This window comes from Stomoxys calcitrans, chromosome 5, assembly GCF_963082655.1.
Source record: "Stomoxys calcitrans chromosome 5, idStoCalc2.1, whole genome shotgun sequence".
Classification (NCBI taxonomy): domain Eukaryota; kingdom Metazoa; phylum Arthropoda; class Insecta; order Diptera; family Muscidae; genus Stomoxys; species Stomoxys calcitrans.
The window spans coordinates 91,580,454-91,696,477 of NC_081556.1; the positions used below are offsets into that span (position 1 = coordinate 91,580,454).

General features: G+C 38.7%; 1 protein-coding gene across 5 annotated transcripts; it reads right to left on the reverse strand.

Moving 5' to 3' along the window:
- Positions 1 to 21,713: 21,713 nt before the first annotated feature.
- LOC106085316 (phosphatidate phosphatase LPIN3) lies at positions 21,714 to 93,375 on the reverse strand. Of its 5 annotated transcripts, XM_059369635.1 has the most exons (14): positions 92,746 to 93,374; positions 91,342 to 91,411; positions 63,077 to 63,884; positions 54,049 to 54,254; positions 53,303 to 53,446; positions 52,980 to 53,115; positions 49,370 to 50,487; positions 46,346 to 46,442; positions 44,612 to 44,740; positions 44,160 to 44,385; positions 42,126 to 42,355; positions 41,555 to 42,055; positions 38,778 to 38,881; positions 32,167 to 33,085 (listed from the first exon to the last, which is right to left on the reverse strand). In XM_059369635.1, the coding sequence occupies exons 3-14, from the start codon at positions 63,254 to 63,256 to the stop codon at positions 32,749 to 32,751; spliced, it is 3,408 nt and encodes a 1,135-aa protein (XP_059225618.1). In that variant the 5' UTR covers positions 63,257 to 63,884; positions 91,342 to 91,411; positions 92,746 to 93,374; the 3' UTR covers positions 32,167 to 32,748. The 5 variants fall into 5 exon arrangements, with proteins under 5 accessions (XP_013104975.2, XP_013104977.2, XP_013104976.2 ...); XM_013249521.2 differs by lacking the exons at positions 32,167 to 33,085; positions 91,342 to 91,411 and adding an exon at positions 21,714 to 23,190 and having other exon boundaries at positions 92,746 to 93,375; XM_013249520.2 differs by lacking the exon at positions 91,342 to 91,411.
- Positions 93,376 to 116,024: the final 22,649 nt, after the last annotated feature.

The window sequence follows — 116,024 nt, forward strand, 5'->3', positions numbered from 1 at the left end:
TTTGGATATAGTTGCCATTTACACCGATTGGGCTATTTAGGGTCTTAACCCTATAAAAGCCGCATTTGTTACCCGATTTCGCTGAAATTTGTCATAGTGAGTGTTATTAGGCCCGCCGATATCCGAACTAAAAATGGTCCAGATTGGAACATGCTTGGATATAGCTGACATATAGGCCTCTTACAGGCGCATTTATTATCCGACTTCGCTGAAATTTGTCATAGTGAGTTATATTAGGCTAGCCGATATCTGAACCCAAAATGATCCAGATCGGAACATGTTTGGATATAGCTGCCATATAGACCGATCTCCTTATTTTGGGTCTTTGGCCTGTTACAGGCGCATTTATTACCTGACTTCGTGGAAATTTGGAGCAATGCGTTGCATTAAGACTCCGAACATTTGTCCCGAAAATGGTCCAGATCAGGCTATATTTAGATATAGCTGCCATGTAGATCTATTGGGTTGCCCAAAAAGTAATTGCGGATTTTTCATATAGTCGGCGTTGACAAATTTTTTCACAGCTTGTGACTCTGTAATTGCATTCTTTCTTCTGTCAGTTATCAGCTGTTACTTTTAGCTTGCTTTAGAAAAAAAGTATATTTGATTAAAGTTCATTCTAAGTTTTATTAAAAATGCATTTACTTTCTTTTAAAAAATCCGCAATTACTTTTTGGGCAGCCCAATATCTTTAGCTTTAAGGTCTAAAGACTATAAAAGGCGCACTTATCTTCCGATTTTGCTGAAATTTGAAACCGTGAGTTGCACTAGGAGCCGCGATATACGTCCCAAATATGGACCCTATTTACATATTACACATACAGCTGCCATATAGACCGAAGTGCCGATTAAGGGTTCTAAGCCTATAACAGGCGCATTTATTTCCGGATTTCTCTGAAATTCAGAATAGTGAGTTCTATTAGGCCCGTCGCTTTCCGTACCAAAATGGTCCAGACCGGAACATATCTGGATATAGCTGCCTATAGACCGACTTGACGATTTGGGTCTTAAGCCTCTTATAGGCGCATTTATTACCTGACTTCCATGAAATTCGGAACAATGAGTTGTATTAAGACTCCGAACATCTATCCCGAATATGGTCCAGATCAGACTATATTTAGATATAGCTGCCATAGAGTTTGATCTTCAGCGTTAGGGGTTAAAGATCATAAAAGGAGCATTTATTCTCCAATTTTGCTGAAATTTGAAACAGGGAGTTGCACGAGGGGGCTCGACATCCCACCCAAATATGGTGTATATCTGACCTTATTTACATATAGCTGCTATATAGACCGATATGCCTATCAAGGGTCTGAAGCCTATTACAGACGCATTTATTACCGGATTACTCTGAACCGATCCGAAACCGATCTTCAGCTTAAAGGCGCATTTTTTCTCCGATTTTGCTGAACTATGAAACAAGGAGCTGCTTTAAGACTCCCGATATCCAACCCAAATATGGTCCTGTTAAGATAATATTTAAATATAGCAGTCATTTACATCGATCATTCGATTTAGAGCTTATCGGCACCTGAACCAAATATGATTCAGATGGGTCTATATTTGGATATTAATATGGATATAGTAGAGTTTTTGTTCGAGACGAGCTCAATGATCGGAGATGTAAATGGAAAAGGAAAGCCAAAGGTAGCAACACCCACCAACCACTTTGGGACGCGTTTCGTCTTTAGTTAGAAGACTTTTCAACCATATTAGGTGTGATGGCTTCAAGGGCCGAACGTTGGTATGTTGTATTTGAATCGTCTACCTGTTGAACGAATGAACGGATAGGACTAGATTGACTTCGAATATTCAGACTATTAAGAATCATTATTGTAAATATTTCGTGGTGTTACAAACGAAATGACAAGATTTGGGAAAAAATGCACTTCATAGAAGATTCTGAAGTCCTTTTCTGGTTCAAAGGCCCCTCGTTCCCCTAGCGACCCAAAATGTGGAACGTGATCCCCATTGTTGTCGTTGGCGCTACCCAGGGATTGTAGCGTGGATGTGGCAATCGCATTGCCCTCAGAATGCCCTCAGGAGTTAATTTAATGTATTGGGTTGCCCAAAAAGTAATTGCGGATTTTTCATATAGTCGGCGTTGACAATTTTTTTCATAGCTTGTGACTCTGTAATTGCATTCTTTCTTCTGTCAGTTATCAGCTGTTACTTTTAGCTTGCTTTAGAAAAGAGTGTAAAAAAAGTATATTTGATTAAAGTTCATTATAAGTTTTATTAAAAATGCATTTACTTTCTTTTAAAAAATCCGCAATTACTTTTTGGCAATCCAATAGGTTCCCTTATCACCCACGATGTGATGTCTTCATACTCGTCATCATCCTCCTCTTCATCTTAAATTTTGAATAAAAATGAAAATTGCGTTTTCATAATGTACTCCTTAATACCACTCATTTGGTACCCATATTGCTTGGGGTTAAAGGGGTCCAATTTTTATGTTTTGTGTACATATTCGTACTCTACTCCCTCAAACCTTTCATTTGATACCCATATAACCTAGGTTAGCTATCACCCATTCTTTAGTGGTAGGCATAAAACCCGGAGTCTACTCCGGAGTCTGAGTCGTGTAATTTGCCTGGAGTCGCGTCAAAATAGCTCGACTCTATGCTTAATTAACCACACACATATATCCCTAATCTTGGAAACTGTTTATTTTCTTAAAGAACTTTTTCAGAAATCTTTTTAATTCAATCTACTGTTCGGGGCTTATGTATCCGCAAGAGTACCTCCCACAACATTTCTTTCTGGAATGCGAATGCTCCATTCGATTGTATTTGTAAACAAGTAGCAACGAGCAGTGGAAATTTTTTTCCTCCCGATTTTTCGAGAGGTTGCTGGGAGCCAAGATTCTTGCAGTTTTGTATTTCAATACTTTTGTTGATTGAATTCAATTGGATTGGATAGCGGAAAGTTCTACACCAATAATTAGCTTACCTTACTGATATGTCAATATTTACAAATGAAATGAGGAAGGAGTCATCAGTTCTTACACATTAATTTGGGTTCTCGGTTGTCAAGCTGTCAATTTGAACGATCGTCCACTATCAGATTTAGTTAATTTGAGTTTTTTTTTTTTTTGCATTCTACTTGACAAGTTTTAAACTGCTGCAATGTTTTTTATTCGTTTGCTAATTATGGGGATATTAAATTTTTGTTTGGCTAAGTATTCACATGATAAGATGGTTTTATTGTTAAGTGGCTGTCCAGCAATTATATCCTCCAACACGTACGGTGATGACCAACACGTACGCGTCACTTCATAATGGGACAAAGTTGAAAAATAATAAATGAAACAAATCAGAGATTTGTGACGACGACATCCGAAAACAGTCAACAAAATGGAAACCACAAGGACACCGCAAAATTGAGAAGAAAGTTGCATCATCAAATATTGTTTGAAGTCAATTGCAACACCTTAAAAATTAGCATCTGTTATATATCGACTGAAAGAACTGTTTATGACCTTATGGTCGGTCCATTATGCTAGAACTGTTGAGTGGAGCAGACGTTTTGTTATTTAGCTCAGCACGAACATTCTGTAACTAATACTTAGTCACTTAAGGCAAAAAAAAGCTAATTTTGCCCAACAACATTCCACTAAGGAACAGGGGCAAACTTCTCACATATCAATGAGCGCAGTCCGATTCAAGTTTAAGCTCAATAATAAGGGGCCTCCTTTTTATAGCCGAGTCCGAACGGCGCGCCCCAGTGCAACATCTCTTTGGAGAGAAGTTTTACATGGCATAGTACCTCAAAAATGTTGCCAGCATTAAGAGGGGATATCTACGTTATCCATTAGGCAGAAGATGATCTACCTCTGTTTCCAGTGGAGCGGCAGATCAGGTCGAAGCATGTTGTCTGCTTTGGAGACCGTGAATGGTAGAGTGGCTGCTCCAGGCTCCACAAGCCGACAGACGACTGGTCATCAGGGGCTTTCGGCGAAGACACCTGGTTCGATTCTTAAAGAAAAAGTCAAACCTATTTTTTTGCGCACGCCTATAATTTGCCTAGGCCACCGGCCTTCTCTGACAAACCAATACACTCTTTAATAAGTTAGAATAGACGGAATCCGACAAGCCCTGTGTGAGTGGGTCATCCGGTTGGATTGGGCTCAAGGTGTACCCCAGCGGGGAAAGACGGACTCAAAAGGTACTTCCACAGCAACAGCTAATGAAACATCTAAGAAGGAATCGCCCACACCGCAAGGGTGAAGTGTCCTGAGGATGAATGACTTCAATGCTGTCTCTACTGTCCCTGGATGTGTAAGGTAACTCACCATGACAAGATCGAACGAATCAAACTCATGGCGGACTCAGAAGACGAGGCTAACGCAACAGTGGTGGAAATTCTGAATCCTGACTATGGTACGGGTTCTGCAGATAAATCTTTACCAGGAGGATTTGACGTTGTTCTTATTCAGGACCCATGGGTGTGTGGAGGAATGGCTCATAAACGAAGAAATTCTGAATTTAAACTACTCAAGATTACGGAGAATGGGAGACACAGAGCCTGTATTCTTGCAAGGAGTAGTCAAAATATTTTTTCTTCTTCCGTCGCTAAGCACAGAAGATTCAGTAGTAGCCAGCCTTGAAATCAAAAAGTCTCACTACTGGCTGGCTTTGCCATACATGGTACACGATTTGGACATGCCGCCTTCGAACCATAAGTTGCTGTTTGAAACCGCTTCTGCAGGGAAAACAAGCCTCGTTGTAGGAGCTGATGCGAATGCACATCACCTGGCAAGGGATAGCTGTGAGCACCACACAGGCTGGAACTTTGAGCTCCAATCTCTGTGGTGCCCAAGCTGTGACGAGAAACTTAGCTGTGAGCTACCGGACGCGATGATTGTCATGGACAATCATCGGTATCGAGAAGACAGTCTCAGTGAGAGGACGGGCGGCACCGGCTCCTGCATAAATACTGGTTTGCTATGGTGCTCGATATGACAAGGCGAGTTATTGGTGCATTTAAATAACATATGGGTACCATGTTCCCGCGGTGATCGGTCCTTTAGACCGGAACGAGCTTGCTCAACTACTGGAGCTTGACGACAGGTTGCAGATTGTGGAATGCTCCATATGGAGTAGCTGCAACTGCTGTAGTGGACTATCAGGGGTATCGGGAGGACAGTCTCAGTGAGAGGCCGAGCGGCATCGACTCATGCATAAATACTGGGTGCCTATGGTGCTCGATATGAGAAGGCGAGTTATTGGTGCATTTAAATAACATATGGCCACCATGTTCCCGCGGTGAGCTTGTTCACACAGGAGCTTGACGAAGATCGTCACCTCTACATACAAATGTGGCTACAACAAAAACAACCAAATATGGGGAAGTTCAAATATCAACGAAAGGGGTGAGCTCATTATAGAATATATTACAAGTTGCAATCTGGCGATTTGTAATATGGAGAATAAACCAACCGTTATTACCAAGAACAGGTCAATCCCACGGCAGACGGTTGTAGGTACCGGATTGACCTGATGAAGTCCTTCATCGGCAAGGGGTGCCGCCTCAGTACAACACACTGATATAACAACATCTAGAAACAGGTAGGAGGTAAAATATGTTACCTTTGTATTGGAGGATATAAGCAGAAGGATATGCGACGGAAAATTGTTGCATGGCCACAGCTTCTCTGATCGTCATTATATTAGTGTCAGCCTTGGAAAAAATACTGCAGAAGTGTCCACTCTGTCAAACAGAAGATAGACGGATTGGGTTAATTTGGGCTCACATTCTGTACGATTATCCCCTCTAGACCTGAAAAGAAAGTGGAAACTGTGGAGGACATCGACATAATAGTCAAGCGTATCACGAAGGCCCGGAATGACCGATTGTGTCAGCATGTCCTAGAGCCAAGTCAAGGAGCAAACAGCGACCGCCATAGTGGACCCTAGAACTGGTTGGTCTAAAGAAGGGTTGTAGAAAACTCTTCAACAGGGGGTTTTCGCCTTGACACCACCAAGGGCACCACACGATTGGGATGTCTATAAGGCTGAGCTAAGAAAATATAGAACTCAAATCCTGGGTGGAATTATGCAGCTCCGTGGAGGAAACATCTTATGCCTCTAGGCTAAGGAAGATCCTATCCTCGAAACCTATTACGGTTCGATATATTCTAAAGTCAGAGTGTATATGGACAATTTCTAGTGAGAAAACACCTGATCTACTCTTTGATACACATTTCCTGGGAAGCTCTCCAACGGAAAAAGTGGCGTCAGAGGTTGTCACTGATATGCATTTGTCGGAGGTTATTGGTGAAAATGTGTCTGAGTCGAAAACCCTTTTGGCAAAAAAAAGTTTCGACTCCTTTAAGTCGCGGCCCTGATTGTATTACAAGCATGAGCATAGAAAGGTCTTTAGAGGAGGGCTAAGCACGCCCAGGATAGTGCTTTTAATATTGTAGTTCTTTAATAATGTATTTGGGCATGCGGCGGCTACGGACACTGTGTTATCCTTGATACAATGGCGGACGTTTCAGACTGTGTGGATTACACATTGCCTGAGCCGCTGTTTGATAAAACGTACTGTGGTACTATTCCTGATAGCACCGATTGGAACTACTTTTCCCTGGGTGTACTCTGAAGAACTAAGACTGATCATATAGAGATGGTTACCCGAGAAGGGTTGTTGTCGCTTGCTACCGCTTTCTAAGCCATGTCCGTCGGTCTGTCTATCCGTCTGTCTGTTGAAATCAGCTACAGCCTTTAAAAAATAGAGATATTGAGCTGAAGCTGTGCACAGATTTTCTTATTGGTCCACAGTCAGTTTAAGTTCGAGGATGGACTATATCGGACTATATCTTGATATAGCCCCCATATAGACCTATCTATAGACCGATTTAATGTTTTCGGCCCATAGAGCTTCATATATTCTCCGATTATGCTGAAATTTGGTACAGTTAGTTGTGTTAGCCCACTCGACATCCTTCCTCAATTAGGCCCAGATCGGTCCAGATTTGGATATATCTGCGATATATACTGATCTGCCGATTAAAGGTCTTGGGCACATAAACTGAGCATTAATTGTCCGATTTCGCTGAAATTCGGGACAGTGAGTTGCGTTAAGCCCTTCGACTTCCTTTTTAATTTGTCCCAGATCGGTTATGATTTGGATATAACTGCCGATTTAAGGTCGAAGGCCCATGAAAGCCACATTTATTATCCGATTTTTCTGAAATTTGGGACAGTGAGTTGTGTTAGACCTTTCGACATTTTTTTTTTAATTTAATTCAATTCGGTCCAGATTTGGATATAGCTGCGATATATACCGAAATAACGATTTAAGATCTAGGGCCCATAAATGACGCATTTATTGTCCGATTTCGCTGAAATTCGGACAGTGAGTTGTGTTAAGCCCTTTGACATCCTTTTTTAATTTGGCCCAGATCAGAGATGCCATATAGGCCAATTTATCGATTAAAGATTTGGCCCCATAAAAGGCGCATTTATTAACCGATTTCGCTGAAATTTGATACAATGACTTATATTAGGTTTTTCGACATCCGTGTCCTATAATGGTTCAGATCGCTCTATTTTTGGGTATTGCTGTCAAAGAAAAAGACCAAAATTGAATAGTGAAGTATTTATTAGACCACTCAATGTCCGTGCCGAATTTGGTCCAAATCGGACCACATTTCGATATAGCTTCTATAAGTGCATACATTTTGCATTTTTCACCGGATTATTATGACGAAAGGTGATTTACAAATATACCCGAGGTGGTGGGTATCCAAAGATCGGCCCGGAAGAACTTAATGTCTTTTTACTTATTTTCTTTTGATTCTAATAAGCAACATACGAAATATTTTGCCGATCGGTTAACGATAGCCTGTGTCGATATGACTTCTAAATCTGAACCGATTTGTACCCAAATTCACAGTGCTTGTCTTGGGGTTGAAAGAGTGATATGGGAATAACTTCGTGATTATTGGGTAAAAATATGATCACTACCATGATTATGTCGAACTGTACATTTTATCACAGCCCCAGTAGTGGTGCAGGGACCGATTTGTGTTTTTGTAATAAATTCTATATAAATGTGTACTTAGTTTACCAATTTCATGTTAGGACCTAAAATACTCAACTGGATCCCTAAGAGAGCAATACATCTAACTTTGTCGTCACGGGTCATAAACCGATCGTCATTGGGTTAGGTTAGGTTGAAAATAGGGTGCAGATATTAATCCGCCCCATGCCACTATGGACATACACCTAAGCCAGTAATCAGCTTGTTGTGCGCTCCAAAAACTATAAAGTAACCTCTAAAAAAGAAAATTTTAAATAAGGAATTCCTTGCTACCTACAAAACTCTTAATTGTTTTCAATACCACTCTCCTAAGTTGGTTCATGTCTGGTATTGTGTCTCCACCTAAGTACCGGTATCTGTTAGACGCGAAAGCCAGGCAATGACAACATGCTATCACTTGCTGCACCGATTTTACATAAGTGAGCTCGTAGTCCTATGTGTCCCGTTATGATAACTATAGCTATACTGACCTCCTTCTTGCTTCCTTTCAGTAATAATCTCGTCTTCTTACGATCTGAATCCCTCCATAGGATTTTCGCCGTCCTACCGACCGTTTCGCCGTTCCACAATGTTGCATGCGCATTCGTCGCCCACTCCCTTAACTCGGACTGCGTCGACCCGAAAGGCTTCGGGTTAACCAACTTTATTGACGGCAGTTCTCTGGCCTTCACTGTCAAATCGTCTGCCCTTTCATTTCCCCTTATTATGGCCCGGCACCCAAACGATGCGGATTTGTCATCCTCAGAGAAGGCGTTAATCTCTTTCTTACACTGCATGACTGTTCGTGACCTTACCGTCCTGGTTGTTATTGCCCTTATGGCAATTTTACTGTCGGTAAAGATGTTCACACTCGACGTCCTCGCGTTAGCACCACACCACTTCGCGCATTCCGTGATCGCCCGGATCTCCGCCTGATGGACTGTATTATGGTCAGGCAGTTTAAAACAGGTCTCAGTCCCTGGGTTCTCAATGTAAACCCCCAGGCCCACTTTGTCCTCTAGCTTTCATCCATCCGTCTAACATGATCTTCCAGTTGGCAATACTAGGGTTCCCTTAATCCAAGACTGTGCCGAAGGCAGCAGAGCCTTGCACTCGACTTTAAGGTTCATCTCAGGTATCCGATCGGAAACCTCTTCCCTTCCTTCCAGGTTTCCTATAGTCGCCTCGATTATACCGCGATGGTATGAGCTGCTCCCATCTTCAATCTATTCTCCCATCGCCTTAAGTCTCATAGCCGCAGTGGCTGCCTCACACTTAATCTGTATGCCAATGGGTCGGATATCTAGAATAGTCTTCAGTGCCCTAGTGACTTTTGACTTTTTTCATTTTTTGTGTGCTGATCTTATTTTTGGCAGAGAACATATTGCAGTTGTCTTATAAATGTGTTTGAGTTTTTCTATACTGAAGACTTACACATACATACATACGTTTTTTAAGCATGTTTGTTTCTAATGCATAATTTTCCTATGGCAAGATTAAAGTATGTAGTTTTCCACTGCGTACAAGATCCCAAAAAAATTTAAAAATTTAATATGCTTTTATTAACGCACTTCACGAACCGGCATAAACTTTCCACAATTGTGATTTTTATCTTATTTTTGTGTTTTGTGTGTTTTTTTTTTGTTTTGCATACAAGTAGCGTGGAGGCTCCAATCACTGCTTGTTTACAGTAGGCCCTAGATATAACGAATAAAAAATTAAGCTTTGGAGTTAAAGAAACAAAAACACAATTTCGATGATGTGGCGTGGCGTTATGTTAAATGTGGCGCGATCCTAGGTTTGGGGAAGCTGAAGCTCGGACTGCTGATAGGATTCATGACTTGTAGTTCCAACGTCAGCTCTACCATCTGGTCCGCCTGGTTCTCTTCGTTTACTTTATTTTCATTCCTCTGGTTTGCACCATATTGGTGGATCTCTGTCGTTTGCAACACATCGAAATATTGAGCTGAGACCCAAGAAAGTATATATATTGTATATCCTATTAGTGTAGGTCAGTTGGGATTATAAATGTGTCATATCGGTCCATGTTATGATATCGCTGCTATATAGACCGATCTCGTATCTTGACTTCTTGAGCTGAAATATTGCTTGAAGTGTTTTGCTTTGACTTCCAACAGCTGGGCTTATTATGGTTGAAGTTCTTTATAATTTGATACAGCAGTCATATAAACCTATCTTCAGATTTGACTTCTTGAGTCTCTAGGAGGCGCAATTACCTCTCGATGTTGGTGACATTTTCCACGTAAAGTGTTGCTATGACTTCCAAGAGTTGCGCCAAGTATGGTTCACGCTGAATGCATCCTGAAACGAACATCAGAAAATTTTTCCGCTGTGGTTATCCCCTTCTAATGCTGACGACATTTGTGAGGTGCTTTGCCATGTAAAAACTTCTCCCCAAAGAGGTGTCGCTCTGCGGCACGCCTTTCGGACCCGGCTATAAAAAGGAGGTCCCTTATCATTGAGCTTTAAATTGAATCGGACAGCACTCATTGATTTGTGAAAAGTTTGCCCCAGTTCCTTAATGGAATGTTCATGGGTAAATTTGCATTTTGTTTTGCTTCGACTTCCAAAATACATGTTTAGTATGATCTAAATTGGCTAATATCTTTATATAGCTCCTATGTAAACCGATCGTCCAATTCGACTTCTTTAGCCTCTAGGAAGCGCAATTAATATCAGATTTGGCTGACATTTTGAACGTGGTTTGTTTTTATGATTTCTTATATCCATGACAATTTTGGTCCATATCGGTCCAAAGAACCTATCCCATGCGATCCATGGTGAAGGGCATATAAGATTTGACCTCTAGAAGGCGCAATTAGTATCAGATTTGGCTGAAATTTTGAACGTGGTTCGATTTTATGATTTCTTATATCCATGACTATTTTGGTCCATATCAGTCCAAAGTACCTATCCCATGCGGTCCATGGTGGAGGCCATATAAGATTTGGCCCAACCGAACTTAAAGCGCTCCTACTTGTTTCTACTCTCTATTGTGGCGAACACTATGGACCTAAGGTTTCCAAATGAAGTGGCTTGCAATAGATGTTAATAGACACGCGCCCTTAAACCTAAGCTAACCTACTCCTCTATCGCCCGGCACCCAAACGATACGGATTGTCTCATAGAAGGTGTTATTCTATCTTATACTTCAAGAGTGATGTCGTAGTTGTTAATGCCTTAACCATACTTAGCAAAGTTGTTGGATATCATAACAAAACACGTCGTGCAAAATTTCATTCCAATCGGATAAGAATTGCACACTCTAGAGGCTCAAGAAGTCAAGACCCAAGATCGGTTTATATGGCAGCTATATCAGGTTATAGACCGATTTGAACCATACTTGGCACATTTATTGGATATCATAACAAAACACGTCGTGCAAAATTTCATTCCAATCGGATAAGAATTGCGCACTCTAGAGGCTCAAGAAGTCAAGACCCAAGATCGGTTTATATGGCAGCTATATCAAAACATGGACCCATTTGAACCATACTTAGCAAAGTTGTTGGATAACATAACAAAATATGTCCAAAGTACCTATCCCATGCGGTCCATGGTGGAGGCCATATAAGATTTGGCCCAACCGAACTTAAAGCGCTCCTACTTGTTTCTACTCTCTATTGTGGCGAACACTATGGACCTAAGGTTTCCAAATGAAGTGGCTTGCAATAGATGTTAATAGACACGCGCCCTTAAACCTAAGCTAACCTACTCCTCTATCGCCCGGCACCCAAACGATACGGATTGTCTCATAGAAGGTGTTATTCTATCTTATACTTCAAGAGTGATGTCGTAGTTGTTAATGCCTTAATAGCCAACTTACTATCCTTAACACCCGTCAATTTGGTGTTTACACCATACCACCTCACGCACTATGTGATCCCCTATATATTTGCCTGCAGCACCGTCAGGCAAGAGGAAACATATCTCGGGTCTTCAAATTTTGGTCTGGGACTTCAATAGCTTCGTGTTTAGATTGACTTTCCAGATGTTAATGCCAGAGTTCTGTCAATCCAAGCCAATGGTAGAGTGTCGCCTAAGGTATTCGGTTCGGAACCCCCTTCCCAATCCAGGGAGGTTTCCTTTTATTGTCTTGAATATTCCGCCATGGCATGACCTGTTGCTATCTTCCCTTCTCTCTCATTGGCTTATACGTTTGCCTCGTGTTTAACCAGTAAGTCTGTAGGTCGGAATTGTATCCAGTCCATAGTAAGCGAGGTCCAGATGGCCCTGACTATGCAAAGACAAGATATTATCTGAATCTGTTATATCCTTTTATCCATCGCCGTCCACCAAGCTTAAGTTAACATGGTTTAAAAACTCTTTTGTAAATCTAGTTGACCATTTTCGGATTAAGGCTCCATTTTCTTCTTGGAAGGAGAGAATGTTCCATTTACAGAAAGCGTAAAATACCTGGGTGTTTTGCTGGACAGGAAATTGAATTTCAAATCCAACATTTTGGAAAGGGCAAGAAAGACAAATTTGATATATACACCTGCAAGAAAGCCATTGGCAAAAGTTGGGGGTTAAGACCGCGTGTCATGCATTGTCAGACCTATACTGCTATATGGTGTTATGGTCTGGTGGACGGCGCTTCAAAAGTCCACCTACTGCTCAATAGTTAATCGGATCCAAAGGATGGCTTGCTTGTGCATCACAGCCGCACTGAGGACGATACCATTTGATGCACTAAATTTAATGCTACATCTTATGCCTCTGGACATTGTGGCTAAACAAATTGCTGCGACCGCTGCCGTGAGGTTAAGGGAGCCTTTTCTTTGGTCACGTGGCGGCTACGGACACTGTGTTATACTTGATACAATATCCGATCTTTCAGGTAGTGTGGATTACACCCTACGCGAGACAAATTGCAAATTTCGCCCATAAACATTCCACTAAGGAACAGGGGCAAACTTCTCACATATCAATGAGTGCAGTCCGATTCAAGTTTTAAGCTCAATGATAAGGGGCCTCCTTTTTACAGCCGAGTCCGTACGGCGTGCCGCAGTGCGACACCTCTTTGGAGAGAAGTTTTACATGACAAGTTTTACCTCACAAATGTTGCCGGCATTAGGACATAAAAGTCTTCTCAGAGAGCCAGGCTTCCATTAATCGCTAGAGAACGTGTTGCTGTATACAAAAACCGCTCTCGACTGCCGCAGATCTCTAAATGAGATGGCTGAACAGTTCAAAATTCACCTCTTCTGGGTGCCGGGTCTTAGAGATATCCCAGGGAATCGTAAAGCGGACGAGCTTGCGAGAGTAGGAACTACCCTACACATTTCAGGGATACTGAAATCTGTGGGTATGCCTCTAGCGACATGCAAGCTAAGTTTTCAGCACCAGGCCCGAAGGACAACGAATGATAGATGGTTGAAAAGAGGGGGCTGTGAGCATTCTAAAACTATGTGGCCTAATCTAGACTTGAAGCGGTCTACTGCTTTGCTGTTATTGGCTAGAACAGACGTTTTAGTCATTGTGTCCATCATTACAGGTCACTGTCTAATCGGAAAACATGTCTTCATCCGTAGTAAATTGTTCTAATTTAAGTACATATTTCAAATTTGGACATTTCAAGTAGTCGCACTTATAGAGAGCTTACTGTCCATCTTGCTCGGCATTGTATTTAAGACAAATGCAGTGCACACAGAGAGAAGATTCTTTTTTCTTTTGGATAAATTTTTCTCTTCCTATCAGAATTATACAATGTCTCGAAGATTCGTTTTTGGTCAGCCAAAGAAAGTTTTAGGCAATCGTCTTTAAGGTCATTTCACAAGAGAATATGTTTTTCTTTTTGTGTAATTTGTCATAATCCACATTCACGAAAAAGCCATTCGATTATTTTATCTGACTGTGTGGGTGTCGTTTTGTACGTCCACAGAGGGGCATATAGTGGGTTTGAGATATCATTTGACAAATGATCCATGCAGTTGAAATGTAATATGCAAGACAAAAAGAAGTACTTGTCTCAATTATGTCCAACTTGAGTTTCCTCTGGTGGGAGAGATTATTTTAATTTGGTCTCTGTTACTTTTTATTCAAATTGTATTTAATTCTTTGGTATAAAAAAATGTTTGGAGAAAAATTGTAACATCAGGTCATAGTAGGCGAGATATAAAATTGTTTGTTGTACTTTTACGAAAATAAATTGCAAAGTTTTAGCTCAATTACGTGATGTGATGTGGTACCAATGAGGACGTCGAGTGTGGACATCTTTACCGACAGTAAAATGGCTGTAAGGGCAATAACAAGCAGGACGATAAGGTCACGAATAGTCTTGCAGTGTTAGAAGGAGATTAACGCCTTCTCTGAGGATGGCTCGTTCCTCATCGTTTGGGTGCTGGGCCATAACGGAGTAAGAGGAAATGAAAGGGCGGAAGATTTGCCAGTGAAGGCCAGAGAACTGCCGTCGATTAACTTAGTTAACCCGAAGCCTTTCGGTTCGACGCAGTCCGATTTAAGGCGGTGGGCGAGTAAGGAGGAATGAAAGGGCGGACGATTTGCCCTTTGAAGGCCAGAGAACTGCTATCGATAAACTAGGTTAACCCGAAGGCTTTCGGGTCGACGCAGTCCGATTTAAGGCAGTGGGCGACAAACGTATATAACACTGTGGAACAGCGAAACATTCAGTAAGACAGCGAAAATCCTATGGGGTGATCCGGATCGTGAGAGGACGAGGCTATTACTGAAAGAAAGTAAGAAGGAGGCCAGTATAGCTTTTGGTGTCATAACGGGACACATAGCATAACGGAACTCACTTATGGAAAATCGGTGCGGCAAGTGATAGCATGTGTGGCATATGGCGAAGATAATGAGACGTGGGAGCATTTCCTATGGCATTGCCCGGCTTTCGCGGCCAACAGACACCGGTACTTAGGTGGGTACACGATACCAGACATAAACCAACTTAGGGGCGTGGTACGGAAAACAATTTGTGAATTTGTAAGTAGGAATTCCTAAATTAAATTTTTTTTCGAGGATGGGGGTATATTCATTTTGTCATTCCGTTGGCAACACATGGAAATACCCATTTCCGACCCTATATAGTATATATATTCTTGATCAGCGTAAAAATCTAAGATGATCTGGCCATGTCCGTCCGTATGTCTGTTGAAATCACGCTACAGTCATTAAAAATTGAGATATTGAGCTGAAATATTGCACAGATTCTTTTTTCGTCCATAAGCTGGTTAAGTTCGAAGATAGGCTATATCGGATTATATCTTGATATAGCCCCCATATAGACCGATTCATTTTATTAGTGTCTTAATTTAGTGTCTTAGACCCATAAAAGCCACATTTATAATCCGATTTCGCCAAAATTTGGGACAGTGAGTTGTGTTAGGCCCTTCGATATCCTTTTTAAATATGGCTCAGATCGGTCCTGATTTGAATATAGCTGCCATATAGATCGATCTCTCGATTTAAGGTTTTGGACCCATAAAAGGCGCATTTTTGGTCCGATGTCGCCGAAATTTGGGACAGAGAGTTATGTTAAGCCCCTGGACATACCTCTGCAATATGGACCAGATCGGTCCAGATTTGGATATAGCTGTCATATATACCGATCCTTCTTTAATATGGCCCAGATCAGTCCAGATTTGGATATAGCTGCCATATAGTCCGATCTCTCGATTTAAGATTTTGGACCCATAAAAGGTGCATTTATTGTCCGATGTCGCCGAAAAGTGAGTTGTATTAGGCCACTCGACATATTTCTTCAATTTGGCCTAGATCAGTTCAGATTTGGATATAGCTGCCATATAGACCGATTTCTCGATTTAAGGTTTTGGGGCCACAAAAAGTGCATTTATTGTCCGATTTCGCCGAAAATTGGGACAAAGAGTTGTGTTAATCTCTTCGACATTTTTCTGTAACTTGGCCCAAATCGGTCCAGATTTGGATATAACTGCCATATAGACCGATATCTCGATTTACAGTTTTGGCCCCATAAAAGGCGCATTTATAATCCGATTTCACTGAAAGTTGACACAGTGACTTATGTTAGGCTTTTCAACATCTCCACGACATTTTAGATATAGCTACTAAAAAGACCAATATTTTGTTATACACAATTGAATTTGGTCCAGATCGGAACATATTTCGATATAGCTGCTAAGGAGCATATGGTATGTATTTTTCACCGGAATTTGACGAAAGGTGTTTTACATATATATCTGAGGTGGTGGGTATCCAAATGTTCGGCCCGGCCGAACTTAATGCCTTTTTACTTGTTAGTTTTTAGAGCGCACAACATGCCGATTACTGGTTTAGGTGCATGTCCATAGTGACATGGGGCGGATTAATATCTCTTATACCCTGTTTTCAACCTAACCTACCCATCATTGGGCTGATATGAATTCTTTTTACTGCCTTTTTGTAATAAAAAAAAACACGTTTAAAATTTATGCAACTCGTACTATTTATTAAATATGTTTTATTTAAGCTTTTTATTTTATAATGAACTTAAGGCGCAAAATAAGTCATCACAAAATTAAATAAAAAATAATAACAAACTTCAGTAATTCATAAATTGTAATACAAATAATACGTAGCAATGTTTTGTTCATCTTGTACAAAAAGACACATTGAAATTTATTTTCTATATATGTTTATATTAAGGTTAAATAGTATGTATGTTGTATCATATGTATCAAGTCATATGTTTTATGTGTACTAACTAAATTTCCCATGAACATTTCATTGAGGAACAGGGGAGATTATGTTTATGTTGGATATTAATTTAGACCAGTTTTGGCTTACCGTAGCAATTGTTATCCGTTAAATATAAGTCTCCATGTAATCAAACCAACAAACGAAATGATTCCTGGAAACTCCAAGTGCAGCCTCGTCTTTTTCCACAAGTACCCACGCTTTGAAACCATACAAGTATAACCAACACAGGTAGTATCAGAGTTCTGGCGAGAACATCTTAAACAAGTAAAAGCGTGCTAAGTTCGGCCGGGCTGAATCTTACATACCCTCCACCATGGATCGCATTTGCCGAGTTCTTCTCCCGGCATCTCTTCTTAGGCAAAAAAGGATATAAGAAAATATTTGCTCTGCTGTTATTATATTATTACATGTTGGAGACCTGTGTAAAATGTCAGCCAATTCGAATAAGAATTGCGCCCTTTGGGGGCTCAAGAAGTAAAATAGAGAGATCGATTTATATGGGAGCTGTATCGGGCTATAGACCGATTCAGATCATAATAAACACGTATGTTGATGGTCATGAGAGGATCCGTAGTACATAATTTCAGGCAAATCGGATAATAATTGCGACCTCTAGAGGCTCAAGAAGTCAAGATCCCAGATCGGTTTATATGGCAGCTATTTCAGGTTATGGACCGATTTGAACCATACTTGGCACAGTTGTTGGATATCATAACAAAAAACGTCGTGCAAAATTTCATTCCAATCGGATAAGAATTGCGCACTCTAGAGGCTCAAGAAGTCAAGACCCAAGATCGGTTTATATGGCAGCTATATCAAAACATGGACCCATTTGAACCATACTTAGCAAAGTTGTTGGATATCATAACAAAACACGTCGTGCAAAATTTCATTCCAATCGGATAAGAATTGCACACTCTAGATGCTCAAGAAGTCAAGACCCAAGATCGGTTTATATGGCAGCTATATCAGGTTATAGACCGATTTGAACCATACTTGGCACATTTATTGGATATCATAACAAAACACGTCGTGCAAAATTTCATTCCAATCGGATAAGAATTGCGCACTCTAGAGGCTCAAGAAGTCAAGACCCAAGATCGGTTTATATGGCAGCTATATCAAAACATGGACTCATTTGAACCATACTTAGCAAAGTTGTTGGATAACATAACAAAATATGTCGTGCAAAATTTCGTTCCAATCGGATAAGAATTGCGCACTCTAGAGGCTCAAGAAGTCAAGACCCAAGATCGGTTTATATGGCAGCTATATCAAAACATGGACCGATATGGCCCATTTACAATACCAATCGACCTATCCTTTATCTGGTATTTACATCCATGCTTCTATGGTTTTTACCTAGGAAAAAATACACCGGTATTGCACATTAAAGTACCCGGTACTTAGTAATTATGGTAGGACATCAGGCGTCTGATGCCATGTACATGTCTTGAACATGACATCAGACATTCCATGCAAAGGTCACTTACATCAAGCGTAGGCGAGATAGGTTGTTACTGCACGGAGTGGTATATCAAGCGAGTCCATGCTCCCAATACCAGAGTTATGGCAATACCAGAGTTACGTGCATCGCATTCTTCTTCCATTTCACCCATCATCTCATACCTGAGATGACACCATAATCTAGGATTAACGAAGCACTGGTTTTGCCATCTGGAAGTTTATGTTATACAGATGGATCAAAGCTGGAAGACAGTGTGGATTTAGGGGTCTACATTAAGGACTTAGGGACTGAGACCTGTTTCCGACTACCTAACCGTAATATGGTCCAGCTGACGGAGATTCGGCGATAAGGAAGTACAAGACGTGGTATGGTTTTAACGCAAGGAGTTTGAGTGTGAACATCTTTATGGACAGTAAGATGGCTATCAGGGCAATAATAACCAGGACGGTAAGATCACGAACGGTCTTGGAATGTTAAAACAGGTATTAAAGCCTTCTCTGAGGATGGCACTATCCGCATCGTTTTGACGCCAGTCCATAGAGGATTAAGGGGGAACAAAAGGGCAGACGAATTGGCCGTGAGGGCCAAAGGTTACGGCGACACATTTCGGGAAGACAAACTCATGTAGTCTTGTGGAACAGTGAAACAATCGGTAAGAAGACGAAACCCTTATGGGGGGATTCGAAACATGAGAAGACGATACTATTACCGAGAGGAAGTCGGAAGGAAGTCAGAATAGCTTTCGGTATCATTACGGGTCATAAAGCCATGACACCATGTATACGCATGTTGGGAGGATTATGTGACGTTGGAACATTTCCTGTATCAATACCCGTCTTTCGCATCTACAGACTCAAGCACTTGGATGCAGATACAATACCAGACTTGAATCATCTTAGGGGCATTGAATGGAAAACGAATAAGAATTTTGTGAGCAGCACACAATTCCTGACATATATGAATTCGGGGCAATTTTTTTGATTTATTAGATGTAAGTCAATAATGGCATGAAGCGCATTAAAATTCGCATCTCTCTTTTCAATTTAACCTCCTATATAATTGTCAAGCCAGAGCACGTACTGAAATGTACCGGTTCAATTTACTGACTCTGATCAATCATAAATAAGGCCCATTTGGAAATAATAGAACCAGGGTTCTTGTCGATCCCTGCACGGACCAGAAATATGGTGCAAGCATTCCAAGATGTGCCTATCCCAAGACAAAAAAAATGACGAAACACATATATCGAGGCGGTAGCCCCTAAACGATGTAGGGTTTCAACGCATCTATGCGGTGCAAAGACTTGTTGTCGCAGGATTGCAGTCGTATATAAAAATAAATCGTCCGATTCTAGATTCCTTAAAACCGGTATTTAATATGAAATGAGGTTTCAGACAAGGAGACAGTCTTTCGTGTGATCTCTTTAACATCCTGCTGGAGATGATTATACGAGATGAAGATGTGAATAGATATGGCACACTAATCACAAGAGAACACATGCATCGACATCATAGGTCGGTCGCCGGAAGTAGTAACTGCTGCCTTTGAAAGAATCGAAAGAGTCCGTAAAAATGGGTCTGGCAGTAAATGGAGATGAGACAAAATGGCTGGTTTCATCTCCCAAAACTTCTTGTACAGCCGAGCAGATAAAGAAAATGGAGGAAGTTGGGAACCACAACTTGGAGATAGTCAGAAACTTGGAGATAGTCAGTAACTTTGGACTAAGTAAGCAGTTTAGAAACAAGGCCACATCTTGACTGACGAAGATTATACTATACAAGACCCTGATACTACCCGTGTTGTTATATGGTTCTGAGGCATGGGTACTTTTGAATGTAGACGAGGCAGTGTTTGGAGTATTTGAGAGAAAGATTCATCGTAATTCATCTTTAATGGAGAATATAGGCGACGTATGAACCACGAACTGTAAGAGTTGTATGACGACGATAGCATAGTTACACGCATCAAAATACAAAGGCTTGGCTAGGTCATGTTGTCAGAATGGATGAAGAAGCTCCAGCAAGGGAGTCTTTTGAAGGCAAAAACGGTGGAACACGCAAACCAGGAAGACCAAAAGCCCGATGGAAAGATCAAGTGGTGGGAGACACCCCGAAACTGGGTGTCAGAGATTTTAGAATGAACGCAGCAGATTGAGGCGCTTGGAACGCGCTTCCACATTTGGCTAGTGGAACAAATGTTCTGTTATAGCAAATTAAAGTTTTTTGCTGATGAGCATAAAATGATAGCTGGCCGTATTTCACATTTTGAGCAATACTCACATTGATCGTAACTGAATAGAAGACACACCCACACTGTTATAATTCAAAGTTATAAGAGCTGAAATTAATTTGCGTGCTTTGTAATGGCTTGGGCAAAGAACAAAATTGAAGTAAGTCTATCACTTTTAAACAGAGGGAGACAGATAGCACGTACGTCACAGATAAAAGCAATTCTCGTTCAAAAATAAAAAAAGCTAATGCGAAACAACAAAAGAGTATGTCTATGCCATTCAACAACACTTGATGTCTCATTCCTCTACTTGCTTTGGCTTCTTGACACTCATCTGAGTGGTGCTCAATTGTGAACAAAACACGCTGTCCGAAGACCAATTTGAAAAACACAACCCCATGCACACATTACTAAAACGTTCGGGCATCTCTCACATTATTGTATATGTGCGTGTGTTTTTAGCTTAGTTTGTTTTAAGGTGGCATGCGTAACAGTCAATTGCTTTGGCAAAAGTGGCTATTGAGTGCCCAATTTTGGGTATAGAGCAGTTCTCTAATCGTCATTTGCCGTGCAAAACGTGGAGCCTTCAAGCTGCCAAAGCTACACCCCGATGGTCGTTACCTAGGGAAGAATGCCATAGTGTGTACACGTTGTATGGCTCTATCTCATCAGTACCGGACATGCCTGCTATTCCCATACATTCCATATAGAGGTCACTAGCGCCGGGCGCACACGAGTTGGATTTATACAGCACGAAATGGTGTATCACGAAGGCCAATCCACCACCTCCACTCCGTAAGCGATCCTTAGGTGACACATTGTATTCGTAGCAACTGTACAGGCCGCAGGTGTTGATCTGCTTTGTCTTCTGGATCGCTGCAACCAATATGTTCTTGTGATTCATAAAGTCTATTATCTCGGGGATCTTGCCTCGGAGACCATTGCAATTCAATTGCAAGAAAGATACACTTCCAGGTACTGAACCGGCAATAGTGTTGTTGTTGCACATATTGCAGATATAGTATATATGTAGAGGTCACTAGCGCCGAGCGCACACGAGTTGAGTTTATGCTGTACGGAATGGTGTAACAGTAAGGCCAATCCACCACCTCCACTCCGTAAGCGATCCTTAGGTGACACATTGTATTCGTAGCAACTGTGCGCAGGTGTTGATCAGCTTTGTCTTCTGGATCGCTGTTTGTTATCCAAAGACCAATTTCAATCTTTCTATACTTGTTATGGTTCGAAATTTTTGAAATGGATTTTTTTTTATAACACAAGCGCATTTTAAATTCTCAAGCCTTTTCTCAAGTTTTTTCTTCTTTTATTTAACGGAAAACAAATACATGTATATTTACGAACAAGCAGTTTGTATACAGAAACTATGCGAATAATACCTTATGTCACATATTCGTTAAGTCCTCGTTTGCATGCTTAAGTGTCCCCTATGACTTTTTTTGCTTGTTGACCCACAAACTTCTGCGCCATGTTCGTTGTGAATTGGTGGTTCGGTTGTCTTCCATCTTCTACAAATTTCGAGATATGCAGTGATCGTTGTAGACCATTGTGAAACATTGAAGTGGGGTATGTAACACTTGAGCATGCAACCGGCGACAAAATGTAAGAACTAGAAGTTTGTTTTGAATGCAACTTAGAAATGTGCAGAAAATCGATAAATTAATACTTGTTTTGACAATGAATGTCTGTCTAATGTGCCTAACTCTGTAGACGTTCTGTGTAGCAAATTCATATGTAATGTTGTCTTAAGCCAAATTGTGATCATGAAGTTGTGATTTGAAATCTTAAGTATGTAGTTAAGTTTATATAGCAGTAGTAATGCGTATCCATTTAAATATAGTTTATATAATAATCTATGCGATATTTTTTTGTTTATCGAAACTTTTTGTTTTTGCATTTTGATTCAATAGTTTATGTCGCTTGATCTAAAATCTATACTTATTAATGTTGTATGAATTTCATGAGTTTATAATTGCGTTTTTTTTTGGAAAAGTTTTGCCTATCATTTTATTTTTTTTATTATTATTTTTATATTTTAATGCTTTTTCTGGTTTGCATTTTGATAAATAAATGATTAAATGATTGAATGTAATGAGTGTCTAATGAATGTAGTTTTCTTAAAAACAAAAGATTTTTTATAACGCTCTAATATGTAAAGTTGTAGCTAACACAGATTTTGAGAACTCGAACTAGTTAAATTAACTAAAAAAAAAATTAATAAATATTAGATTTTGGGTTTCTCTAATAAATTATACAAAAACAAACTATTCTTAAGAGAATTACGCATCGAAAATTTAAATTTATGTTTATGAAAAATATAAAAAGCTTTAACAATTTTTTTGAATATATTAAATAAATGCTTATTGATTTATGTTTAATAATATGTAGATGTCTGATTTTTTTTTAAATTTTTTGGAGGGGGTGGTGCTATGCATGAGGCGTCTTAGTTGGATTTATTTTAAAAAAAATTATTTTTTTCTTTTTCATTCGTTCAATTTTCTGGAATGGTCGTTAGAGTCTTCGAAAGTGATGAATTTAAAATCGTATTGGTCTCGGAGACCGCACTATTGTTGAGAGTGGAACCTGCAGATCCTGCGGAAGTGTTGGCACAGTCATCTAAATTGAAATCGATTTCCGGTATGGGATCACGCCAGTAATTGAAATTAGAAAATTCAAATGCAGCTGCTTCATCGGCTTTAATGGGCGGAAATAGTTGATCGACAATATAGGTCATGCTGCAATAGCTGTAATAAAAAAAGAAAAAAAGAAATACATTAAACATATGACAAAAACAAGTAAAAAGGCGTTAAGTTTTGTAGGGCCGAACTTTGAATACCCACCACCTCGGGTATATATGTAAACCACCTTTCATCAAAATCCGGTGAAAACTGCATACCTTATGTCCCATAGCAGTTATATCGAAATATGTTCCGATTTTGACCAAATACTAATAAGTACAAGTCATTGTTCAATTGTGTATAACAAAATATTGGCCTTTTTAGTAACTCTATCGAAAAATAAACCGACCTAGACCATATACGATACGGATGTCGAAAAGCCTAACATAAGTCACTGTGTCAAATTTCGGCGAAATCGGACAATAAATGCGCCTTTTATGGCCCCAAAACCTTGAATCGACACATCGGTCTATATAGCAGCTATATTCAAATCTGGACCGATCTGGGTCAAATTGAAGAAGAACATCGAAGAGCCTAACACAACGCACTGTCCCGAATTTCGGCGTAATCGGACATTAAATGCGACTTTTATGGGCCCAAAACCCTAAATCGACAGATCGGTCTATATGGCAGCTATATTCAAATCTAGACCGATCTGTGCCATATTGCAAAAATATGTCAAGAGTCTTAACTTAACTCACTGTCCCAAATTTCGGCGAAATCGGACAATAAATGCGCGTTTTAAGGACCCAAAACCTTTAATCGAGAGATCGGTCTATATGGCAGCTATGTCCAAATCTGGAACGATCAGGGCCAAATTGAAGAAAGATGTCTAAGGGTCTAAGACAACTCACTCTCCCAAATTTCAGCAAAATCGGATAATAAATGTGGCTTTTATGGGCCTAAAACCCTAAATCGGAGGATCGGTCTATATTGCAGCTATATCCAAATCTGAACCGATCTGGGCCAAATTGACGATGGAAGTCTAAGGGCTCAACACAACTCACTGTCCCAAATTTCGGCGAAAGCGGACAATAAATGAGCCTTTAATGGCCCCAAAACCTTAAATCGAGAGATCGGTCTATATGGCAGCTATGTCCAAATCTGGACCGATCAGGGCCAAATTGAAGAAATATATCTAAGGGCCTAAGACAACTCACTCTCCCAAATTTCAGCAAAATCGGATAATTAATGTGGCTTTTATGGGCCGAAGACCCTAAATCGAAATATCGGTCTATATGGCAGCTATTTCCAAATCTGGACCGATCAGGGCCAAATTGAAAAAAAAATGTCTAAGGGCCTAAGACAACTCACTGTCCCAAATTTTAGCAAAATCGGTTAATAAATGTGGCTTTTATGGGCCTAAGACCCTAAATCGGAAGATCGGTCTATATGGCAGCTATATCCAAATCTGAACCGATCTGAGCCAAATTGACGAAGGATGTCGAAGGGCCTAACACAACTCACTGTCCCAAATTCGGCGAAATCGGACAATAAATGCGCCTTTTAAGGACCCAAAACCTTAAATCGAGAGATCGGTCTATATGGCAGCTATGTCGAAATCTGGACCGATCAGGGCCAAATTGAAGGTAAGGTAAGGGCCTAAGACAACTCACTCTCCTAAATTTCAGCAAAATCGGATAATAAATGTGGCTTCTATGGGCCTAAGACCCTAAATCGGAGTATCGGTCTATATGGCAGCTATATCCAAATCAGGACCGATCTGAGCCAAATTGACGAAGGATGTCGAAGGACCTAATACAACTCACTGTCCCAAATTTTAGCAAAATTGGATAATAAATGTGGCTTTTATGGGCCTAAGACCATAAATCGGAGGATCGGTATCTATGGCAGCTATATATAAATCTGAACCGATCTGAGCCAAATTGACGAAGGATGTCGAAGGGCTTAACGCAACTCACTGTCCCAAATTTTAGCAAAATTGGATAATAAATGTGGCTTTTATTGGCCTAAGACCCTAAATCGGCCGATCGGTCTATATGGGGGCTATACCAATATATATTCCGAAATAGCCCATCTTCGAACTTAACCTGCTTATGGACGAAAAAAGAATCTCTGTTAAATTCCAGCTCAATATCTCTATTTTTAAAGACTGTAGCGTGATTTCAACAGACAGACGGACGGACATGTCTAGTTCGTCTTAGATTTTTACGCTGATTAAGAATATATATACTTTATAGGGTCGGAAATAGATATTTCGATGTGTTGCAAACGGAATGACAAAATGAATATACCCCCATCCTTCGGTGGTGGGTATAATAATAATCAAAAGACTAAAAGTATATAGGCTTAAAGTTAAGGCGGAATAAATATAAACACTCCACCATGGATGAAGAGAAACAGCTCAGACTACCAGACAAATCTCCAGTACACGACAAAACACTGAATGGTTCAGTAAGAAACTGGAGAAGAAAGCTGCCTTCTATTTTCTACCATTGAAATATCCAGATCGCTTTAAAAAGCTCAACAGCTTGAAACTGTTCACATCTGCTAAATCAGATAAGTTCCCAAAGAAATTAGAACCTTAAGTGGAACTCCTTCTTACAGCTTTTGCAAAAGTCGTTACTTTCAAATTTCAGTCTGTCATGATGTTTACCGATCAGACAGTGACCTGTCATGACGGAGACATTGACTGTGGCGTCTGTTCAAGCCAGCGAGAGTAAAGCCGTAGACCTCTTCTACTCTAGATTAGGCCACGTAACTTTGGAATGTCGGTAGGCCTCTTCGAGTCTAGATTAGGCCACGTAACTTTGGAGTGCTTACAACCCCCTCTTTGTGACCATCTACAATTCGTTCGCTTTCGGGCCTGACCCTGAAGTCTTAGCTTACATATCGCTAGAGCCATACCCATAGACTCCAGTTCCCCTCGACTATGTTAGGAAGTTCCTTGTCTCGCATGCTCTTCTGCTCTATAATTTCCTGGGATATCTCTGTGGCCTGGCACCCAAAACAGGTGAATTTTGAACTGTTCAGTCATCTCGTTGAGAGATCTGCGACAGTCGAGGGCTGCCTGGCTGTCTGAGAAAATATTTATGCAAACGTCGTTATGGCATTATATATTAGCCATTCCACCACTTCTTTAATTGCAAGGCTCTCTGCTTGATGCGCACTAAAGTGGCCGGGCAACCTTCTCGATAATCGGTCCCAGTGTACTCTGAACACCCCAAAGCCCATCTGGTCGTTGGAACCATCCGTAAAGAAGTCTGTGTAACCAGGGATATTGTAGTTCCAATCGGTTCTATCAGGAAGAGTGATACAGTACATTTCATCAAAAAGGGGGTCAGGCAATGTGTAAACCAAACTTGAAAGACGGCCATTGTATCAAGGATAACACAATGCTCGTAGTCGCCGCATGAGCAAAGAAAAAGGTCTCTTAGCTCCTCAGCAGTGGTCGCAGCAATTTTTCTACCAAAATGTCTAGAGGTAGTAGGTGTAGCATTAAATTCACTGCATCCTCAATGCGGCTGTGATGTTCCAACAAGACATCCTTTGGATCCGGTAGAATATTGAATAGCAGGTGGACTATTGAAGCGCCGTCCACCAGACCACAACACCATATAGGTCTGACAACTGCAGTATATAAACAATGCATGACACCCAGTCTAAGCCCCCAACTTTTGCCAATGGCTCCCTTGCAGGTGTATAGCGCAAGAGTTTCCTTTATTGCTCTCTCCAAAATGTTTGATTTGAAGTTCAATTTCCTGTCCAGCAAAACAGCCGGGTATTTTTCGTTTTCAGCAAATGGAACATTCTCTCCTCCCAAGGAGACAGGTGCCACTGTATCTTCAGCTGAAAAGAAATACTTTTGCCTTGCACGGATTTACACCTAGACCTCTTTCGGCAGTCCACTTCGATGTCGCTTAAACGCAATAGCCACGTCATCAGCATACGTGACCACTTTTGCAACTTTTGCCCTTACTATATTCATGGTGCTGCCGAGACCGGCGATCTCCAAAGATCTTTGCCATAATATATGTTTCTTTCAACCTCTCAAGAGTTTTCAGCGCTTTGGAAATGAAAATTATCTTAGTGTCCCTCCATTCCACAGGTATATGGGACATGCTGATACAAGCAGAATATATCTCCCTAAGCCAAAGATCTAGTCTGTCGGACACAGCTTGTAATTCAACCGATGACACATCATCAGGGCCTGGTGACTTAAAAGAGTCGAAACTTCTTATCGCCCAAAGGATTTTCGGCTCAGACACAATTTCCCCAATAACCTCCGACGAATGCATGCCAGTGAAAAGCTCTTCTGGCGCCAAGTTGTCCGTTGGAGTGTTTTCCGGGAAATGTGTATCAACGAGTAGTTCTAGTGCTTCCTTACTAGACATTGTCCATGCATTCTTTGACTTCTGATTTTATCCCAACGTAATTGGTCTCGAGGGTAGGATCTCTCTTAGCCTTGAGGCCTCAGATGTATCCTCCACGGAGCTGCAGAATTCCCTCCAGAATTTGTTCAGAGGCTTTCTCAGCTCGCCCGTGTATTTACTTAGCCCAGCCTTATAGACGTCTCAATCGGGTGGTCTCCTTGTGGTTTTCGCCCTGCTGAAGAGTTTTGTCCAGTCCTTCCTCAGAACGACCAGTTCCACCATGGTGGTCACTGTTTGCACCTTGGCTTGGCTCTAGGAAATGCTTGACTATTATGTCGATGTCCTCCGCAGTTTCGAATTCCTTTTCTCGTCTAGAAGAGGTAGTCGTGTCGTATGTGTGCCGAAATCTATCCCAATCCGCCTCTCTTCCTTTATTACCTGTTCCTGGTAATAAAGGCCGGTTTTTTCTATTTATTACACATCGTCGGATTGTAACTTCGATATATATTATATATATTATATTCGATAAGCAGCTCACCCCTTTCGTTTATATCCGGTGATGTGCATTAGCATCACCTCCTTCAATGAGGCTCTTTTTGTCTGAAGCGGGCTCAACCAGCAACTTAAGGCTTGAAGGCGCCATCTCTGAATCGTGTGTCGGATAAAGGGAAGCCAACCAGTAATGGGACTCATTAAATTCAAGGCCCGGCAGGGTATAGCTGTGAACACCACACAGGCTGGAACTTTGAAGTTCAATCTGTGTGGTGTTTATCGCTGTCACAAGAAGCTTGGCTGCGAGCTACCGGGCCCACAGCTTGCGGTTAGTGGAATGCTCCATACGCAGTAGCTAAGACGGCAGTCGCGGACAATCAGCCGTATCGAGCGGAGAGACTCAATGAGAGGCAGGGCGGCAGCGGCTTTTGCATAAATACTGAGTATCTATAATGCTCGATATGACAAGGGGAATTTTTGCGCCTTTAAATAATCAATGGCCACCCTGTTTCCGTTGAGATTGGTGATTTGGATCGAAACGAGCTTGCTCACCCACAGGAGCTTGACGAAGATCTCCTTCTTCATATGAAAATGTGGCTACAACAACAACAACGTGAATTTCAAGGCTGCCACTACTGAATTTTCAGTGTTTAGTGACAGAAGAAGAAAAACATTTAGACTACTCTTTGCAAGAACACAGGCTCTTCGTCTCCCATTCCCTTTAACCTTGAGTAGTTTAAATCCAGGAGTTTGTAGTCCAGGAAGCATTCCTCTACATACCCATGGTTCCTGTATAAGAACCACGTCAAACCCTCCTGCCATCAGAAGGACCTTTAGTGTCGCCGTAGCGGCCGTACAATGGTGGAGATTTATCTGCCGAAACCGGACCATAGTCAGGATTCAGAATTTCCACCAATGTTGCTTTAGCTTCGTCTTCTGAGTCCGACAGGATTTTCATCCCCACAAAATTCGTTCGATCTTGTCATTATGAGTTTCCTTACGCATCCAGGGGTGGTTGAGGAAACAGTGGAACGACCAATCTTCTCATAATACTGCACATTTGCGGAATGGACGATTCCTCCTTAAATGCTTCACTAGCTGCGGCTGTTGAAGTACCTTTTGAGTTCAGTCCATCCCCGTTGGTGTACATTTTGAGCCCAATTCCACCAGATGACCCACCCATACAGGGTTTTTCGGGACCCGTCTCGACGCCTTCCATACCTGTTCTGATCATGGCAGGGGATTTATCAGTCTCCTGCCATCCGATTCCTCAACCCCACCGCTTTTATACACCTTCATTTTCAACTTGTTGTTGTTGAGATCTGCGAGACAGCCGGAGTTTAGTACGAATATTGAATGTCTCCAGTTGCCATCAGCTTCAACCAATTTACAAACACTTGTCGGTGGTTGAAGCATTGGGATGACAGTCCCTTAGTCTTCCAATTATGGATTTAGGATCTGAGGGAAATTCTTGTGCCATTGGTCGAGAAGGCATATCTTCCTTTTTAACTAAATCCAGTGCTGTGCCTGACCACATCTCGCCAAACCTCCCTAAGGCGCAACGATACATCTCGATTAAGCGTTGATCCCCGAATTCAATTAGTTTGTATCGGCCCCGATACCAACCTTCATCGTCGCAGACTGGAAGAGGTCCAGGTAATTACGCAAGGACACCAGAGTATAAAGATGACAGTCCATTGACTATCACACACCAATTGTTCCTGGGTATGCAGCCCTGTTCTGCTCCCTTGTCGACAACTACCATCACCAAGGTATTCAAAGCGATATTAGCAAAGGTTTTTGGACATATATTACTATTGTTCTTTTAGGTAAGCGATTCTCTCCAGGTGACCGCAGCCTTTAGGCTGACTGCGGTGCCGTGTCCGAATCTTAACGTGAAGTCTTTGTGGTAGCCTGTGCAGCGAATCTCCTAGCCCATTAAGGGAGCCTATCTCCTTATCGGTGAGAGTACTAGGATCATTCGCACCAAGCCTCTCAATAAATCTGAGAGCGATGCGCCTCTTATTATTTCAACCTCTTAAAGAGCGTATTGGTTTGCCAGAGAAGGCCGATGGTCTAGGCAAATTATAAGGACGCGGAGATAAAATAAGTAAAAGCATTCTAATTCGGCCGGGACGAATCTTGGGAACCCACCACCATGGATTTTGCTAAAATATGGGAGCTATATAGACCGAGTTGAACCGTACTTGGCGCATTTGTTGAGAATCATAAGAGAACACTATATGCAAAATTTTAGCCAAATCGGACAAAACTTAAGGCTTTGAGGGGCTCAAGAAGTCAAATCGGGAGATCGGTTTATATTGGAGCTATATCAGGTTACTGACCGATTTGGACCGTATCGCTCCATTGTTGGGAGTCATAACAGAATATTGTGTGCAAAATTTGGGAGTCATAACAGAATACTATGTGCAAAATTTCAGCCAAATCGAATAAAAATTGTGGCTTCCATGGGCACAAGAAGTCAAATCGGGAGATCGGTTTATATGGGAGCTATATCCAACTCTAAACCGATATGGGCCATTTGCAATCCTCAACGACCTACATCAATATAAAGTATCTGTGCAAGATTTCAAGCGGCTAGCTCTACGCGTTCGACCGTTATCGTGATTTCGACTGAGGGACAGACGGACATGGCTAGTTCCAATCAGAATTTCGAGACGATCAGGAATATATAATATACTTTATGGGGTCCTAGATCAATATTTCGAGGTGTTACAAACGGAATGACTACATTAGTATACCCCCATTCTATGGTGGTGGGTATAGTAAATTCGGCCTTGTCCTTTAGACTCGAAACGGGCGCCTCTTTCGGCTAGTAGAGCCTGGCGCAACCGCTTCACCTGTCAAGGTCTCGGTAGCAGACAACATGCTATGGCCTGATACCACAACCGCAGCTGTTGGGTCTTTGGAGTCCATTCTAAGTCTACCCCGGGGCTCTAGATATGCCGCTCCACTAGAAACAGACACGGCTATCCTTGAGTGCCTTAAAAATTCTGAGAAAATAACCACCTATTACAAAATACAGAAAATTGAAAAGCGAAATAAAAATACGTCCGCTCCACTCAAAGGTTTGAAAAGAGGGTGCGGATATTAATCCGCCCTAGGAGACTAAGCCATTAATCGGTTTGTTGTGCGCTATAAACACTAAAAAGTAACCTCGAAAAATAAAATTTAGGACGGGAATTCCGTGCTGCTTAAAAATTCCCTAATTGTTTTCCATACCAGTCCCCTTAGTTGGTTGATGTCTGGTATTGTATCCCCACCTAAATGCCGGTGTCTGTTAGCCGCGAAAGCAGAGCATCGAGAAACAAGTAAGGGTATAACAACCGCCGAAAATATTTCTGATGTTCATGCCGGGGTTTGAACCGAGGCGTTCGGCGTCATGGGCGGACATGCTCACCTCTGCGATGCGAAGGCCTTCCTTAGACTTATAATATGTGGTTCTATTTAGAAAATATTCGGGTAAATCTTCTCTTTCTAAAGGCATCTTCAAAAAATTCAAACCGTCATTGCAATTCGCGTATAACTTAAGGCGTGGTATGTTAATCCATCTTGCATTTGTTTTGATGGTAACTTCAGTAGGTTTGCAAACTGTAAATGGTTCTCAGAATAAACAAATAACAAAAACAAATGTAGACCCTGCTTTATTGTCGCAAAGTTGCACTGGGTAGCTAACAGCCAATGATATCTTGCGATAACACATACTTTGATCAATTGCAGATAAGAGGTTACATAAAGATCTGGCGTATACATTTTATATTTAAAGCATACTTTTAGGCGCACAGTTAATTGGGAAAAATTGAATGAAACCCAAGTTAAATATATAATGCCTGCTTTTAGGCGCTTAGATTTATAGCAATTATTTGTGGCATTTCAGGCGTTCAAGGTAATTCAATTTAGATATTTTTTTCTGTTTATTATTTATATAAAATTGGCTCAGAAGAAACAAACGTAATCTATATTTTTGTTAAGATGGCAACATTGATTTTTTTGGTTTGCAAATTAAAGTTATGTAAAATAAATAAAACAAACGAAAAACCAATTTTGAATATTTATTATTGGCCAAATTGTTAAATATTTTATAAACAGCTGCTATATGATGATAACATAAATAGTCAAATTATACGATATATGTAGATATATTATAGGCATGTATTTATATGTATAAATTAATTGTAAATAAATAACATTGATTTATTTATTTCACATATGTAAACACGTCTTTTCTATTTATATATTGTCTTAAATAAAATATATATTTGTTATTTTTCATTCTTTTTTTTTTCTTGTCATACACAAACCTTTAACAAACCTCACAAGATTTACAAAATCTTTACAAAGAAAAGGTACTAAATGTAACGCTTCTTTTGTTCAAACTTAACCTAGGTGACAATTGCAGTTTTGTCCAATATATGGTCCACTATGGACGTATGAATAAAATTTTAAAAACTTAAATAACTTAGACTACTAAATATTAGTTAATAGTAATAGTAAAAAACGTAGTTGTTTCAACCGACAACAATACTAGATTAGTTGCTATTATGCGATTTACAATCCTAATGGAAAAAATCCACGCTACAAAGCATTTATGCAGTGCATTCACTAGGATTGCTATAGAGAGAGAGAGAGAGAGACAGACAGATAAGGATAAAATACGACTATAAGATAAAGGCAATACAATTTCATACTAAAAAACCAGGTAAATAAATATCACAATTTCGTTGTTGGTATTGAAAGCAAATTTTGTTCATTTCATGTTTTCTCATGCCACGCCATTTTAGCACACGGATGAGGTATTCAATAGCACTCCGCCAGCGGGTTTAGTATTAATAGGTGTTGTCGTCGTCGAAAAGGAACTGGACGATGTGGTGGTAGCGGCTGTGTCTGTCTCTATTGTTAAACCCTCCGTACTCTCCGATTTAGAAAGATCAATCACAATGCCATCATCATCATCAATGTACTCATCGCTGAAGATGTCCTCATCACTTTCGGTTTCGCTAAATTTAAGCTCTTCCTCTTCTTCATCATCGAAGATATCGGTCTTATAGTCGAAATCGTCGTTTTCCAATTGAGGGAAATGTTCATCGACTTCTAGCGATTGATTGATGTAACCACTATAGTAGAGTGTGGAGTAGGAGGTAATAAAACAGATTGTTTTCAACATAAGATAAAAAATCAAGAACAAAAAGCAAGAAAAACAAATTGTTTTTGGAAAACATACAATAATAAGAGCAATACAGAAAAGAGTAGCATGTGAAAATAAAGCAAGAACATAAAACAAACGTTTTTTGTTTAACATAGTACTTAGGAAAAGGAGGAAATAAAGACAGTTCTTGAAGACATGGAAAATCGATTGAAAAAATAAAATTAGAAGGGAAATAAAGACAAAAAGACTGTGTTTCAAATGTGTTTATATTTACGCCTAACTCTTAAATTTTAAATAAAGATTTTCTTATGAAAAGGACAACCATATAAAAATATCCATACAATGATATTAGAATAAATTAAAAAAAAGTAAAGGGGCGTTAAGTTCGGCCGGGCCGAACTTTGGATACCCACCGCCTCGGGTATATATGTAAACCACCTTTCGTCATAATCCAGTGAAAAATGCATAATTTATGCCCCCATAGCAGCTTTACCGAAATATGGTCCGATTTATAGCAAATTCGACACGGATATTGAGTGGTCTATTTAGTATAAGTCATTGTTCAATTTTGTAGAACAAAATATTGGTCTTTTTGGTGGCCATAGCCAAATATAGACGGATCTGAACCATATATGACACGGAGGTCGAAAAGCCTAACATAAATCAGTGTGTCAAATTTCGGTCAAATCGGATTATAAATGTGACTTTTATGGGACCAAGACTTTAAAACTAGAGATCGGTTTATATGGCAGCTATATCAAAATCTGAACCGATCTGAGACAAATTGCAGAAATTTGCCGAAGAACCTAACACAACTCACTGTCCCAAATTTCAGTGAAATCGGACAAAAATTGCGCTTTTTATGGCCCCAAAACCTTTAATCGAGAGATCGGTCTATATGATAGCTTTATTCAAATCTGAACCGATCTGGAACAAATTGCAGAAGAATGTCGAAAAGCCTAACACAACTCACAGTCTCAAATTTCGGTGAAATCGGACAAAAATTGCGCTTTTTATGGCCCCAAAACCTTTAATCGAGAGATTGGTCTATATGGCAGCTATATCCAAATCTGGACCGATCTGAGCCAAATTGAAGAAGAATGTTGAAGAGCCTAACACAACTCACTGTCTCAAATTTTGGCAAAATCGGACAATAAATGCTCTTTTTATGGCCCCAAGGCCTTTACTCGAGAGATCGGTCTATATGGCAGCAATATCCAAATCTTGACCGATCTGTGCCATATTGCAGAAGAATGTCGAGTGATCTAACGCAACTCACTGTCCCAAATTTCGGCGAAATCGGACAATAAATGCGCCTTTTATGGGTCCAAAACCTTAAATCGAGAGATCGGTCTATATGGCAACTATATCCAAATCTGGACCCATCTAAGCCAAATTAAAGAAGAATGTTGAAGGGCTTAACAAGACCTTAAATCAAGGGCTCAAGACCTTAAATCAAGAGATCGGTCTATATGGTAGCTATATCTAAATCTTGACCGATTTGGCCAAATTGAAGATGAATATCGACATCGGACAATAAATGTGGCGTTTATAGGCCTAAGACCCTAAATCGACGGATCGGTTTATATGGCGGCTATATCCAAATCTGAACCCATATCGCCAATTTGCAATCCCTAATGACTTACATCGATAAGAAGTAGGCGGATATCTTTAATCGTTCGAACGCTATCGTTGTTGTTGTTGTAGCCACATTTTCATGTGGAGGTGGCGATCCTCGTCAAGCTCCTGTAGGTGGGCAAGCTCGTTCGGGTCCAAAAGACCGATCGCCGCGGGAACAAGGTAGTCATTGGTTATTTAAAGGCGCCAATAACTCGCTTTTTCATATCGAGTATCATAGGCACTCAGTATTTATGCAAGAGCCGGTGCAGCCCGGCCTCTCACTGAGACTCTCCGCTCAAGTGTCCGCGACTGCTGTTGCAGCTGCTCCGTATAGAGCATTCCACTATCCGCAAACTTCTCGTGACAGCAATGGACACCACACAGATTGTACCTCAATGTTCCAGCCAGTGTGGTGATCACAGTTATCTCGTGCCAGCCATCGTGATTTCGACAGACGGAAGAACATGGCTGAATCGACTCAGGGTGGCAAGACGATCAAGAATATATTTTTCTTATAGGGTCCCAGGTCAATATTTCCAATTCTAAAAACTAATGTCAAATACAAAGTAAAACGCCCTTTTTCTGTGTAAACAACATCTCCAGAAAATATGCCTCATTCCTCAGCACTTCTTCCCCTTGCTCTTCCACCCGCAACCGAAGACATTCTTCTGGAAATGGTTTTCTTACGGCAGTGTACTACACGCATCATATTCGCAGGTCTGTCTTGCGAACTACGTAGCCCCAGTAATGGGGCGAAACTCGCTAATTTTACCGAGCCTAATCTACACCTGTCCACATCATCAGAGGTTGCAGATCCGTCCGCGTCGATTTCGGAAACAGTTGTCCCTTCCAAAAATATCTACCGGTAAGTGAACACAGCCCGGAGGATAAAGTTGATGATAAATGAGTTTTTGAAGGAAGAACTCCAACAATTTCACGACCTACGGGAAACGTGTACAGCTGCTCCACACTGAATCGTAATGACCGACGAACGCCTATTGAAGCTGCGGCACGCCGCGCGGCTTTCCACAGTGCAGACTATTATCGATGAGAAGATAAACAAGCTCCTACACTAGGGGTTCACAGTCATCCCATAGCCCCTACAGCTCACCAATCACAGCAAAAAGAATGGTACGTGGAGGTTTAGTATGTATTTTCTACAGTTCGTACCCATTGGCCCGGATCCCATCAATCCTCCATAAGCTTCGGCATACGACATACGTGAGTAGCCTGAACTTAAAGGATGGTTACTGGCAGACACCACCCCTCGAGGAGAGCGACAGGAAGTACACTTCTTTCACGGTAGACGGTTGAGGCTTCTATCAATGGCGCGTAATGCCGTTTGGCCTGCACCCAGCGTCTTTTCATAGAGCCTAGGGTGGGGTCATTGAATCTCGAACCTTCGCGTTTGCCTTCCTGGACAATATCATTGTCACAGGTAGAGGTTTGGACCAGATGGTTCTAATTCTGTTAGTTTCTTCTTCCAGATGAACTTAAAGCTCGAAAATGTTAAACAATGGCAAAATGAAAGCCATAGGAGATACATCACACCAACCATGATTTGATGCTTTTCGACCCCTTGGTAAGGTGTAGGGCATCATCAGAAATATTTCGGTGTGAAGGCTTCAAAGGTCATACATTCATAGGTTGTCAGGTTGAAAGGAGGGTGCGTATATTAATCGGTCCATGCCACTATGGACATACACCTAAGCCAGTAATCGGCTTGTTGTGCGCTCTTAATACTAAAAAGTAGCGCAAACCGACAAACCAAACGAAAGGCACGTCACATGTGGTGTAGGTCACTGTTTATACACAAAACAGCACAGGCAGCATCAACCGTTGGCCGTGCGAGGAACAAAATAGTTTTGCAGAAGATGTTTGTGTTTGTTGCCATTGGGATCGTTGGATTAGTTTGATTTGTATAAGGGAAGTTTGATTTGATTTGTTTTCTTTTGCGCTTATGAATCAAGCCCTGTTCAGAATCAGATGTGTGCTTTACAACCTACTCTAGTTGGGGTGGTTGTAAAGTACCATGATCCATTTGACAACTCCCGCTGATGATATTTCTTGGTCGAATCTCACTAAAAAGTAAGTCCGAAAAAGAAATTCTGAGTCAGGAATTTCGTGCACCTTACAAATTAATTGTTTTCCATACCATGCCACTAAGTTGATTTATGTCTGGTATTGCGTTCCCACCGGATGTCTGTTACTAGCGAAAGCCGGGCAATCACATAGAAAATGTTCCAACGTCTCATCATCTTCCCCGTATGACCTACACTTGCGGTATCGATTTTGCATAGGTGAGCTCGTAGTCCTATTTGTCCCGTTATGATACCGAACGCTAAATTGACCTCCTTCTTACTTCCTTTCAGTAATTGCCTCGTCTTCTCGCGATCCGGACCTCCCCATAGGATTTTTTAAGTCCTACCGACCGTTAGGCCATAGGATAGGATTTTCGCCGTCCTACAGACCGCTTCCTTATTTCATAGTGTTACATGCGCATTCCTTACCCACGCCCTTAACTCGGACTGCGTCGATCCGAAAGGCTTTGGGTTAACCAAGTTCTCTGGCCTTCACTGCCAAATTGTCTGCTTTCTCATTCCCAGTTACTGCGCTAATCTGCGATGCGGATCGTGACATCGTCAAAGAAGTGGGTAATCTCCTTCTTACATTCCAAGATTGTCCGTGATCTTACCGTCCTGGTTGTTATTGCCCTTATGGCCTGTTTACTATCCGTAAAGATGTTCATACTCGACGTCCTCGCGTATTATGGTCAGACAGTCCAAAACAGATCTCAGTCCCTGGGTTCTTAATGTAGACCCCCGGGCCAACTCTGTCCTCTATCTTTGATCCTTCCGTGTAACATGATCTTCCAGATGACAATACTAGGGTTCCGTCAATCCAAGACTGTCCCGCTGGCAGCGGTGTCTCGCACTCTACCTCAAGTGTCATGTCAGGTATCCGAACGAAAACCCCTTCCATTCCTTCCAGGTTTCCTATCGTCGCCTCGATTATACCGCGATAGTATGACCTGCTCCTTTCCTCAATCTAATCTTCCATCGCCTTAAGTCCCATAGGCGCAGTGGCTGCCTCGCACTTAATCTGAATGTCAATGGGTCGGATATCTGGAATAGTCTCCAGTACCCTAGTGGGCGTGGTCCTCATCGCTCCGCTGTTGTACCATACTTAGAAAAGATGTAATAGGGGCTTACAGTTCTAAAAATTAAGCATTTATCAAGCAGTTAAAACCACAACTAAGTTTATATGGAAAGCGCCATCGAAATCGTAGTACTATAACATAATTTTATACATATTTAATCTTTATTTCTTTTCTGTCTTTTATTTTTTCATCTCGAGATTCCATGTTACACAAAGGAGAAGACTTATTCACTAAATACGAGCATGATATGCTGTTGCTGCTGCTGCTTACTCAACTAAATGATTTGAGATAATGTTGGTATTTTGTGTAAGTGAGTGTGTGTGTTTGTGTGTATTTGTTTTAAGATGTTCATATTAATAATACAACAAAATACTTGATATATGTAGTTAATTTTCTTAATATTTTTTAATATATTTATATAAATATGTAACATATATAGATTACGTTTTTTTTATTTGTTTGTTTCTTCTTTGGAGCCAATTAAAGAAAAAAAAAAGACACTATAGATATAAATGGAATATAATGTGCTTCACATAAAGTCTACCATGTTCTGAGTTATCCTTGGTGAGATTCAAAATGATTTGAGTATAAGTTCAAGGACATACGTTCATACACCACGGTTACAAGTACAAACTTACAAACTAGTATTGGAAGGCATTCATTCAGTTTAGCATTTGCTTTATGGTTAATTTTGTACAGCAGTAAACATTACACCATGTGTGAGTGTAAATGGGTGTTTTTATGGTGTGAGTAGTATGTGTAGTTTGAATTTTTAATGAATTATATTGAACAATATATAGCACAGACAGCAACCATAGTTGCCAAACTTTGGAATGTTTTTTTTTTGTGTGTGTGTTTTTTTTTTCAATAAAGTACTTACGAGGATTGGAATGTTTGGGTTAACTCATGTTTAAGCTCTCCTTTGGTATTAATGGTGAAAATACGTTTGATGGGAATACCAACGGCACGGTAAGCCCAGACATCCTAAAAATAGAGAGTGAAAAAGAGAAAAAACAAAGAAAAATTGACAATATTAACTCAAGTTCTAATATTAGAGATCTTTAGGCATGTATATACAAACAAGTAAAAGCGTGCTAAGTTCGGCAGGGCCTCAAGAAGCCAAATAGAGAGATCGATTTATATGGGAGCTGTATCGGGATATAGACCGATTCAGGCCATAATTAACACGTATGTTGATGGTCATGAGAGGATCCGTCGTACAAAATACAGTACAGCTATATCAAGTTGTGAACAGATTTGAATCTTTTTTGACACAGTTGTTGAAAGTAAGAATAAAATACGTCACGCAAAATATCAGCCAAATCGGATGAGAATTGCGCCCTCTAGAGGCTCAAAAAGTCAAGACCCAAGATCAGTTTATATGACAGCTATATCAGGTTATGGGTCGATTTGAACCATACTTGGCACAATGTCCAGAAAAAGACTTCAGATTCGAGTTCCTGGGTTCAACCTACATCTACATACCAAATTTCAGCAAAATCGTAGGTGCGCGCTGTAAAGTGCATTTTTGCCATTTTCACTATAGTCTCAGGTATTTGGTCCAAAGCCTCTGCAATTCCATTCCTATCCCCTATGGTCACATTAATTTTTGTATGATGGTGTGACCTGCTCCTACCTTCAATTCCCTTCAATTCATTGCCCTATCTTCTTTATTCCCTTAGCCGCTGTCTCATTCCTTATCTGTATCGTATCATCTCCAGCGCACTGTTCGACGTGGTTTTCATAGTTCCACTTATGTCAAGGCAACATGTCTCTTGGACCTGTTATAAAATTATTACAATGCACTACATTGTGGTCCACCATAATACCGATGTGTGCGTTACAATTGGCCTGGCAGCAATTTCTTAGAACTAATGGACCATCGTGGAATTCACTCCCTGTTTCGAACCTATGGCTCTTCTGTATAGTTACCAACATCTATGAGGCAATCAATTGTACCGGATATTGAGATCATTCTTTAAAAAAATGTTGGTCCTCGTATGGATCGTATGTTCGACATCTTGGTGAACAGGCAGATGTCTGTCTTCTCAGGGCTCACGTGGAGATCATGTGTGAAATACAAATACAAGGGATGCAGACAGGAGGAACTCTAGCACAATTGATGTTTGGTAGCTCTTGCTACACGCATGGCTTGAATCTAGGAGCAATACGGATATGATTATAGCACGGTCCTTCAGTTGAGGATCCCCGCGATCACGGAATGCGGAACCTGATAACTGGGGGCTGGGTTGTTGTTGTAGCCACAATTCCGTATATGGAGGTCACAATTCTCGTCAAGCTGCAAGGTGAGTAAGCTCGTTCCGCTCCATGGGACCGATCGCCGCGTATTTATGCAAGAGCTTTTGCTGGCCAACTTCTTACTGAGATTCACCACTCGATATTGTTGAATGTCCGCGACTTCATTTGCAATTACTCTGTATACGAAGAGTCCCACTATCCGCAACCTGTAGTCGCGCCCGGTAGCTCCCAGCTGAGCTTCTCGTTATGACAATGAACACCGCACAAATCGGAGCTCACAGTTCCAACCCATATGATGCTCATAGTCATTCCGTGCCGGGGGATGGGCATATGACACATTGAAGCGAACATGGGGAGATCTAAACCGGAACAGGACCAGGCGATCCCTGCTAAATAGGAGGTTAAACTTCGGCATCTAAACAGGTTACATAGGATGACAGGCCTACATACACAAGTTAGGTTTGACTATCAAAGCTGTCTTTGTTTTTGTAGCCACACATTTGCATATGGAGGTAGCTATCCTCGTCAAGCTCCTATAGGTGGGCAAACTCGTTCCGGCACTTCGGATCGATCGCCACGGGAACATGATGGTCGTTCGATTTTTGAAGGCGCCAATAACTCACCTTTTCATATGGAGCATCATAGGCACTCAGTATTAAAGCAAGAGCCGGTGGCACCCGATCTCTCACTGAAATTCTCCCACTCAATACCGCTGATTGTCCGCGGCTGTCTTGCATCTACTCCGTATGGAGCATTCCACTATCTGCAACCTGTATGCAGGTCATTTGAAAATGGCATGTAGAGAGGGCCCAGCTTTAGCAAGGGAAATATTCCTGCGATTGTGTTCCTTGTAAGAACCAGGGACGTAGCCAGGGGGCGCCTAACGGGACAAAAAAATCTATTTTTCGAATGTTAGTTCTAAAATGTTGTAAGAACCAGGAACGTAGCCAGAGGGCGTCTAACGGGACAAAAAACTATTTTTCGAATGTTATTTCTAATATACCACCCCCCTAAGTAAAATCTAGGATACGTCTTTGGTAAGAAATATCTAGCTCCTTAAAATAGCCATTAGCCCTAACATCCACATCTTCATTACTGGCAAATCTTTTCCATTCAAACCATTTTTTAAGCATTTCCATGTTTACACATTCACTGAAATCGTTTACTTTTGAGTTATCCAATAAAAAAAACCCGACACTGTGGCGGCTTGAAACTTAACACATATGTTTTAGAAGGTTGCCACATTTCACGAAAGTATTAATTTTCATACTACTACCGCCATCTGTATGTCATTTTGATTACTGTTGGGATCGCACTGTAGCTTTGAGCTTTATACTCCAGGTTTTTGTTAATTTACCATTGTTTTGAAATCAACAAGTTTTGTTTAGCAATACTTACATTTATGCGATTACCATAGCCTGCATAGAAGGGATCCTTGTTGGGGAACAAATCCCTAATGTCCGATAGGCAAGCGATTTTAAATTGTTCTGGTTTACGTTCAATCACCTCACGATGGAAGGCCGATATCAATGAAGTTGGATTCAATAGCAATGGACCATCGGGTAGTTTAACATCACCCTGACGTATGGAACGTAAATATTCACGTGTTGCCCGCGATTGGCCAATTGCACGAGCCGATAAATACAAAAGTTTATAACCATTCTGTTCAATTTTCGAGAATAGCTGTGCCACACCCAATTGAGCCCAATCTTTACCAACCATTGGTAAAAGATGACCCAAAACATCCGATTTGGTTATAGTACCATCAATATCGGATATAACGACCTTGTCACAATGGCGCCAACGGAAGAGATAGCATTTGCAGCGTGTTGTGCCCTGATAGGCTGTGGTGACACTGAACTCAATTTCATTCATGCCTTCCTTAAGGTTGAGTTTTTTCTGGAAATACAAAAAAAGTCCAATAATGTCAGTAAAAATTACCAAGTTTTAAATTAGTTATCATACTTACAATGGATTCGGAACTAAGACGTAGTGACTTTTTGTAATGTTCATTTTTATTTTTATCTATAGTCGATTCACTCTTGGAAGAAGCCTGCGATAAATCTTCCATATTCTCCATAAGAGCTGAAGTATTTTCAGCATTCATAGTGGAATCAGTTTTGCTCAAAGTACGCTCACTCAGATCCGGAGAATTGGGACGTGTGGTTTGTGTTGTAGCCACAGCGGTTTGGTCGATTTCTATAAAAAATGAGGAGATGAGAAAAATTGGACTTTAGTTTTTGAAGGTATATACAATTTATATAAAGGTCCTGCTTTATTTTAGAACTATCGATTGCTAGTCAGAGTAAGAGATTAAAGTCCCATATGTATATAAAATATTTCTGAGGTGCTGGGAATGGAGCATGGTGGTCTCACGCGATTAGCGTCATCAAGCCACCTTGTACCTTGTAGGAAGAACAAATCTCTGCTCATTTTTTATCCTTCCATTTATAAAATTTTTGGGTCCACCGTAGGTCAGAGGTTAGTATATCTGCCTTTCAGCGGTAGTTATCTCCTCCTGGTGTTGGCGACACTTGTGAGGTATTTACCTTAGGTAATCGGCCGTGTAAATTCTCTACTAAAAGCGCTATTACACGGTATGTAGTTGTTTTATGACATGCCACTTTTTGTATTCACATGCAATTTAAAATATTTGTCAAAATTGTAACCAAAATCTGATTGTGTTCAGTTAAGTTGTGAGTAAGCTGATTAAATCATGAAGTTTTGGAAACAATTTAACTTGGGATTGCTTTTATTCGACTGACAACAAAAACAGCTGATTTCTTTATGTTTTTATCAGAAGGAATGGAGCACGCTCTCATCGAAAAAATAACATGTGCTGTTTTGAAAAGTGATTTTCCTATATTAGTTTCATTTCTATCATACGACATGTACAACTCCACATGTGCTAAATTTGACATGTCGTAAGACATATACACTGGTAGAAAAATGACGGTACTTTGCCAATACCGCTTGGTATTATTTTGTTTGCGTCATTGGCAAAGATTTTTAATACCATTTGGTATCAATTCAATACCAGACAAAGGAGGCTATTAAAAATTGACGGCGTCACATTTGTATTCTTGTCATTGCGCAAGAAGTGTTGTTGAGCTTTGTACCTCAAATATTGACGCCAATATAAACAAATAAAATGTTTTACAATTTGAGAGCCTAAAAACCTGCTAAAATATTCGAAAGCGTTGAAAATGGAAATAGTTCAAATTCTAAGGACATTCTACATCAAAAACATGAAAGTCTCTTGTGTGGAAAAAGATGCTGTGTTGGTGTATTCATATGAAAACGCTTCTGGAAATCAATGGATATGGAATCAATTGCTGAATACAAATCGTGGTCGATGACGCTGTAACATTACTTTTTGTAATTATTAACATAAATAATCGAAATAATATAAAATTAATATTATTTCCAATGTTTTTTTTTTTTTTGGGTTCATTAGGGGGTGGAATAATCAATAACGATTTGGTACTAAAACCAATAACGGTCTGGTGCTAAAACCAAAAATAGATTGATATTAAAACCAATACCAGTTCCGTAATAAGGCTATTACCAAAGGGTATTACTCATTGTATGTTTCATCCATACCATCTAGTATTGTTTTTGTATCATACGGTGTTGCTTTACTAATAATGCCGTATGGTACTGAAATGAGCACGTTTGCTATCAACTTTTCTCTGGGTGTATATACCGTGTAATAGCGCCTTAAGTTGTGTCACCTTGTGACAAGGAGGAGGTTTGTTATCATTTAGCTTAAAACTTGAATCGAATAGTTCTCATTGATATAAGAGAAGTATTTCCGCTGTTCCTTAATTGAACATCCATGGGCAAATTTGCATTTATATATGCGATCCGTATGATTCGGCCCTGTCAAACTTATCTCGATTTTACCTGTTTTACTACCTATCACCTGAAGGCGATTGGTTTTTTGAACCAACTTTCCATACTCGTTTATTTGAAAAGATATTGAATTAGTTTGTTGTCTTACCTTTGTCCTCAGCTTTGTCTTCAATTTTAACAGTCTTTTGAATAGTTGATGTAGTGGTAGTTTGATTGACATTTTGGTTACGTCTCCAATTCCACCAGGAACGTTTAGCCTGATTTTGGGCACCGGTGGGTGTACCACCCTCGGCATCAGCCTTAATGGCCGCATCAGCGGCAGCAGCAACAGCAGCATCGTGTTTGGCGTTAACCGTCAATTGATCAATGGCATCCTTTTTCGTGTAGACAGATATAAATTTTAATTATTATAATTTTTTTTTAAATATACAAAAACAAACAAATAGATATTTCCAAATAAGAGATTTAGTGCGCGGAAAGCTTTTGTTTCAAAAAATGATTTTTTTCCAATTGTTCTTTTTTTATGTATGTATGAATGACTGTAGTGTATTTGTGTGTGTGTAATGTATTTGTATTTTAACAAGACATAACAAAACTTACATTAGTCAAAGGCTTCTGGAAAGTTATAATGGTCATGACAATTGGACATGCAGCCGCCCAGCTGTAGTATTTACCATTGAGGCGGACAACTAAGTTAGGCGATGAAAAGATACTGGGATTTTCACAGACCTACATGATGGGATCCACGACATTTCGACACATCAAGTGAGATATTGTGTTTTTTGTGTGTGTGCGTGTGTAATAGGAGAGAATATATTGTTTATAGATAAAATTTATTAATTAACGTTTCATAACGTTGGGTAAGAGAAAATTAATTGTATTTTGTTTAAAACGAATGAATTTAATATGATATTTGTACTTTACTACTAAAATCTCATGGTAATGTTAAACAAATTAAAATTAATACGAATTAAAATGTAGTAAGGGAAAATAAAATTTTTACAGATTTTTTAATAAATTTTTTGTTTTAGATAAAACGATTGTTTTTAGAAATAACGAGCCAATGTATAGTAGATTTGCATATTTTCAATAAAATATTAAACATTTTTTATTTAAAATTAAAAGTATTAGCGTTTTTATTAAAAATCATTTTAATATTCCAAAATATAAATTCAAAAATTTCCCAAAAAATTTTGTTATAAAGATGAACTTTTTATTAAAAAGCTAAACTTGCAGGTGCAAGAAATTATATTTAAGTTGCTCTCTAAGAAGTTATTGGAGCGACAAAACAATATATTATATCAACTGGTAAAATCTTTTCATATGGGACATATAACCAAAGGGCTACCTATATACGTATGTGTACCACAGTTGACGCAGAAATAGAAGGTAAAAATCAGGGATTCAGAGCGGAGCGGAGCAGGCCTAATTTTTGCTGAAGCGGGAGCGTTATTTTTAGAACTTGGAACGAAGCAGTAGCGGAAATATTGGAAAGAGTATGTCAAAATTGGACTAAGCGGATGGAGGGACCATTTGGGGAGCAGTCACGGTCAACATTTGCATGAAATAATCTTCAAACATTCAATTATATGGACCGTACTATCGATTCAAATAATGATTTCATGCGTTTTTCTGAATTTTATGTGTTTTTTTTTTTTGGAAAACCTTACTATAGCTCTTTAAAAATCACCCTTCATTTCTTGTTCATACTACTAGCGCCATCTTTATGTCAGTTTGGCTCCTTTTGAGACCGCCCTCGAAGAAATAGATGCTGTGTTTTATTTTAGTCCTATCCAGTGTAAGTCAGATGTTCTGTATAAAATATCAGTGCAAAGATGCACTGGTAAGTTATCGATAACATGCAATAACAGATAATAAGAGACGATTAATCGTGATTTGCACTGTATATATAGTAATAAAATAAAACGCAGCAAGTATACATAATTGCTGTGTTTTATTTTAGTCCTATCCATTGCAAAGTTGTACTGGTAAGTTATCGATAACATATAATTATCGATAATACGAAACGATTTATCGCGATTTGCACTAAATAGAACTTAAATAAAACACAGCAAATATACGATGTAATATCTTAGAAATATAGTATAATAGAATAATGTAGCGTTTCAAAAAGAATAATGTAGCGTTTAGTACGAGTGTGTAGAGAGATAATAGTAGCAAAGTGCAAAGGGATTTATTTCTATTTCTATTTAGCACATTAGTAAATGCAAAATCATAATAAACATGCCATTAAAGACACAAGACAAACTTTTGGAAAGAAAAATAATGAATGCTTAATGAGCGGATTTAACCATTAGAAACAATAGTACTTACATCTTTGTATTTAATTGAATGACGTTCGAATTCTTCATCCGAGGGATCGCCTTTCTCTTGCAGGCCACACAAGGACATGGCAACGAAATCCAAGTATCTGGAAAAAGAAGTTAAAATTAGTATGTAGATAAAAATGTTGGAGTATGTAGATAAAAATGTTGGAGGTCATAATTACTCTAAGCTACCAAATGTTAGCCAAATAAAAAGGGGTAGCGGTTTATATGGGTACTGAATCTATTTATAGACATATAAATGCGGTATTTGGTGTGGTTTTTAGAAGGCCTGAACATTAGGGAGATAAAGTTTATAAGATCCAAAAAACTCGCATCAAGCGGTTTATAAAACCGTAATCTACGACAAATTCTATGAAATTATGTCGTAGAAACCGTGGCTCTAAAATCAAAATCGAAAATCAAACACCGGAAAGTGTTTAACGACACAATCTTTTTGTTCCCAAATAAACCATAATTCCATAATTTTGTGGTTAAAAACCAGAAGCTCGGTTTTGGTTTAAGAGTCATGGTTTCTTGGATAAAATTCTTAGAATTTATCAAAGATTATGATTTTGATTATCGCCAAAATTGGCCCACCCTAATAAACACAATTCACATAAACACTAGGGTCTCGAGAAGTTAAAACGAAGGACCACCTTTTATAAGACGGAATGAAGAGATTCGTTCTCATACAATCCTACGGTGGTGGGTGTGAAAAAATTCGATACCATATAGTTAGTGTTGGTTGGTTTGCTTTATTAGGAAGTGAAATAATCAGTTACTCTTTGGTACTAAAACCAATAACGGTCTGGTGCTAAAACCAATAACCGATTTGTTTTAAAACCAATACCAGTTCGGTAATAAAGCTAGTACCAAATGGTACTAATAATGGTATGTTTCATCCATACCATCCGGTATTGTTTTTGCACCATACGGTGTTGCTTTACTATCAATACCGTATGGTACTGAAATGAGCACGTTTGGTATTAATTTTTCTCTGGGTATATGGCTTTGAATCCTGGCGAGAACATCAAAAAAATTTTTCAGCGGTGGTTATCCCCTTCTAATGCGGACGACATTTGTGAGGTACTTTGCCAAGTAAAGATCAAAAAAACAATTTCAGCCGTGGTTACCCCTTTCTAATGCTGGCGCCATTTATGAGGTACTTTGCCATGTGAAGACTTTTCCCCAAAGAGGAGTTGCACTCCGTTCGGACTCGGTTATAAAAAGGAGGCCTCTTATCATTGAGCTTAAAACTTGAATTGGACAGTACACATTGATATGTGAGAAGTTTGTCCCTGTTTCTTAATAGAAAGTTCTGTTAATGGAATGGGCAAATTTGGATTGGCATATCACAATACAACATAAGCGATACTCATTTTGGTACTATGCAGTGTAAATTACGAGTTATAGGCTGTTCTCCCATGATGTTGATATCTAACTAGGGCAGCATGGCACTAGAAGTCTATTCGGTATATCTGAATTGCACTACATAGAGCGATTTAGAGTATTTTAATGATATCGATAACTATCCAACTATTCTTTCTACTAGAGATGTGCGAGTGACTTTTTACTCACACTCACGAGAAAAAAATTTTACTCACGCACGCTCACGAGACAAAAATTTTACTCATGTAGGCTCACGCACGTGAGTATCTCGTGAGTCGAGAGCGTCTCGTGAGTCGAGCGTGTCTAGTGCGTCATGATTTTCTCGTGAGTTGTGATTAGTTTCATGAGCATGATTTCACCCACGCACGAAGAATTTTAACGGTCACGCACGATCACGCGATTGAATTTGGATCTCAATTACGAGTCCCGTGACTCACACAACAACTCACGTGCACAGCTCTACTTTCTACTGAAAATCTATCGAGACTTGCACTCCATAGAGCGAAATTGAACACGGACATAGGTAAAACCAACATTAGTATATTAGAAGGCAAACATCTGTTATCAACTGGTATCGACATTTATCGCATGATATCGATAAAAATTCATAGCAAATTTTGTATTAAAATGTATAGTCCCCTTTACTACATAATCTAAAATATGGCTTACCGCCTGTTATCGCAAGATATCGATAACTACTCAGAACAACTTTGCGCTAGAAATTTATACAGTACTTCCGGATGGTGTTAAAAAAAGACCTAAATGGAACATGTACAATGCTCTGCAAAACTATCTAATATATTCTTGATCTGGATAAAAGTCTTGAGGAAATCGAATAACATTCGATCATTCACTTTTGACATATTTAAGAAATTAGATAAACGCCGTAACTTGGGCTGTGCCAAACCTATAGTACCGACCACAACTGGCTGCAATCCCATGGCATCCGGTTGTACGCACCAGATTTACCCTATGGAATCTTTCATCGGCAAGGGCTGCCGCATCAGTATACGCGTTCATCCTGTTTTCGTCATGCGAGAGGCATATCACGGAGTGCCTTCTCCACAATTTCTGGTCCGTGCCGGGATAGAAAAGAACCCCAGATCCTGGTTCTGTTCGGTTTGCCAGAACCCCCTCCATCATCGGTCGGTGTCGATGAGGTGTAACCAGTGAATGGAGTGGGTACATTTCCAATCTTGCTCTGGCCTAACATCACTGTGGGATTATAGTCACACTAAACATGTTGCAAGGTGCTGTGCGAATATTGACAGCAGTGAGTCACAAGAACCTCACAAATGTTGCCATCATTAGTGAGGGTGAGATGACCTCGGCTACAAATTTGTCGTTAGTGTTTACGCCAGGGTATAAACCCAGGCGTACAACGACATAGGCAGACATGGTAATCTCTGTGCCACGGTGGCCAGGTGTTTGATATCAGATGATATAAATGTTCTTCCACAAATTTCTGCCAAAAAGAATTAAGACTTCTAGGTGCTCTGATCGTCATTATGTGTTTTTATCGATAAGTTGCAGTCTTTGCTATAAGAGCTCTGGTTGTAACAACCGCTCATAGCTCGACTCAAAAAAATAAGATATGAGTTTCTGTTTTAAGCTGAAAGAAAATTTTCCAACTAGAACTTACTTTCCATCTTGCACCTTGCCATCTTCATAATCGGAATCCAAACTCTTCTGACCCTCCAAGGAGCTGGGAGAGTGTGGCAAAGAAGTACCATTGCCACTTTCGCGATCATCTTCATTGCTATTAAGAGCTCCAATAGCTGGCGAATTCTCTTTGGATATGGAAGCTGATGCCGTAGGGAAATACATGGCCAACATTTCTGGATCCATGGTATCCGTATTGAGATCAGACAGATAAACACCGCCGCCTTCAGTACCTTGCTTGCGCATTTTATTATTGTTCTTCATGAAATTAAACATGCTGCTCAACATAGAGTTGCGTTGGGCTTGAGCCTGAGCTGCTGGATTTTCACCACTCTGATCGGCTTTGGGTTCAGGGGTGGGCAATTCACCCCATTTCCATGAAGCCGATGATGTCATTAAATCACTATCGGTTTCCTTTTCACGCAAAGATATTTCCAACTCACTATCACTTTGTATGGGCGTGGAGGGGCGTCCAGCACCCCTGCCAATGCCACAGGCACCAGTGCCACCCGACGAAGTAACTTCGGTATCTGAGAAGAAATGTATATCCAAATCGTGCATGCGTGTATTGGTGCTAGGTGTTACTGGTGATGTTTTGCAATGTTCCGATACAAGGCTCTCATCACCAGCCATGGCGGTGACCAATGGAGCCGAAATTTGTTCACCCGATTTGGGAGAGGCCTCATCATTTGATGAGTTATTTGTATTGTTTGAGATCGATAAGGAGCTGGTGTCAGCATCTTCGCCAGGCTTGACAATGGTGTTCTCATCCGTGCCTGTTGTGCCCTCAACTGGGGTACTGCTACCCAGTGAACTGCTCGATGATGTTTTGCGTTGAGCGTTTTTCTTCTTCATCTGAGACTTCTTGCGGCGTTTCTTTTTGCTCTTCGATTCATCCTTAATGCTGTTGCTGTTCGAGGATTGCTGTTCCTGATGTTGGCTAACACTAATGGTTGGTGCAATGAGTTTTGGTTCGTCAACAAGTGGAGTCATGGTCACATCCATAGATTGCTGAAGAATAGTTGATTGCTGTTTGGCAAACTCATTATTTTCATTCTGAATGGGTTTTTCATCAGTCTGGGTGCTGTTACTCCAATCCTAGAAGAGGAAAACAAACGGGAGAAAATAAGAAATTATTAAATAAACGAAAAAGTTTGAAATTGTTTGTTGGTAGATGATATTATTAAAAGACAAGTTAAGATTTTTATACCCACCCCCGAAGGATGGGGTACATTCATTTTGTCCTTCCGTTTGCAACATATCGAAATATCCATTTCCGACCCTATAAAGTATATATATATATATTCTTGATCAGCGTAAAAATCTAAGACGATCTAGACATGTCCGTACGTCTGTCTGTTGGCATCACGCTACAGTCTTCAAAAATAGAGACATTGAGCTGAAATTTTGCGCAGATTCATTTTTGTCCATAAGCAGGTTATGTTCGAAGATGGGCTATATCGGACTATATCTTGATATAGGGTCTTAGGCCAATAAAAGCCACAATTAATTATAAGATTTTGCTGAAATTTGGGACAGTGAGTTATGTTAGGCCCTTCGACATCCTTCATCAATTTGGTCCACATCGGCCCCGATTTGGATATAGCTGCCATATTGACCGATCCTCCGATTTAGGGTCTTAGTCCCATAAAAGCCACATTTATTATCCGATTTTGACAAAATTTAGAACAGTGAGTTGTCTTAGGCCCTTCGACATCCTTCGTCAATTTAGCCCAGATCGGTCCAGATTTGAATATAGCTGCCATATAGACCGATCCTCCGATTTAGTGTCTTGGGCCCATTAAAGCCACATTTATTATCCGATTTTGCTGAAATTTGGGACAGTGAGTTGTGTTAGGCTCTTCGACACCCTTCGTCAATGTGGTTTAGATCGGTCCATATTTGGATATAGCTGCCATATAGACCTATCCTCCGATTTAGGGTCTTAGGCCCATAAAAGGCGCATTTATTGTCCGATTTTGCCGAAATTTGGGACACTGAGTTAAATCAAGCCCCTTGATATACTTCTGCATTATGGCACAGATCGGTCCAGATTTGGTTATAGCTGCCATATAGACCGATCTCTCGGTTTAAGGTTTTGGGGCCATAAAAAGAGCATTAATTATCCGATGTCGCCGCAAAGAAAGGACGTAAGGCTTATACCGTCTGTCTTACCGGGCCTAGGTATTAAAGCAACCTTTGCCTACTGTCAGGCTTTCGGAGAATATGTAGGTTCTAGGCAGGCCAGATAGTCGGCCCCTTTTGCCGTAAATATTCCATCAGGTCCGAGTGACTTAAATGGTTTGAAGCTCCTTAAGGCTTTCTTTATCATAATGATAAGCCTTCGATCAACTTCATTATTCCAAGATTTCGATGTATCCGCGAGATTCCGTCGTATCCTGTGAAAAAAAAAAAACAGGGGCAAACTTCTCACATATCAATGGGTACTGTCCGATTCAAGTTTAAGCTCATTGATAAAGCGCCCACTGTTTATAGTCAAGTAGTTGGGGAGAAGATCTTATATGGCTGCCATACCATACCATACCAAAACAGTTCCTCACCACGATGATAATTATTTCTGATGTTTTCGCCAGGATTCGAACATGGGCTTTCCGCATATTAGGCGGACATGCTTACATTTCAGCCTAATCGAGTAAAAAATTTGACTTCTAGGGGCTCAAGATTTCAAAATCGGGGATTAATTTCTATGAGCTAATATTGGCGACATTTGTGAGGTACTTTGCCAAAGAGGTGTCGCACTGGCGCATGTCGTTCGGACTCAGCTAGGCTATAAGAAGGAGGCCCCTCAGGAGGCCCCTTTAGAGTTTTAGATGCCCAAGTTGCAAATATTGTAGAAGGAGGTTTTTATATGGGAGTTATATCTTAATATGGGTCATTTAAACATAAATTCATTCGATCGTCCGCTTTCGAACGACGGACATGACTATATCGACTTTGAATGTTAAGACATTCGTTGTTTCATGAGGTGGTGGCGATTCTCGTCAAGCTCTTGTAGATGAGCAAGCTCATTCCAGTCTAAAGGACTGATCGCCGTGGAAACAAGGTGGCCATTGGTTAATTAAAGGTGCAATAACTCGCCTTGTCTATAGAGCATCATATGCACTCAATATTTGTGCAAGAGAAGGTGCCGCCCAACTTCTCAATGAGTCTCTCTGCTCGATACCGCTTATTTTCGCAACAGCCGTTGCAGCTTCTCTGTATGGATCATTCCATTATCCCCACGCCCGGTAGCTCGCAGCTAAGCTTCTAGTGACAGCAAAGAACACCACACAGATCGAATCTCAATGTTCCAGGCAGTGTGGCGTTCACAGATATCACGTGCCGGGAAGACCTTCATGAATATCTATACTTCATAGAGTAGCAGATCCATTTGTTCGAATGACTAGATTAGTGTACTCTCATCCTATATGTTTTACAATGGTCAGGTCTAGTATTCTACAAACTACGACATAGAAAATTTTGATAAGATTATTTGTTGAGAGTTCATAGTTAAGAATTGCAATCTATGTTGGAATTCCCACATTTTGAAAAAGTAAATAAAATGTTTTTCAAGTAGTGCCTATATTTACCTTATCTTTCTCAATTGCATCGAACTGGAATATCTCCTCATGTTCAGCCCATTCTTGACGTATTTTCTGTGTGGTATACTCCTTGCGCTTTTCGCTAAGATTACGCCGTTCCAAAGTGTGAATATTATCGGTGTATCTGAAAGAAAAAGAGCCACAGTTAATAAGTACATAATGGCCATTCCATAAAGGCTTATATCATGCAGCAGAATGCCAAATAATATTGAAATTAGGCCAATATTCAATATTCCATTATGAGATTTTAAATTTTGTCTTAACTCAAAAAAAAATTCATTAATTGGTATTTTTTGTGGTATTCATACTACCTTCTATGACTAAAGTCAGAAATTTGATTCTCAAATTTAGGGGGCTGATCATCAGACTCCTTAGCACTTTCTTTAGAGAAGTCAATGGAATTACGTCTGGGCAATGGCAATGACAGTGGTATTTGCAGAGTGGCACTAGCATTTCTATAATGAATCAATCAATCCGTCGATGTTGTTTGTGGTTGATCGTAGTTTCGTTTTTGGATGATGAGAGTCAAATCAAAACGAAGTAGAAAATGAAGAAACAAGAAAAAAAAAGTTTAAAAAATAAACGAAAAAAAATTCAAACTTTTAAAATAAAACTTAATAGTTATGCAAAAATCATTAAATTAAAGCTACAGATAATGACAAATTATACAAAATATATACACAATTTATTTATACAAAACTGAGTTACGAATGACACAACTCAAAGACATTAAAGGTGAAAAGTTTTCAATTGTGAGATTGCATTGTGAATGGTGATTGGTGACGCGTTGTATTTCAATAACCGTTTCATTGTTTTTAAATTTTGAAAAAAAAGCAAGCATCACTCTTGAATAATTTTTGTAATATGCAACAAAACACACGCACACATAGACGTAAAGCTACTTATGAGCTCTTGCAAATGTATCTTTATTCCAAATAAGACAGACAATTGGTACAATTCGAGTTACGAATTACGAGTGTGCAAAATATTTAGTGATATATATAATTTTTGGTGATTGCCGGTTATTGTGCTTATATGGATGCCAGCTGTGACTTACTTTTCTGCCTCATTGTCATTGTCCAAAGTAGTGGAGCCTTTTAAATACTTTTCAGGAAAATGATTTGTGGGTATGGGCGATGTCGCCATATTATCGGGCAATTCTTCGACATCTTCTTCTGGGCATTCTTCTACGAAAAATGCTTCACCAGATTCACCAAGTTTCATGTGAATATCCACGGGTTCACCATTGATTTCAATATCCACCTGAAATAAGCAAACAAAAACAACAAAGTTTTAAGAACGAAGCAAGCAAACGGATAAATTGGAATAAAAAGTAAAACAAATATTCAATATTCATGTTCAGTCTGGTCAATATACTAGATTGGTCAGGCCGAATCTTTAATATTTGCCCATATTTCCCATCAGGTATAGCAAGTAAAAAGGCGTTAAGTTCGGCCGGGCCGAACTTTTGATACCCACCACCTCGGGTATATATGTAAAACACCTTTCATCATAATCCGGTGAAAAATGCATAATTTATGCCTTCATAGCAGCTTTATTGAAATATGGTCCGATTTGGACCAAATTCGTCACGGATATCGAGTGGTCTAATAACTATAAGTCAATGTTCAATTTTTTAGAATAAAATATTGGTCTTTTTGGTAGCTACATTTAAATATAGACCAATCTAAAGTATATACGACAAGGATGTCGAAAAGCCTAACATTAGTCACTGTGTCAAATTTCAGCGAAATCGGATTGCAAATGTGCCTTTTATGGGGCCAAGACTTAAAATCGAGAGATCGGTCGATATGGCAACTATATCCAAATCTGAACCGATCTGTGCCATATTTCAGAAGGATATCGAGGGGCCTAATATAACTCACTGTCCCAAATTTCGGCGAAATCGGACAATAAATGCGCCTTAGATGGGCCCAAGGCCTTAAATCGAGAGATCGGTCTATATGGCAGCTATAACCAAATCTGAATCGATCTGAGCCATATTGCAGAAGGATATCGAGGGGTTTAATATAACTCACTGTCCCAAATTTCGACGTAATCGGATAATAAATGCGCCTTTTATGGGTCCAAAACCTTAAATCGAGAGATCGGTCTATATGGCAGCTGTATCCAAATCTAAACCTATCTAAGCTAAATTGAAGAAATATGTTGAAGGGCTTAATATAACTCACTCTCCCAATTTTAGCAAAATTGGATAATAAATATGGCTTTTATGGGCCGAAGAACCTAAATCGACTAATCGTTCTATATGGCAGCTATATCCAAATCTGAACCGATCTGAGCCAAATTGAAGAAGGCCCTAACACAACTCACTGTCCCAGATTTCAACAAAATCGGATAACAAATATGGCTTTTATGGGCCTAAGACCCTAAATCGGTCTATATGGCAGCTATATCCAAATCTGAACCGATCTGGGCCAAATTGAATAAGAATATGGAAGGCCCTAACACAACTCACTGACCCAAATTTCGGCGAAATCGGACGATAAATGCGCCTTTTATGGTCCCAAAACCTTAAATCGAGAGATCGGTCTATATGGCAGCTATATCCAAATCTGGACCGATCTGAGCCAAATTGCAGAAAGTTGTCGAAGAGCCTAACACATCTCACTGACCCAAATTTCGGCGAAATCGGATAATAGATGTGCCTTTTATGGGCCTTAGACCTTAAATCGAGAGATCGGTCTATATGGCAGCTATAACCAAATCTGAACCGATCTGAGCCAAATTGAAGAAGGATGTCGAAGGGCCTTAGACAATTCACTGCCCCAAATTTAAGGAAAATCGGACAATAAATGCGCCTTAGAAGGGCCCAAGGCCTTAAATCGAGAGATCGGTCTATATGGCAGCTATATCCAAATCTGGACCGATCTATGCCACATTGCAGAAGGATGCCGAAGGACGAAACACAACTCACTGACCCAAATTTCAGCAAAATCGGACAATAAATACGCCTTTTATGGGCCCAATACCTTATATCGAGAGATCGGTCTATATGGCAGCTATATCCAAATCTGGACCAATCTAGGCCAAATTGCAGATTGTTGTCGAAGAGTCTAACGCAACACACAGTCCCGAATTTTGGCGATATCGGACAATAAATGCGCCTTTTATGGGCCTAAGTCCTTAAATCGAGAGATCGGTCTTTATGGGGGCTATATCAAGATATAGTCCGATATAGCCCATCTTCGAACTTGACCTGCTTATGAACAAAAAACTAATCTGCGCAAAGTTTCAGCTCAATATTTCTATTTTTAAAGACTGTAGGGTAATTTCAACAGACAGACGGACGGGCACTGCTAAATCGTCTTAGATTATTACACTGATCAAGAATATATGTACTTTATAGGGTCGGAAACGGATATTTCGATGTGTTGCAAACGAAATGATAAAATGAATATACCCCATCCTTCGGTGGTGGGTATAAAAATTGTGACGATTATACATGAGGGTGCCATCACGAGTGGTTGTTTGAGGGTATATGTTTACTTTATGTACCAGATTTTAGTCAAATCGAAGAAAAATTGCGAAATCCATGGGCTCAAGATCTGCTTATGAACCTACCTGTTTGGGAATTGGTGTGGATGTTGGAAGACATAATCCCTCCTCAAATACTAAATTTAGACACAATCGATTATAAATTGGGGGTTCTAGGGTTTCAAGAAGTCAAACCCAGGGATCGGTTTATATGAGGGTTATATTATAATATAATCCTCAATGATAATAGGTCTCCTTTTTATAGCCGAGTCCGAACGACGTGCTGCACTGCAACATATTTTTAGATAGAAGTTTTTACATGACTTCTACGCATGGCATAGTACCTCAAAAATTTCGTCAACATTAGGAGGGAAAAACCACCACTGAAAATTTTTTTCCTATATTCTCGTCAAGCTCCGAACCAAGGTGTTCAGCATCATAGGCGGACGCTGAGCTACATAGAAGTATTTTGTGCACTGATATTTTTTAGTAAAAAGATCTTGCGCATTCGACCCCTATCGTGGTTTCCAGAGACGGATGGACGGACGGGCATAGATCCTAGGTTAAAATAAAGTATGCTATGAGACTCATGAAAAAAATTATTACTCGCTTCATGGAAACATATTTTTTTTGTTTTTATATCTTTATTTTTTATCTCGTGAGTGTCTCGTGAATGTCTCGTGAGTCGTGAATTTCTCGTGGGTCGTGCGTGAGTAAAATTTTTGTCTCGTTAGCGTGTGTGAACGTGAGTCGACATAAAAAAGTAGTGCGTGAGTAAAATTTTTTGTAATGGGCCTACGTGAGTGAAAAATTACTTAAGCGCCCATCTCTATTCTCAATCGCATGTCACGTATTAACTCTATACCGGTTCACACATTCCGTGATAGGATATCAGCTTGAAGGAAATATATAACCATCTGGCAGGCGATTGAAGAGCTGGGTTTCTGAAATTATAATTTACACACTCAAAGCCGGTTTCTCTCCCATCTACGATCCATCCGTGTAGCAACAGCACTCAGTTTGCCTATGTGCCTCCTTGCTTCACACTTGACCTAATTTAGATACTCAAACTCGGTTTCTCTCCCATCTTCGATCCATCCGTGTAGCAACAGCACTCAGGTTGCCTATGTGCCTCCTTGCTTCACACTTGACCTAATTTATCATCTCCGGTATTCGGCCTGGAAACTCTGTAGTTCCATTCCTTTTCACTATGTTCGTATATCTCATAAGCCAGGAGTAATGTCTCGTAATTTATCTGTAAGTATATGGACCTGATTTTCAAAATCGTCTTAAGCTCCCTAGTTAGAATAATATATTCATTGGATGGGTTGTAACCTTTTTTTGTTGCACATCCTTACTCCATTGCTGCCCACTATACTAGCGATGCTTATGTCTGAATCAGACTGGCCACACTTTTGCACCTATGGCAAATCCCATTTCGAGTCTGCTAGGTGACGAAAATCTATACGCCCATTTCACTTTCCTTTCCGAAATCAGCCCCAGGTAACTGTTTGCGATATTGAGATCACTCTAGTTAAGAAGGGAGGGTCCGCTAGGTTAGAGTGGCATTCAATTTTCTAAACAGACTCACTAAGACTATTTTAGTATGTTAAGATACTACAGTAGCGACAGACCAGGTCTCTGGTAAGAATCGAACCCATGATCTCCGTATTGATAACCCAAGCATGAGCGTATGTTAGGTTAGGTTGAATGGCAGACCTTTACAGACTCACTTAAACAATTTGAAGTTCATGGTGATAACACAGTAGCGACAGATAAGGTCTCTGGTGGGAATCTAACCCACGACCCTCGTACTGGTAACCCAAGCATGAGCGTTTGCTAGATTATGTTATTTTGAGGGGTAGTCTTTTACAGAATTACTTAGACAAAGTTCATTGTGATACCACAGTAGCGACAGCCAAAGGCCTCTGGTGGAATTGAACCCACTACCCCGCATTGGCAATCCGAGCACGCTACGAACTCGGCTACCGGGGTGCCTATAAGCGTTTGCTAAATCGTATAAACATTCCTGAATCTATCTCGCAAAGTATAGGAGATACGGGCCAACGATTATTTTGTTAGTGAAACCACATGCCTATAACATACTGTACTGCTTGACTCTTGAGAGCAAAAGTTGTTCGTTAAGGTTTTTATCGCATTTGCGATAAATAAATTATTGATGACTCTCTATCCCACAGGTGTACACGCCATTTCAATGCATTAACAGGCTTTCGCTGGCTCACGTTCTGAACCATTACAGTACGGGTTTTTAACTTTTGAAGAATGGTATAACAACGGGCTTAGAAAGTATCGTCGCACTTTGATTTTCACACTATGAAAAGACCTCAAGTTCTTTAGACTTTTATCTATTCTTATGGCATTAAATGCTTCAAATATGTCTATGAGAATTTATTCAAGATAAAAAAACTGTCAACACCTCTAAAAACAATCTCAAGTATGTAGAAAGCGCGTCGCAAATAATTTATGCACAAGGTTATGTTGAAATTATTATCAAAACCTCAAAAAAAAAATACGATAGAAAAATAAAGTAATCAATAGTAAAAGCAACCAATTAGTATTATCAATGACAACACCAACACAACAATAAACACTAGCAAATTAATTTTGTAGATAATATTCGGTATTTTTTCGTCCACATAATGAATGAAATTCAATTGAAAGGCGAGTGTAACTCATGGCAAGCAACTATCAACTGCAAACGTATACAGAACATGAAAAAGCGTCATAAAGATCCAATGCAATTTAGTTTCATCAAATTTTTTCTTGCTAAAGTCGAACACGTCGATAGACTTACTAAAGTTGCTGAATCCCATGACATCCGCTTATACTTACCGGATTGACTCGATGAAGTCTAAGTGTACAACACACTGCTATAACAATAACTAAAGTTGATGGGTCACGTAGACAGTATTGAAGCGACTAGACTTCGATTCGATTATACCAAATCGAGACTCTGAGTCTTAGAAGTAAACTTCAGGAGTAAACTTAGGGATATATGGAACGTTGTATTTATATATAGCTATCGTGGTACAGTCTTGGGAGGAGCCAATAGAACTCGCAATGAAATTTGCCTTCTGTGCCCTTAACAAATTTAATCGATATAACGACATATATCGATGTTTAAAATATAAAGGAAAAAGGATGTCAACAACTTCAGGTGGCTTTCGTTCGGTTGAGGTATTGCTGTGATCCCACCAAGCAACTTCACTTAGTTGATCGTTTTCAACTGTGTTATCAATGCATATGCAAATTTACTACGGAACTGTGGCAAACTTCTCACATATCACTGAGTGCTGTCCGATTCAAATCTGAAGCTCAATGATAAGAAGCCTCCTTTTTATAGCCGAGTACGAATGGCGTGCCGCAGTGCGACACCTCTTTGGGGAGAAATATTAACACGACATAGTACCCTACAAATGTCGCCAGCATTAGGAGGGGATAACCACCGGTGAAAATTTTTTCTGATGTTCTCGCCTGTATTCGAAGTTGGGAATTCAGCGTAATAGGCGGACATGCAAACCTCTGCAGTATAAATATATCCATACTACAAGGCTTGATGATTATGTTGCAAATAGAAACAAGTAAAAGCGTGCTAAGGTCGGACGGGTCGAATCTTATATACCCTCCACCATGGATCGTATTTGACGAGTTATTTTCTCGGTATCTCTTCTTAGACAAAAAAAAAAGAAAAAAAGAAAAGATTTGCTCTGCTATTAGAGCGATATCAAGATATGGTCCGGTTTGGACCACAATTAAATTATATGTTGGAGACCTGTGTAAAATGTCGGACAGTTCGAATGGGAGTTGCGCCCTTTGGGGGCTCAAGAAGTCAAATAGAGAGATCGATTTATATGGGAGCTGTATTGGGCTATAGACCGATTGAGACCATAATAAACACGTATGTTTATGGTCATGAGAGGATCCGTCGAACAAAATTTCAGGCAAATCGGATAATAATTGCGACCTCTAGAGACTCAAGAAGTCAAGATCCCAGATCGGTTTATATGGCAGCTATATCAGGTTATTGACCGATTTAAACCTAATTTTGCACAGTTGTTAAAAGTCATAACAAAACACATGGTGCAAAATTTCATTCCAATCGGATAAGAATTGCGCCCTCTAGAGACTTAAGAAGTCAAGACCCAAGATCGGTTTATATGGCAGCTATATTAGGTTATTGACCGATTTGAACCTAATTGCGCCCTCTAGATGCTCAAGAAGTCAAGACCCAAGATCGGTTTATATGGCAGCTATATCAGGTTATGGACCGATTTGAACTATACCTTGCACAGTTGTTGGATATTATAGCAAAACACATCGTGCAAAATTTCATTCCGATCGAATAAGAATTACGCCCTCTAGAGGCTCAAGAAGTCAAGACTCAAGATCGGTTTATATGGCAGCTATATCAGGTTATGGACCGATTTGAACCATACTTGGCACAGTTGTTGGAAGTCGTGCAAAATTTCATTCCGATCCAATAAGAATTACGCCCTCTAGAGGCTCAAGAAGTCAAGACCCAAGATCGGTTTATATGGCAGCTATATCAGGTTATGGACCGATTTGAACCATACTTGGCACAGTTGTTGAAAGTCATAGCGAAACACGTCGTGCAAAATTTCATTCCAATCGGATAAGAATTGCGCCCTCTAGTGGCTCAAGAAGTCAAGACCCAAGATCGTTTTATATGGCAGCTATATTAAAACATGGACCGATATGACGCATTTACAATCCCAACCGACCTACCTACATAAGAAGTATTTGTGAGAAATTTCAAGCGGCAAGCTTTACTCCTTCGAAAGTTAGCTTGCTTTCGATAGACAGACGGACGGACAGAGGGACAGACATGGCTAGATCGATATAAAATGTCACGACGATCAAGAATATATATACTTTATGGGGTCTCAGACGAATATTTCGAGTAGTTACAAACAGAATGACGAAATTAGTATACCCCCATCCTATGGTGGAGGGTATAAAAACAAATAAGTTGATCTAAAAAGTTATTTCATAATGACTTCATTCATGTTACTTGTGATTTGCTGTACATCGTAGCGAATGACGAATATGAATAAATCAAATTGTCACGTATACGCCCACGTGGAATAAACCCCGTAGCGTACAATGAATATTGAAAAAGCGATGCATGTTGATTGTGCTTCGACCCAGTTAAATTTATGCACGTGGAGCAAGCTTTTATACCCTACACCACTACTGTGGTACAGGGTATTATAACTTAGTGCATTTGAAGAGAGATAGAGCCATTGATCAACTCAGAATCATCTTCCGATTCGTCGCAATTTCTATTCGATCGCCCTCAAATTGTGTACAGGCATGTTTTTCGGCCTAGAGATGAAGCTTGTTGAAATAGGAAAAATTCGGTTCAGATTTGGATATAGCTCCCATATATATGTTCGTCCGATTTGCAGTAATAATGCAATAAAATGGTCATTTGTTAACCGATTGTCTAGAAATTTGGTAGAAAGGATTATCTTATGACATTAATGGTGAATTTCATAGAAATCGGTTCAGATTTACAATTAAGGATTTTGTAAGCAGCACGGAATTCCTAACTTAGATTTTCTTTTTACGAGGTTACTTTTCTTTTAGTTTTTAGAACGCACAAGAAGCTGATTATTGGCTTAGGTATATGTTCATAGTGGCATGGGGCGGATAAACATCCGCACCCTCTTTTCAAACGAACCTAATCTAACCTGACTGCAAAAACTTAGTCATTGGTTAGCCAATTCTCACTAAATTTGGCACAAAGAATTCTCTTATGACTCGCGGCACTGCTGTTGAAAATCTTAGACATATGTTTCTCACGATTTTCACTTTTAGCGTCTTTGCAAATGTAATCTGCTCAAAATTTTGCACAACGATTTCCTCTGTGACTTCTACAGAACACACACAACGATTTCCTCTGTGACTTCTACCCATGGGTATTCCACTAAGGAGCAGGGGCAAACTTCTCACATATCAATGAATGTAGTCCGATTTAAGTTTAAGCTCAATGATAAGGGGCCTCCTTTTTATAGCCGATACCGAACGGCATGCCGCAGTGCGACACCTCTTTGGAGAGAAGTTTTACATGGCATAGTACCGCACAAATGTTGCCAGCATTATGAGGGGAAAACCACCGCTGATGGTCTGGCCAGGATTCGAACCCAGGCGTTCAAGGGACATGCTAACCTCTGCGCTACGGTGGCCTCCAGTGACTCCTACAGTACGCACGAGTTTTGATCAAAATTCCAATATTTCAAATTTATGCAAATTTTAATTTCGATGCCTTAGCCAGCATACCCAGTGTGGTATAGGGTATCAAAAGGTCCGTCCTTACTTGTTTTGTTTGACATTTGTGTTTAAAAATGTTTGCATAACATTTTACAAACATTTCATAGCAATTTTTTCAAAAAAGTTTAGAAGCTTTCACTTCTGTCAAAATTCAGTTCTGCGATATCTGTAACTTGCCAATGCCAATACAAAATTTTTTCATTATTTTTTTAAAGCACTTTAAACCGCATATTTACTTAAAGTTTGTTTTTTGATTCACATTTTTCACTTACCACTTTCTCGCGGCTCCTTAGCACGCCCAATTTGCCAAAGCGTACATGAAAGGGTGAACACTGAAATTCACCATCGGGCTGCTCAACCACAATGACATCAATGGCTCCCGTCAGGGTGGCACCATTGATTTCACTGTAGAATTCCTTAAAATTACTAAAAACTTTAACTAAACTATTCATCTTTGCGTCTGAAGAAGATGTGCTACAGCTGCGCTTGCGTTGATTTAATTTGTTGAGACAACGTTGATAGGCTATTTACTCGGCTATTTCCGTTTCCGAGCTTTTAATTTTGTCTTTCTATAGAGGCTTGTCAATTTCGCCACCACTTGGTGGCTGAGTTTTTGAACAAATGATGGCCAAAACCTTTGGTTAGCGGCCTTATGCAGCAATAGCAGGCGGCTATCGTTTGCTGCTTCTTCGTTTTTATGACTTTTATATGGCAAGTAGTGGTAGTAGTAGAAACGTTGTTGGTGGTGGTGCTAGTTATCGCAAAACAAAAATGATTATGTTCACTTTAGACGTTGGGCGTTCTTGACGCGCAGTTTGTTTGCTGAAATTCCGAATAGCGTATAAATTCCTTCTGTTTCAGTTCCAGGGTATTATTCAGTTTTATGACCTGAAGTTTATATCGGGCTATTTATTATATGGGGGTTTCCTTTCTTTGCGCTCCTCAATGAAGGTATGGTTTATGTCATGGCCATTTTATGAGGTCTATTGATATCTATCGATGGTTCGATACTTTCTTTTTTTGTTTGCAATTTTTTTTCACCGTGATACTTCTCTATTGATCCAACGCGGTTTTGCTTATCTGCAAATGAAAGAAAAAACCATAATAAATAATTAGTAATTTGTTATAAATTCGCAATATGAGTAGAAGCATTTTGATAATATTCTAGGTACATATGTCTGGTTTATGATAAGATTTTTTTTTTGACTTTTCATTATTTCATAGAGTAGTCGCAACAGGCCATTGGTTCTTGTGCGTATGAATCATTCCTTGTTTGATGTCACCTACTGAAAGTTGTTTTTGTTTCGAAATTGTTAAAATAAGTGCCGAAACTTGACCTTGAAGGTCAATGTACAAGTACATCTAAGGATGAGAGTTATTTCAAAACATTTCTTAATAAGAAACAAATAGAAAAGGCATTAAATATGGCCTGGCCAGATTTTTATTTCCCCACAGTCCACAACAAAAAAATTATGTTGAAACTAAATCTTCGACAATGATTTAGATAGAGCTTTATTGAAATATTTCGCAGGATTTTCACCGACATATTGCGGTATAAAAAGGAAAACTTTCAATTCAATTCTGTCAAAAGGTGTCTTCTATGACTTCTTCATTGTCTTCTGAACTTGCCACAGAACAGGGGCAAACTTCTCACATATCAATGAGTGCTCAATGATAAGGACATATGAACGAATTTTCTGATTTTTTCTTCAGGATTCGAACCCAGGCTTTTAGCGTCATACGTCGGACATAGGTTAGGTTAGGTTTAAGTGACAGTCTGCCATCAGACTCACTTAGGCGTTTTCATCCATTGTGATACCACAGGAACAGAAAAAGGAAGATGCCTTCTACTTTCTACCGTTGAACCATACAGATCGCTTTAAAAAGCCCAGTAACTCGCGAATGTTTACATCCACTAAATCAGACAGGTTCTCAAAGAAATGAAAACCTAAAGTGGAACTCCATCTAACTGTTAGTGCGGGACACACACACAGAAGTTGTTCTATAGTCTTTTCTTCCTCGTCCCTACAGCTTCTGCAAAAGTCGTGGCTAGCAACCTTCAGTCTGTCAGCATGTTTTCCGATTACACAGTGACCTGTCATGACGGACGCAATGATTATATCTGTTCTAGCCAATGACAGTAAAGCACTAGACCTCTTCAAGTCTAGATGAGGCCATATAGTTTTGGAATGCTCACAGCCCTCTCTTTGTAACCATCTATTGGGTTGCACATAAAGTAATTGCGGATTTTTTAAAAGAAAGTAAATGCATTTTTGATAAAACTTAGAATGAACTTTAATCAAATATACTTTTTTTTCACTTTTTTTCTAAAGCAAGCTAAAAGTAACAGCTGATAACTGACAGAAGAAAGAATGCAATTACAGAGTCACAAGCTGTGAAAAAATTTGTCAACGCCGACTATATGAAAAATCCGTAATTACTTTTTGGGCAAACCAATATCATTCATTGCCCTTCGGTTTTGAAAACTTAGCTTACATGTCGCTAGAGGCATGCCCACAGATTCCAGTGTCCCTGGAGTGTGTAAGGCAGTTCCTAGTCTCGCAAGCTCGTCTGCTTTAGAATTTCCTAGGATATCTCTGTGGTCCGGCACCCAGAAAAGCTGAATTTTGAACTATTCACCCTTCTCCTTGAGAGATCTGCGACAGTCGAGGGCGGTTTTTGTGTTCAGATATACGTTCTCCAGGGATTTAATGGCTGCCTGGCTGTCTGAGAAGATAATTATGCCAATCGTCGTAATGACATTATATCTTAGCCATTCCACCACTTCCTTAATTGCTACGATCTCTGATTGATACACACTGCAGTGGTCAGGTAACCTCTTCGATATGACCAGTTTTAGATCTATAGAGTACTCCTCAAAGCTCACCTGCTCGTTTAGTTTTGAACCATCCGTATAGAAGTCTATGTAACTTCTGTTACCAGGGATATCGTAGTTCCAATCGGTTCTATCAGGAATAGTGGTACAGTAGTTTTTATCAAAAAACGGCTCAGGTAGGGTGTTAGCCACACTGCCTGAAACAACGGATATTGTATCAAGGAGAACACAGTGTCCGTAGCCGCTACATGAGAAAATTCCGTTAACCTCACGTCAGTGGTCGCTGCAATTGGGTAGCCACAATGTCCAGAGGCATAAGATGTAGCATTTAATTCAGTGCATCAGATGGTGTCGTCCTCAGTGCGGCTGTGATGCACAAACAATCCACCCTTTGGATCCGGTTAAGTATTGAGCAGTAGGTGGATTTTTGAAGTGCCGTCCACCAAACCACAACACCATATAGCATAATAGGTCTGACAACTGCAGAATATATCCAATGCATGACTCGCGGTTTAAATCGCCAACTTTTGCCAAAGGCTTTCTCGCGGGTGTATAGGGCAAGAGTGGCCTTTCTAGCCCTTTCCAAAATGTTGGATTTGAAGTTCAATTTCCTGTTCAGCAAAACGCCAGGTATTTTGCGCTTTCTGTAAATGGACCATTCTCTCCACCCATGGAGACAGATTCCACTGTAGGCAACTTGTATTTCCTGCTGAAAAGAACTACTTCAGTCTTGCACGGATTTATACCCAGACCACTTTCGGTAGCCCAGTAGTATATCTCTTAGAGTGCTGGGAAACTTTCCGCTAACCGCAATTGCCACGTCATCACGTCATACGCTTTTTACGCCTTTTTCTTCCAGAGACAATAAAATATTGTTAATGGCTATATTCCAAAGTAGACCTCCTTGAGGTGTTCCTCTGCTGACCCAGCGCAGACATGCTAACCTCTAGGCGGACATGCTAACCTCTGCGCTACGGTGGCCTCCGTACCGAACTTAGTGGAAATATATTCAGTATATTATTATCGTTAGTAGTTAATACAAATTTCCTATTACTCTGGTGTTTGATCATCTCATTTGAGCAAAACCAATTGAGAAAACATTAGCCACGTGTCACTTAGAACAGACTTTTTGGCGTCCATACACAATGCAATGACTAATACGCAATGGGACCAATTGAAATGTGGACCATGTAGCGTATGATAGATGATAACATTTAATAACATTAATCATGCGCTAAGGTGGCAAAACCTATTTGTTGAACAAATATTTTGAGTAATGTGGTATGAATATCACTCAAAAATATGGAATTTTTGAAAATGATCAAATCTTCAAATGATTCAATATAGCTACTGCACAAAATAAAAAAAAAAAATGTGTCGTAGTTTACGCTTAGCTCATTCCAAGGTTCTACAAAGTGGATTAGTACATCAACACATATTCCGGATGACAAAACATTTTTCAAGATATATGGGACTACAACAGCAATAGCAATACACCTACAAGGTGGAGGATGATGATGAAAATAAGTCATATAATACAACAAACAAACAGCCAAAAATTGGCAATGAAAATCATTGACCATCAACAAACAAGCGGAAAAATACTCATTCACATGATTGTTGGTTTTTATTTTTCATTTTGTAGACATAATGAACTTCATAAAGTGTATACATACATACATATTATTCCTGGGCATACGTGTATATGCATGAAAAATGACGATGTTTAAAAATGGGGAAAATTCAAATTAATAATGCCAAATTGTTTACATGTCAATATTGTTTGTATAATAAGCCTAAAAGTGATGTTCTGAAACGGCGTCCCCCAATTACTTGGTCCCACATTTGGAATACCAAATTTGTGGTTTACTCTCAAATACCTTTCATTGTAGCCCCTTTCTGCCATAGCTGGAAAATATATCTGGCTTGGGGGGTTATGAGAGGGATGGGCCCTGGGAAAATGTCATCTTCCTGCTCTACCCTCAAATATCTTTTATTTGAGCCCCAAATTTCCAAGATCACCAAATACGCACTATTTGGGGCCCCCGACACTTGGTCCCAAATGTTGGGCTCAAATATTTTTCATTTGAGCGCCGTATTGACATAGTCGGTGAAAATGTCCGGTTTTAGGGGTATTGAGGGGTGGGGCGGACACCCACAGACTTAGCCTCGAAAAAAAGATGAGATATGTGGTCTTCTCATAAAAGAGGCCCATATTGCCAAAGTCAGCCAATACGTCCTATTTAGGGGTCTTATGGAGGTGGGTCAGCCCCCTAGACATTTGTTTCCGAAAGTTGACAACAGATTTGTGGTCTACTCCGAAAGACCATTCATTTAAGCCCCATATCACAATGGTTGGTAAATATGTCCGTTTTAAGGGTGGAGCTGCCCCCCATCCCTTGGTCCCACATTAGGATATCAAATTCGTTTTCTACACTCAAATACCTTTAATTTGAGCCACATGATGCCATGATTGGTTTATATATCCATTTAGCGGGCTTCGGGGGATCCCTTAACCATTTCACTCCAAATTTGGATGCCAAATTTTTGTTTCTGGTTACTACAAAATGTAAACAAAATTTCGCCTGAATCGCACCACCCATCTCTAAGATCTGGCGATTTTGAAAATAAGGGTAAGGGGGAAGGTCCGACCCCCTTAAGATATCAAAAACTGTAGTACCCCTGTTTATCCAAAGAATCATTCTACAACATCTGTGAAAATTTCAAAAAAATCGTTTCAGCCGTTTTTGAGTCTATACAAAAAAATAAACAGACATACTCGTACATTGATTTTTGTACCTACCACTACTAGTCTAGTCCTTCCGTTTACAAAACCTCGAAATATTGATCTAGGACCCCATAAAGTATATATTGGATTGCCCAAAAAGTAATTGCGGATTTTTCATATAGTCGTCGTTGACAAATTTTTTCACAGCTTGTGACTCTGTAATTGCATTCTTTCTTCTGTCAGTTATCAGCTGTTACTTTTAGCTTGTTTTAGAAAAAAAGTGTAAAAAAGTATATTTGATTAAAGTTCATTCTAAGTTTTATTAAAAATTCATTTACTTTCTTTTCAAAAATCCGCAATTACTTTTTGGGCAACCCAATATATTCTTGATCGTTTCGACATTTTGAGTCGATCTAATCTTTTCCGTCCCTCTGTCGAAATCACCATAGCGGTCGAACGCGTAAAGCTAGTGGCTTGAAACTTTGCACAGATGCTTAACTTTGATGTAAGTCATTTGGGATTGCAATAGAGTCATATTGGTTCAGATTTGGATATACCTCCCATATAAACCGATCTCCCGATTTGACTTCTTGAGCCCCTGGAAGCCGCAATTTTTGTCCGAAATTTTGCAGATAGTTTTCTGTTCCAACAACTGTGGTTCAAATTGGTCAAGAACCTGTTATAGCTCCGATATGAAACGATCTTCCGATTTGACTTCTTGAACCCTTACAAGCCTTAATTTTCTGCTACTTCTGCTACTTTTTATTTCACCATTATAAAACTTTTTTTAATTTATTTAGGTTACTTTAATTTTAATCACCGTAATTTGGTTTTATTTATGAGATAAACCCATGTTTCACAAGTGATTATCGCTTAATGTTTCTAAATCATTTAATTGTATTGTACAATACTTTTTCAAAACTTATATATGATTGTATGTTAAACTTTTCCGTGTATCAGCTGAAGCCAATCAAGAATTGTTATGCAAAGTAATTAGGGCTGACACTCATATTCGCACTCTGAACACATACTCGCATACCTACATATTTCGTTTCGATTGGCAATGCAATTTGCTTGTGTACTCTCGGTTATTATGTTGCTCTGTATAGCAGATTGTTGCTTATTTTCCAAAATGTGTGGAGAAGAGTGAGTATCTGTTTGTCATCGCCACTGACAATGCCTAAGTGCCTTCCCAAGCAAGCAAGCAAGCAAGGCATGTAAAAATGCTTTTGAACTTGACTGCGAAAATGACATTTCTGAGGCATATGTTCACAATATGTATGTGGTACGTTTGGAATAACCTACACATGCTCATGTCTGTCGACGCATTGGCTTTTATTCGTTCATTCCCCTCAATTACTCGCACGTAATTGTGGTTACATATACTGTCTATGACGTATGAGTGGAGATACCCTTAAAGTGCACTCATTGGCATTTGTTTACGTACAACGACAACATACATAATAAGATAACAGCTGGTGGTGCTAGGTAAAAGTATTTGGAATTACTTTAGTAAATTCAAGTGTTTTCTAGCAGAGATATTACGTGCGTCAATAATATATCAGTTGTTTATCTAATGTTTAATTTTTAGTAAAGAAACAACCTTTTGTAATATTCAAATATTTCAATAAAGCTTGTAACAGTCAAAGTACAGCAATAATATTAGTTGAGAAAACAAGTTTCTAACTAAAATTCACAATGAGTCAGAATGCACTCTTTTTCCCCTTTTCTTTTGTCTTGTCAGTTATCAGGAGGGCAAAGAACCTGTCTTTTTATAAAGAAATGGTTTTTTTTATCGAATATTGTTTTTGTTATCAATTAATTGTATTGTGTGTGCAAACGTCATTCAAAGGCTTGCTTGCGTATTGATTAAAACGAACAAAAGGGTGATTTTTTTTAGCTATTATCTTTTTGGTAAATCTGGTTTAAACAGCTTACGCACGTTTCGTGTTTTTGTTTTACTGTCAAACATCATCAGTTTGGTCCATAATTTAACCATGAATCGTCCTACAAACGTACAACGCTTGCAAATTATTGAATTTTATTATCAAAATGCATGCTCTGTTAAGAATGTTCATCGAGCGCTCAATTTTGCTCAATTTTGGCTCAATGGGTATGTAAATAAGCAGAATGGTTGATTTTGGAGTGAAGATCAGCCAGAAGCTAGAGTTACCAATGCATCCAGAAAAAGCCAAAGTTTGGCGCGGTTTATGAGCTGGTGGCATCATTGGACCGTACTTCCTCAAAGATGATGCGAATCGTAACGGAACTGTGAATGGTGAGCGCTACCTTGAGATGATATCTAAGTTTTTTTTTGCCCAAAATGTAAGAGCTTGACTTGCATGACATTTGGTTTTGCCACATTCCAAACAGCATGGGTAACAATGGGCTTATTGTGGGACGATTAGGGTTAACCTTTTTATGTTGGGGGCCGGTCAATTGGTCAATATTTATGTTGAGGACCACCTAGATCGTGCGATTTAATGCCTTTCGACTATTTTTGTGGGGCTATGTTAAAGGAGGCCACCGTAGCGCAGAGGTTATCATGTCCGCCTATGACGCTGAACGCCTGGGTTCAAATCCTGGCGAGACCATCAACAAATTTTCAGCGATAAAGCTCATGTTCATACAGACAAGTCCGCTTCAATTGATGCATTGAAGCATTTACTTGAGAGATACCGGCCGAAACGTTGAAATTAATTTGCCAACATTGAACTAAGCGGATGGACCATTTGAGGCGCAGTCACAGTCAACATTTGCATAAAATTATCTTCAATTATTTAATAACATGGACCGTACACCGATTCAAATAAAGATTTCATACATTTTTCTAAATTTTATGTGCTTTTTTTTGAAAAACTTTCCTATAGCTCTTAAAAAATCACCCTTTGAAAGGAAAAGAAATTAAACAGAGATGTGTTACAATCCACATATTCTTCCACTATTCCGAAAAAGCATTGATGGTCAATCAATCAAATAATCAATGCATTACATGCTTATAGTTTTTGTTTTTGCAAACATTTGGAGAAAGTATATTAGGTCTTCGACTATAACACTATGTTTTCAATGATGTTTGCCTTTTTACTGCTACTGTTGTGAAGATATATTTTTTGTTATGTTGCTTTTGCCCTTTGGGTATAAAATACCAGTAATCTTTCTTCATAACACAGCGGCAAGACTTATGGTTTATACATATATGGCGTGACTTTACACGCACTCGTACGATATCATGCCATGCCAAATGAACCAATCCAATATCAACTCTAAGAGACAAAGTCATTATGGTTTTGTTTGTTACGAAGTGGAGGGGGTGTGTTTCCATGCTAGTCTCTCTTTCTCACTCTCTCCCTCTCTCTCTGCAACTCACCAGTTAAAAGAAAAATAGAAATAAAAGAATATCAAAATATAAACAAAAACGAACTTTCAATGCTATGTGTGAATGTATGTATGTGCATTTATACAGCTGATTCTGTCAAAATACTAAAAACTTAACGTAGACAATAATAATAGTATGCCAGTAGTGTGTTCCAAGTAGCAGAGAAAAACAAGTTCTTCAACAACGTTTGCCAAAAATACCTGTTTGTGGTGTATTTTAAAACATTCAAATGGTTGAATATCGGTTTTCTTCTAATCCGATAAATACTACCTTTCAAAAGGCAACAGCTTATGTTTATTAGTTGCATGTCTAATAAGTTATGAAAGGAATTGAATAGCAATCGACTTCTTAGCTTCAGGTCATAGTTTGCCATAAACCAGCTATTTAGGAGGAGTACCTATATAATGGATTGAAATATATATAAAGAAAAATTTTCCCTTTGGGATGAATGTTGTCTCAATGTGAAGACCATATCAACGAATTTCCTTCAAAAAGATTGATTTTAATTTGACATTTTGTGTGGCAGAGTTGTATATTGTTGAAGTTAATGAAGGCCATAGGCTATTATTACACACACAAAACAAAGAGTACAAATATATATTTAAATATTTTTACTTGATCAAAAGTTTTTGGTAACGAATAAGAGCCGAAGAAGCTATCTTGGAATTTAAATCGCTATAGGTGTACTAACGAACACAACCTTCCGTTTCGATTTTCGATCCCTACCGTTTTTTTTACTTCACAGATGACTCACATTATTTTTTTTTATGAAATATCTAGCCATTGAACTTAGCATGTTTTACAGTCCTTCCTCGACGTCCTCACAGCTTCTGCAGAAGTCATTAGTCGCAAACATCAGTCAGCAGCATGTTTTCTGATCAGGCAATGACCTAACATGACGAACGTGATGAGTCAGTCTTTTGTTCTTGCCAACGACAGCAAAGCAGTTAGTTTAAATTGGCCCACATAATATTTGAACGTTCAAAGGCCATTATTTATAACCGTTTGAATCTTATGTCGAAGTAGGAGCTGACATGACGCAGGAAGCATACACACATATGAGGCATACTCTGGAAAAAAATGCCAATTAAAAAAGTGCTCTTTTTTGGCAATTAGTACATGTAAAAACTAAAAGTAAGAGCATGATTTAAGGTCCGTATAATGAAGGGTTGCCACCCTGTCATGATTCAAATTTTTAACAGGTAATTTTGGAACTGTATAACTGTAAGATAAATTAAAGGATTTAAAAATTCCCAAAAAGTTTTTTATGCAGAATATCAACAAATTTTAAGACAACGTATCGCAAAATTAAGTAATTTAGAAATATAAAAATTCTTTGAATAGAAAGCATTGAACGATAAATAGAAAGCTTTGAATGATGTCTAGAAAACATGGTTTTTAGCCGGACAATATCCTGCAATTGAATCTAAATAAGATATTAAGACCAAACAAGTAAGAGCATGCCAAGTTCGGCCGGGCCGAATCTTATATACCCTCCACCATGGATCGCACTGGTCGTCCAGCGTAGAACCATCCGTGAAGAAGACTATGTACCCTAGTAGCAGATATGTTATAGCTCTAGTTAACTCTATCAGTTAAAGGGATACAATACTTTTTATCAAATAGAGATTCAGACAAGGTGTAGTTCATACTGCCTTGGAAATTGGGCATTATATCAAGGTTGTGTACCGTGCACATAGCCCCTGGTTCTCCAAAGGCAGTAGTCGCAGCCTAATGCATCTAAAAATGATGATGCTACATGAAGTTGCATCAAATTCAGTGCATCATATAGTGTCGTCCTCAGTGCGGCTATGATGCACAAACAAGGCATCCTTTGGATCCGGTTGAATATTGAACATTAGTTGGACTTTTGAAGCTCCGTCCACCAAAACTATATAGCATTATAGGTCTGACAGGTGCAGAATATACCCATTGCATGACGCAAAAGCTCCCCGCCACGACATCAGAATTCTTGACTCAAGACATAATTTCAATAATCTCCGACGAAGACATATCAGGAACAACATCTTTCGACGCAATACACTATGGGCTCAAATAGTAAAACAGCGGCAAAAAGTAAATTTTACAAAATGAGATTTTTTTAAATATTCTAATTGAATTTGCTTTAGTACACACTGAAGAGTAAGAATCATAAGTAATTATAAAATTTGGCAACCCTGATTATTAGCAAACAGCTGATAATGTTTACAAAATTTAAACAAACGGTAAGCAACAAACAGAGCTGAAATTTCAAGTATTTGGTTGGTTATATATTTTTTTAAGGAGTTTGAATTTCAATAACTTTGGATTCTGATGGTAGAGGTGAGTACTTTAAAAATGTGGCATACATTCTCTATATATTTTTGTTTTGATAGTTGTGTTTGGGGTATATACTGTGTTTTTTGTGAAAATTTCAAAATTTTTTCCATTTCATTTAGAAATTTTAACATATGTTTACTGTTCGTGTGAGTGTGCAGTTTTACGTGGTGTCAAATTTGCCTGCACATTTTAAAATTACTTAATGTTATTTAATGGCCAAAAGAGGGCATATTGGAGGAAAGATATATATGGAAGCTAGATCTAAATCTGAACCGATTTTAATAAATTTAGAAATCATAAGATCTCGTACTAAATTTTGTAATGATAGGACCAAAAAAGTGGCTACCATAGCCAAAAAGGGCAAATCAGACAAAAGATATATAAATCTGATCCGATTTGAATGAAATTGTGCACAGGTGTTTCGTTATCAAATAAAATATCTCGTGCAAAATTTGAAACAGATCAAAGCAAAGTTATGGCTTCTGGAGCCATCATAGTAAATATCGGGTAAAAGATATATATATATATATATATATATATATATATGAGCTTTATCTAAATCTGAACAAATTGATTCCAAAATCATTTGTAAACTTTTTTTATAAGACACAATAATTTAAACAGTTTGGAAACGCTAGCTTGATTGTATATAAGTTTTGCCACAATTCTTTAATTTGAGCCCATAGTGCAAATGAGTATCCGCTAGTAATTCTTATGTTTCATCACTAAATTGTCCATATGTTGTATGTCTTTGGAATGAACCCTATTGTAATAGGTGTGAAGGATGGGATCTTTCGTAGCCTAGAGGTCTTGGATGTAACGTAAACAGAGATATAGAATTCCGTCAAGGATTTGTTCTGATCCACTACAGTTCGCCTTTGTATTTTCTCAACTCAGACTTTTTGATGTCCTATAACTGTCCTGTCTTTGTGCCTTACATGACCTGTGGGCCACTATGACAGTCATTGTCTGCCCAATTCAATAAATTCAGCACATGCAGAGTTGTGAGTAGTCCAAGACATTCGTGGTCTGGTTGATCTAGGTTCCTCTTTCCCTTCACGTCTGTAAGGGATTTAATCGTAGGATGTGTGCTAAAATAATCACAAATTTCATCAGCCTTAAGAAGAAAACAACCACTAACACTCGGACTAATAATCGCATTATTATAAGCTCGCCCACTTGGTTTATCTACCAACATCATGTATGCTGATTACGTTATCTGTAGAAAATGTTTTTTATAATCAATGTGCATCATTCTGTTATGCAAGCGCTATTAATATGTGGCTTTTAAAGATATAAGGCTTTCAAAAGGTATTTTTAGACATTGCATTACAGTTTTGCCAAACAAAAAAATAGTTTACATAAGATTTATGATTTCATTTTCTGTAATACCAAAATTGCTTTAAGAACTTGCCAGTACTCAATAGATTTTTTGAGATTGTTCACAAACTATTACACTATGTAACAAACATTTATTAAATAGTGAGTTTAATGCAACTATCCAATTTTTCAACTTTTTAAGGAAAACATTTTATTACTAAAATATTTTCATCTGTATATTGACGACTTTTTATCTCAAATATTATTATTGTAGATCTTTAACTTTGTATTAAAAAAATGAAAAGCGGCATTACAAAGTTATTGAGGCATTTTGTATCGACTTTGGTCTCTAACACAAAAACTTGTTTATCAAGACACTCACTATGGTAGTAGAAATTTAGACTTTGTGCATATTAATATGTAAGGCCAAAAGGCTATGTGTTATACTAATTGGCAGAGATTATATATTTTAAATGCAACCCGGATGTTTAAAAGTATAAATCTATATTGATTAAATGAGAGTCATAACATAAAACCGTTTTAAATGCTTGAACATATTGTTTATAAATGCTACTCTATCAAATACTTAAGCATTAGCTGCATTGACATAGAGATTAGAAAAGCAATAGGAAATATTAAACTTTTTAATTGCACTTCAGCATTTCAAGGAGGTTCTAGACAATTCATTTTCAATATAACAAACTTGGCACTGTGTAAGATATGCAACATTTTTCCACTCTCTGTAGGCAACACCATTACAAACGAACACTACACCGGATGGTGTGGTTACATTTTTTTGGATAAACTCTCAAAATTTTGCTCGCTCTAACGTACTTTCCCGTTCTCTTCTGCTGGCAAATAATATAAGCGAACGACTTCCAGTAACAATTTGTGCAAATTTGCATTTGAGTACACGAATACACTTAATGTAAGCAAAAATATTACACTTTCGTTCCTTTACTTGTTTGAACTCTCCGGCAACTATATCATTCGTTAAATGCATGGTGTAGCCACACAATTTGTTACTTTGATTCCTTTTAATGTTTACTTCAATGTATAAATAAGTGCGTTGCCAAAGTTGTGCTTAAGCGTTGCCAAGATATCAAACACCAAACGTCATTGGATATAGCCACAACTTAAGCTACTGACTGACCTTCACAGCAACACACATCCGCACCCAATAGTGACCTCTTTTAGCACACTCTTTCTCACACACATAACAGTCAGCTCTCGCACCATTTGTTTCTCTTACTCTCACCACTTATACTCCCACCCATATCTTAGAGTGCACACCCACAACGAATGAATGGGAAAAAAACCAAAATCAATTTGTTGTGTTTATGCATCTTCTTCTTTTATTGAAAATTAATTTCTTATTTCCATGGCTTTCTTTAAGGACAATTAATTTTCATATATATTCGTTGCTTCTCTGGAAAAATATCTTTCGATTGATGCCAATTTCATTAAAATGCATTCAGCCGTTTGGCAGTAATATGTACTACAAAATCGCCTTTATAAAACCCTTGCCAGTTAAATGTTGGTGGTGTTGTTGTTGTAGCCACATTCTCATGTGGAGGTGGCGATCCTCGTCAAGCACATATAGGAAAGCAATCTCGTTCCGGTGCAAAGGACCGATCGCTGCAGGAACAGGTTGGCCATTCTCACTGAGACTCTCCGCTCGATACCGCTGATAGTCCGTGACTGCCGTTGTAGCTACTCCGCATGGAGTTTTCCACTATTTGCAACCTGTGGACGCGACCGGTAGCTCGCAGCTTAGCTTCTCGTGACAACAATGAACACCACATAGATCGGACCTCAATGTTCCAGCCTGTGTGGTGCTCACAGCTACCCTGTGCCGTTTAATAATATATTTTAGTATCGATATCGTATCGTAATAAGAAATTCTACAATCCCAATTTCAGCATTTTATTTATTGTTTGAGCAAACATTTTTGATGTTTTTACTAACGTATTTACATCAAAGCGGCTAAACATACCTTTTGGAAGCTTTACTGCGAACTGGCCGATAGTGTGAAACTGAAACGTTAGAAGAAGACATGAGAGAGAGCAGAGACAACAGAGGACACTTTTAGGCTGAAAACGTATTTTTCACAGGATACGACCGGACTCATATAGACATCGTATTCTTAGAATAGTGAGGTGGATCGATCGCTTATCATTACAGACTTTATGTGAAAGGTGCTTCCAACCATTTAAGTCACGTGACTGATGGAATAGTTCCGGCGCCTCATCTGGCCGCTATGGAGGCCATCGTACCGCAGAGGTTAGCATGTCCGCCTATGACGCTGAAAGCCTGGGTTGGAATCCTGGCAGGAATATCAGAAAAATTTTCAGCGGTGGGTAGCCCCTCCTAATGCTGGCGACATTTGTGAGGTACTTCGCCACGTAACAACTTCTCCCCAAAGAGGTGTCGCTCTGCGGCACTCTGTTCGGACTCGGCTATAAAATCATTATCATTGAGCTTAAAATTGAATCATTGATTTGTTAGAAGTTTGCCCCAGTTCCTTAGTGGAATGTTTATGGGCATATTTGGATTTGCATCTGGCCGCTTTATTTACATCGTGAGCCTGGCATTAGGCAAGGATAGTATTTATAACCCAGCACGGCAAGCCATGTTATACATCATCAAAGGCCTATAAGCCCTATGTCCTTTCCACTCAAAATCATGGAAAGTATTGTGGTTAACATGATAAAGACTACGACATCAAATGATTTGATCCAATACAAGCGGCATGCCTATGTCAAGGGAAGGTCGGCAAAGAACACCTGCACGAGGTTGTGAAACAATAAATGAGTAGGCTTTTAACAATATGAGGTCCGACTCACTTATCCAATCCTTAGACCAATGCCGGGTGGACCGGCTCCTTAGAGGCTGGATAAACTTTATAAAAAGGAACAGGTGGATAAATTGTGGGTCCCGTGCCATACATATAAAGGAAAAAGTGGTACAAGGCACGCCACAGGGGGGCATTTTATTGCCACTCCTATGGGTGACCACGATAAGTAACCTATTACGGATTACGACGACTGAGGAGGGGTTTAAGCCAGACTTCTTCGCACACTATGTTACTATACTTCTAAGCGGTAAGGATCCGAAGCAGCTAGACAAAAAGGCCGAGAGAGTCCGGAAATGGCGAGCAACCTAGAAGCCTGAATATTAATGCAGATAGGATTGAAATCTGCCTGTTCACGAGGAAGAAGCGGATTAATTTGATGCGCCACATTTTCTCAAAAAAGGTAAAATATTATGAGTAGTTACACCAATATCGTTTTACGCCTCAGTCGGTGGTTTGGTGGACTGCGATGGTGAAAAAGTTATACGCACAGTGGGATAGCATTAAAAGAAACTAGTTAAAAATATTACATTTGAAATCGGATAAAGATATATCTTTGAAATGGTTATAGTTGAGGTCCTATCGAGATCACGTGCAAAATTTCAAGGCCCTAGGTGGTCCGGTGCCTCTTGGTAGGGTCCTAAGAATGGTCACCTCGACATTTTAAAAAATCTTGCGGGCTGCCAAATCGTTATTTGTGGTCCGATTTCCAAAATTATTTTTCTAATGGATATTGCTTAAACATCCGCTTGAGGGATGCTATATCTCCACTGGTTTTGGGAATTTTGTGAGTAGCACGGAATTAGTCCGCACCACAAACCGTTCGTTGGCTATGATGAATGTTCATAGTGCCATGGGTTGGGATAATATCCGCACCCTCTTCTCTATCTAACCCTAACCTATTACTCTGAGTGTAGGGATAATCCAAATCGCTCTAGAACCTTTTGTAGCTCCGATAACCCGATTTTAATTCCTTAAACAAAGTCGATTTGACACTGATAAGACAGAAGGCTTGTACTTAATTAAGCATTCATCTTTGTTTACTGATATTAAATAAATTAAAATTGGATTACAAAAGTCAAGAATTGTAAAAATCAAAATGCGTCTGCAGACATAGACTTTGAGTAAATAACACAACAACAAAATCGTCATACAATTAAAGTTTCACCCCGCCGATTGTGTTACGCCAATTTATTTATTGTTAAAATGGCCAGACGGAGGGACTGACTCATTATCAAACAGTTGGTTATACGACCGGATGCAGAATACTCTGGAAGAATAGGCACACTCTTGGGGCAGCAAAAGGCTTGGAGTGTGTTTGTGGACATTAAAGTGTGTATTAGTTATAGATTTTTAATCAGCTGTTATAGCATAGAGTTGCCAACATTTTAAAATACAAGAACATGTAGCGATTAAGAATTTTTCTCAAAAATCCTAGAATTGTATAATATCTATTGTCTTTTTATGAAAAATTTTCTGAATTAGGTACAGCTGACATTCGCAAGCATTTGTATTTTATATTGAAAATATTTTCCTTTCTATTCTATTTAATCAAACATTCAAAAAAAAAATCAATTAAAATTTGACATAAACAGAATAATGACAACGGCTTCTTTCGATACTAAAGTTGAGTAGATTACATCTCCTTTTGCCACTATACAATTTTCATTTTCAACACAACATACGTGAACAAAATTCACTTAAGGCTCTATTACACGGTATGTAGGTGTTTTATGACATGTCAAATGTCATACGAAAATAACATACAGGTGTGATAGGAAAAATGATGAATCAAATGTAAACTGACAATTTTGACAAACTTTTTAAATGAAACGGGACATGTCATAGGACAACTACATGCTGTGCAATAGCGGCTTTAGTAGTGTTGCATAGCGAAATAATTAAAGGAGGTTTTATTTGTACAACAACCATAAATAATATGGTGCAATCCGCCATCTTGTCATCAAGTTGCCGACGCACACAAAGAAATTTGTGTGCGTGTGTGTACGCGTGTGCGTACATGAGCAGAAAAAATGCGAGAAAGAAGATAACAACAAAGAGAACGCAAATAAAAATTTGACATCTTAATACCGTCGATCCTGGCCGGCTGTTAACAGCCGTTCGCGTGAGACCACCTTTTTAAATCCGCCTTGGCAATGTTACGGAAAGCAATCAGCTGACATATATTTTTTGCATTTTTGACAGTACTTGCCTCGGAGGATGGCAACTTGTTCCATTTTTACATTCCTTCTTTGTTTACGTTTTTTCTTATTTGTATCATTTTCAAACGGAAGGTTTTGACATCCTTAATGTTTATGGGGTCTTTCCACTCTTTGTTTTCGGCAAGTGATTTAACCTACTACTATTCAGGCATGGTACGTGAAGTGGAAAATCTTCTCAAGATGTTAATGTCTGTCCATCCTCTACAACAGTGATTTGAATTTTAAAGAATAAATTGGTTTTGCCCTTTTATGAAAATATAGGAAGTATTTTTGTAACTAACTGCCTGGTTTACTAACTTCTTTTAATCAAGTGAGTCGAGTCACTCACTCCATCATCTGTTTTTCCTTTATGAAATCAGCTGGTTTTGACACAAGAGCGAACGGAAATCGCTCACTTTTAGTGCTACAAAGTTAGTGAACCAGACAGTAAATATTTCGCTATGAATATTTGCTTGATAACAACATTTGAATTATAAAAATAAATATTTCGTATACTAAATATTGTAGGCAACTCTGTCTGGTCGGTTATCGAATGTTTCTGAGATTCGATATGGCGTGAATTGAACATTGAAGTTCAATGTACACCGCACAACACAATGGTTGGTGAATGTGAATGCGTGCGTGTATTTTGCAAAATGTTAATATATTTTCATATATACAAAAGATTAATTATTAAACATTTATAGTAGGAAAATAAAATAATAATAGATTATATAGCCTAGATATACATACATGTGTATATAGCGGCATAAAGAAATCGTATAGACTTTTTTGTGTCACTTACAGTGGAACACAATTGGAGTAAATCAATTGGGGGAAGCCACTCACCGTGACACTGTCACACTTTATGACAATTACACACACACACACACTGGTAGAGGTGACATGTGCTCGTATGTTTGTTTGTGTGTGTATGCACGTGTGTATGCAATAATAACAAACAAAATATTGTTGTCATGCATGCACCGACTGATACAAAAATTGTATAAGACGAACAAAGAACTGATGAGTGTTGCGAAGCTTCCCAAGGTGGAGGGTAGAATTTTGCACAATATTCTGCCAAAGCCAAACAAACAACCAAAAAACAAAAACAAAATAAATTTGAATATGTATATGTAGGCATAGGAAATGTCTTTGTTTGTTGAAACTTAAAGAACATTTACTAGACTGGCCTCTGTTATCTGCAAACATCTGCAGGCCATATGCCTGCAAATGCATGTTGATGAATAAAATATAAAAAATGTGTCATAATCCCTTTGTGGGTGCCAAGTAACAAAAGCAAAATTCCCCTTAACAAGACCATTAAGGAGCAGAGGGGAGGACTTTTTTATATCAATGAGTGTTATCTGCCATTCCAGTTATGTATGTATAACCTAATGTAGAAGGGTCTTATATTTATAGCCGGGACGAAACGTGAAGCCGCAGGGAGTGGAAAAGTGCAGGAGTTAGTGGATAAGTGCCACGGTGAGCGGATAAATGCAATACATTTTCGTGCCCTTGTCAGAATTAAATTCTGGCTTTAAGTGCATTAAGGGGATTTGCCTATATAAGAAAATTTGTCTACGGGAGCTTGTGAAAATACAAAGACTAACTTTCGTTAGGCTGGCTCTGAAGTAATTCTGAATATAAAGTCTACCGAGTCTTTATCAGAATTGTACCGCCAAAATTGAGGAATCTCAATATGCTCAAGGAGGATGGGTACAACACTGGTTTCATTTTGAATAAGAAAAATGCTTAGAGAAGACTCGGGCTACCTGGCACTAAGACCAATTTGTTATACAATTTTCAGAATACTTATTTTCAACAGAAAGAGTTATGAGACCTCGAATTTCAATTTTAGCTGTTAGCGCCATGGATGTACTTAATACTAAGGACAAAAACCCCTTCTTCTTTTCCGGAACGTACAGTTTAAGAGACTGGCAAGTCGAAAGTCTTGTTCAACTTAAAGCCTATTGAGGTCTTTATTCAAAATTGTACCACCAAGATTGAGAAAACTCAACATGCTTAAGGAAGCCAGGTACGACGCCGGTTTCATTTTGAATACGATAAATGAAATCGGACTACCTGGTACCATGGATGTACTTAATACCAAGAACAAAAAAACCCTTCTTCTTTTACGGAATGTTCACTTTAGGAGGTACAGACACTTTAAGTTATCATGTGAAATATTAAATCAAATAAAGTTTTAGCTTGGTAAGTTCGTGATAATCCAGAGACTGGCATGATTCGGGATTATAAGTTTTCCGAGTCCTACTTCACCGTTCGTGTCGGAAGATTTGCCCAACAAAAACCTATTGAGGTCATTATTCAGAATTGTGCCATCAAGATTAAGAAAACTCAACATGCTGCAGAAGAAAATTTACGAACTGACATGAGACGGGATCACAAAACCGCTGATGACTTCACAGGCTACGTCTGAACCAATGCTGCATATAAAGCAAGATTGAGAAAACTCAACATGCTTAAGGAAGCCAGGTACGACGCCGGTTTCATTTTGAATACGATAAATGAAATCGGACTACCTGGTACCATGGATATACTAAATACTAAGAACAAAAAAACCCTTCTTCTTTTACGGAATGTTCACTTTAGGAGGTACAGACACTTTAAGTTATCATGTGAAATTTTAAATCAAATAAAGTTTTAGCTTGGTAAGTTCGTGATAATCCAGAGACTGGCATGATTCGGGATTATAAGTTTTCCGAGTCCTACTTCACCGTTCGTGTCGGAAGATTTGCCCAACAAAAACCCAACAAAACCCTACGAACTGACATGAGACGGGATCACAAAACCGCTGATGACTTCACAGGCTAGGTCTGAACCAATGCTGCATATAAAGCTTATTGAGATCTTTGGTCAGAACTGTGTCACCGTAGTTGAGGAAACTCAACATTCGGAAGTTTGACATTTCCAACAACGAGTTTGGGTTTTGAAGTTAGACGAGATTTCGATCTTTGCAAAATACTTCAAAAAGGAGTCGATACACTACATCTTAACATATCGTTCAGATTTCGGGTTTTTAGGTTTAAGTAGCAGTCTGCAATCAAATTCAGATGTTTTCGTCCATTGTGATTCCACATGAAAAGGAATATACCTTCCAGTTCCTACCGTAGGATCCTCTAGATAGCTTTAAAAAGCCTAGTGCGGGACACACACAACAGATTATATATAGTCTCCTCTCCCTAGACATGCTCATAGCTTCCGCTGATATCGTTTCTTGCAACCTTCAGTCTATCAGCATGTTTTTCGATCAGGCAGTGGACTGTTGTGGTCGACACATTGACTGAGACGTCTGTTTAAACCAACGACAGCAAAGCTGTAGACCTCTTTAAGTCTAGATTATACCACATAATCTTGGAGTGTTAACAAACCCGCACTTTGTGATCATCTGTCATTTGTTACTCTTTGGGAATTATCCTCAAAACTTAGGTTTTATGTCGCTAGAGCCATAACCACAAATTCCAGTTCTTCTGAAATTTGTAAGGTAGTTTTTAGTCTCGCAAACTGAGCCATTTCATTGAGAGATCTGTGACAGTCGAGGATGAATATGTGGATAAGGTATCATACCTATTACATACATATTTTTCCATGAAAATTCCATTGAGGAATAGGGGATACTTCTCTCATATCAAAGAGCACAGTCCCTTTCAAGTTTTAGCTCAATGAAACACTCAACGAAAGTTTTTATTCAAAATAGCAAAAATGTTTGCTAAAACAGTAGTTTTTGTATTCTTAAAATGGAAAAGCAACCATAACTGTTGTTTTAGCAAGCATGCGCGGCTATTTTAGCAAAAAATACGAACTGCTAACAAAAAATGTTGTTTGATCTAAAAAAAATCAGAATAACTTCTGCTGAAATAGCGTCAAAAAAGTATTTACTATTATCAGCATTCTTTTTTCTCTGAGTGCCTCTTTTTTTATGCCGAGTCCGAAAGCCGTAACGCTTTGCGAGACCACTTGTTAAAGAAATGTTAATATGGCTGGATACCTTAAAAATGTCCCCAGCATTTGTATGGAAATAACCACCGCTGATTTTTTCTGATGTTCACGCTTGGATTTGAACCCAAGCGTTCGGCGTCATAGACTGACATGCTAATCATTGCGCTAATGTGACCTCCGGATAACGTATTTTTGGATTCAAAAGCCTTTTTCGACTTACGCAGATCTCTCAGGAGATGACTATATAGTTCAAAGTGCACAAATTTTGGTTTCCGTGCCACAGAGATATCCAGGAAATAGTGAGGCTAATCAGCTGGCAAGACTAGGAACTGTCTTAAAAATTCCAGGGGAACTTGAGTCTGTGAGTTTGCCTCTAGAGAGCTAGTTCTTCGAGATAAAGCCCGAAAGGTAAGGGATAAAAGATGGCCACGAAATGAAAGCAATGTATGCTTCAATTATTTGTCCCAATCTGCACTTCAAGAGGAATTCCGTCTTGCTATCTTTAGCTAGAACACAGTCTGATTGACAAAGCTGCGAGGACGTTCAAAAAAGGGAAACCTATAGAAAAACTGCCGTGTGTGTTTTTCCCGCACTGGAAAACATTAGAAGTTCCAATTTATGATCGCATAACATGGAAGATTTATATAATAAGCAAAAATGTTATCGGCTATAGGTTAAATGAAGATTGGGAAACTCTTCTGTGATACAGAGTTAGTCTCGGCATGGGATAACTGTGAACACCACACAGGTTGGAATAATGTGCTTCGATCGTTCGTTGCGAATAGAGAAATGCTCTATACGAACTAGCTGCAATAACGGCCATGGACTAACAGCGGTATCGAGTGGAGAGTCTCAATGAGACTTTCTTAAATACTGAGTGCCTATGATGCTCGATAAGACAAGGCGAGTTATTGGCGCCTTTAAATAACTAAGGAGCATCATGTTCCCGTGGTAATCGTTCCTATGGATCGGAATGAGCTTACTCACCTATAGCAGCTTGACGAGGATCGATACCTCTACATGGTAATTTGGCTACTACGACACATCAACAGAGTTAGTGTTGCTAAACTTTCAGTATATATGGTTTGTTTACATTTGAAATAATTTATCTCTCTCTCTCCCTCTCTCTCTCTCTCTCTTATATACCTTTTCAAGCCCTTAGATATCACACACAGAATGAGTGACAAAATAAATTAAGAATTAAACATCTGGCAATCTGTACAGAAGACATCTCGTTCAATTTTCACATTTCTTGTAAGAATTTGAGCAAAACATTTTAATGAAATTCTTTAATACATCTGCCAACTTGTGTCTTATCTGCTATACTCAAAATGGTATCATTTCCAAATACAACAAAAAAAACACATTTAATGAGTGTTTTAAGATAAACAACATTGCATTTGTGTAAATGAAAAAATAAGAAGGAGGTAATAGAAGAATTGGCTACTCAATTTTATGAGACATCAAAGAATTCAACTGATGTTGTTGCTGTTGCTGGGGAAACACTCGTTGAACTAAACAGCCATAGTCATAATAAACGGTCATTAGCCAAATAAAACAGAAAATAAAAGTACATACATACACAAAGTGTATAAGAGTATATACACATGTATGTAAATACTGCGAAGTATTGAATACGTAGAGTATAAAAAATTTAAGGAGGCATAGAGAAAAATAAGCACCAAAATCAACGAATGCATGCAAAGGAAATTTCAAATGTGCATTTAATTCAATATGGGAATATACCAATAAAGAAAGATGCTTCCATGACTATTGAATGAACTCTTATCTCCCTCATACACATTTACTCACATACAAACATTATTCTCCTCATATGCACTACTAACAACGAGTAAAACGAAATATTAAAGAGCATTTAAGTAAAGAGTAGTGTTTAGTCTCTCGAAGTAAAGGAGCAAACGACAAGTTGTCATGTTTTAGTTATATATATGAAAGGTGAAGTTATGTATGTGGTCAGCTGGTTGTAATGTTGTAATGCGGGTATTAAAAACAAAAGCAACAATTATGTTGTATTGAAGAATATTAGCAGGTGATGAGGTGGGAGTACAAATGGAATTCTGATGCTAAGATTTGCATAGGTATATATATATAGTTATGGACATCTTAAGAAGTCTCATTGGAAACATTCCACTCCTTACAAAGGGTGACATCCCCCAGCACACAAAGGCGACTGTCTACATTGAGGTTTTGGGCAGTTATTTCAATCGAACTCATGGACAAACAAAACCAAGAGCTGGTAAGAAATGGGAAGTCCTCTACAAGGAAAAAGAAGATGCGAGAAATTTCGTTGTGGTGGGCCTGGGTCATGTCTCTATACTACTATAAAAATAGTAGTTCATATCATACCAAACTACAACAGAACTTCTTATCAAACTGACAATTTTTTAATAAATACTTTCCACCAAACAAAATTGGAATAATTGAAATGGCAATCCTGGTCGGAAGATACTTAAATTCATTCACATATATGTATGCACATTGCATTGAATTGCACAAGCACTAAGTTTGAACAGTGCATTTAGGGAGAAAGAGGAGGCGGTGAAGGAAATACATACATGCATTGAATACAAAACCATCAGGCTTAAGAACAGGCCTACTCTACTAAGAAGTACGAGTATCATTATCTACAAGTAAAAAATCAACCATACTCGACAATTGTACATTTGTTTAATCAAATGCTTTGGGTTCAAAGTCCAACAGAACTTTGTAAAATAATACCAAACACAAAAACGGATAGATGAAGCAACGTGTGTGCTTGGTTGCTGCAATCAATGATTTGGCAAAAAAAAATTGATTACTAAGTACAAAAAACTTAGTAAACATATTTGGTGAGAGCAATACAGGCAGAGAGACATAAAAAAGAGCGCAATTTAAAAAGAAAAGAACCAAACTGTCATATGCCCTGCTAGCGGGCGACTTTGCAGCACCTTACATTTTGTACATATGCTACGAAGACAGACAAGCAGACAGATCGCCATGAAAAATGTAACAGATGTTATTTTTTACTACGCAAAATGTAAATATTGGCAAAAGCAATAAAGTTGCTGCCAAAAAAGATGCTTGGCATTCTTGCAATCAATCAATAGATATTATACGGTTATAGATGACCCATTGAAAAAAATTGGTAAATTTAAGAGAGCAAGATAAAACATAAAGCCTAAACATAACGAAAAATTATTCGTATATTGAATACCTGCTAACCCAGCAGGGTATTCGATTATTTAACTTCTTCACAGATTTCAAGATTCCAAGAAGACTATATCGTGGAATATGCAAAAGCGTGGGACATATGCATGGCTCAATAATAGAAGGTGGCGTTACAAACACAAAAAGTAAAAAGGCCCCATGAACATTGAGTGTGTAAAAATGTGCCGAATGAAAATGTCACAAATAGAATAAAACGCAAGCAAAGTATGAAACATCATTATGCCAAGTACAATCAACAATTCAAAAAAAAAAAAATATATATATATATGTAGGCGGATGGCTTTCCACAGTTAAGCCTAGTACTGATTTTGACTTTTCACCCGAACAACTGTCAAAAGGATTTATAAAACAAATAGTGACGAAGAAAATGTGAACACATTTCGTAGAAGTGGTACTGAGTTCTATGAGCAAAATAGTAGCGATATGACGCTGCGTCAGTATAAATTTCGCTTCAAATGTAATTAAATGCTCACGAAATGAGAGCTCTGCTTCAATGCTGGTGTCTTTGTTTTGTGTTGTTGTTTGACTTTAGTTTGTGTTCTGAAGAATATAATCCGTCGGATTCCGCAATTGTAGGGGCTAGGCTTTGGGGTTGGTACACTGTTCACTGTGTCGTATGAACAACTGTCAAACTCCATATAGCAAAAATTAGAAATGAAAAATGTGTAAAAAACGCTAAAGACTCTACACTAATAGTCTCTTGTGTGGAAAACAAAAATTATTTTCAATAGTTTTTTGGTTCATTATGGGGTGGAATAAACAATAACAGTTTGGTACTAGAACCAATAACGATCAGGTGCTAAAACCAATAACAGATTGTTATTAAAACCAATACCAGTTCGGTAATAAGACTTGTACCAAACATTTTATATTTCATCCATACCATCTGGTATTGTTTTATACCATACAGTGTTGCCTTACTATCCGTATCGTTCTGAAATGAGCACGTGTGGTATCGACTTTTCTCAGGGTGTAAGATAACACTTAAAAACAATTAATTCCTGTGAAATATGAAGGCAAGGTTGTGTTCTTATAATTATGTTAAAAACAATTACGATATTTTGTTAAAATTTTTCACAACTATTCGGAAATCAAAACAGAGTACCCTGCTTTACTTAGTGTCTCCTGGGACATGGCCGTATTCACTAATAGAGGTTGAGTGAAAACGTAAAGTGGAAAGACCTCGTGAACATTTAGAATGTAAAAATGTGCCAATTGAAAATGCAAAAAATGAGGGCTGGTATTCTGTTCCTCTTTTCATGCGGAAGTCTGTCAAACTCTATATAAAAAAAAACGTATAAGCTAAAAACATGTGAAAAAATGAAAGCCTTTTTTACACTATTGAAGAGCAACATCTCGAAACTGGGTTTCAGAGATTGGAGATGAAGCACAAAAGACCGAGTCGCTTGGATACTTATTCTACTTTCTTTGTTAGGGCCAAATAAAGTTAAAGTAAATTTCTACACTAATGATTTAAAAGCAATTACTTAAAGCAAAGCTCCAATTACTTAAAAACAAAAGTAAAAAACAATTATTCCTATTGTCCTTGTAAAAAAAATCATATAATTATGTTTAAAAAATATTGTATTTTGTTGAACTAATCCGAAAGCTGAACAGAAAACTCTGCTTAACATCCTCAATGACACCCAGAAGGTCAAAAAATGTATGCTGGTTGAGTACTTTCCGCAACTTTATTTAGTGAGACCTGGAACACAGACTAGCATATGGCTCAAATTTTGTATTTACTTCCCCTTAAATTCATTGATATTTCAGTGTTCTATTCAACATCTTGAGAAAAGCTAAGCAAAGCCAATAACCATATATCAGGTTATTGGCATTGCTGGTCCAGACTTAAATTAAAATTTAAATATTAATATATTTTTGATTAAAATTTAGGAAATACTGTGATAGGAGGAAGTAATTTCAATTACTGTTCATGAAGCTTAAATTTATTCATTAGGTAATCAAGGCATTTGTATACAATAGCCAGTATCTACATATTGCCAGCTGGATTTTAGTTTAAAAAAAAAAAAAATAAGATTTAATGATAATTTCAAGGCATCCCACTATATAAGTGACCGTGCGTTGTGCAGATCTGGCTTTGTCATTTTAAATGCATGGGATACCTATATGCAAATGTAGATGGAATCTATTTCTGAAGTTTACCTTGGGAATATGTGTCATATTGTGATTAATAAAATTTTAGAAATATACTTAAAAATACGTATATATGTATATTACTATTAGGAATTTTCTAATACATATAGTACCATTATAGTATAGTATAAAAATATAATTTTATGGATAGATAATCTTACTTATATGGGATTATTACTCATTTGATAAATCAATTTCTTATTTTTTCTGCACTTTTCTCTAAAGAATGCTAGCAACATGCGAACTTATTTGCAAACTTATTGTATTAATATTTCGGTTTTTGTTATACAATATATATATTTATTTGCCAAAAATTCGCTTAGTGTGAACGCTCCTTTAATATAAGTAGCCATTAACGGCACATTTTTCACACCAGCATATTGTGGTATATACCGCCATTCATGCAAATGGATTGACACTGAATGCCATTGCTTTCTGATTGAGAAAAATAAAAGGAAAGAGTTTAGACCAATATGCTGGCGTTTTATTAGGAGGGCTTCACCTTGTTTGAAAAATGGAATTGTTTTTATAGCTAGTCGCATTGAATAAAATGGGGATATGAATGGATTTATATATCCACCATTATAGCATATGAGGTATATTCATTTAGTCATTCCGTTTGCAGTCACCCAACAGCCTTAAAAAAATTGAGATGTTGAGCTGAACTTTTGCACAGATCCGTATTTCTTTAATACGCAGGCTAAGTTTTTGAACGGGACAAATCGGATCATATTTGGATATAACTGTCTTATAGACCGGTGTTGTTATTTAAGGGTTTTGAGCACATAAAGGCACATGTATTACCAGTTTGACTGAAATTCGGAACAGTGAGCTGCAGTAGAGTATCCGATATCTGAACGGAGTCTGGTCGAGATCAGAACACATTTGGATATAGCGGCCATATAGACCGATCTGCTGGTTCAAGGTCTTAAGCCAATAAAAGTTGCATTTCCAAACTGATTTCGCTGAAATTTGGAACAGTGAGTTGGATTGAGTCACCCGATATTCGAACCAAGTATGGTCCACATGAGATCACGTTTAGATATAACTGCCATATAGACCGATTTGCGGAATCAGATTTTGTTGAAATTTTGAACAGTGGACCACCCGTTATCCGAACCGATTATGCTCCGCAACAGGCTTCACTTGAATATAACTGCCATATAGACCGATCTGCTGATATAAGGTCTTAAGCACATAAAGGAGTGCTTCTTGAAACCTTACAAGCCGCAATTTTTGTTCGATTTAGCAAAAATTTTGCACATAGTTTTTCTTATGATTTTCAACAACTGTACAAAGTAAAGATCAAATCGGCCAATACTCTGGTATAGCTCTCATATAAACCGATCTGCCGATTTGAATTCTTAAGTTCTTACAAGCCAAGCAATTTTTGTCCGATTTGAAATTTTGCATGTAGTGTTCTGTAACGACTTACAACAACTGTGCCAAGTACGGTCCAATTCAGTCTATAACCTGATATAGCTCCCATATAAACTGATCTGGCGATTTGACTTATTGAGTCTTTACAAACCGTAATTTTTGCCTGATTTAAGTTTACCTTTTTGCATGTGGTGTTCTGTTACGACTTCCAACAACTGTGTCAAATACGTTCCACATCAGTCAATAACCTGAAAAAGAATATGTAGAACAATATAACGCCCTTCAACTAAATTTATTTCGTATAAATTATTAAAAATTTTTAGGGTGATTTGGGTTAAACATATAGACAAACAACCTATGTCCTCCTCCTCTAAAAAGTTGTGAACTTATTTCCATTTTTTCACCGTTTGGACCACTGTCAGGATTCATTTATAGAAGGTAAGGTCACTTGCGAAAACATTAAGTGAACAACATTAAGGATGTCAAATCTGCCGATTAAAAATGTCATCAAATAGGATAAACCGTAAACAAAGAACAATTATAAAACGGGAACAAGTTGACATCTTCAATGTCAAGTACTGCTAAAAAAAATTATGTGTCGGCTGATCGCTTGGCTTAACCTTATTCAGTGCATCCCGGATCCCAGTGCATGTTTTTCTATTGCTCAATGGTTTTCAATGGGATTAAGGTCTTTTGGCTATTGAAGTAGCCATATTATTAAATTAATATTTTTCCCGAAAACCAAACTTTCAACAGATTTGAGCAGGGAATGGAGTCATCATCCCGATGAAAGGTTCAACGAAGGGGTATTTTAGCATATGACAACATAGTGCATTCAAGGAGGTCTTTGCCTCTATAGAGAGAATGTAGACTCAAACTTTAAATTCGTTAAGGATGAATCAAATCTTTACCAGAAAAACAACCCCGGACCGTAACGTGACCTTCTTCATTTTGACCGTCTTAGCCTAATAAACTTTTTAAGAGCGGTAATGTTTAAAATTTTTAAAATGATTTCCAATTTAAATACCAAATAGCACTCTATATTTTTTTTTAATTAAAAAAATAACTTTACAGCTTAATAGCTCACAGCATGTTTTACAAAAATATCGAATCCTTTCGTATAAAATGATTTTAAAATTTTTCGAGGTGTCTAATCACACCAACCCTGCTGAAAATTCCTCCAATTAAAATGCGGCTTAAACAGCTGATTAAGCTTATAAATTATCTCACATATACGCACCTACACACATGAACATACTTCAGCAAAACGTTATGTAGCTTAGCTCATTCATATACTAAAAGAAGTCACTTTCTTAAAAACTTATTATGGCTATTATTTAATTTTACTAAAATCATCAGCAGGTTATGCATTTTTTTAATTTCAAACAGAGTTGCCATTTTCAACCACAAACTAAACATACATTTTTCTTTTGAGGTAGGGGGCGCTGACACAAACAAGCCAATTTTTATTGTAATTTACATAAAGAGAAACATTCATGAACGTCTTTTCTACGTTGCTGCACAAACATTTTTTTGTTTTACGTTTTTCTGCGAAAACTAAACTACAATTAACACAATTTACCTTTTCCACAGAGTGAAGGGAAAAACACCACACGTTTTCATAGAACTAATTACAAAAATTAATGATTATTGTAGTTGTTCTGGGGTTTTTGTTTGAACAAGTTATGTTTTCTTCTTATATTCTTCTTTGTTGTCTGTTACTCTTTGATTTTTTTGATAGTGACAGATGTTGGAGTGGTTGGTAACTGGCGGCAGACGAAAAACTAGTGAGTTCAGGTTTTTTTGTAATGTTTTGTTTGAGTTTTACTTTCATTACATTTTGTTTCTTTTGGTGTTTTTATTCACTGCGCTTGGTTTTCGCAAACTCACTCTATTTCACAATATTTTAGTTTTGTTTAAGTTTCACCAATGAGAATTAAAAAATTAAAATTTTCTCATTGAAATAAGATTTAGGAAAATTCACTATTTTTTATATTATTATTTTATATAGTAGGCATGGGAAAATAAATTATTTTGAATCTTGTGGCTAATATATTATTTTTTATTAGTTGCTTTATGTATATTATATACGTTTTCTTCTCGATTTCCGTTCTTGAATTTTCTGTAGTTGTTCCGACAAGTGCGATTACTAAACTAAAACTTGCGCTTTGGCGACCTCGAACGTTATAAGGCACTCACAAAATAACCATACTCGCAATCGGCAAACCAGCCAGCCCCACAGCCAGAGTAAAAACACAACGTACACTAAACAACAAAATACTGTTGCTCTCACGGCAGCAGCAAGAAAATAATAAAAAAAAGAGACCAAAAGCTATAACAACCAACAAATACACTGACAATTTGTTAATCAAATTAAAACCCCAAGAGTCGCGAAGCGTGGTGTTCATATGGCAAAACTTCCAAACATCAGGAGAGTCTGGCATGACACACAGCCCCTACTGTGGTTGTGGGTGAAGAGGGAGCATAGGGTTTTGACAGTCAGTTAATCAGTGAGCGACAGCAAAATGAGACACAAAAGCAAAGAGTTTTTGCATGGGTGAATGTCAGGGCTACCAGATATGCGGCCTAACTGGTAGTTTTTGGTATTTCGATTATAGCAAAAATGCAAGTTTTAATCTAAAAATACTTAAATACTGTACTAAGGCGGGGTACTTGCTCTGTTTTGCTTTTGGAATAGTGAAAAATGTCAATACAATAAATTCTACTTTCGCACAATGGTCCTAACAGTGTTGCCAGTATTAGGGATTTCTCTCCAAATTGGGGATTTATTTTCGAAAATACGGACTAAATATTTGACTTGGGGACTTTTTTTGGGGAAAAACTTTTTGTTCAAAATTTTGTTTTTACCTCTATTTTTTATCCTCCACCATAGGATGGGGGAATACTAATTTCGTCATTCGGTTTGTAACTCCTCGAAATATTCGTCTGAGACCCCATAAAGTATATATATTCTTGATCGTCATTTTAAGTCAATCTAGCCATGTCCGTCCGTCTCTCCGTCTGTCTGTCGAAAGCACGCTAACTTGCGAAGGAGTAAAGCTAGCCGCTTGAAATTTTGCACAAATACTTCTTATTAGTGTAGATCGGTTGGGATTTAAATAGGCTATATCAGTACATGTTTTCATATAGCTGCCATATAAACCGATTCAATATTGAGCCACTAAAGGGGAAAATTCTTGCCCGATTTGGGTGAAATTTTGCATGAGGTGTTTTATTATAACTTCGAACAACTGCGCTTAGTATGGATGAAATCGGTCCATAACCTGATATAGCTGCCATATAAACCTGTTTGCGGTCTTGACTTTTTGAGCGTCTAGAGGGAGCTAAATTCCTTTCCGACTTGGCTGAAATTTTGCACGATGTGTTAGGTTATGACTTTCAACAACTGTGCTAAGTATACTTTAAATCGGTTCATAACCTGATATAGCTGCCATATAAACCGATCCTGAATCTTGACTTCTTGATCCACTAGATGGTGCAATTATTATCCGATTTGGCTGAAATTTTACATGAGGTGTTTTGTTATGATATCTAACAACTGTGTAAAATATGGTTCAAATCGATGAATAACCTGATATAGCTGCCATTTAAACCGATCTGGGATCTTGACTACTTGAGCCTCCAGAGGGCGTAATTGTTATCCGATTTGGCTAAAATTTTGTGCAACGGCTTCTCCTATGACTTTCAACATACGTGTTAAATATGGTCCGAATTGATCTATAGCCTGATATAGCTTCCATAAAAACCGATCTCTCTATTTTACTTCTCAAACTTTCAATTCAAATGTGGTTCGAATCGGACCATTACTTGATATAGCTCCAATATTAAATCAATTCTTTTCTTTTATTCTTTGTTTGTCTAAAATTTAGATCAACTTATATTGCTGTATTTTGTTTCAGTACTACAAAGTGTAAATTATATTATTATTGTCTGTAATCGTATGATATCGATAACTAGCAAGAACAACTTTGCACTGAAATTCTATCCAGTAGATATGACTTGCACTTTATAAGATAAACATCGAACACAGCAACTGTACCAATGGAAATTATGTCCCTGTCTTATACAGTGCAAAGCAGCACAGTACAGAGGCGCAGAGGTTACCATGTCCGCCTATGACGCTGAATGCCTGGGTTCGAATCTTGGCGAGAACATGAGAAAAATTATCGGCTGTGGTTATCCTTTCCTGACGCTGGCGATATTTGTGAGGTACTGTATCGTTTGGTATGGCCGGCATGTAAAAACTTCTCCACAAAGAACGGTGGCACGCCGTTAGGACTCGGTTATAAAAGGCAGGCCCCTTAGCATTGAGCTTTAATTTGAATCGGACGGAACTCATTGATATGTGAGGAGTTTGCCTCTATACCTTAATTGAAGGTTCATGGGCAAATTTGGCTACTCCATTATAACGATAGCAATCTATCCAGTCCAACTTGGCAATGATTATCTTCTTGATATAATTACCAATTAGTGCACCGTAAACAGCTGAGTACAATTTTTTCTCGCGAAGTGCACTATCTGTCAACGAGTTTTGGTTGTGTGGGCGTATTATAAATAAGAACCATATTCACACACAAACAACCAAAAATGACGAGAACTAGTTACATACAAAAAATCAGAGTTGCACTAATCACTGATTTTGACAGATAGTGCACTTAATATTTTGTTGTTGGGCAACTGCCACTACCTGTAAATGAACATTTCTGACATGAATCGTTGCTTAAACGATGAGTGTGCGGATCGCAACCTTTGCTCTTTGTTTTGGTGAAAGATCGTGTGCCGTTGGAACTTGTTAGATTTTCCTCGAGCTCGTTTTAAATATATGTTGCATCCTTTCAGATCTTTAGCTATTTGATTTTCAATACTGCGTGGATTTCGAAACTTCACTTGCCGAATCATTCTAGGTGTTATTTGGACCACCACCATGGAGTTTGGCAACGCTAGCAATATCATTATAACGATTGAGTTTGACTTTCTTTTTAAACAAATTCAGAAGCAAATACTTTTGGTGGCTTGTAAAAAATAAAATACATGTCATCTATGTAGCTTTCATTACTAGTTTGTCAGATATACCAGAGTGAATTTAGTAACACTAACTGTCAGATGCACTGTATATAATCACATTGTACGATTTGATTTCTGTAACACCTAAATGAAGTAATTTCATACAAATATGATACAATTTTTGTTTGAGGACTTCTCCAATGCTCTCCAATTATGTCCGTAAATTTCTGTCTATGGGGCAGCATGCTCCCCCAAACGAGAATTTCGTTGCCATATGAAATGCATTGACATATTTTAAGTTAAATTTTCGGTTTGCTATGTGTTACAGGGTGACATTGACAGTATGGGATATTTCTTTGATTTCACTGCAAAAAAACTAGTATTGTTATAATTTTTTTTGGACCACATAATGAATTTATTTATACAAAATAACGCTTAATTTTGATAATTGCGTACTTTATCACCAAAAAATGTGTCAGATTGGCCAAACAAATGCATAGTGTCTTTATCACCATGTATTTGCTACCGAAAATTTCGCTTGAGATGCATACTGGGCCTATAGTGAGACATGATCCAGTGATCTTGTTAAACGCCTTTCATGGTGCAAGGTATACAGTTCGTCGGAATTTACATATTTACTTAATTTTTGAAAAATGACATGGTAATCCTGGTTGAGATATATATTTGCAAAATGAGCGTCCATTGTCAGCTGATTTACCAGCCCCAAGGCATTGTGATGTGTAGAAAAGCTTTTATTTTTTACCCGAGCCAAGCGAAAGAGTTTTTGTTGAAAGAGGAGCTCGCTGAACAAAGGGAGCAAAAAGTAACGGGTTCTGCACCATCATTTATTTGTTTTGCAGACCGATTGAGGGCAAAAGAGCTCTTAAAAACCTGTAATCAATCTGTTATATTGCAATTATCATAGCTCAAACATAAAAGCTTTTTGCCATTTATTCTCTGGCGGGGGGGAGGGGAGACGACTACTTTGCCATGGGCTCAGAAATACATGTTTTTCTTGTAAATCGACTTATTTGTTTTTATCTCTCCCTCCAAACATTTGGAAGTGACTTTCTCACTCCCTCCCAGAATAGTCACTTTTTAGGTCCTTTTGGATGATAGTTTGTAGAGATTTCAAGGTTTACAACAACAAAATACATTACTGTCGGAATTCTATCATTCATGTTTCGCTAATTAGTTTCTCATAATCAACTGTTATTGCTGCAAATTTAAAAATAGATTTTTTGTTGTTGTTTTGGACGCTAACTCAAAAAATCCCAAACAAGAGAATGTATGTTAACTTAGCCTTCTGTAATGAAGAAAGGCCGGTAGCACAGAGGGATAGCATACGCCTCACAATCGTAAGGTTGGCTGTTCAAATCCCAGTCAGGGAAGATCATTGCAAATAAAATCTTCGATTATTAATCCTGATTTGGAAAAGGAATAAATTTGAAAGAGAAATAAAAATCAGCCTCACTCTAAAAGGTAAAAAAAACATTTGGCAAATAAAAATTTATTTTTATCAATGACGTTGGTAATCGAATTTTACACTTTTTTTAGTGCCTATTTAGTCACTCATGGGTATATATCGCCAAGTGGCACGTTTTCTCCCGTACCGAGACACTAATTAGAGTAAAAAATGATATCCCCTGAGATTGTTTTCAACTTCCTTGAGTGCAGATTTAGTGACTCGCACGATAGAAAATGTTTGGAGGGCTGTTTCGCATAGTCTGACGCATCTGTGTGTGTGTGTGTGTGTGTGTGCTTGTGCGGATTGTATTGTTTTTGTTTATGTCGCCACCATTTTCATATGTATGTGCGCACTTGGGTCCCTGTGTTTTGTACGCTGTGAAAAACGAATTTTTCGATTTGTTCAAACCAGGGGGTGTGTATAGGACACCATATCAGTTGTTGTGGTTTCTCACATTATTATTATTATTATTTCTTGTGATACAATAAAAGCAAGCAAAAGAAAAAACCTGTTGTGATAAGGTAGACAGACAGACATTCACATCTGAATGTACACACGTTTGGTTTTTGTATTGTAGTTTGTTTTGAACTTTTAGTTCTATTTAGCATAAAAGATTGTTTTGTAAACAAAATTGCCATTCTTTCCTATTAAAAAAATCGAATTTGCCCAAATAAGCCACATGCCAATAAATATATTCAAGTAACATGAAAAATAAAACTAAATTGAAAATTGAAGAAATTGCTAACAACCTACTTTCAATAAAATTTCACTAGAAATTTGACTGACAAATTAAAAACAAAAGTTCGTTTACATATTAAATTCTTTCCGTGTTTAATTTTTTTACTAACTTAGATGGCCCAATTTAGAATCCGTGGCCGAACGAAGTAAATTTTTCCTAGCTCTGCGGTTTTTGAGCCTTCTTTTTGGCATTTTTAACCAAGTTTCGAAATGTCTTCTACTTTCTGTCTTCCCTGTTTCTGTAAATCAACCAAGTATAGGGTGATTTTTTTGAGGTTAGGATTTTCATGCATTAGTATGTGACAGATCACGTGGGATTTCACACATGGTGTCAAAGAGAAAGATGCTCAGTATGCTTTGACATTTCATCATGAATAGACTTACTAACGAGCAACGCTTGCAAATCATTGAATTTTATTACCAAAATCAGTGTTCGGTTCGAAATGTGTTCATTCACCGTAACGTTGCGTCCAACAGCATCTTTGAAAAAATACGGTCCAATGATTCCACCAGCGTACAAACCACACCAAACAGTGCATTTTTCGGGATGCATGGGCAGTTCTTGAACGGCTTCTGGTTGCTCTTCACTCCAAATGCGGCAATTTTGCTTATTTACGTAGCCATTCAACCAGAAATGAGCCTCATCGCTGAACAAAATTTGTCAAAATTTGAACACATTTCGAACCGAACACTGATTTTGGTAATAAAATTCAATGATTTGCAAGCGTTGCTCGTTAGTAAGTCTATTCATGATGAAATGTCAAAGCATACTGAGTATCTTTCTCTTTGACACCATGTCTGAAATCCCACGTGATCTGTCAAATACTAATGCATGAAAATCCTAACCTCAAAAAATCACCCTTTATGTCTGGCCAATTTGACGCACCACGTCAAATTTTAACATCCGTTAATGGTACTGAGCTAAAATGTGCCACGAGTTCACCTAAAGAACGATAAAAAGATAGGAGCGCCGGGTTAGTAGCCAATCTCCCGGAAAACCTGAAGGGATTACTTAAAAAAAAACGGACTTCCCTTATGTTGACGGCCCCCGCAAACGTTTTAAGGTTCATGATTTGCGTATCTGCACCTGGAAGGTCCTCACTCTTTATAGAGGGTGCAGTGTACGCACTGGCGGATGTATTGGAGAAGTACAAGGCAGATATTACTGACATACAGGAAGTGCGATGGCTCGGGAATTGCTCCACAACTACACCGAGTTGTGACGCCCTATTTTATAGCTGCCAAGAGACGAGGCATGAATTCGGCTGTGGATTTGTGGTTAGTCGAAAAATGAAACACCTTGTCTCCAGGTTTATTCGGTGGATGAGAGGCTAGTCACAATCCACAAAATGGCCAAATTTTTCAACATCACCCTTATTTGCTCCCATGCCCCGACAAAAGACAAGTACGAACTGGTCAAGAAAATTTTCTACGAGAATATGACCGATGTCCCGCCCATGATATTAAAATCTTTATGGGAGATTTTAATGCGAAAATAGGGTAGGAAAATATCTTTGGCCCAACAGTCGGGAATTTTAGCCTACACGAAGAAACTTCCGATAATGGATTGAGGCTAATAGATTTCGCCGCGGGAAAGAACATGGTAGTTAGCAGCACCAGGTTCCAACATAGGAGGATTCAGATGGCTATCACCCGATCAAAACACGAGAAATCATGTTGCGATAGATGAAAGGCATTCAACTAGCGTGTTAGATGTACGATCGATCCGAGGGGCGAACATCGTCTTAGTCTTAGTGTGTGTGACGAAAGCTGGACATTGAAAAGCTGTGTGACATTGGAAGCTGGATATTAGTGTGTGTGACGGAAGCTGGACATTGAAAAGCTGCAAACACAACAGATGGTAACAGCATACTCCAATCGACTGACCCTACTGCTTGATGGAAGCACTCCTTCTCCCCAATATATAACGGCCCAGTAGTAATCCATCTTGGGTACAGGAAGCTTCCCAGAAGGAATCCATGGTACGACCAAGAATGTCGAGATGCTACTGAAGCCAAGAATGCGGCATATAGAGCAACCCTGCAATCAGTAGCAACGCGCCAGATGAAAGAGAGGTATCGGGAGAAAAGGAGAGAGGAGAAACGTCTATTTTGCATAAAGAAAAAGAAAATGGAAAGACGTGTCTGTAAGCCAATTGAGATGTACAGGAGTCAGAATGAAGTCCAGAAATTTTACCAAAGAATTAAACATCAAACCGATGGCTTTGGTGCAGGCACATCCTCCTGCGGAGAGAAATAAGGAAATCTGGTAACTGACATAGATAGCATGCTGAGGATATGGAAAGAACATTTTACCCAGCAGCTAGTGTCCGAAGAAGGCGACGAAGAGGATACCGCAGAACCAATCCCTGGTGATGGTATAGAATGTTTACCTCCTAGTCAGTTTGAGGTTCAAGTAGCAGTGACCGGACTGAAGAACAACAATGCAGCAGGAGCTAACGGGTTACCCGCTGAACTTTGACCGGAGGCGACACGCTGATAGGGCGTATGAATCAGCTTGTCTGCGCAATCTGGCCAGAAGAACGCATACCCGATGATGTGAACCTCAACATACTATGTCCCGTACACAAGAAAGGAGGTAAGACGAAATGTGCCATCTACAGAGGAATAAGTCTGCTCCCCATCTCATACAAGATACTCTCAAGCGTACTGTGTGAAAGATTAAAACCTAAAGTCGATGAGATAATTGGGCCCTAACAATGCGACTTTAGACCTGGTAAATCCACCCTAGACCAGATATTCACATTGCGCTAAATCCTGGAAAACACCAGAGAAGGACAAATCAACACCTACCATCTCATTGTTGACTACAAAGCCGCTTTCGATACCCCTTTACGATCGAAGGTATTTCAAGCCATGTCTGAGTTTGGTATCCCTGCAAAATTAATACGACTCTGCAGGATGAAACTGATACACGTTCCTCAGTAAGAATAGGAAAGAATCTCTCCGAACCATTTAATACCAAACGAGGTTTCAGACAAGGAGACAGCCTATTGTGTGATCTCTTTAATATCCTGCCGGAGAAGATTATACGAAATGCAGATGTGCATAGGTCAGTAACATCGACATCATAGGTCGATAACCAGAAGTAGTAACTGCAGCCTTTGAAAGAATCGAACGAGAGTCAGTGAAAATGGGTCTGGCAGTAAATGGAGATGAGACGAAATGAATGGTTTCAACTGCCAAAACGTCTTGTACAACCGATCATATAAGGTTAGGTTAGGTAAGGTTAAAAAAAGGGTGCAGATATTAATCCGCCCCATGCCCCTATGGACATACACCTAACCCATTTATCGGCTTGTTGTGCGCTCTAAATACAAAAAAAGTAACCTCGAAAAAGAAAATCTAAGTTAGGAATTCCGTGCTACTTACAAAATCCTTGATTGTTTTCCATGCCATTCCCCTAAGTTGGTTCATGCCTGGCACATCCCTCCATGTAACATGATCTTCCAAATGGCAATACTAGGGTTCGGTCAATCCAAGACTGTGCGGCTGGCAGCTGTGCCTCGCATTCGAGGCATCTCAGATATCCGATCGGAAACCTCTTCTCTTCCTTCCAGGTTTCCTATCGACGCCTTGATTATACCGCGATGGAATGAGCTGCTCTCATCATCAATCCATTAATCGTCTTAAGTCTCATATCCGCAGTGGCTGTCTCACATTTAATCCGTATGTCAATGGGTCGGATATCTAGAATAGTCCCCAGTGCCCTAATGGGCGTGGTCCTTATCGCTCCGCCTATGACAAGACAACATCTTCTCCAAACGTGTTGTATGGTCCTAACGTTGCACTTTTTCTCCATAGCAGTCCACCAAATTACTGAGGCGTAAGTAAATATTGGTCAAATCACGCTCCCGTGGAGCCAGTGCACTATGCTTGCATTCAGGTCCTATTTCGAGCCTTCGGACCGTCTACATAGTGCCCAACATCTGTGAGCCTTCTCAGTACGCTCCTGAATGTGATACTTCCAATTCAGTTTCCTATCCAAGATCACACCTAAGTATTTGACCTTGTCAGATATCGAAATCGTCTTATTGAGGAAATGTGGTGCGTAAAATTGGTCTACTTTCGTCTTTCTCGTGAACAGGAAGACTTCAGTCTTCTCTTGGTTAATATTGAGACATCTGGGTCTAGCCCAGTCATATGCCATATGGAAGACCCTTTTGGCACTTCTGCATAGCTGGTTCGGATCCTTCCCCTAACAAGTATTATAACATAACATCATCTGCGTACCAGACGGGCTCAAATCCCTCCTCAGTCAGCATGCGGAATAGGTCATTTATGGTGGTCACTCGTAGCAGTGGCGATAAAATGCCCCACTGTGGCGTGCCCTGTGCCACTTTCTCCCTTATATTTATGCCATGGGACACACAATTTATCCACCTGTTCCTTAGCATATGGTTTATCCAATCTCTAAGGACAGGGTCCACGCAGTACTGGTCAAAGGATTGGATCCCTGTGTCGGTCCGTACATTGTTAAAAGCCCCTTCCGTGTCAATGCATACCGCCAGTGTGTACGTTTTGGCATCGAAGGATTCCTCTATTTTATGCACAACCTCGTGCAGGGCAGTCACCACCGACCTTCCCTTGACATAGACATGCCGTTTGTATTTGAGCCGTTCGCTGGATGTCCCACTCTTTATCATGGTCCTTTATCATGTCCTCCGTTGTCTTTGCTCTCACTCCCATGTACAAATGTAAATTTTGCCAATGAACATTGCACTAAGGAACAGGGGCAAACTTCTCACATATCAATGAGTGCAGTCCGATTCAAGTTTAAGCTCAATGATAAGGGTCCTTCTTTTTATAGCCGAGTCCGAACGGCGTGCAGCAGTGCGACACCTCTTTGGAGAGAAGTTTTACATGGCGTAGTACCTCACAAATGTTGCTAGCATTAGGAGGGGAAACCACCGCTGAAAATTTTTCCAATGATCTCGCCATGATTCGAACCCATGCGTTCGGGATCATAGTGGGACATGCTAACCTCTGCGCTGCGGTGGCCTCCATGCCAATTTTGCTGTTCGCAAAGAAGTTCACACTCGACGCCCTCGCGTTAGCACCACACCACCTCACGCATTCCTTGATCGCCCGGATCTTCGCCTGCAGGACCATATTAAGGTCAGGTAGTGTGAAACAGATCTCAGTCCCTGGGATCTCAATGTAGACCCCCAGACCCACTCTGTCCTCTAGCTTTAGCAGCTAGTCATTGGGTTGCCCAAAAAGCAATTGCGGATTTTTCATATAGTCGGCGTTGACAAATTTTTTCAACGGCTTGTGACTCTGTAATTGCATTCTTTCTTCTGTCAGTTATCAGCTGTTACTTTTAGCTTGCTTTAGAAAAAAAGTGCGCGAAATTTTGTTTACATTTGTTTGTTTGGCGTCAATTTTAATATGGAGCCCACAAAGGAGCATTTTTACGAGATGTGTATGGTGATAAAGCCTTAAAAGGAAGACAGTGTCAAATGTCTGTTTGGTGGGATTGAAAGGGTGTGGTATATTTTGAGCTGCTTCCAAGGAACCAAACGATTAATTCGGATGTTTACAGTCAACAATTGGACAAATTGAATACAGCCATCAAGGAGAAGCGACCAGAATTTGTCAATCGTAAAGGTATCATATTCCACCAGGACAACGCTAGACCGCACATATCTTTGGTCACTCGCCAAAAACTGAGTGAGCTTGGCTGGGAACTTTTGATGCATTCACCATATAGCCCTTACTTTGCAACATCAGACTACCATTTATTTCGATCTTTGCAGAACTCCTTAAATGGTAAAACTTTCGGCAATGATGAGGCTATAAAATCGCACTTGGTTCAGTTTTTTGCAGATAAAGGCCAGAAGTTGTATGAGCGTGGAATACTAAATTTGCCAGGAAGATGGCAAACGGTTGTCAAACAAAATGACAATTATATATTTGATTAAAGTTCATTCTAAGTTTTATTAAAAATGCATTTACTTTCTTTTAAAAAATCCGCAATCACCTTTTGGGCAACCCAATAGTACTGCCATAATCTTTCAGATGACAATACTAGGGTTCCGTCAATCCAAAGTGTGCCGCCGGCAGCAGTGCCTTGCATTCGAGCCCAATGTTCATCTCAGGTATCCGATCGGAAACCTCTTCCCTTCCTTCCAGGTATCCTACCGTCGTCTCGATTATACCTCGATGGTATGAGCTGCTGCCATTCCCAATCCATTGAAGGGTAAAAAAGACACTGATACTACCCCTGTTGTTATATGGTTCCGAGGCATGGGTACTTGCAAAAGCAGACGAGGCAGTGTTTGGAGTATTTGAGAGAAATATTCTTTGTAAAATATGTGGACCAGTTTGCGTTAATGGAGAATATAGGCGTCGTATGAACCACAAGCGGTATGAGCTGTATGAGCTTTATGACGACTATGGCCTAGTTAGTGCCAACGCAAGGTCACATTGTCAGAATGAATGAAGAATCTCCAGAAAATAAGTCTTTTGAAAGCAATCACGGTGGTACACGCAAACCGGGACGACCAAAAGCACGATGGAAAGATCAAAAGGTGGGACTCTCAAAACTTGGAGTCAGAGATTTTAGAATGAGCGCAGAAGATCGAGGCGCTTGGAATGCTATTCTACGTTCGGCTAATGGGACAAATGTTCTGTCATAGCCAATTAAAGTAAAAGTTAAGTAATTGCGATTTGAAATGGTTCATGCTAAGATTATTAATTTATCTATATGATTATTTACTCATTATACAATAAAGTTTCGCTGCAAAGGTTATTTCGTCATTGGGTATTTCAATACAGTTGTTTATGAGTTGAGATATTTGGAAAAAAAAACATTTGTTTAATCATCAGACTTTGGACTGGGACGAAAAGAATTGATTAGTCAACGTTTGGGATAAAGAGACTTTCAGCAAAAATTAGTCAGGTTAATATTGTCAAAGAAAAAGAAGAGACCTAGAAACAGCAGTCATAACATTTACTTATCTGAGCAAATATGAAATGTTCCTCCAAACCAAAGTACACATTTTTGTTTATACTTCGTATAGATTAAATATTCCGTTTTATATCAGGGAGAAGAAAAAGAAAGCTGTTGAAACTTGAAGGTGTTTGGCTACTTAGTCATAGTTAATGTGCCCACAAAGTATTGTCACACAGCCTCACCATAGTCATCCCATCCATCCAATGGCACATGCATATAGTATATCCATCCTCATATAAAAAAAATACTATATGTTATTCAAATAATTATATATAGAGGTATTCCCATCTAAATATTCATATACACATACCCTCGTATTTTATGCTAATGTCTCCCATGAATGTCTTTCTAAAAAAATTCCGTCGGGAATGTATTTATCAATGAAATAACACACACGTCTACGCGAAGAACAACAAGAACACAACGAATGGCCAATAAAACACAAACACCCGGCACACAATGGGCAAAGCAGAAACAAATAAAGAGAAAACCCAGATATTTATGCGAAAAACAAGGTCAGACAGTCTATAAGGAAAATTTTGTCAAAAAAACACAACAAGGCATACACTTCTGGTCTTAGTGGCAAATTGATGGGTACGAGTAAGAAAGGAGGGAAAACACGTGCTAACAACAAATTGTATACATTATACATGGCAAACCAAATAAGATTTGAACATTTTAAAGGTAAATTAAAAACAGGTAAAAACAAGTTAAATCGTGCTAAGTTCGGCCGGGCCGTATCTTATATACCCTCCACAATGGATCGCATTTGTCGAGTTCCTTTCCCGGCTCTCTCTCTCTTCTTAGGCAAAAAAAGGACAAAAGAAAAGATTTGCTCTGCTATTAGAGTGATATCAAGATATGGTCCGGTTTGGACCACAATTAAATTATATGTTGGAGACCTTTGTAAAAGGTCAGCTAATTCGAATAAGAATTGCGCCCTTTGGGGGCTCAAGAAGTAAAATAGAGAAATCGATTTATATGGGAGCTGTATCGGGCTATAGACCGATTCAGACCATAATAAACACGTATGTTGATGGTCATGAGAGGATCCGTCGTACAAAATTTCAGACAAATCGGATAATAATTGCGACCTCTAGAGGCACAAGAAGTCAAGATTCCAGATCGGTTTATATGGCAGCTATATCAAGGTATAAACCGATTTGAACCTTATTTGACACAGTTGTTGAGAGTAAGAAACAAATACGTCGTGCAAAATTTCAGCCAATTCGGATAGGAATTGCAAGAAGTCAAGTCCCTATATCTGTTTATATGACAGCTATATGAGGTTATGAACCGATTTTAACCATACTTGACATAGTTGTTGGATATCATAACAAAACACATCGTGCAAAATTTCATTCCAATCGGATAAGAATTGCGCACTTTAGAGGCTCAAGAAGTCAAGACCCCAGATCAGTTATATGGCAGCTATATCAGGTTAAAGACCGATTTGAACCACACTTGGCACAGTTGTTGGATATCATAACAAAACACGTCGTGCAAAATTTCATTCCAATTGGATAAGAAATGCGTCCTCTAGAGTCTCAAAAAGTCAAGACCCAAGATAGGTTTAAATGGCAGCTATATCAGGTTATGGACCGATTTGAACCATGCTTGGCACAGTTGTTGGATATCATAACATTCCAATTTCATTTCAATCGGATAAGAATTGCGCACTCTAAAGGCTCAAGAAGTCAAGACCCAAGATCGGTTTATATGACAGTTATTTTAAAACATGGACCGATATGGCCCATTTACAATACCAACCGACCTACACTAATAAGAAGTATTTGTGCAAAATTTCAAGCGGCTAGCTTTACTCCTTCGGAAGTTAGCGTGCTTTCGACATACAGACAGATGGACGGACAGACGGACGGACATGGCTAGATCGACATAAAATGTCGCGAAGATCAAGAATATATATACTTTATGGGGTCTCAGATGAATATTTCGAGTAGTTACAAACAGAATGACGAAATTAGTATACCCCCAATCCTATGGTGGAGGGTATAAAAATCAAAATGAATTGAAGAATGTAGTCTTCAATGGAATTTAACAAGTAAATAAAAATGCGTTAGGAACGGCGGGCCGAACTTTGCGTACCCACCATCTCGGATAGATATGTTATCCACCTTTCGTCAAAATCCAGTGAAAAGTGCATAATTTATGCCCCCATAGCAGCCCTATCGAAATATGGTCCGATTTGAAACAAATTCGGCACGGACATTGAGTGGTCTAATAACTACAAGTCATTGTTCAATTTTGTAGAACAAAATACTGGCATTTTTGGTAGCTATATCCAAAAAAAGACCGATTTGATGCATATACAACACGGATGTCGAAAATCCTAACATAAGTCACTGTGTCAAATTTCAGTGATATCGGATTTTAAATGCCTTCTATGGGGCCAAGTTTTTAAATCGAGAGATTGGTCTATATAGCAGCTATATTCAAATCTAAACCGAAACCGATTTGGGCCAAATTGAAGAGAGATGTCGAAGGCCCTACACAACTCACTGTCCCAAATTTCGGCGACATCGGACAATAAATGCGCCTTTTATGAGCATAAAACCTTAAATCGAGAGATCGATCTATATGACAGCTATATTCAAATCTGGACCGATCTGAGCCAATTTGCAGAAGTATATCGAAGGTTGTAGCACAATTCACTGTCCCAAATTTCGGCGAAATAATAAATGCGCCTTTTAAGGGCCCAAAACCTTAAATCGAGAGATCGGTCTATATGGCAGCTATACCCAAATCTGGACCGATCAAGGCCAAATTGCAGAAGTATGTCGATGGTTCTAACACAGCTTGCTGTCATAAATTTTGGCTAAATCGGACAATAAATGCTCATTTTATGGGCATAATTGGACAATTTACTGTCCCAAATTTCGGCGATATCGGAAAAAAATGCTAATTTATGGTCCCAAGATAGGTCTATATGGAACCTATGGGCGTAATACAATCCACTGTCCCAAATTTCGGCGACATCGGACAATAAATGCGCTTTTTGTGGGTCTAAAACCTTAAATTGAGAGATCGGTCTATATGGCAGCTATATCCAAATCTGGACCGATCTGAAGACTGATGTCGAAGGGTCTAACACAACTCACTGTCCCAAATTTCGGCGAAATCGGACAATAAATGCGCCTTTTATGGTCCCAAAACCTTAAATCGAGAGATCGGTCTATATGCAGCTTTATCCAAATCTGGACCGATCTGATGACTGATTGAAGAATGATGTCGAAGGGTCTAACACAACTCACTGTACCAAATTTCGGCGACATCGGACAATAAATGCGCCTTTTATGGGCCCAAAACCTTAAATCGAGAGATTGGTCTATATGGCAGCTATATCCAAATCTGGACCGATCTGGGCAAAATTTCAGAAGAATATTGATGGGCCCAACATAAATAACTGTCCCAAATTTCGGCGAAATCGAGAGATCGGTCTATATGGCAGCTATATCCAAATCTGGACCGATCTGGGCCAAATTGAAGACTGATGTCGAAGGGTCTAACGCAACTCACTGTCCCAAATTTTGGCAAAATCAGACAATAAACGCACCTTTTATGAACCCAAGACCTTAAATCGAGAGATCGGTCTATATGGCAACTATATCCAAATCTGATCAGATCGGGGCCAAATTGAAGAAGGATGTTGAGTGGCCTAACCCAACTCACTGTCACAAATTTCAGCAAAATCGGATAATAAATGTGGCTATTGTGGGTTTTTGACCTTAAATCGGCTGATCGGTCTATATGGGGGCTATATCAAGATATAGTCCGATATAGCCCATCTTCGAATCTAAACTGCCTATCGACAAAAAAACAATCTGTGCAAAGTTTCAGCTCAATATTTCTATCTTTTAGAGAGTGTAGCGTGATTTCAACAGACGGACGAACGAACATGGCTTGATCGTCTTAGATTTTAACGACGATCAAGAATATATATATACTTTATAGGATCGGAAAAGGATATTTCGATGTGTTCCAAACGGAACGACAAAATGAATATACCCCCATCCTTCGATGGTGGGTACAAAAATTTTTAATTGATATGAAACAGGTAAAATAGAGTTTGAAATTTGACCAGAGACGTATGCGCCTAACTTGTTTACCAAAGTTGCCGACATTGAATATATTATTCGATAAAATCTATTATTTTAATCTTGTTGTGGGTTTCTTCTTTATTTTCCAACGCAAATTTTGCGATATCTTCCTTCACTTAAACTTTCTACTGAAGTTTTGATCTGCACTATCTACGTACACATTCGGATAAGTTTTGAGCACTCCGCCAGCCGCGGGGTGTATGCACCGGAACGGCCTTGCTACCCAAAAGGAAGCTTGCCAAGGATTGGTATTTCCACGCAAGTATGTGGCTACAACTACAACAACAATGACTTTCTAGAGCAAACTATTCCATTCTGATATTTTGACCTAACCAATAAAAAATTCGTATTATCACATAGCATCACAAAAAAAGTCTAAAGGAGTTAAATCGCACGATCTAGGCGGCCAATTGACCGGTCCCGAAAGTGAAATAAAATTTTCACCGAACTCGCCTCTCAATAAGTCCATTGTTATGGGTGCTGTGTGGCATGTGGCACCCGTCTTGTTGAAATCACATGTCATTCAAGTCAAGCTCCTGCATTTTTGGCAAAAAAAAATTGGATATCAACTCACGGAGCGCTCATCATTAACATTTAGGTTACGATTCGCATCACCTTTGAAGAAGTACGGTCCAATAATGCCCCCAACCCATAAACCGCACCACACAGTGACTTTTTCTGAATACATTGGTAGCTCTTGCAATGCTTCTGGCAGAACTTCACTTCTAAATCGACAATTCTGCTTATTTACGTACCAATTGAGCCAAAAATGAGCTTCGCCGTAAAAGCGCGGTATACACTTTCTTAACAGAGCACGCATCGACATAATAAAATTCGATAATTTGCAAGCGTTGTTCGTTTGTAAGACGATTCATGGTTAAATTATAGACGAAACTGAAGATATTTGACAGTGAAACAAAACACGAAACGTGCGTGAGCTGTTTAAACCAGTGTTGCCAAAAGCAGAATAGGTAAAAAATCATCCTTTAGTTTCCTTCGTTTAATAAACTTAAATGCTTTAAAATCCTTATAACTTGTGAACGATCACATCCGCGAAATTAAATATACTTCAAAGAAATGATAACCTAAACTGGAAAACCTTATGCTTGCCAGCGTGAGATTCGTATGCATCACACATCATGATATATAGATGTTTTACGCAGATTCTTGACAATGACGCCTAAACTTGCCCTGTCCTGAGGTGAATACATAGTTAAGATTGAATTGCACTTGTAACCTAGTTTTTACTGTTGAACAATCCAGATCGCTTCAAAAAGCCCAACAACTTGCGAACGTTCAAATCCGCCAGATCAGACAGGTTCTCAAAGAAAGAGGAATTTCTTCTGACTGCTCGGGACACACAAGGTGTCTATATCTCTTCTTCTTCGATGTCACAGCTTCTGCAAAAGTTGTTACTGGTAACATTTAGTCCTTAAGCATGTTTTCCGATTAGACAGTGTCCTGTCATGACGGACACAATGACTGAGACGTCTGTTCTAGCCAATGACAGCAAAGCGGTAGACCTCTTCAATTTTATTGGGTTGCCCAATGTATCTTATTCCGATGCGTCCCGTAACGGTACTTCTAGTTACACTCAACCCTCAACGAAACCGAAAATCATTGAAGAATTTTTGAAAATTGCTAAAGAACTTTGCCCTCCTAAAGTGATTTCGCTGGAAGACAAAATTGCCAATTTTATAAGGGAGTTTCAAACCATTTCAAAGGAAGAGGCGATACAGCGATGTATAGGCCTCTTACGCGAAGTAAACCAAGTCTATGGTCCATAATGTTCTGGATCTTATTACATTTAATGTCAGGTCACTCATTGAATATGGCCGTAGATTTGAATTACACAGTTTAATGAAAAAGTTTGATATTGACATTGCTTTCCTTCAGGAAACTCATTTGAGAGCTGGAGGTAATATTAGTTTTGAAGGCTGTCACTTTCTAAGGGATAACAGCGCACAAGGTGTGGCCATACTACTTAAGAAACATTTTAAATTCAGAAAAGAAGTCATCTTAGGGTTTCTCTTCCCTAATTTATTTATTTCTATTGATGTTTCTATTAATGGCGTTCTTAGGAAAATTTTGTTAGGCTCAGTTTATATTCCTGGCAATTCAAGCCAATCGCAAATTTTAAGTTCTCTGTCTTCTTTAGGTAATTATTCTGGGGGATTTGATTTCACATTTATAGGTGGTGATTTCAATGCTAGACATATTTCATGGGGTGATTCTATGAATAATTCAAATGGAAACTGTTTTTATGACTTCCTTCAAGTAAATCCCCACTTTTTTACCAGAATATCTTCATCCTGTCCAACGTTTCCAAATGGTTCATCTTACTTGGATCATTTTCTCTTTCTCTTCTCTTTTGTTCTAACACATCTGACCTGCCAAATCCTGTTTGTTCGACCTCATGTTTACCCAGTTTTTCAGATCACTACCCTCTCAAACTTAACGTCATTCTTCCTAGCTTCGAAATTGTTTTGCAGCCTCCTCCTACATTTACAAGCTTCGAAAGCACAAATTGGGATGATTTCAAGCACGATATAACTCAGGGTATTTTAAGTAATTATCCCCCTTCAAATAGAAATTTGAGTAACAATGAAATTGATCAGTACATTGAAGAGTTTGCTTCTGTTGTGAGTTCTGTCTCAGAACTTCATTCTAAGAAAATTGAATTGGGTAACAGAAAATTCTTGATATCTGATAGAATTAAGAATTTATATAGAATTAAATATAATTGGCAAAAAGAACTTAAGAGGCTTTATCGCGTGTCCAATAACAGATTCAGTCCAGAGTATCGCATTTTATCCAAGCAAATCCAATTATTGAGTGTTATTATTAAGAGGCAGGTTGAACTAGAGCAGATTTCTATTTTTAGAGATAAACTTAGAGGAATTAAGCCGGGGCCAAGAGCACATCGGGACGTTTTCAAGATTATTGGGCATCGAAAATCTCTACCTTTGGATAAATTATCAATTGATGGTGCGATAATAACAAATGAGTCGGAATGCCTTTCCCATTTGAAATCGTATTTTTCTAATATTTATAATAGCTCTGTTCATCTTTCGTCTGTAAGGGAAGATTTTGTGAATGACTTCATTGCAAATGTTCCTGAACACTGCTATTCATTTTCAATTGATTCAGATGCAAAAAATCAAGACAGGTTGGAAAATCTTACAACTTTGGGTGAAATTCTTGATATTTCCTCATATTTAAAGAATAAGAAATCGTCTGGCATTGATACTATTTCTAATTTTATTATTCGAAAACTTTCAATTAAAGCATTTGAATATTTAGTTATCATATTTAATAACTGTATCTCCAACGGATATTTTCCAGATTCATGGAAAACCTCAAAGATAATTCCAATTAAGAAAAAATCCAATAGTAATGAGATTTCTAACTTGCGACCTATATCTTTATTGTCAAATCTGGGTAAACTTTTTGAAATGATTGTCCGTACTAAAATGGATAAAGGAATCACAATTTGGTTTCCAAAAAGGGCATTCCACAGTTGATGCTATGACAAAGTTCACAAATGATATTGTATTGAATTTAAGAGCAAAGAAATGTACTGTTGCAGTTTTTCTTGACGTTGAAAAGGCTTTTGATCATGCTTCCCACTATGGTATATTAACTAAAATGATAAGGATAGGGTTTAGTCCTCCGATTATAAAGCTTTTCAAAAGTTTTTTTACGAATAGACAATTTGGCGTACTCTTCAAAAATCAGTTGTCGGAATTTTCAAATGTTAATTGTGGTGTCCCGCAAGGATCGGTTTTAGCTCCACATTTATATAACATTTTTATGAGTGAATTTCCCCACAACTCCGAACATTCCTCGGGTATTTTGTATGCGGATGATTCCCTTTTATACTCTCACAATGAATCGCCAGCATGTGCTTTGGTCCAAGTCTCGCAATACCTCCATGAGGTTAAAAATTTTTATGATAAATGGGGTATAAAGATAAATACTTCAAAATGCGAAGCCATTTGCATAAGAAATGCATCGGGAAAATGCAAGCGCTTTGTTGTACCTGAGAGTAAATCCTTGAAGCTATTTTTAAATGGCATTGAAATTCCATTTAAAGAGAAAGTTAAATATTTGGGTGTAGAGTTTAACAAACTTTTTAAATTCAACGTACACGCGCGGAAGGTCCGTAATAAGGCCCAGGGAATATTCGCATCGTTTCAAAAAATTTTTGGATACAAATCTTTGCCTGTAAATACGAAACTTTTATTGTACAAGACTTGTATTAGGCCTGTTATCTTATATGGTTTTCCAGTTTGGTTCAGTATATCCCCCATTGTTATGAAAGAACTTGAGATTTTTGAGCGGAAAATTTTGAGACTTTGCATTGGGAAGAATTTTAAGCGCATTAACAGAAGATATTCAAATAATTTCATTTATTTGAATTCCAAGTTAAAGCGGCTTTCTTCCTATGTGTGTGATCTTTTGGAGAAATTCAATTTAAGATTAGGGCTTCATGAGAATTCTCATATGATTGACGCTATGAATAGTCAAGCGAACATTGGTTGGTATAATGCTCAGTATTTATCTCCCTTGGGAAAGGCACTAGCCGGTACTCACCGTGGTTAGCTACATCTTAACCTACTTTTCCTTGTTTTTTTTTTTTTTTTAGTTATAATTGTTATTATTTTTTGCTTATTTTATTATTTGTAGCTTTAAGTTCAAACCCTAGATTAAGATTTTTCTATTTAATGTAGTAGTCTCGGGAGCAAGGACGTCAATAATTCTAATTTCATGTATCCATATTACATTTTACCTTTTATGCTAAAGCCAGGCGCTGAAACTACCTAATATGTTATTGCGATAATACATTATAGTCATAAGTTTTCTTTATTATGTTTCTAATTCTACTTCAATGTTTAAAAAAAGACTCAATAAATATAAAAAAAACTTGCACTTGTAACCTAGTTTTTACTGTTGAACAATCCAGATCGCTTCAAAAAGCCCAACAACTTGCGAACGTTCAAATCCGCCAGATCAGACAGGTTCTCAAAGAAAGAGGAATTTCTTCTGACTACTCGGGATACACAAGGTGTCTATATCTCTTCTTCTTCGATGTCACAGCTTCTGCAAAAGTTGTTACTGGCAACATTTAGTCCTTAAGCATGTTTTCCGATTAGACAGTGTCCTGTCATGACGGACACAATGACTGAGACGTCTGTTCTAGCCAATGACAGCAAAGCGGTAGACCTCTTCAATTCTATTGGGTTGCCCAAAAAGTAATTGTCGTTAATATAGTAGTAATATAGTCGGCGTTGACAAATTTTTTCAACGGCTTGTGACTCTGTAATTGCATTCTTTCTTCTGTCAGTTATCAGCTTTTACTTTTAGCTTGCTTTAGAAAAAAAGTGCGCGAAATTTTGTTTACATTTGCTTGTTTGGCGTCAATTTTAATATGGGTACCACATGTATTGAAAGAAATTCATTTAACAAACCGAATCAACGCTTGTGATATGCACCTTAAACGCAATGAATTCGATCCGTTTTTAAAACGAATCATAACTGGAGATGAAAAATGGATTGTTTACAACAACGAACGGTCGAAAACGATTATGGTCCAAGCATGGTGAACCAGCTCAAACCACTTCAAAGGCTGATATCCACCAAAAGAAGGTTATGCTGTCTGTTTGGTGGGATTGGAAGGGTGTGGTATATTTTGAGCTGCTTCCAAGGAACCAAACGATTAATTCGGATGTTTACTGTCAACAATTGGACAAATTGAATACAGCCATCAAGGAGAAGCGACCAGAATTGATCAATCGTAAAGGTGTCATATTCCACCAGGACAACGCTAGACCGCACACATCTTTGGTCACTCGCCAAAAACTGAGTGAGCTTGGCTGGGAACTTTTGATGCATCCACCATATAGCCCTGACCTTGCACTATCAGACTAACATTTATTTCGATTTTTGCGGAACTCCTTAAATGGTAAAACTTTCGGCAATGATGAGGCTATAAAATCGCACTTGGTTCAGTTTTTTGCAGATAAAGACCAGAAGTTCTATGAGCGTAGAATACCAAATTTGCCAGGAAGATGGCAAAAGGTTATCGAACAAAATGGCAATTATATATTTGATTAAAGTTCATTCTAAGCTTTATTAAAAATGCATTTACTTTCTTTTAAAAAATCCGCAATTACTTTTTGGGCAACCATATTGCTATATGGGAGCTATATCCAAATCTAAACCGATTTTTTCCAATTTCAATAGGCCTCGTCTCTAGACCGAAAAACATGCCTGTACCAAGTCTGAAGACGATCGGATGAAAACTGCGACCTGTACTTTGTACATAAATTAGCGTGGACAGATGGACGGACAGACAGACGGATGGACAGACGGACGGACAGAGCTAAATCGAATCAGAAAGTGATTCTGAGTCGATCGGTATACTTATCAATGAGTCTATCCCTCTTCCTTTTGGGTGTTACAAACACATCCACAAAGTTATAATACCCTGTGCCACTGTAGTGGTGTAGGCGTAGTGTATAAAAATGGTTT

Excerpts from the sequence above, each read along its gene's own strand:
- LOC106085316 (XM_013249520.2), bottom strand. The coding sequence starts at position 63,256 with ATGAATAGTTTAGTTAAAGTTTTTAGTAATTTTAAGGAATTCTACAGT. Across the intron at positions 54,255-63,076 it reads TAAGGAGCCGCGAGAAAGTG|GTGGATATTGAAATCAATGG; the intron begins GTAAGTGAAAAA and ends TGCTTATTTCAG. Across the intron at positions 33,086-38,777 it reads ACCCAAACATTCCAATCCTC|TGGTTACATCAATCAATCGC; the intron begins GTAAGTACTTTA and ends ACTCTACTATAG.